Source organism: Corvus cornix, chromosome 3 (assembly GCF_000738735.6).
Source record: "Corvus cornix cornix isolate S_Up_H32 chromosome 3, ASM73873v5, whole genome shotgun sequence".
NCBI classification, from domain to species: Eukaryota; Metazoa; Chordata; class Aves; order Passeriformes; family Corvidae; genus Corvus; species Corvus cornix.
This window is the reverse complement of record NC_047056.1, coordinates 75,419,447-75,563,625: the sequence shown is the minus strand read 5'-3', so window position 1 is coordinate 75,563,625 and position 144,179 is coordinate 75,419,447. Positions and strand designations below refer to the sequence as shown.

The 144,179-nt window shown below is 37.4% G+C and overlaps 1 protein-coding gene across 5 annotated transcripts; it reads left to right on the top strand.

Moving 5' to 3' along the window:
* Positions 1 to 39,956: 39,956 nt before the first annotated feature.
* FUT9 (fucosyltransferase 9) lies at positions 39,957 to 143,495 on the top strand. Of its 5 annotated transcripts, none has more exons than XM_010403911.4 (3): positions 39,958 to 40,511; positions 113,150 to 113,243; positions 134,345 to 143,495. In XM_010403911.4, exons 2-3 carry the CDS (start codon positions 113,177 to 113,179, stop codon positions 135,430 to 135,432), a joined length of 1,155 nt encoding a protein of 384 aa, XP_010402213.1. In that variant the 5' UTR covers positions 39,958 to 40,511; positions 113,150 to 113,176; the 3' UTR covers positions 135,433 to 143,495. The 5 variants fall into 5 exon arrangements, with proteins under 5 accessions (XP_010402231.1, XP_010402213.1, XP_039425534.1 ...); XM_039569600.1 differs by lacking the exon at positions 39,958 to 40,511 and adding an exon at positions 41,708 to 41,759; XM_039569601.1 differs by lacking the exon at positions 39,958 to 40,511 and adding an exon at positions 115,683 to 115,804 and having other exon boundaries at positions 113,157 to 113,243.
* Positions 143,496 to 144,179: the final 684 nt, after the last annotated feature.

The window sequence follows — 144,179 nt, the reverse complement described above, 5'->3', positions numbered from 1 at the left end:
TAAATACTCTGCCTCTGGTATGTTATTATTGAAGTGTTCCTATTAAGATCTGGCTTTAGACCAGTGCTAGACCAGAATTATCCTTGTCATTATCTACATCAAAACATCTTTCTTGTTTTACTGACATTTCTCAGTACCTTTTTGTTCTTCAGCTTCTCCCATTATTGCTCTGTATCTCATAGTTTTCTTTGTAATCTATGGTTTGAGCTGACCAAAGCTATTTTTTTCTAAATACAGCTTTGAAAGACAATGGTAAGAGAGGTATGCTTCCTGTTTAGTACAGAGTAATCTAAAATTCAACAGAAAATATCATACTGGCTGAGATAGAAACTGTTTTTTCTCACTAAAATAACGATATAATCTCTATCTATGCCTGCATTAGATGTGGGTAGTGACTTAATTAAATGTCAACAATATGTAAAACATTATTCTTTCTTTAAAATGTCAGACAGTATACCAGCACAACACTTAAAATAATTTTCACTTTTAAATGTTAATATTTGCAATGAAAAGTTTCAATTTTGCCTTCTAAAAATTATATTTATATGGGAACTAAAAAAAAAAAAAAAAAAAAGTTAAAAAGTCAAAGTATGGTCAAAACCTTTCAATTAAGTTGAAAAAGAAACCCTGTATAAATTGAAATTGATATTCAGAATGTTGTGGCTTTTTATTTCTCCCAAAATACTCATGTATACACTCACACAAACAGAATCAAGCATATATTCATTGAGAAAAATTAGTCTTGAATCCTGACCTTGCTACTGACTTGAAGATTTTGATTCCTGTGGCTCATTGGTCAATAAGGTGGACTCTGTAGAAACAGAAAAATCTGTCAACAGAGAACTTGCTACAGAGTTAAAAACAAGCATTTGCAATCTTAAAACTCTATTATCTATTCATTTATTGATTAAAAATTCATCGTCATTTCTGCAGTAATTGTCTTCAAACTCTCTTCCTTTATAAAATAAAATTCTTTGTACAATTCTCTATCAGTTCTGTTTGCCAAAGGCCCTGAGGCATCTCAGTGAAGTTTCTTCAAACGGAGCTTTAAAACTTCATGATTACTTAGATACTGTAAAATAATCTAACTTGTCCAATATTAATATTTATTTTGTGCAGTTTGTAGTCTTTTTGTCCTCTGTTCTCTGAATACCCACTGTGAACCACACGTGAAACTGGATGTTGTTTATACTATAACCTGACTATCAGCTAGATATGCACCCATTTTACGTAAGCACAGATTTTGCTCCATATCCCAGTATGCCAAGATCACAGGGCTTGGTGGTGGTGGGGGCAGGGAAAAGGCAGAATAGTGGCCTGTTGTTGCACTACTTGTCTTACACTTTCAGGAAAGGCAACTTTATTTTTGCTATTGCTCAAGCATGCTACACCCTTCTCTCCGGCTCTGAATTATTGTCCAATGTATTTGATTTATAATAGGAAACAATGTTTGTTTTTCAAGTCACCTAGGAACAGATGTGGCAGGGCACAGTTGAATGGAAAAAAAAATAGGACTGGGTTCCCTTCAAGTGGCTAAGGAGGCTGTATATGAAATCACAGCCATAGGTCTGTGTTTTGCTCATGGGAACCTAACACTGCAGTGAAGGTCAATGTAATCATGACATGCATGGGTAAGGCAACACTGCCAACAATAACCCTAAAATCCCACAGCTGATATTCTTTATTTATAGTGTATTTATTGGTAAAAATAAGAGTGGAAATCTTCAACTCAACTACAACTTAAATACATTTCTCACCATGACCACACCATGTCTGGCCTGCTGGAAAGCAGCTCTGTGGAAAAGGACCTGGGGGTCCTGGTGGACAACAAGCTGTCCATGAGCCAGCAGTGTGTTCTTGTGGCCAAGAAGGCCAGTGGTGTCCTGGGGTGCTTTAGGAAGAGCATTGCCAGCAGGTCAAGGGAGGTGATCCTGCCCCTGTACTCAGCCATGGTGAGGCCACATCTGAAGTGCTGTGTTCAGTTCTGGCCTCTCCAATATAACAAAGACATGGAGCTCCTTGAGTGGATCCAGTGGAGGGCAACAAAGATGATTAAAGGTCTGGAGCATCTCTTACGAGAAAAGGCCCAGGGAGCTGGGCCAGTTCAGCCTCAAGAAGAGATTACTGAGAGGGGATCTCATCAATGTCTGTAGGTATCTAAAGGGATGATGTCAAGAGGACGGATCTAGGCTCTCCCTGGTGGTGCCAAGCAATAGGACAGGAGACAATGGGCAGAAACTGATGCACAGGAACTTCTACCTGAATAGGAGAAGCTTCTTTACTGTGCAGAGACTGAGCCCTGGAACAGATTGCCCAGAGAGGTTGTGAAGTCTCCCACACAGGTTTGAGCCTGTGGCTCATCCTACCACCCCTGATACAGTACCATACCTCCATGTAAGTTCACACAGCAGTAGACACCACTGAAATGCTGCAGAACTCCCGCCATGCATCCCAAGCAGTTGCTGTAGGACCAGATTGTTGCTTTTTGCACAATGTGTGAGAAAATAAAGTCATCCCTGCACCTTCCCCCAAATTATCTGGTAACAAACAGCTCTGGGAGAAGCTGCCATTCTGAGCAGCATTGTTCCCACTCTTCTGAGCTGCATGCATGCCACCATGCTCATCCACCAGCTCCAGGAGAGTGGGAAGTGATTCACCTCAGTTTTGCAGAACTGTAGAAAACTCTCCTCTGCTTTGCTGCCAGTGTTCCAAGGCCCTCACAAGTCCAGAAAAGAACTTATGAGGAGGTATTAGTGTAACCAGGGTATATGCAAGACCTGCTTCTATTTGTCATTCTTGCTCAGGGACAATGCCATGGCTGCCTTCAGGGCTGTGATGTAATGCAGCTGAAATAATGTTATATATACCTGTATATACCAATATATACCTAGATTTTCTTTTTATAATTTGTTGGCTGACTATACCTCTCTTACAGAACATGAGCAAATAATCTGTTGAAATATGTAAGTAATCTTTATTGAGGAATCAGTAATGGTAAATGCAGCTCAAGCAATGTGGACATTATCACTTACCAAAATCAATATGATAAATGTAACAGCACAAGATAACAATAGAGAAATGAACAGTAGCTTCTGCAAATTTTTAATAGAAAATAAAGGTTCCCCAAATTTTAACCAAATTTCTATTAGATACTTATGTTTTAGAATAGCATTTAAAAAGAAACTAAAGGCATATTTCACATTCCCAACTTGTAATCACCTATTTATCATAAAAGGAGAGAGAAATACATTTTAAATTTGGTATACCAATGTGTTACAAAATTCTTTTCTGAATCCTGCTTTAAAAATATACGTTTACTATATATACATTACACCTGCATAGATGCACTTTTACTGATATATGTTATGTCACAGATAAAACTTCTTTAACCTAAAGAAGCAAATAGAAGAAAATCTCAGAAGTGCAGAAAGCACAAAATTACTTCTTTACCTGAAATTAGAAAGTGAGTTGATACTGGCAGCTGCCTTTGAAACTATTACTCTTGGCAAGTTTTTTTATCTATTTGTTTTCCTTGCGACTGGAGATAAAAACACTAACTCATTGTCCATAGTTTAGTTGCAATCTGCTACTGATAAATCTTTACACATGTTGTTGTAACTCATTTGGAGCTCTTTAAAACTTGTATCTTTCAAGCACATAGTATTTTTACTTGGGGTTTACTGTATTGGGTATTTTTCCCCAAGGTATTTCCACTATGTAATTCTGAACAGAAATACAGTATTAATGCTTAAGTGAGAAAAAAACTGTCTTCTCCCTCATCATTATTTTTGCCATTTTGAAAAAATAAAATGAAAACCAACAGAATAACTCCTTTTTGAGACAAAAATGAGTATTTTAAAATTCCAGTTGTTCGCTGGAAATATACTCAGTGAATAATAGTCTACCTTTCTTCCCTGGAGTAATTGGTTATGACTGGGTAGGGTTATTTGTACTTGAAAATTTCATAGCAGGCAGAGTCTTTTAAAAACTTACTTAGAGTTGTATACCAAAGGAAAACTTGCAGCAACAGAAATGTATTCAAAGGGATTTTTCTGAGAGTTGCTATTTTAAGGAACTAAAATCTGTGTCTAGCATGAGTTATTTGTACATTAATTATTCTGTGACTCCTGCCATCCTTCCTTTCAGTACACATACTCATACCATTTTTCATTATGAGTACTATATTTTCATGTAGTAGTCAATATAACTTGGAAACTTTGAAACATGACCATACTTACATGTCACGCACGTACCTAACTACCAAAGCCATTGATGACCAATGCCATGCATCTCCCTCATTAACTGCTACCCACGGATATCTGACAGAAAAGTTAAATGGGAGAACAGAGGCAAGAAAAAGTTTCTCTTAATTCTTCCCCAAAGATCCAGAAGTTACCTTCTGGCTAATCACATAATTTTGAAATAGAAATCTGAGGTTTTGTTACTGAAAGTTTTCTGAAAGAAGTTTGCAGCGCAAAGAGAGAAAGAAATAGCGCCCTCTCCACGTCAGGATGGAAAACTGAATAATGAACTTCAAAGAGAATAATGAAAGGAAACAATAGTTTCTCCTTGTGCATTTCTTCATTCTTCCTTGTGTCCTTCACAACCAGACCAAGCATTTCACTCAGCTACCTTATTCATCATCTGACTCCATCACTCCAGCATTTTACCCTTTCTTTTCACCCTTTTATCTCAAAATTTACTCTGCCTTATCCATTGGAAATCTTATTGTGCTAGCACTCCTTTTTCGGAATGGAAAAAACCTCTTTGTGTTTATCCCATCAGAGATCACATTCAACCTTCTAAAAATCTGAATCTCTTCTGGCTTAGAGAGAGATAATTAGAACCAAAGATCCTTCTTTTTATGGCTCTATTTGTCTCCACATCCTTAAAACAATGTTTTCCTTCTACTTGACACTTTTAAGTATCCCTCTATATTTGTCTGGGAGAGTGGGCATGTGCAATTGCGCAAATGTGCAAATGGTGTTTTACTACCATCATGTGTTTTTCATTAACCTTTCACCTTTGAGGACAGGTCTTTTTTCCTCCTCAAAAACAGTTCAAGAGATATGGGTCATAGACTCCTAGGCACAACAAAAGAAATGAAAGGCAGAATGGACTAAAGTGCCTTCAGTGTCTTTGGAGAAGTTTCAGCATTGTCACTAATCACCACCTGAAGGATTTGGTCACCTGCTGGTGGGACAGGAATGTTTCAGGCTGAATGTTTTGAACACTTCCGTTTGTACATTTAAATATCCAGAGGGAGAGGATTGTCTCGTTGTAACCTGCCATTAAACATGGAGTAGATTCAGCAATAGGGTTCATGAGAACACCGACCACCACCACCAACTCCAGCTATATTACCCTATACTAGTTGGAGTTCTCATTTGAGAACATTTTAAGAAGACAAAGAAATTAAAATCTGTGCATGACACAGGCTCAAGTAGCTGATTTGTTGAACAAAAGTGAGCTGGCACATCCATCCCCTCTGCTGTTCATGTTTGTTCTGCTATTTAAATTGGATAAACATGCTGTACAAATGCTGCCAAATCAGGTTCCCCACCTGGAAAAACAGCGAGAGAGAAAGCTTCTGCAGGTAAAGTGGTTCTGGTCAGTAGAAGACAGCTAAGTCCAGTGCTTTCAAAACTAAGGCAGGTTTTATGTCCATCCTCTATAGGCAGCAATTTGTGTGCGGCATTCAAGGATTACAGTTTTCAAGTCTGATATTTTGAATTATAATTTGCTTGGGTTTGGACATCTAATACTTCTGTGCCTCTACTTCATCTCAACCAAGCTGTCAGTGCTTTACTGCTCCAGGCTCCTCCGTGTGTTGAAGCTGCCAACATTCTTTCCCACTTCTTCATGATTCTATTAACTGTCTGTAAAAATTTGAGGTCTGGAATATGAATTTGGTAAAAAAAAAATCATCCTTATTTCTCTGAGAGTAGGAGGTTACACCACAAAGTACCAGCAATGAAGATGAAAAAGGAAGCCGAGTGTCTGGTTAGAAACAAGTAGTTTGCAGAGGTGCAATACTGTGCCTTGCCAAACTCCATTCCTAACACCAGAGGGAGCTGAGTAAAGGTATAAATTCTGAAAACCCCCTCCTTGAGAAGCCCAGACTGCTGGCCAAAAGGGCCCCCGAGGCTAATACTGTCATCTATCCAGATTCAGAAAAGAAAAAAAAATTATTACAAATATTGCGATAAGGAGAGCATCCATTACTTCCTGTTTGAGGAGGAGTGAAAAAAATAGCTTCACGGTGTTTGCCCAGAAGTTTTCTTCCTTTTATCTTCTTACTGAGAACTCTACCAAACTCTTATTTTTTGACATAACATCCATTTTTAAAAATGAAATCTTTCATACATCTGCTCCTTGGGTGGCATTGGTAGTCTGTAACTTATATTTATTTCATACCCAGATATATTTTGCCCAGTCTTAATTACTGCTTTTATAAAAAGCCATTTCCTTTTGCTTCTTCAACTTTCCACAGTTTTTGCTATATGGATATCTTCACAAGTTTAATATAATAATCTTGTTTATCAGCAAAGATCTTACCTCTTCTGCAGTAAATGGGGTTTGGCTTTTAGGGGTTTTTTTGGTTGATTTGGTTTGTCTTTCAATTTTATGTTTTCCCCACTGTTTTAAAGATATACTGTAATATAAAAAACTGTATTATCAGTATTACAGACAAATGTCTTGATATAAATTTTCTTAAAATATTTAAAAACCCCCCAAACTACCACATGTTCTTTAGTTTTGCTTTAATTCTTAAAGAAAAACGCAGGATCTGCTGATCTATCAAGCTGCATATACACAGTCTGTAATTATTTCAGCACTTGTCATTGACATAAATGATAAGATGGGGTATCTCTACCACCAGATGAAAAACTCAACCCTTTCCAAGCATCTAACTGCAAAAAATGTAGAGACTCCCACTGTATTCAGAACAAGTTCAACACACACTCTTTGAGCCAATAGTTGGGTACTAGCCTATAAACTGAACTTTAACATCCAATTGTTCCGTTTTGGGTTTTTTTTATTTATTCAAAACTCTCCTTTTTTTTATTTTTCAATGTTTTCTGTTGACCTGAGAACTCTGTCATTGCTCATTGTGGTAACCTGCTGGATGGAGGACTGTCCATTTTTGGCTTCACTTGTGATTACTATGCTGCAATAACTTTCTTTAAACATTTACCTTTTATTTTCTACTCTGACATTTATGTACATCACACCTCATTTGCTGCCCAGGAGTCCAATTAATTTTAAAAACTCCATTTTTGCCTGCATTCATCTGTTGCTGCTAATTTCTGTGCAATAAGTTCAGTTCTGTATGAAATACCACATACTTGATTTTAAGCAAGCTAAGCCTACAGTTATAATTACTGATGTGCATGTTGCGTTTCTGAATGTGAAAATGGTCATCATCCATTTGCATGTGCAATTATCCATTCTGCATATACCATCTGCAGGTGAAGGTTTCAGAGGCCACAGTGGTCATTTCTTATGCAAATTAGATGTTGACTACACTTGCATGTTTTACATGTAATTCCCCGCTTAAGACAGCTAAAAATCAAGACCTAAAATTGCTATTTACAATAAAGGAGATGATCAAATTCATTAATCTGAGGAAGTTCTAACAAAGATGTGTGAAATCTTGTGTTATATTGTCACTGTGTTTCACAGTTATGCCAATGCTGCTGCTGGACAGGTGAATAATGCAAGACTTTGTAGCAAACCTGTGGATGGATTAGGGCGTTTGAAGAAAGAGTAGCTATGCAAAGTAGGCTTTGATGCAAAGTTTGGCTTTGTAAAAGCTGCTGAGGTTACATCATGAAAAATGCGAATGAGAACATATGTTCAGATTTAGGGGAGGGAGATGTAACCTGCTGCTGTGTTGTAGAAGAGCTAATCTTACTGTGTTAAATCCATTGCAGAGGATGCTGATCGGCTGGTCTTATACACATGCCTGTTAGGCCACTGACATTTCACTGTTCAAGCTGCCCATATGTCGAGTTTAAGCCTCACACATATATCAATGACATTGATGCTAAAATCCAGCAATGGGTGAGGTGAAATAAAGGTTTTTATCCTCACTCAGAAGAATTACTTAAATTTCTATTCAGAAAAGAATGCCTTCATCAGGACCTGCAAAAGCAGAAAGTGTGAAAAGAAAGGATTAACAGAGATGCCCTTGTGCTTTGCTGAAGGAATAGGAGTTTCTCCCAGATGAACCCAGTGAAGAACTCAGCTTCTTTCATTAAAATCCAAGGATAATTCAGAATTTGGAATTTGTTCGGTTACACTCATTTGAAACTCCCTCCTAAAACTGTTATCCCATTTGTGAGTGTGAGAATTCCTGTCTTGCAGATAAGTCTCTTGTAAAACATTTCATATTGAGAATTTTTATTTCAGTCAAATTATAATGTACATTTCAACATCCTCTTTTCCATAATAATAGTCACTGACTTTCCAGAACTTCATGATTCTTCTTTTGTTAGAGGACAATATGGTGTATGTTTTGCTGACACCAAGTTTATCCTTGTCTGAGTGTTTTAGTTTTTCCTGTGGCAAAAGAAATTAAATTTTTTCTGTGGTCACAGATAGCCGCCGAGCTACCCAGCAAGCTTCACTAGCACAGACATAACCTAAGGAGAAGGGTCTCCTGAAAACTGAATTATGTTCCTAAGTTATTGAGTAGTAGTGCTTTTAGAACAGTCTAAGGTCATGAGACAAGGTTTATAAGGAGAAGCAGTATTTTCTATCAAAATCATTAAAGCAATGTGTAAAAAAAGTTATACATTTGGGGCTCAGAATGCCTTAAAATAAGCATCTTTGAATGACTGGCTTAAAAAAAAAGAAAAAAAATAGAAAACTATAAAAATAATAGCAATTCTAAGAAGAAATAAATTTTAAAAAAAGAAACCTAAAATAGTTTCTCTGTTTATAGTCTGTCCTTGTATATTCTCCTCCCTTACACAGTACTCATTTTTGTGATATATTGGAACCTATGTTTAGTTTTTCAAGAAATATGACTACAAAATAGAGGCATGGAACTAGATCAATCCAGGTCAGCAGGTCCAGTCATCATTTTGTCAGGTAAACCCTTATTCTACTTAAAACTGATTATGGTCCTTGCTTCCCCTTTTCCCATCACAAAAGTGTGCCCCAAATCTTAGAAACTTGCTCCTAAATTCTACCTCAAATTGATTGATTTGCCATTTTTGACTCATTTATCTTGTGGCGGCATAGCTGAAAAAGCTTTTAGCTTTCCCAGGTTTGTGGTTGACCTTCTTATGTACTTGTCCAGAGCAATCATCTCTTGTAGGATTTTGCTCACCTAAATAATCCAGATTTTTATATTTGCCTTCTTGGGAGAAATAAATTAATTTCCCTGATTGTCTCACAGCCTGTTGCTATGTTGGCTGTACTTTAACATAACCTTTGTTATACATGGGGACCAGAACTGTGTATGCTATTGCTGCCTCTATTGGCATATTACCTATCTGCCCTGAATTGCTGCATCTTTCAACTTCGGTTGCCTTTTTTTTTTCCTGACCACATCACATCAATGACTCATAGTCATCTGTGATTACTAATGCACTCAATGTATTATACATTTGTCATGTGTTGTTTGTTCATTCTGTTCATTCTTTGAGTCTTTTCCCAGGAGGAGAAGCATGTCCAGAGATGTGTCAGGCTTTAGTAGCACTTCCTTTTTTTTTTTCACCCTTAGTGCTCTGGTATGTGTCTCTGCATATTTTTTAATTGGTGTCTTAATTTTTCCATTTGAATGAAAATGTGAGGACATTGGTGATTGTTGACAGTCCCTGAGCAGCTAAATCCAGCGTCTCAGACCAACCACACAGAGTTCTGTCCTTCACAAAGAAAAGTTTTGTCCCTAGAGCAAAGTGTTGAAGAGCACACTTATTGATCATGGTCTTATCCTGATATTCTGTGATGGCCATTTAGGTAATTTGGCAACAAAAAAACTTGTCACTGAAATCTTGAAAATTAGACAGAGATCTAGCACAAAATAAATATTGTTACAGCCCACATGACAGCTATGAGCTGCTCACAGAAGCCTTTACTAGTACCAAAAATAATTTGCAGTATTTCATACCACCCATGAAGGCTTCATACCTTGTAAAACCCCAAAACAGCTATACTGCCTTGATGCAGTCAAGAGGAGACGAGTGCAAAAGAAACTACAGTTAAATAATTCTGAAACATTCTGAGACATTCTTCAGTCTCTTCAGTGAGAGCTGATATAGTTGGTCATGCTTGGAGAGGTAGATCATTGATTTTAGCATGAGTGAGGGTTACAGAAAGAGGACGCTGTTATCCTACAGAGAAGAATGGCAGACAGAAGAGCCAAATGCTCTGAGCTCCTGGAAATTTAACTGACAAGGAAAAAAGATTAGTTTCACTTTTTTTTTTAATCTAAACCTCTCATTTCAAGGAACATAAAAGCAGGTAAGATTTTCAGGTGATTATCAGTTCTGGGAACATGAACTTTGATATAGGTAATGAGGATATCTATGCATAGAATTCTTAATATATTTTATCCAGTGATTTTTAATTTGTTTCTTGGCAGAAAGAAAGGATTCACTCAGAACCTCAAAACAAGTTAAAATATGCAAAAGAGTAAAAAAATACAAAGATATGCAAACCTGAGATGAGATTATTTTAAAAATAATGAGTGAGGGTAAAAAAAAGAGCTCTTTAAAATGCCTTGATGGGTTTATTTTAAATATTGAGTGAATTATGCAGCCTGTTTTCTTGTTTTGTTAATGAAGCATCAGGACCTAAAATACATTTAGTGTTTCATGAATATGCAATGAATTGCTAAATATTTGCAACGAGGTTTGGCAGTGTGAACTTTCCTGAAAACTTATCAACCTGAAAACTTAAAAATACTTTGAATCAGCAAGAAGTCAAACACAGGAGCTGATCAGCTACTCTCTTTCCTCGAGGAAATTTCTACTGGCTTTTGATTTTTGGTCAGGGAGTGCAGAAGAGCAGCCACTATGGATGAAATATCTCTTGACCTCATTCAAATAATGTCTTGACCAAATAAAAGATGGAGGTATTCAAAGATTCCCCATGTAGGTTGATAGAACTGGAGTAATTATTATTATAAGACACAGTTGCTTGTTTTGCAGCTGTCACCAAAACAGGGCCTTTAGTGCATTCAGTGAGTTTGAAAACATTTTTCAGATCCGTTAAACACCAATTTATTTATAAAAGACCAGTCATAAGTAGAACTAGAGTAACTGCAAAACACTATAAAATGAAAGCAGCTTTGCCAGACCGAAAATAGAAAAAAAAAGAAATTAGCCTACTTTACCATCTTGGAGCTCTTCCTTTAGTTGGAATTATGATCGTAGAATCAAAGAATGGCTTGAGTTGGAAGGGACCTTAAAGATCACCTAGTTCCAACTCCACTGCCATGGGCAGGGAACCTTACACTAGAACAGATTGCTAAGAACCTCATCCAGCCTGATCTTGAACATTTCCAGGGATGGGGCATTCACAGCTTTGCTGGGCCACCAGTTCCCATGCCTCACTACTGTCAAAGTAAGGAAGTTCTTCTTAATATCTAATCTAAACCTGTCGGGGTCCCTCCCCCCTGCCATGTAGCCCTGGCAGAGGGGCCCTGAGGGGAGGCACGGGGTTTCCCTGCCCCTGGTCAGCCTCGTTTCCCATTGATTGTTTTGTGTTCCCTGCGGGGGCAAGGACCCTCGGGTCCCGTGACTGTAACAGTTCCTCGGCAGAGCTCCGGCCAGATGGCTGGAGAAATAAACATCTCTCTGAACACATCTATCAAGAATTGGTCCATATATATTTCTTTTCCACAGGACTCCTTGTTTGATACATCGTGTTACGGTATCCCCACTGTAACAAATGGTAGAGAATTGCGAGCAGAACGATCCCCGATCCCTAAGCAACTGATGTGTGAGTAAAGAAACTTTGGATTCCTCTTCTTGTTTTTGTTTTGCTATTCCATATCTAAACTATGGAGGAACCATGGAAAGACTCTTGGCTCTCAGAGCCGCATATGGACATTTATCTTAAACTTGAATAGATTCTTGAACAACGATTTGTAAATTTTAGCTTAATTCAAGCTCAAAACGAACTGAAACATTTCCTTTCATGGTTGTTTAAGAACTTTTTCTATGTTTCTTGGGATTTAATTCTTACCAAAGACTTTTGGAACACCATTTGGACACAGTTAATTTCTGAGTCAAAATATATGCCGATGGAAGAATATTTTCATGAATATTATTTAATTACCGAGACTGTTGAGCAATGTCAGCTGTGTCCTGGCAAAGGGAAGCCTGGCGCAGGGACCGTGCGACCCAGGCCACGTGCACCGAGCGCTCTGCGAGCAGCAGCGAGGCAGTTCCCACGTGCGGGCGGAGCCACGCGAGCCGTAGTGTCGGCAGCGGAGCGAGGCGCGGCGGGAGCAGCGGGACCCGGCGGTGCCCGCCCGGCCCAGCACAGAGCGTGGTGGAGCGAGCCCTGTGAATGCCCGGCCGAGAGGGGCGGCGCGTGGGCAGCGGCTGGCGGCGGTGGCAGCAGAGCGGAGCCGCACCCAGCCGAAACATGTGCTGGAGCAGGGTGTGGGGAAGTCATGGCTTGGGGGCCCGGCTGAGACGTGGGTGCAGTACCTGGCAGCGGAAGTGCAGCTGAGAGCAGAAGCAGTGACGCATGGAGAACTGAGAAGCACGGCCTGGCTCAGCCCGCGCAGCCCCGAATGCGACCCCGGGAAGAGCGCGCAGGCACGAGCAGCTCCGGCGGCCCCGGCAGCACTAGCAGCCCTGGCAATTCCAACACGGGAGCAAGCAAAAAAGAAAGCAAGAACACAGCGAGACAGAAAACAGCAGCCACTCGGAAAAAGGGAAAGATCGCTGTAGCTAAGGTTTTAGGAATAGCAAAATGGTATAATGTTAAACAAACTTATGGTTTTATAATGAGATGTGACAACCAGCAAGTCATACTCGTTCATAGAACTGCTATTAAAAAGAATAACCCTGAGAAATGCATCCCAAGCTTGGGAGATGGAAAGGTGGTGGAATTCAAAACTGTGCAAGGTAGAAAAGGGTTACAAGCAGCAGAGGTCACTGGGCCTGATGGCGTTTCTGTAAAAGGCAGTATATATGCTAAAAATCGTAGTCATGTTAGACAATATCTCCATTATAAGCCGCCCCCTACAGTCTCCCTTTCCTAATCCCACCTTTCCCTTTTACCCTATATCCTATTACCCCCAGTGTATTCCCAATCTGTTTTTCCACCCATGGTTTCCCTCACAAAACCATACCTTTCCCAATTGTTTCCCCAAAAATCCCTTTCCAATGCTGAGTGGGGGATAAAAAGGGGAAGAAACTAAACCCTCTCCTGCTTCAGTTTCCCCACAAAGCATGCTCAGAGAGTCATGTCTCCCTTCTGTCAGCCTTAAGATGTTCCGGAGAATCTGTTTGGACATTCAATGACTCAGGAAGGTGGCTTGTTCTGTTTTGAAACTGTCCTTGTTGTTTTCAATGTTAAGTTTTAGATCTCTTTTTATTAAAAATAAAAGGGTGAAATGTTGGGGTCCCTTCCCCCCTGCCATGTAGCCCTGGGAGAGGGGCCCTGGGGGGGAGACATGGGGTTTCCCTGCCCCTGGTCAGCCTCGTTCCCCATTGGTTGGTTTGTGTTCCCCTGCACGGGCAAGGACCCTCAGGTCCCGTGATTGAGCAGTTCCTCGGCAGAGCCCCGGCCATGCGGCTGGGAAAATAAACATCTCTGAAACATCTATCAAGAATCGGTCCATATATATTTCTTTTCCACAGGACTCCTTGTTTGATACATCGTGTTACAGTATCCCCACTGTAACATAGACCTACCCTCTTTCTGTTTAAAGTCGTAACAGCCTTGTCCTGTCACTGATTTCACTTTTTAAAAGTCCCTCTCCAGCTTCTCTGTAGGCCCCAGGTTAAACAACTCCAACTGCATCAGTCTGTCTTCATAAGAAATATGCTCCAGCCCTCAGATATTCAGGTTTTCATAAAAGGTCAACCCAAAGGAGCTGGGTTTTGGCCCCATCACTGGTTCAGCTCAATGCAGCTCTGGGTGCCTCCCTCACTTGCTTTCAAGAATGGTCAGAAAATTATCTGGTCTCACCCTCTGTCCTTAGTAAAACTGTAATCAGATACTTTTAACAGTTAAGTATTTTTAAATCATGGCAACTATATTTCAATACTGCTGCTGGTAGCAGAGTTTTAAATAGGGCTGTGAGTCACATCAGGGCTCTGTGTGGCTGCTCTCCTGGAAAGAAGCAGGCATGGCTGCATTAGGTGCATTTCTGCTGCTCAAGTGCGCAGGCTGCCTCGTTATTCAACACTCCTGACAGCAGCTGTTCATGCTGAAATCATAGGCTGCAAATTGCAAGAGCGGAAAGGCAGATATTCCTCCTCCTTAGTTATGCTGTTGGAAGGGTGGGGTGGCACGGCTGTTTAAGGAGAGTGGGAGCGGGGAACAGTAATTCTATCATCCATCCCAACTAAATTCCTCCGGGCAGTGCAGCAGGGCTGGAGATGTGATGTCCCATACAGGACAGTGGGATTGCTTAAATGACTTCGTTACAAGCAGAAAGCTGCCAAAATAAGCTGCTCAAATGGCTTCAGACTGCGCACTACAGATCCAAGACTGGTGTCCACCATTAGAGAAGATGTAGCATATATGCCGTCTTTTTCTTGTGCTAATGTCAAGTGCTTCATCTGACTTGGGAGATCTCAGGGTTTTTCCTCTCATGAGCAAGTGAAAAAGAAAAAAACTGTATGGCTTTCTGCAAATTTCTAATTTATTTTTTCTTTCCAGATTTTAAGATTCTCTGGGTTAGCAAGCATGAAGATATTAGGAATAAACAAAAAAGATGGAGGCAATATCTCTAGGCCCAAATCTTTTAAAGATATACACTTGTCGTTTCCGTCATTCAAAACTAAAAAGGACATACAACTTAAGAAAATAATCTAGCCTGAAGTTACAGGTACCTGCTTGGTCACAAACCTAACTAATGTTTTCAAGCACATATTAAAAGTACAGAGGTGAATCCCCAGCAAGTCCAAGGGATCAATGCAAAACCTGCTGAGTGTCACTGTTCACACCTGAACCTGATCTTTGGTAGCTCACTGAGGTTTGTACTGCTAAATTAGTGCAGTTTTGATAGAAAATAGCAAACATATGGTGAAAAATTCAGCATACAGTGACTGGTAATTAATTAAAACTTTATTTATTCTTAAGTGTGCTGTGTTGACTCTAGAGGAGTCAGGTTTTTAGTACCTACATTCAAGCAACTGTACAATCTATAATCAAAGCATATACTTTGATGTATAGAGAAAATACACAGAACAAGCTGACTGGAAAAGAGTTAGAAAATTATGCGGATGGTACTGTAAGCTGTGGCTGCAGCCTTTTCAAGATTGTATTACACCTTATCAGACAAGCATAATTTCTAATAGCAAAAATGTATTGCATGCAAATCCCCTTAGAAGATGATAGATGAAAGATAGCTGGTTTCTCTTGCATTCAAAGAGGATTTCAGGTTGTTCCTGTCTGAGTTACTAGAAGTTAGGTTTCTTGAGAAATAGGAAATCCTGACAGAAGCCAATATTAAAGGCATTCAAGTGAAACCTTTAGTGCTTTATTTTTCTGAACAGCCAGGGCAAATTGTTCTTTTTGAGTTTTCTGAGACCATTTTAATTGTATTTAGAGCCAGCGCAGGTCTCCTGAATACAGGAGATCCAGTGGAGGAGAAAATACCAAACACTTGTAGACTGAATGATTATCAGCACAGGCCCTGATCCCTTAAAAACTTTCTGTGACATTGATTCCTGTTTTAAATAGCAGTAAGCTGTGATTGTTCAGTGTAATTGGCCCCAGGTGTCTGAGGCACAAGACTGCCTTTTAGTATGAAGTATTTCCATCTTGTTAGCACTAGAGGAATGCTAGAAAGCTGTGTAATTCTGTAACAGCTTGATTCTATGTACAATGGGACAAAGAGAATGCTAAATCTTAGAAACTTACAGACATTCAGGAATTGTGCTGAAGGAATAGCAGCTTTGGAAAAGAGTACATTTCAGACTGATAATATTTGCAGGAAGTATCAATTTTCAATCTTCTTTTCTTTAGGACAGTCTGTGAACATAAATTACTGTTAACAAGCTTCATACAGCTTATGTGCTCATCATCTAGAGGAATCTAGGAAAGATTGTGCCTGCTGTCCCCAAAACTGTGAGCAAGAAGGAAATATATGACCTCTGTTTTTAACAGCGTGATACAAAATGTTTTTCAGATTCTGAAATGCCTAATGTAACTTTAAAATATTCTCATGTATGAATCCATGAGCACTATAAATATTTCAACTAGCATTGCAAGTACAACAAACCACCATAATTTCCTCTGGTTAAGTAAGGTTTGTTTGCAACTCTGAGGGCCAGTGGTTGATGGACAGTGTCAAAGGATTTACTTGAAAAATACCATTGGAATATATGCAGATTTCCCCAAATAATAGGAACAAATACAGTCACTGTACCACAGGAATACTCCCTTCTCGTTTTCAATTATGTCATAAATCTTTCTATGGTACAGAAGCTCATTAATCAGAAAACCAATAACCTCTATGAGCATAGCCACTCCCCCTTGAATAGCTGAGTTCAGATGTGAACAGTAAAATGAATGGTCTTTCCCCTAGAAGGAATGATGTATTAAAATAATCAATAGAATATCAGGACGATATGACGATGGCATGCTTGTAAGATGTTGTTTGTACCAATCACACCTGAGACTTAATTGCTTTGGTTTAAAGATACGAGGAATCTCACTGTCACTAAGAATGAAAAGCGTAGTAATCACTAGTTGACAGCAGATCCACATCAGATGTCTGCTGTCATAGTGCTGCAGCTCTCACTGAGGCACGTATTCAGTTGGAAAATCTTCCATTTGTCGTTCTATTTCGCTGTTTCTGATTATGCTTTCCCTTAAAACATGCTTTGGGGTAAAGCAAGTGTTAAAAGCAGTACAGCTGGACTGTGTTCTCCTTGGGCTAATCAGACCTGTGTCTTTAGTACTGCTGACAGGGTCATGCGAGTCCAGTCTCTGAGGCAGCTTGGTTTGTGATCAACTGACCGATGTGCTGGGCTCCACTGTGCCAGACTGGCAGAGCTCCCAATGCTTAGGACTGAGAGATGCAATGCTTACGACTGGAGATACGGGACAGCAATTTTGGAAACTCCTTCTACACCAAAGTCAGATGTGGCTTCAGACTCTGAACAGTATGATGAATTGCTGCAGTTTTTTTCCAGGTTCCTGGTGTATCCTTTCATCAACTTTCCCCTTGTCCTTTGACAACAGAGTCTGTATGTTTTCACTATCATGTAAATTAGCACTTCCATAGGACACCATCTACACAAAAAATTATTCCTCCTTCTGGTGTGGTATATTATAGCAGTCAATTACATTGTAGCATTCAGGGACCATTAGGAAAGACGTATGTCCCTCTAATGTCTAATTCAAAGCTTTGATTTCCAAAAGGTGCCAGAGCCCTGCTTCACACAGGGAAATTAAAAGATTTATGACCTGCAGAGGGGAAAAAAAAAGAGAAAAGAGTAGGTAAAAGAAATTAAGGGAAACAAAAAATCAAGCTAAATATGAAAAGGAAATTGTACATTAGGTTTTCCACACAGTTTAAGCAGGGAGAATATACGTAACTGATTAATTTGCTTCATCAGAAACACCTTATAAGAATGGCCTGTATCAAATAAAGTAAGAAAAATACATGCAAACATGGCTAAAAATAAAATCGCTAGACCGAGTGAATCAGTGAGGAACAACAATCCAGAATAATGGGCAAATAATAGCACTCGGGTCTGAAGATGATATGGGGCATTTCGTCAAGCATAAAGAATCCATCTTAAAAACATTCAGATTAATAAGGTTTCTGTCCAAACAGGAATAATTATCTGACAAGAGCAGGACAGGCCTGAGTGAAGTATTTATAACTATTTGATTATCAATCAACATAATCAGAGCAATAAAAATGACTGCTTCCCAGCAGGTGGCACTGAAGCTAATGAGTTCTAATTCACTTCAGCATCTTTCTGCAATCTTCATAAAAATTGGTAGATTTTCAGGATAGAAGGCTTCCTCATTCTCTTTCTGGAAGGTCCCTATTGGAGATCTCAAGGAGTCAGAGAACAAAATAGGGGCCAACAGAAAAATTTCAAAAATCACAAAATGCTGCGATTAAAAACTGTCTGGCTAAAAAGAAAGAGCCTTTTTCTCTCATAAATACTGGGGAAGAAAACTGTACAATGCTACAGAAACTTGGCTCTATCACCTTTTCTTCAGAAGTCATAGATCATGTTTTGCTGCCTAAACCTATAGTTAGCCCATTCAATCTACTTTTCTTGAAAAGCTTTGCAATTCAGATTAATATTCACCCTCTATATTTTAAAAATTATAGGCAAAATACTAACATGACAGCTGACAAAGCCCCTTGAATGTGGTTAGAGTGAGATATATGGTGCAGCCCTGTGGAAGCACAGCGTGATAGATGGATGCTGTGCAGGCTTACCAGCCATCCTGATTTGTATGCAGTGATTCCATCCTCATTCTGAGACTCCCACATTATGCCAGGGATTATGATTGTTCTGAGACTCCTGATCCCGAGGAGAGGCATGCAGAAAAATATCTAAAAGTGCTACAGTGAGGCAAAGTTGTAAAGGAACAGCTGGAGGGACAAGACATCGACAACAAAACAGGGAAAAGACAATCCCATAGGCCTTAGAGAGATAATTGAATGACATCCTCTGTCCCTAGCATACCTGGTATTCTACCATTCTTTCTTCTTTGTCTATTATTGTGTCACTGCAAATAATAACCCTGTCTTTAATAATATAGAAAGGATATGGACTATGACTATTTTAAAGTTTTATAAATCACTCTACCTTCACCGTTTGTCGACTGCATCCTTGAAAGTCTACTGAAGAGTGAAAAATCCTGTTAGCGGACATGATCTGTTGTAAAGAGTTCTTGTTTTTTCCTTTTTGGTTGTTTAAATTTTAAAGTATTTGTTTTAAAAAGTTATCTGTAGGGCTGTCCCATTATAAGAAAATGTTTAAATTTTAAAAGCAATTTACAAATTACCCTTCTGTACTCTATGCATTAGTTCATTAATAATGGATTTCCATGTGATGCTTCCTTATTGCTTTTTTAATGGAAGAAATTTAGCCAGTTGCTCTCCTAATTGTGACTTGATTATCTTCCAGTTTTTACAACAGACTTTCCTAAGATGAACTTAAACAGAATCAGCTCTCTTCAGTGTCAGTTCCCCTGAAAATATATATCCAACTGCTACAGCAGGACTGCTGCTTGTGCATTCACACAAGAAGCTGAAAGCAGTCCAGCAGAGAAACTGTGAATTTGGGAGACTATGTTTATTAGAAGTGAATTCTGTAGTGTAGCCAAGCATACCTGCAAAGAATAATATTTCAAACACAAAACAGGTCAGTGAAAAACATACTTTTTCAAGGTACTTTGATAGAGAAACAAAAATCTCAAAAGAGTACAGAATTAGTTTAATTAATAGAGGAGCCTAAAATTCAGATCTTTGCAAAAATTAGCCAAGGCTAACTTCAAGGAGAATACAATTGCACAGATATGCATATAATCTGACAAAATTGTTGCTAAAAGTATTAAAATTGTAAATCAGAGTTTATTAAAAGCCAGTAAGTGACTGAAATAAGCTTTCCCGTGGAAGCCTGTGTATTATTCAAGGTGTCTTTCCTGAAGGAACCTGGCTCATGAGCCTCCTCGCTTCTTCACCGGATCAAGGAGGCATTCAGATATACAGTACAGTGCAATCTAATGCTTAAAAGGAAAGATTAGACCATCCCTGCAGAAAGTTGTTCTCTTCTGTATGGGTCATCACACAGAGAGGGACAGAACCATGTAGCTGGCAGCTCAGCAGCAGTTTGTTATATGGCAAAGGAGTATCTAGCAGTGTGATCAAAGAACTGCTCAGCTTCTAGGGGAGAATGGTTTTGAACTATTCTCAGCCCATCTTCTCTTTAGCTCATCTTTATTCCCCTCTCCTGTTCCTTCAGTCTCTCGCTTTCCTCCTCCTCCTGGTCCAATCTCCTCTTTTCACTTTTTACTGATCTATTCTATCCCTCCCTACCTTCCCTGTGTCCAGCCAGTTAAACCTCTTTTCTAGAATTTTTCCTCATTAGGCAGAGCTGATTGTAAACATGGGAACTCAGCTGCAGAGTCTGGAGCCACAACACCCCTGAAAAGGCAGGAGCAACAAGAGGCACGGGAATATTCTTGTAAACAGGAATATCCTCCTAAACATCTGGATCCCCAGGGTGGAGCATGCCTGGACATTTGGGGAGGCAGGAGCAGGGCTGGAGCTCAGTGGGTAACTAAGAAGCAGAAACAACAGCATCTTCAATGGACAGAAAGTATTATTTCTATAAAGTCATACATAATCAAGTTAATGATAATTCAAAAGCTTTACAGTTTATTCAAATTTGGAGACGTTTTCATAAAATCGGCAAAAAAAAAATCATATTCTTTTTACCTCAGAAATCAACGTGACAAATGTCAAGTTCTTGCTCCATAGAACAGAGACCTAATAAAATACCTCTAGGAAGACTTTTAAGATGTGTAAAATAATATTAGTCTTGTCCTCTGAAAATTTCTGGATTATTTCAGCTAAAACACTCCCAAATAAAGAAACATAAAAACCAGCCCACATATAACATGAACATATTTAAAGTTTAATGATATTTTCAGCAACTAGAAGGAGTCATAGGCTAGAAATTACTGGGAAACTGTTATCATTAGCAGATGTATTACCTTATCAATGGTGTTGAAGAGGGAAATGATCCGTTACTAAAACATGCAAAAATTACAAAAACTGTATCTGTAATATCTGCAAGTCCTGCAGGGCATTGCCTAACCTGCACCTGTACAAGTAGCAAATAGCACTTTTTGTTAGCTAAGCTGTTTTTAAATATTGATTTATAAAGACCTTTCTGCTGTTGATAGTAAATTGTCTATCACTCTGATGATTCTCCAGCTCTAGCACAAAAAAAAGGTTGCAATAGGTCTTTGTATGGTCCAAATTTAAAAAAAAAATTACAAATAATAAAATATCAATGTGTCTTTAAATTGTGTACATTTGCCAACAACACTTCATTCTTTGATAAGTGACAAAAGGTTGATAATTTTTTTTCAGCAGATTTTCTTCATAACAACAAAGCTATTAATGTAACTCAACACAAGAAAAATATGCTTTGTTTCAGCCAAATCACTGGAAGAGCCCAGCAGAGGTTAGTAGCACATATCTTATGGGTTTGACTGGCTGTGGTTTCATAGCTCTGATCAATAAACTAATTGAGCTGTGTCAAATTGGTCTTCTGGGCTTTTACTCCTATTAGAAGCAATTCATACTCAATTTTGGAACAAACAGAGAAGGCAGGCACAATGATGTCTCCTCTGTGAACAGCCTGGATGTACTGCACATCTTCTCTCTCATTTTTCCCCTGTAGCTCATTCTGGTATGATAAATAGAGTCTCCATGATCCTGAAGTTTCTTAAATTTTTACTTGATTGTGGTGAAACTCTCTTTTTAACCCTGCAACAGCTTTAAACATGTTGTTCTGCTCTACTAGTGTTCATCACCTACTTTTCTGATCTGAATCCTTCACTGCCTTGCTGAGGCAGTGACACATTTTTCCCTTTCATTTATCAGGCCTTGCAAAATCTCAGTCCTGTGTTGTTTTCACTGGATGTTATTTTTGCTATACTATGCATGTGAAATCCAAATGTGAGGATCAATAATCTTTGCATTTTGATTAAAAGGCTGAGAGGAGATAATCAAGAACATGACTTTTATTTATTTACTTATTTATATATTTTTCTGGTGACTTTCAATTGCATTGAGATATCTCTGAACTGCATTTTGAAGACTTTACTACAGGAGTCTCTGCTCCAGGACTACTAGGACCTTTCAGCTTCACTATTGATTTAATAGCGTCTCCAGAGCTTTATTTCAAAACAAATTCCAGCAGGCATGCACAGATTGTCAACTTCCAGAAGCATTAAAAGTAAATGCAACAATGTCAGGGAAGGAATTCCTATACAGAGTGCTGTAGCTTCAGTTAGTCCAGCATCTGTCTAGGTCTTTTTTATCCCACATACAAATCCTTCCCATGTTGCCACTTATAACTGCAGAGGTAAGTTTCCCTGGAGATTTGCAGTCCTGAGCATAGTAATGAGGAGTTCCCTTGAGAACCATGTTTGCCACAAGGGTCAGGATTTGGGTTTGTACTTCCCTTTCCTCTGGTCTTCTGCTGTTTTGCATTAGATGTACACAGAGAGATTTTCATGCCAAAGAACCTTGTGCAGTAGTGCAACAAAGAGGTATGGGCAGATCCACCTTAAGAAACTAAACTTCAGGAAGTGTTCCACTAGCGCTTGCTCTATTTACAGGAAAAGGTTTTGTCCTTACGACCAGCAAAGACTTTAAAGTATGTTAATTTTAATAATAACGCTAAACCTTTTATTCTGTCATAATGAAATGATCAGTATATTCTACTGCTACAAGTTGTACAAACCTTTGAGTATAATATTATGACTTTAGTTCTTAGAGATACAGGTATTAAGGAAAGAAATTTTATTTGTGTTTGCAAAGTTTGCTAGGATTTGCTTGTTGAAAAAAGTCTGAAATGTTTTGACTTTCCTGGTAGCAAGAACAGTTCTTCAAATTGTTTTCTTTGAGTTCTGAGTTTTGGGAGTTTTTTGAGAAAGGAGACCATCTTTTGTACTTTTGTACACTTAAGATATGGACTTTCTAGAAGTTCTTTTTAAGGTCAGAGGTAGGATGTAAAACTACTTTTGTGACTACTTTTTTTGTTTCTCAACTGCACTTTTCTGGAGAGATAAATGTAACATTTAGCAAATTCACCCTGACAGTTTTACTGTTCTGCCCACACACAGTGATTCCTCTACTAAAGAGTTAACTGGAGCTTTTGCCGGTCAGTACTACTACCTTTCCTATCAACAAATAATAACCTTTAACCTGCCTCTAGAAGTGATCTAAACCTGCACTAGCTGAAATACTGACTACCTAGAAAGGTTGTGATGGGAAGACCCCTGAGTTATACTCTGGCAGAAGCACATTTACCATGAACAGAGGACACGGAGAAAATCAATCAGCTGTCATTACTTCTCTAGAAACATCCCATAATTCTTGCAAAGAACAGGTAAGTTGTCCTGCAATTCACCCAACTGATGGGAAAGAGTTCATAGGACATTTAACACAAAAAACCTTACACTTGACCATCAAGGCATGTAAGCAGAAGTAAAGAGAATATGGAAACAATTTCCTGAGGAAATGTTTAAACCTACGATAAACTAAACCCAGTGGGTGCCATTCACCCAGTTTGTTCTGGGTAATAGGACGTAGTCCTGTGGACTGGCTGGCTGTGCTACACTTATTGCTATGCCAACACCTTAGTAAGTATTTGCCAACACTTACCAGACTTTTCTCTTTGAGCACCCAGCAGCAGCTGATTCAAATGACTGAACACCAGCATCTTAAAGTCAAAGTAGCATGTAATTGCCAAATAGGACATAAGATTTAGGAGTATATTAGCACAACAAAGAGACCCAATGCATCTTTTCCTGTACAAGCTCAGAGGGCCTATCCATTGCGCCAGTATGGTCCAGCCTGTTTTTTCCCCTAGACTGGGAGAGCTAGGATGCTTGATGGGGATAGGTAAGATTCAGTTGTGAATGTTTTGTTATTTATTAAAGACTCAAGTCAACTGATAACTAATATATCAAAGAATTTTTGAGTAGTAAAATGTATATAGAATAATTATTGGAAGAATTGAATAAAATTATGAGGCAAAAAATAGACTGTCACAGATTTTGTACCTAAAAAATCATGCTTTGTTTTCCCAAAGAACATGATATTACAACATTAATTTATGTGGCAATTTCTCCCATAAGTTTAGGAGTGGGTCCAGTCTCCACTCTCCAGCTCAATAAATCTGTAATGAAAACCAGTGTAATGCCCAACGTATTAGTAAATCCATACTTCTATCCCTTCTACATGTGTTCATTCTTTATTAATGTACCAAAAACTTTTCCCCTACAAACTGGTAGAAGACCAACAATGAATAAATCATTCAAATAAGCCTTTTAGCAGAGCTGTATATTAATGATGATCATCAATATCTGACATTCCCTCAGGAAGAAATTCAGTCTTTAAAGTTATTTGTTTTAAGAAACATTTGGGCAACAGGTATTCTTGTTGCTTCAAAACAACAGCAGGGAGTCTGAAGCATACTGTTAACACCCTCTTGAGTAGATGTGACTACATTTTCAACCTATTGAAATTCCTGCTGTGTTGCTTTGTATTTAATCACAGTCTTTATTGGCATTTCTTCATTGTAACTGCACTTTATTCATTTATTCACTTAAATGTTTATACAAAATTGAATATCTAAAACTGTGGCAACATCTTTTATGAGCAACAAATAAAAATTAATCCTGCTTGCATTGCATGTGCACGTCTATTCAACAGATGCCCTGTTATTGTTTGATAGATGCCTGTGCCAGAAAAAGAGCTAGAAGCATATTCTCTTTAGTTTAGAAATAATTGGTTCTTAAAAGATTTTCAGTTTTCTATTTATCAGATACATGAACGTATGTTTATGCATACACTCATTACATAGTAAGAGTGTCATTTGTACTTTCTACAGTAAGAATTCCGATTATTTGCCACAGTCAGAATTCTGACTAAAAGGGAGCATAACAGATCAGAGTCTTCACTGCTATTTTCATTTCACAGTCTATTTTCATTTTTCATAAAGAAAGAATGGGTCCAGTACGGGCTGACTGAGAGTATGAACAGTGTTTCTCACAATTACGTAAAAAAAAAAAAGAGTAAGTCCTTAATATTAAATTTCTTCTGTTTTCCTTGTAATTTTTTTTTCCATTTTCTGCCAGGAAATAAAACCAGAAAGGTTTACAACCTTTGACCACCACCATGCAACTAAACCATAGTGCTAAGTACCACATCCAGTTGTTTTCTTGAATGCCTGCAGGAATAGTAACCCCTTCACCTCCCTGGACTGCCCATTCCAATGCTTAATCACCCTTTCAGGGAAAAAATTCTTCCTGATGTCCAACCTGAACCTCCTCTAGTGCAACTTGAGGCCATTTCCTCTTGTCTTGTTGCTGGTTGCCTTTGAGAAGAGCTCAACCCCCATACGCAGACAGAATTTTATCTGTTCTCAAATGAGGGAGATTTGGTCCATTACTAGCTGGACTAAATATTCCCAAAAGGCATGTCTCACAGCAGAAAGCCTTTTGTTCTGCAAGCCAATGTCTCAAACTGGGCATTGTAAAGAGAGGACATGTTACATCTTCAATAACGAGACCCATGAATAATTTCTATGCATGTAACTCCAGAGCCTTTTCTCTGACTTCTTTCATCTGGAAGGATGTGTCTGGGAATTTTGTCTAGCACAATTATTTCCTCTTGCAGCACTCTGGGCCCTCATCAGAACTGAGCTGCTACAGGTACAATGTTTATCTCACATTTTAAATGCTGACCCCAAAAGAGAATTTCTGGGGGAAAAAATAAATTCAGGAATCAAGAACAGGGGTTTTGGTCAAACAACTGCTTCTTCAGGCACTTAATTTTGAAATTGCCTCACGGTAATAACATAAAGACCCTCCTTTTTGTCAACAAAATCCCTATGGCACTTAATTACTTGATTCGCCACAGCGAACAGTTCTGTGTCTCTTTTGTGCCTAAAACACAGTGTGACTCACAAGAATCTTTACTCTTCCTTAGCTGTGGCATCCTGCTCTAGAGCATACGCTAACCACATGGCATAAACCCACAGGAGAAGACACCCCTTACCACTCAAAAATCAACATACTCATTGCACTGACCTTGAGCCAGGGAGAATACACTTCAATTAGCAGACCAGGAATTTGAGCATTGGCTTGGAGTAAATATTTAAAGTGTTTACAGAAATAAGAATGACACAATCACCAGAGATTAATATTAGTATTACACATCATATTCTACAGCTTGATAGCAAATATGGGATGGCAAATGGGGGCTGAAACTTCTGCCTGCTCTGTGGGTGGTTTAGCCCTTTACAAAATCTTCAGTATGTAAACCTGGGAAAGAATTAATGAATGCACAAAGGTGTGCAGTCTATCCAGAGGTTGGATTTACACATCTCTATATCATAAAGGGGGCTTGAAGCGAAGCTCTTCACTTCAGCAACTCCTCCTAATTACCTTAGAAGTTCTGTACACTGAGTTTTGTGAATCCTGTTTTGAACTACCTTTCTGGTCATTAAAGTACTTCTCTGATCATTGTGTGGAAATTGTACTTACCTAACTTGTGGCTGGGGATGCTGATAAGTAGAACTAAAGAGGCAGTTTGGCTCACTGCTGCACTGAACCAAAATTCCCTGTTTGAGTCCAGGCCTAAGCGAATATCATTAAGCAGGGAAAAAATCCTCCTTAAAACAGTATTTCATGCAGCAATTTCAGATTGATGGAACTATTTCTGAGAATATAAACTACTCAAAGTAATGTGATAAGGAATTAAATGGCAACTAGAAGCAAGCTATGGACTCATATTTTAGGGCCACCAGAGGCCACTAAGGTCATCACATCCAACCTGCTGCCTAGTGCAGACCAAATAATTTTATCTAATAGTTCCTGCAGTGAACAAAAATATTCTTTCTTGTGGTGCAAGTTAGTGTTACTTCTAGCCGAGCAAAAATGTAGCCCTTAAGAAAACATCCATTTTTGATTTAAACACTTCCGGCTTGAATAAGTCCTTCTCCAATTAAAGAAAAAAAAACCAAAATCAAAAACCAAAACAAGTGTTCACATTGCTACTAACTGGAAGGTAAAGAAACAAGGACTGTAGTTTTCTGAATTAATAAAAACTGTGAGTTGCACAGAGACCATAGAGTCCAGTATCAGCCAAAGATGATTTTTTTTATTTCCTTTATTCTTCTATTCATCACTGAGATTTTAAAGTAGGTTAATTCTGGAGATTGAAAGGGTTTTCCTACTATTTCACAACAGCATAACTTTGAACATATTCCAAAACCATGGCAACTAATAGATATCTTTCACTATCTTAGTCATGCTTTGGAGCAAACTCAATGTCTAAAACATGCTCTAAAATACTGACCCACACAATGCACTATAATGTGAACCTTTTATGACTAATATTATGCTTACCAATAACTAAAGGTAAATAAGTACCAATAAGTAACGGTAAGTGACATCTTGAAATTCAATTTATATCCTACAAAAAAAAGAAAAAACCTTATCCTCGGTACATGGTACATAACTTTGCCAAAAGAAGTCTTATTCTGCTGACACTTATACTAAAATAAATAAGTAAAGAAAAGAAAATACTAAGATAATCAAAGAGTGATCATAAAATGGATCACAGTCATATTTCAAATATATATATATATACACATATATAACACATACAGTAGCTGAATATGAAATAATAATGGAGGGAATTTTATCTTAACACTGCAGTGTGTCTCAGAAGATCCACCACATAGGTCTCTGTCATAAAGAGACAGTCCAGAGACTGTTTCAGATGAGAATTTGTTCTATCACACTAATGGGATGTGAGGTTACATGTCCAAAGGAACAAATAACTGTGAGAGAGAAAATTGCCAAGGTCATTTGACTCCCTCCTGGAATTTGTTTCAGTAACTTAGAGTGAATGGAGTATCAAAAACTTGGAGATGACTTAAGAAAATCTAATTACATTCAAGAAACTGTTGACTCCTCTGCTACCAAAGCTTAAGGATAAATTCCCAACTACCACTGTACCCCTGCGCTGCCTCCCTCATCAATATTCTGTGGTAGGATAGAAGAAAGCTTCTATTGAGTGACTCCTCTTTCACTCTTGCTTCAGCCCAGCATGAATAATCTAATACAGGAGGAAAAATAATTGATGCTAGTCACAGAGCCACTTATCTTTGATTACCCTATCCATGGAGAAGTTTAGGGTTTGAACTACAAATGTTTGAGTCTCAAAATAATGTCTGGTCTTCCTGATCTGCAACCTTCCCCCATCACTCCATTTTGATATGCCATAATTACCAATGGTAGCTCAAAAGCTGTCATGGAGTTTATTTCTGGTAATTTCAAACCAAGAAAAAGTCCTTTGTATGGCTCTATCCTGAGCAGACGGATATCAGTTCAGCTAGTAGAAAATGCAAAAGAAGGGATGTCAAACTTTAGACAAGCTTGAAAAAATTTAAACCTGATGATATTTTGTATCAAAAATGCCTCCTGATTTGGCTGTCAAGCAGAGTAAAGCTTAATTGTTTCAGTGTGAATTAACGCAGTTCTGAGTAAGGTGAACCTTCATTTAGTGCATCATTGTTCTGTGGTAAAATGATGATCTTCTGTCAAGTAAAAGGATTTGATTGGGAACAGAAAACAGTACAATGAGCAGAAGATCCAGAGAAGAGCTCACAAAGAACAGATAATGTTCAGTGAATGTTGGTAACCACCTTCTTTCTTTGACCAAAACACCAGATTGCATTTCTGAAATGTGCCAGAAAGCATTCTTTGACTATCGGCAGCCAGGAACCTAAGCTATTTTCATTAAGGCTTCATTTGTGGTATGAATGTTTTTTGTTAAAGTATGTTAAGTGAGGAGAAGAAAGTGTTATTTTCAATCCTCAAAAACCCCAAGAAATGGCAAAGCTATGTCTCCAGTCACTCCTATGAAAAGATTTAAGAGATGCCTGCTGAACAGTTGTCTCAGACTTCCAAATCTCTACTTAGATTGGCAACCTCTTCATAAGGCCTTACAATACATTTACTTCTCAATAATCACTGCTTCCTTTGAATCATGATTTACTACTACTGTGTATACCAAAAGACTACTTTACAGAAGATAACCTTCTGCTATTCAGGTGGAATGTGTAAAATGTACATTTTCGTGTTCCTTTGTGCCTTCTGTAATGCCATTCATTACCCAAGAGCAGTGATGTTGCACATGTTGTATATTGCTACAGTGTAAGATGGTTTGCAGTCAATGTATCTGCAGTCAAGCAGATCACACAGCTGGAAAGCGTGTGATCCCAGCTCAACAGTTTGCCAGGGATTGTGCGATCCTCAGGGATGTTACAGACTCACAAGATTTGAAATACAGAGACATTTTACACAGTGCTTTGTGGTGCCTGCTGAGTGGTATCCTGGAGGTTGCATGAATTCACCACACTAATGAACTGATGGCAGTAAACAATAGTCATTTAAGTACTATTAAAGACGCTTTTTTCCTTTGGGTACGAATGAGTAACTGCCAGTGACTTTAAAGAGAGGTACTAGTCTGAACCTAGGATCTAATTCTGTGCAGTTTGGTTTTACTCTATTTCTTAGTGGTTTCAGTGCTAGTCCAAGGACCTAGATCATGTTTTCAGGTGTCTGTTTATGTCTCCAGCAAAACTTCTTTATCAAAACGCTCTATCAACATCCTCATGGCCTAATCTCCCAAATGCACGTGTCTTCACATGCGAATACCCTCAGCATACTGGAAGGTCAACATCAAAAAAGGAAACAACTACATTCCACAGGCAGCCTGGACAAGGCTACATATGGGAAGATTGCTGCTGATGATCCTCCAAATCAAGGTCTGCACAGAGATAACACACCAGAGCACTGCACAGGGTGCTCAGTTTTCCTCTTCTAAAATTTAGCTGTGCTGGTGGAGGTCACTATAAACTCTTAAACACTGTGGTTGACGTGCAGATGTGGAGCCAGAGTCTGCCCACACTGTGACAAGTAGGGAACCAGCATGGCTTACATTCTCACTACAAGTGGCCTAGCAAAGATCCTCCTTCTCTTGGTCTCATGGTCCAGCCTACATTTATCTATTCATTTATAGCAAAGCTTGGGCCAAAATAATCCAATTCACTGAATTTATTCCTTATAGTCATGAATGTAGGCAAAAAAAAAAAAAAAAAAAAAAAAAAAAAACCAGCCAATCTAGTTGGTGAGATATAAATTCCACCTTGCAACCACTGCAGTAGGAGTTTCACTCTTGGAAATTCATAGGAAATTATTCAACATTAGAAATCAGAATGTTGGACAGCTCATTATACTTTTAAGATTACCATCTACATTGGATTTAATGACTGGTACCACCCCAAGAGCTCTGAAGCTATATCTTTACCATGATTATTTTCTCCTCACCATTGGTAGTACCCTGAAGGGTTTTGCAGCAGCAGTGAGCTGGCAGAAGGGGGTTTTACCCCTCGCGTGCCGACACAAAGAAGCCCGGAGGTCAACGCTGAAACCCCTCTGGAAGGCGGCACTCAGTGCCCAACACACAATGAAAAAGGGGCAGAGCTCCTCACCCAAAGGGGCTGTACCTTCCTGTCGCTGTCAGGCAGGCACGCAGGGAAGGCAAAGAAGTAAAGAGAGAGGACGCTCTGTATGAGTTCCACACAAGTTTACTCCCACGAAAAGACAGGGATGAAAAGACCAATTAGTGGGAGGGTCCAGGGATCTTATACTGGGTACAGAATAGGTGGGGAAAGGGATCTCAGCCAATGGGATAGGGACAAGCAGGTGGGATTGACAGGAAGGGAACCAATGGGAACAACACAAAGGAGGGACTTAGGGAAGGATCCAATGGGGTGTCAAGGAACAAGGAACTTTCTAGAACTAATACATATTAAAGAAGGGAAATGAATATGCATAACTTCATACATAACACAGGAGGACAAAGTATTAACCAATTGGGAGAAAACATGCAAAAGACAGAACAAGGGTTCTCAGCATGACTGAAAGTTACATGCTAAACTTGGGTTATTGACCACCACAGCTGGTTGTCTGAATTCTCCTCAGGAGACAGAGTGGCTGGAGCCACTTACACTACCACAGTAGCCTAGTCTTAACCTAGTTACAGCCTGGTCTCCAGGAGTAGATTAACCTGATCTAATTTTAGATTCTCAAATGAGGTAACTAGTGTATACCTGTAGTCAAGAACATGCAGTATCCCCATGGCTAGCGACAGGTTACAGGTTTTTAATAACTGCAAGGACTCAGGATGAGGTTTTTCTGATTCTTCCTGTCTGCTCTTGCCTTTGCCAATAGAAAGGTTTGTTCCAGTTTACATAGTTGAAACTGCAATTTCCTAATGACTAGGTGGACATCACCTAATTTATTTTAGCCCTTCTTAGCTCTGCATAATTTCATGCTACAGCACCTGTTGCTGTTTTAATGTTGATACATGTCCTGTAAATAATAGATATTGGTTACAGGTAGCTATTCTGGTAGTTAGTCTGAGTAGAATAAAGCATCTGTGGTTTCAGAATAACAATGTGGTGTAGTGCAATACAAGTGCAGGAGTGGGCACGGAAGTGTGGCCCAAGTACAGAGGCTTCAGGGCTCTGCACAGCTTGCCTGTTATCCACATCTGAGCACTAATGGAATGAAGCTCCTGAAGCTCAACGAAACTGATTTCAGGAGTCACCAAGAGCACAAGTATCTGGCATATACAATATACCCCATATAGAATTAAATTTAGATGTAATTTGAAATTGCAAGCTAAAGAAGAAAGACCGTAAGTGTAGGATTTCTTGGAAAGCTGCAGTAGCCTCAAATTTACACTTGGTTGAGGAGGAAGAAATTATCAGCATCCCTCTCCTCATGGCAAAAGTCTTGAGATGCTGAGTATTCAAGTAACCCGACTATCAAAATAAAGGAGAAAAGCAGTGGCATACAGTCACTGGGGAAAATAAAAATGAGTGTAAGATAATTCAGAAGAAAGATTTTTTTGTAAATAGTCAACCCAAGACTTACGGAGACTGATTTTTAACAGTGCTGAGTGCTCACATCACTGTATATATACTGTTGTATATATACAACATAGGTCAAGTATACTTTGACCTGTGTTGTATATATAGAAAGTACTGTAGCAATCCTAAGTGTTCTGACATTAAGGCTGCAAGGGCCATCTTTTAAGATATATTTAGGCACCAAAAATCATGCCTATAGGGATTTTCTCAGAAGACATGGGAAATTAGATCCCTAACACCCATGAGTCAGGGTTAGCATATCCTTAAGCTAATGATATCCTCAAACTAATTTGCTTACCTGCACTTTTAAGGGTTTGAAAATATCTGTAGCCATGTATTTGAAAGTTGGCAGCTTGAATTTGTATTTTTGACAGAGCAGTCAGGAAGAAACATCAAACTAAAGGTTTTGAAGCATTCAGAAAAAGAGTGTGAAAGCTATTGAAACATCTTAGCACCTGATCATGGGCAGGTTTACCCCACAGTAGAATGGATAATACAGACAAAATACAGCTCAAGCTACAGCTAGTCAGGAAAATCAAGCCTGTGAAGAGGATTTTGAGGGACAGGATCTGTGTTTTTCTTCCTCTTTCATTTTTTTAAAATATGTCAGTACAGCTAAAAAAATTATTTAAAAATGTACCGATATCCGTAAGAAAATCTTCCAAATGTCACAAAATTTTCTCAGCTAGAGTGACTTCAAGACCTTGAGAGACTTATTGTCAGGTTTGCTATCCTGATTCACAACCTATTTAGGTGTATCAAACAGAAGTTTAAAAGGCAACTTGATCAGAGTTCGTAAGAACCCAGAGGAAAAGACTTCGGATATTTGGGACACTTTAATCTGACAGACAACAGCATAAAAAGATTTTAGTTTCCAGGTAACTTAAAGACAGAAAAGCAAAAATTAGGAAGAAGAGATTTTATGAAGAATGGCAATTAATCATTGTTGCAGCTTGCCAAGATAAGTGGCAAATTTATCATAACTGAGTCTTTAATTCAAGGTTGAATGACTTTCCAAAGGATGGGATGCAAACAATACATTTTGGGGCTAGATAGAAAAGGAGAAAAAAATTTCCTGAGGGAGAACATTTTCTGTCCTGTGATATGCATGCATCCGGGCTAAGTCTGTGTCATCCCTTGGCTTAAAATGAACGTATTTATACTTGGCTGCCTTTCATGATGAACAAGAGATGGATGCATACCACAGAATTTACAGTATGCACTCACTGAACTTAGCATGGAGCATTCATCTTTTGGCCATACAGTATGCCTTTTTCCTTTTTTCTCGGAAAATTAATTACAGTTAATTATCGTGAATCATATCTGCACTGCTTCTTAATATGTATAAACTAAAATGCTGTCCTAGACTTCTGTTCTATCATAATTAAATGAAAAAAAGATCAAAGATGAGGAAAAAGTACTATACAGTGTGAAAATTGTTTACGTTCAAGAATGTACAATGACATTTCTGTTTTTTGCTTCTGCTGTCATTTGCTTGCATTTGGTTTCAATGTCATTATTTCCAAATATTTGAAGTTTTTAGATGTTCCAGAGACTATATTCCTTATCAAGCGTAATACAAATAATAAGAATAGATTTTGTAACAGACTTTTTTCCACCAGAATTAAACATAAATATACATACACATATGTAAGTAAAAGAATGTGAGCCATTAGCTTTGAAAGGATTGTATCATTTTGTATCAACCATAAATTTACATCCGAACTGTATGTTCCTAAAATTCAATGAGGCTTAAAAGATAGTTGGGAAACCTTGACAGAGAACAAGTCATTCTATATTGGACACGCCCTTGGGGACATTTTAGTCAATTAAGAGTGGTCACAATTGAAATGGTAGCAACAGAAAAAAAGGGGAAGAGAAATTTCTCATGCAAGTTACTTTGAAACTCTTGTGTTTCAAAAATCCACATATCCATTGGCTTTCCCCTGAATAAAATTCTGGAGGGGGACTTAGAGTTCATATAAATTCTGCCAGTGGCATCTAGACTCTGATTTGTAATATGTTATTAAGCTAGGCATTTAGAAAGAACATGACAGGACCTAATCTTGCCACTTGTTATCTGTGCTGAAGATAGTCCTCTTACATTCACATAACTCATTTTCATCAGACATATTAGTTATATATTCAACATTATTCAAATAAAGAGGAGGAAATAAACTGGAGGTGGGATGGGAGTACTGCTTCTTTTCCAAATTCATCAGTTAGTTTTGCAAGAGAGATTTTCTTTCTCCACAGACCTTGCCTCTCTTACATCCCTAGATTATCACAACTACAACAGTAATTATGCAAATTAATACTTTTTAATATTCTGACTCATCTTTTGCTTTGAGGTTTAGTAGTACCTCCCAGGTTTTTGGAAAGTGTTTCCTCAGGAGAGTGAATTAAACTGGAATATTGACATCCAGTGTGACTGATAATTTTTTGAACGCACCAATGGAGTTCTGGAGTTTGTCAATGTTCAAAATATATTAATTACTGTATGCATTTTATTGAAGTAGATCTTGGTGGAAAAAATTTTAATCACTGTCTAACTTGTCTTTCAATCTTATGCACTCAAAAAAACCATGAAACTTTTCCAAATGTACTTTCCTGTAAGTTTCAATCTGTTATATGCAACTAGATTTTGTCACTATTATTTCTCTAATGGTTCAAAAAGTATACAAGAAATTTTATGTACTTAAACCCACATAAACAATTCGAAGTATTGTCCTACTTTCTCTGCAAATTTGCAAACAATATTCAAACAATAACTTACCATTAGCTGTCATGAAAACCTTTGACTGTATGCATACTTGATGTAGAGGTTTCCTAAACTCCAAGTGTTCTTTTTCACCGCATCGCCTGCATCTCCCGTGGTCAGCACAAAGGCAGCCTTTCAAATCCCTCTGTGGGCTACTAACTTTGGCTTGTCTACGTACACAAACTCATGGCTGCTTCCCACTCCATTGCATATTTTTCCAACATCAAAGGAATCTGATGCTTTGCATATCTCCCAGCTATCTAGCCCACATGATTACAGGATTTGGAGCTGATGCATTGTTGTTGTTACTAGCTACTAACTGAAACCATACTGGTGGCCCACAACTCTATTGTCCTACATACTGTAAAATGTGAGAAAAAGATGGTTTGTGGTTCCAAACACCTTACGGTCCTTCCAGACAAATGAGAGAAGCCAGGAATCTAAGAGAACAGTGCAAAAGAAAGAGTCAGATCTATAATTAATCATTAGCAGTTGTACCTGATACTGAAGGAAAACACTCTAAGCGAACAGAGGATTAACTCTCACATGGGCACAAAGACTTTTAAAGTTTAATCTGTCCATTCAAGAACATTGTAAATTGAGTCACTATGGAGTTAAATGCTTTTACTTCTCTCCAATAGTTTCATCACATATATACAAAACAGCCTGTTCAAGTGGAAAATGTCCCTGCCCAGCACAGGGAGGGTTGCAACTGATCTGTAAGGTCCCTGCCAACCCAAACCATTCTATAAGTGACTTTATGTTTCAAATAGAAAACATGTCCATTTTTCTAACTGTAGGCTCTGCCCAGCCAGACTGGGCTCTCACACAAAAAGACTGTATTTCTATTCCCCTCAGCGTTAGTAGTAAAAATGGCCAGACCAGCTGGGTCCTTATTTTCTCCCAATAATGCACTCAATAACAGTTTCTATATTCTGCTGCCGGTACCAAATTGAAATTCAGCTATGCCTACATTGCATATTTCTGTGGGCATAGCCCTGTGATCCACTGATAGGAAAATGTCTTACAGAAGCTTCTGTCATAAGCATACTTCTATTTAAAAAAGAAAAGCTAAACAAAACAACTCACAACAAACTAGACTTTTTAGCTGTTAAATCTGTTCAGCTTCTTAGCTTGTTTAATTCAAAGGTAAGCAAATAAAGTATGCAATACATAGCTTTCACAAGAGAAGCTGCATCCTTGTTTAGAAAGAGTTACTGCAAAGGCACACTACTGTAGAAATAACTTTAAATCATTCCTCGTGAAGACATGGCCCTTAGTGGACAATTCTGTTGATGATCCACAGAACAGACGAGAGTTTGCAGCACAGTTGTATTGACTTGGTAGCACTGGGTAATTTTTGAAGAAATTGGTAGACTCTTTGTTTCCAAAACCACCAGATTTAATACTGAACTAATACAGAAACAAATCTGTTGAAGTTTTTGTGCTCCCTTTTTCCTTCATTAAGCTTCATTTTAGTGTACCACTGCTGAAATATATATATATATGAAGTATCAACAATATAATACTGGTGCACAAGATAAGAGTCAAGGCAGGAAAAAGGCAGGAGAAATCTATAATTAGATTTTTCTCAGTGCATCCATCTTCATTTATCCAAGAGGCCAAAGTCATTATTATTTACTCAAGAATCTCCTTGGAGAGTAGAACTGTAAAGATTTACTGCATATTATGAGAATCTGTAAGTATATTGAAGTTCCCTAGTTCAATTATTTGTCCCTTTTATGTTTGATTAAAATGGGAAGAAAGTTATACCAATGTCTATATGTTTTGTTTCTGATTATATCTTCTCTCTCCTAAGTTGTTCCTGTAATGGAAAAGGGGTAACTATACTTCATTTCTTTTCTCACACTTTTTTCACCAGCTGATATAAGCTTGCCTGAAAAGTTCTTTGTGTTTGTTAAGGGAAGATGATCAAATTTTTTAAGAAATTCATGACAGGAAATCTTTACTGGAGCAGTTGTACTTTTCACAGCCATTCTTTGAGCTCAGTGGAGCATGAGGCTTAGATGCAATAAGGTCTCTTTAAAGAGAGTGGTACCCCAGACCAGTCTAGATTCAAGAATGAAGTCCTTGATTTGTCTTGGCCTGTTACAGCAAAACACTTTTTCAGGATCAGTCCTATGAGTCATAGTGCAAATTTAAAATTTTAAATCTGATTATCCTGTATAATATGAGACGACTGTTTAGCCAACAGCCTTATTCAACAAAAATGGTACTATGCACGTGCACATGAAAAAATCCCAAATCCAAGCCCAAACCCAAAAGCACCCTAGTTCACAACAGATTACTTATCCTGACTTAATCTTTGTTTATCCTTGATAAAACATATAGGGCAAACAAAATCTTCTGTGAGTAAAAGAAAGCTGTAATATATTATCTACATTCCCATACAAAAAATTTTAGTATTTTATTTTCTCTAAAATAAAGACATTAGCAGACAGTATAAATGTGCCTAAAAAGACAAGACTTAAACCGCTCAGGTATCAGTGTGTTCAACCTGCTGCAAAGCAAAAACTAAGAACATGGAGTTCTCTCTCAGATTCAAATATTAACAATATTTTATGTTATTTTTTAAACGTAAACCCAAAGCCTCAGCCTGGATTCAGTTCTTCCTGTACAATACAGTTCTTGTCCAGATCTAGAATCCTACTCCTTGTCCACAGCTTTGCAAACTGCACCGAGTCCCTGCGCTCATCGAAGTCATTAAGGCTGATAGCACAGCTCCACGTACTGGTATTAGGCAATCTAGCTGCAGAAACAGGGCCAAGTCTAAGGCAAGCCATAACTTGAGGAGTCTTTGCAGTTGAGAGGAAGCTGAAGGGGGTTTACCCCTCGCGTGCTGACAAAAGGAAGCCTGGAGGTCAAAGCTACAACCCCTCTGGAAGGTGGCAATCCCTGCTGAGACACACAAAAGGAAGGGGTAGAGCTCCTCGCCCAAGGGAGCTTTCCTCCTGTTGCTGGAATGAAGACACAAAGGCAAAGAAGAAAGAAAGGGGACTCTCCATATGTTTTCCACGCAGGTCCACTCCAGCAAAGAACAGGGACAAAAAGCCAAATTCTTGACAGCGTCCAGGGGTTTCATACTGGGTACAGATAGGCCGGGAGAGGGATAGGGTAGGGTACAGATAGGCGGGGAGAGGGATTACAGCCAATGGGATAGGGACAAGTAGGTGGGGTTGACAGCAAGGAAACCAATGGGAACAACACAAAGGAGGGACTTAGAGAAGGATCCAATGGGGTGTCGAGGAACAAGGAACTTTCTAGAGCTAATATATATTAAACAAGGAAAATGAATATGCATAACTCATACATAAAACAGGAGGACAAAGTATTAACCAATCAGAGGAAAACATGCAAAAGGAAGAACAAGGGGATCATGGGTTCTCTCCATGAGTGAAAGTTACATACTAAACTTGGGTTGTTGACCATCACAGCTGGTTGTCTGAGTTCTCCTCAGGCAAACAGAGTGGCTGGAGCCAGCTGCACCGCCACAATAACTAATGAGTGTCATGAACAGCAAGCCAGAGATGATAGATTTTTAAATGATGCACTTAACCCCCAAGCCCACAATCAATTACAAACAGTTAAATGCACATGGGACTCCCACAAGGTCCTGAGTCCTTCAAAATGAATGCGGACAAAAAGAGGAGTCCTATCCCTGCAAATAATGATGGGACTAACTTTATGGAAACAACATCAGTGGAAGAGCACACTATTAGGTACAGCATGTAAGATTTTAGTCAGCTCTTATATGTTCATACTTTAAAAACCTCTCATATGAATACTCAGATCATGTTAGATAAAAAGTAAGTATTTTTCTTTTTCTACTTGATTTTGGTAAGTATCTACTTTTGCAGTTGGGGAACTGATTGAGAATGGAATTGTTCCTTTTGTTTTACTTTTGTAATATTGTTCTGTTTCTTTTGACCCTGACAGTATCATGCTTTTTTACTTTTAAAATATCTATTAATATCCACATTTTCCATTATGTGGATAAAACCTATTACTGTGCTCTCAGAAAATATTTTGGATCCTTCAGAAGACAGCATAAGCATATTTCCAGTCTAAGGTGGCAAGCTCAGCAGCCAGTGTTTGCAAAGGCAATTTATATAGCAACAGTATTATCACAAAGGGCTTACATTTTATCTTCAATTAGAAAAAAAAATGTTTACTGCAATTACAAAGGTTTTATAGAAGAGATGAATCTAAGAATAAACCAGTTCACTACAATGACTTTGAAATGTAAAGGTTAATATTTGTATTCTTCATAAGCAAAATTCTACTATAATTTAAAAACAGATAAATCCCTGTACATAAACATAAATCCTTGCACAAATATATAAAGAACATGCAAGAATCTGAAGCAAGCCCTGTAATTTCCTGAAGAACTGACCAATTTTCAACAAAATAATTTTGGTGAAAAGAATTCTGTGGGCATATATGAGCTTGCTTTAATGCAAACTATATTTGTAGTCAAAGATAGAAGAGCTAAAGCCATTCATCTGAGAAAAGACAGGACCTCAATGGTTCATTTCCTATTCTGAATCTCAGTGGTAAAAAGGTTTACACTCAGTCTCTCATGTCTCAGGAATGACTCTAACTACCAGGCTACTATTACACTATTACATTGTCCCTACTGAAGTAATTCATCAGGAGCTAGAGAGCAAGTGAGGAACAAAAAAAAAAAACCCTATATTAAAAACTACATGAAATATAATAAACTCCTGTATTAACTATGTTTAAAAAGTGTAAGACAATTTCTTTGCCATTCATGCTAGATAAGCTGATGTCATTATGTATAGTGAGCCCAAATCTTTCCCACTGCCCAATTTCCCTTCTCTGACTACTTCCATTTCTCTTGACAGCCTAGATTCTGTGCTGGAGAAGGCAAAGAGGAGGTGGGGGGAGGGACAAACACAGGCAAAATAGCAAAAATCTGCAAGTTAAAGGGGTGCTTAGATCTAATCCCAGGATTGAAACCAGAGAAGAAAAAAAACACTGAAAGATTAATTTGTTGAGTTCCTTTGCAGGCAACAATTGCTCAAAATGAAACTGAGTTCTTATTCTACTGGCTTTAGCAATGCCCAAAATTGGACCTGTAATTTCCCTCCCCTCCCTTACTGTATTTGGTAGCTTCGTTGAGCCTACAGAGATGTAAGATATCCTCTAGCCAGGGGCTCTAACCTGCCTTCTAGGACATATTTTTGCCAATAGCTGCAGGGAAACAGAGACTGGTCCCTGACCTTCTCTCAATAGTCTTATGAAAAAAGATGCATATTTTAGTACCTTTTCCTGTTCCTTGGGAGTAATTTTTCTTGTTCCCAGGGAGTTCTTACCAGAATAGCTGCACTCAGAAATACCTTCACGCCAACAGCAAGCTCACAGGAGTTTGAACCAATTCCCATTATGGTTATAGAAGTATTTGTATTGTCTGCAGTTAATTTTGGGTCAGGCCTCTCCTTCTGAATAAACCTGTTAGAAGACCAGACCTACTCTCTAAGTGACTACAGCCCTTACAGCAAATCAGCAGTTTGTGGAGCTACGTGGAAATCTACCCAATCTCTCTCTTTCCTGGCTTCACAAGTGGGAGCTGTTGATACCTGCACGGCTCCTGGTACAAGGCAGAGCAGAAGAGCACAGTAAGTTAATCTGCAAGCCATTCAGAAACGTCTAGGACAGAGGCAGTGACACCAGGGAATCATATGTCTGCACTGAACGTCTAGTAAATTGTTTACTTGGAGGGTTGATGAGCAACGTGCAAATGAACCTCTGAAGCAACTACTTGTCAGGTAAGGATACTAGCGTGCTCTAATAAAAAGCAGTATGTTCTCATCATTGCCGTATCTCTTCCCCAAACGTACTTGCAGCACGTTTATATAACGCAGGGAGAGTTCAGGGCAAGGATAAAGAGTTGATAGCCAGCTTTTGGTGTGCTTGTTTATTTGACTCGCTTGATTCATAGGTCTCCTCTTTACACAATGTACTCTGAGCTGTTTCTTCTTTTATTTTTAATGTTCAGTTATTACTCTTGATCCTGAATAAACATCCAAGAAATCCTCTATGTTTCAAGAGGAAGCTTGACAGACTGCTTTTAAGAACTAATCCAGTGTATGGTTTGTTTCTCATACAGTCAATGATTATTGTATTCTATGTTTTCCTCTTGTTTACCCCCTTTTTTTCCCTACCACAGTACCGTTTTTTTTCCTCTTGCCGAGTGGGGAAAAAAAAAAAAAAAAAAAAAAGAAGAAGAAGAAGAAGAAGAAAGGAAGAGCAGGATAGGAAAGCTCTAGCAGTGCTTTTTCTATAGGGGTTGTGGGGGGAGTGAGGGAACAGGGCTGGGAATCTCCTGCCCGTCAGAGGAGCGGGTCGCCCTTCCCGGGGGCAGGGAGGGGGGAAGAGGAAAGGGGGAATTGTGTGAATGCGCAGCAGGGGCAGCATCACGCCTGCCGTGGCCCCGGGGAGCTCCGGGGACACCCTGCGGCGGAGGGCGCGGGGAGGCGACCGCGGGGGGACGGCAGCTCCGCGGCCGGGGGCGCGAAGGGGCTGAGGAATGGCGGGATGGATGGATGAGGGATGAAGGATAACCGGGGGAAGGGATGGAAGGGTGAAGGACGGATGGATGGGAGGATGCGGGATGCAGGGATGAGGGATGGAGGGAGACGGCGTAGAAGAATGAGAAAATGAAGGCTGAAGGACGAAGGGATGGAAGCACCGAAGGACAGAGGGCTGCCAGAGCAAGCGCCCGAGCTTCCCAGCTGCTCCCCCTGCGCTGCGCGCCCCCGCGCCGCTCCCGGTCCCCCCCCTCCCCGCTCCGCCGCTGCGCGTGCCCGCGCCCGGGGCTGACTCTCCCTCGCATCCTCCTCCGGCGGCGGCGACGGCGGCAGCGCCGGGGATGGGCAGCGAGAGCGCGCCCAGGAGCAGCCCGGGCCCCGCCGCTCCCCCCTGCTCCCGCGCCCGCTGCTGCTCCTGCCCCGCCGCCCCCCGCGCTCCGGGGGCAGCGCCGCCGCCGCGCCATCCGCAGCCCCCGCCTCGGACGGGTGAGTCACCGGGCCCTAAGCCCTCGCCCCGAAAGGCACCTGCCCTGCATCCCCCCCCATTCCGCTCCCGCGCCTCCCATCCCGGAGCCGCCCCGGGATGAGCGCTGGGGGAGCAGGGGGTCGCGGGGGAGGCTCCGCGCTCACCCCCTGCCCCAGCCCGGAGGGTCCCGGCCCGCGCTCCCCCCCACTCCGCGGGTGCTGAAGGTCCGCGGGGCAGCGGGGATGTCCCCGCGGCTCCGCCGGGATGCGCGGAAAGGGGCTCCCGCCCTGCTGCCCCTCCTGGGCACCGCTGTCCATTCCCACGGGGATTTCGCACAAGGGTGCACGGAGACCCCGACAGCCCCGGTCCCCCGCGGCGGCCAGGAGACCCCTGAGCCCCCTGAGCCCGCACCCCCGGACGCCCGGGGCGGCTCGGGGAGGGGGCAGAGCCTTAACTTTTGCAAGGGACCATTTGGAGGTGGGGAAGGAGGACCCAGCAGAATTGGCGGCTTCCCCGGAGTCGCCCCGGAGGGAGGTGGCAGAGGGTCCCGGTCCTCCTCCCGGAGCCGCCGGGTGAAGCGAAGCGCGGCCCTTCCCGCGGGGTTCGGGAGGCGGCTTCGGGCAGGGCTCAGCGCTCAAATGGACTTTTCTAACATCCCCCCCCCCTCCCCTCCAAATAATTAAATAAATAAAGTGACGGGGGGCGGGTAGAAGTCTGTGCTTGCTCTGCTTTCGCTGCTCAGAGCCGCGAGTGCAAACGACGGGATGCTGTGTCTGAAAAGGGTTTTCTGGTTTTTATGTGTCATGATGCACACGGCTGGTGGTAGCTAGTATAGTAACTATCTGTATCCCAATAGTTCCCTGTCGAAGGGTTGTTATGGCAGCAGCGCTCCCCGCTTCTTTTATTTTTTATCTCTGGCACAGAGTAATGTTAAAGACCTGGAAACTGCCTCAATTAAAAAAAAAAAAAAAAAAAAAAAAAAAGGCAGCCTCTTGCCTCTTTGCCAAATAGCCAACAAGTACAAATATAAGATTCACACTCAATCTTTACTCCCTTCTCCAGAAGCTGGTGCTGTGATAACGTTTATGACTGGAGGAGTCTGGGGGAAAATGTCTTTCCCCCCACACCCAATCCCTGCTTTTTGCTAAATTTTGTCGGAATTTTTCCTTGGTTGTGGCTTGTGCTTTTTCATGTGTTTCACTGATAACTTTTTCATACTGTTGTTTCTTACAGAGGGTCCCTTGGTCCTGCATTACACTAAAGGGTAAAGGGATTCAAGTGGTCTCACATACAAGTAAAGCACATCATTTGCAAAAACTTGTAATTCTGTAGATTTTGCTTTTCTGTACAAGTCACAGGATGATAGTTTTCTCCTTGCAATGCAAAGAGGAATCTCTATGAGAGTCAGAATGGTTTCAGCACATCTTACCTGCCACAGCTGGTGGCAGTCTGAAACAATAAGATTTAAAGGCTATTATGGAAGTAAGTTTCTCTGTCATTTTTAATGGTCAGCCTGTTGTCAGTCAAAACACATATAGTTCTAAGGGAAACACTGATTCTGATTTCAGTTTAGTCAGGTTTTTGGAAACACTGTTTAAACCCTGAAACCATTGATGAGGATGGATGTTAAAACCACATAAAATTGGTAGAGGGTTATACCACTTTGCCATTTTTACTCTGCACTTTTATAGATACCATTTGTTGTCTTCAACCAGAGTTTGTTTGGGTAGAGATTGAGCAATAAATGATAAGGACAGCGGATTTTTTCCTGGTTGCCTCCTGCGTTTTTACTTATAGCAGAATATTTGAAGACTGATATTGATATTGCAGAATGAAATGTTATTGAATTGTGATAGCTTGTTTCCAATTGTACATTTTGAAATAAGTTTCTCTTATCAGTAGGAAAGCAACACAAATGTGTAAATGTTTATTTAAGGATGAAAAAATGCTGTCCCAGGGTGATTCATGCATAGAAATAGGCTGGATTCAGGTTAAATACGTGAACTAAAATAATGTAGTGTAAGTGATCCGTAACTAATTTTCACTGCTTATAATGAAAACTCCTGTTATCTTCGAGCTGGAATTTAGAGATGCTGGAGGAGAGACAAAGAACAGCAAAATACATATATTTAATGATAGACTAAATCCTTGAATAAACATCAGATATTTCTGAGGGAATGCAAGGACTTTTCTTAGTATAACTTTGGTCATGACTCTGATCCCAGCTAAATCAGTTTGAGATTCTCCCCAGGCACTGCTGTGAGCAGAATCAAAGACATCCCTGCTATCCATTTTTGAGGAACCGGGACACGAAAAGATCATTTGTCATTTTCCCCATTATCATATCTGGAAGGGTTTATTTTATGTCTCATATGGAATATTCCACACTTTACCCTCCTAAGCAGTGCTCAGGCCTATAGTTCTTACCCACCCAGAGAGCTCAGCTGAGATAATTCTTGTGGGAAAGAATAATACATGTATTTCTAGGGGCAGCTTTATTGTGACCAAATAATAGTCATGTTTACTGGAACAAGGTTTGACTTTGAATGATATTTTCATATTTGATACCACTAAAATTTCATATTAGGGAGTGGGAATAACATGTTTCTTAAAATAGTGTTATTCGCTTAAAGGTTCTGATATGAAAGGACTAGATTAATTTAATCGAGATGGAGGGTAGTTGTGTCTATCTTTAGTGATTAAAAATATCCTTAGTGATTTAAAAATAACCTTAAGTTGTAATAAAGAAAAGACAAATTTGGACACTCTGAAAAGGGTTACAAATGAAGTTATTTGATACAGATTGCGCTTATTTAACAGAGTTAAAATGGAACAAAAAAGAAAGCTGGCAAAAACAAGTCATCATGGGAAAAAGTACAGTATAAACCCTGAAAGAGTGGCAAAAATTACCCAAGAGACTCCAACTTTGTTTGACTCCCTTAAGGGAGTCAAATGGAAAAAGCCCCATTGATTTCAGTAAACATTAAAAGCTCAAGTATATGCTAAGAGAAGATATGGGTAATTCAACTAAGTACCACAAGAATTCAGAGTGATAGTTCCTAAAATCAGATTAGAAATGTATGGGCTTTCTTCAGTTAGAAGGAAGTCCTGACTTCACTGAAAATGAATTGGAGGCTTGCCATCTATTTCTCTGGGCCAAAATGTTAACCTGAGAATAATGTTTCAAGTGACTTTTGAAATACGCTGCATGTTATAGTTAATCTGGTTTTAATTTGTGTGATATTCTATTAAAATGAGGTTGCCTTTGCCAAGATCAAGTTATTAATTAGTTATTAGTAACCATTTTCCCTTTCTTTTTACATTTTTTTAAATGTCAGTTTTTCAGAAATGGAAAGAAATACAAAACAGTCTTCCTGCAAGACTGCACTCATAAGCTGAATAATTCAAAGCCTGTACTGTCACAGTGCAATCAAATTTTTAATATGATGCTGTCAAAGTCATAAAAAAAGAAAATCAAATGTGACATCATAGAAGACAATGTATATAGCTGACATGACATCCTAATGTTTTAATTTCCCTGTGTTATATTTATTGGTTAATAAAGATAGACTTTTCCTTCTTTCCTCTGAGGAAACTCCTAATACAACATATTAAATATTTCCAAAAAATGACTATATTTTCATTAAAATATATGTAAATTTTGTGAATTCCCAAATATAAAGGAGATTAAATCATTTAAAAGGTAATGTAAGGCCTTCACTGGGAAACAGAACTAATTTGGGGCTGATGAGAAAAAATTATTGTCAGACAAATTTTCTGGAATATAGTAGGTATTATCTCAACAAAGGACATTTTATTAATTGTTCCTAACTATGGATGAACCTCTGTCTAAAGAAAGAAACTAAGGCACCCTTGCACTCAAAAAATATAGTAATTTCTTTCTGCAGAAATAAACTTTTTTCTGCTGTTTTTCTTCCTAAATTAAGTATATTTAATGCCAATGAAAAGTACTAAATTATCAGAATGGAAAATAAAACTGTTTTCGCCCAGTCTTTGTGGATCACATGAAGCAACAGTGCAGTGTGGTGACCCCAGAATGATCTGCCATTTCAGCCTGGTTTGGCTGGCTTCTTGACAAGGAGAAAATATTTGCCCACCAAGATCTTCCAGGTGGCTAAGGACCAATTTGCTCCAAGAGAGCGGTGTACTGAGGAAATTTGTCTGGAATGGGATTTTAGTTGATAACCTCATCCTCTGTCATCCTCAAAGAAACCAGCCCTGGTTGTGACTCCATGGGACCTAACTGGATCCCACAAGGAGCACAGCATCAGTGCTTTCAGAAGTGCCAAGTGCTATCTCAAGATCCTCTAAGAAATGGAGTGAAATACCAGTTCATTTCACACAGGCCACAAAACAGCTTTCAAATCTCAATGATTTTCCGTCACTGCTGCATGTTCGCTGTATTTGAATCAGTGAACTAGAGGTGAAAGGCTCCAAAAATGTGATTACCAGTCCCCTGAGACATTTAGTTCTTCAAGGATATCTTACTGGAAGTACTTATTTGTATTTCAGAAACTGGGGCAGAGAGAAATGAATTAACAACACACAAATATTATTCATTTGTTCTAAAAAGTGCTTTCACAGATATTTTTGGGGGGGTGGGGTTGATGTTTTTTTGTTTGGTTGGTTTTGGTTTTTATTATTTTGTAGACAGACTGTTTACGCCAGGTATTTGATTCTGGAATACATATATAATCTGTGAGCAAACAGCCTCATAGATTTGTATTTCTTTACCACATAATGCTGCATTTTTCATCTGACAGTAAACAATGATTTAACCATACACTCCCCTACCTGGCTAAATTGAAACATTCCAATACTGTTTAGTATGTTGGGTTTCCCCCCCCCCATATCTGCCACTAAAAGATCAATTAAAAACGTAAATGTAAAATCAAGTGTAGACTGAATGAACATCTGTTTTTTATCATGGATTATTTTGTCTAATTTAAGCCTAGTACTCTTTTGGAAAAAAAAAATCAGCTTAAAACTATTGTAATCATTTTATGCTACAGTCCAAACCTACTATGTAAATAATGCTACTGAATTAAGGAAAGCCACAAACACTGAAAATTAATTGATAATCCATCAGTTCAAAGGTCTCTTGTCTTTTCTACAGATGTCTTCTTCCTCTTAGATTATCCAGGACAGCTACTACAAGAATTTCAAACCAAGAAAGTGTGCTAGAGCTGAAATTGCAGGAAAGACTGTTTTCCCATTCCAGTGTTAGAATGAAGGTGAGAGGCAGGGATCCATAAGGTCTGAACTTTGAAGGTCACGATGACATAAAACATATGCTCTCTTCAAAATTATTTTTCTCATTGAGGCAATGAGTATGGGCTTTTTAAATTTTGGAATATTGGGGGGTGGGGAGGGGAGCAATTTGTATTTGTTGAGAGCATTTATTTTTATAATTAAGCAGTGTTAACTCCCTGTATATTCAAAGACTTTCTTCAAATGAGTCACCACATCATGTGAAGTCAGGTACCAACAGCAGTACCCAGAGCACATTACAAACCAAGGACAGATGGATGCAGGTGGCAAGGAGACCATGCCAGACACCACGGGGTGAAGCAGGCTCACAAAGCAACAAAAACAGTTTTCTCTGTTTATCAGCATGACATTTCAAATTTCAAATATCTCCTTTTGAAATTAAAGACACAGATTCAGAAGTCCTCAAAAAACAGTTTCTTCACCAAAATGTTTTGGATAGACTGAAAGGTAAAATATTGTAATGGACATACCAGCATATCAGAAACAATTTAAATATTTCATTTTTTGAGGTTTTTCTTCCAAACTAAAACCAGCAAAATTATTTCAATTCTGGGAAGCAAAGTGAGGGGAACTCATATTCTGACAGAATAGGATTTCAGTAAAGATTCTTCAGTGGCTTGAACTAGAGAAGAAACGCCTTCCTTAAAATTGAGGTTGTGGTGAATGAAGGCACCAGTCCCAAAATTGTTTGTGTAGATGCAGAGCTTGGGGCATGTGTGTATTCCAATAAACTGACTGATTGTGTACATCAAGTTACTCATGTGACAGGTACTTTCACTTTATCAGAATTGAGTCCTTGCTGTATGGCAAAGCAGTGAAAAGTCCTGTCTTAGAGGGAGAGGGTAAAACTTATGGTAGAATTTGATCTGGAATTCTCCATCAAGATTATTTTTCAATGGAAATAGTTCATGCTTTGAAATTAGAATCGGCATTAGTGTGGGTCAGTAATAGAAGACCACTAATTTAACTTGAAAAACAGAAAAACATAGTTCTGCAATTTAAAATTTGAAATGGGAAATATTTTACGGCCACTACTGCTGAGTATTGCATTTAAATGGAATGAGAGGACACCCAACTACACTTAGAGAGCAATCAAATTATTGCCTGTATGTTATGTTTGGAATAAAATTTATCAGTCAAGGCTATCAACCTAGGCTATACTGATTTTATGATTTATTTAAGCTGACAATAGAAGTTTTTCACAAACTTGCTGCTTAAGACTGTTATTCAGCAGTTCTAAATACCTGTAGTTTAAAGGCCAACGTTTAAGCATAATGAAGTTAGATTGCTCTGACACAAATGCTAATTAGTTTCTTGCAGCTACCAGACTTTTAAAGAGTTTTTAAGCAACCTCATTTAGATGAATGGAGAAAGAAAATGCAGTAGTATCCAACAAATGCCATTTGGGAACATAACAAGCTTTCTAATTCTAGAACTTGCAATAATTAGGAGACTTTCCAGTGCAAATGTTTGCCACAAACAACACTCACCTCAACCAGCTACACTAAGAGACAGCTGATGTCCTACATTCAGTATTAGGACTGGTATTAGGGTTGGAAGGTAGGAGCTCAGGGAAGGGATTGAACTTCACTGCTTGGATGGTCTCCATGCCTTCCCTACAGATGCTTGTCGGCCACCCTGTCTGGGCAGCATGCCTGGGGAGCAGGGGAATGACCAGCTGCCTCCCGAACAGAGCTTCCTGGGGAACACAGCCAAAATTTCCAATGATTTGACCTCACCGAGCCTCGATACTCTGTACATAGCTTCCTACCTGCTGGACCTTCAGCACTGGCCTGCATGCCCACCTGCAGCAAGCTGACAGCATTTGAGATTCAAACTAAAGAATATTTAAAGAGAAAGCAAAGAGAAATTTTCAAAATGACACTTAAAATACTTTGGCAGTTAAAATGCATATAGCTAGAAGTGGGTTTCCTGAGGCCCCATTGAGATGAAAGGTCTTCTTTCCACAGACATCCTAGGGAAGGCAAGTGCAAATAGATTAAAGCATCTGTATTTTAAAGCAATCATAACAAAAAAAAAAAATTAACAGCAATAATTACATCAGGTTTATAGATCTTTCCAGATAATAGATGTTTAAGCCTTGCATGGCAAATGGTACCAATATTCGATGGGAAGGAATGCCAAACTGCTTGCACTGGAGTGAAACACAGCAGCACTGCTATGAAACTCAAGGCTGAGAATTTTTATACTGTTGGTAATATCCAGCATGAGTCTGAAAATAATTTAATTTCATGCAGTCATTGAAATAAATAGGAAGATGGCTGCTGTGTGTGTGTACATGCAAACTACAGTATGAATGAATCAACTCAATTCAATAAAAGGAGAGAAGTAGAGTCTGTTATGTTATCAATGAAGCGCTCAGCTATATGAAAACATGATTTAATTTATGGAAATTTTACAGTTTCACCAGTTCTCCAAAAGAACAAAACCATAAATTGAATGTTTAAGAAGTGGATCTTTTTTAAGTCAGTAATTCTGCTTTAGGTAATCTTAGTGGCAGGTAAATTTAAAAGATTGATTATGATCAAACCAAACCAATTTGTTACTTCTTTATGATGGAAAAGACACTGCAGTGGAAAGGAATGTCAGAAGAGAAACTTGAAAAATACACTTCTTTCAAAACTATTTTTCTTGAAATTTGCACAATTCCAAGAGGTTTTTTGGTGTAAAAATATGAAGTTGTCTTTTATTCTTCCCTGAAAAAAAATTTCATGCAGCTGTAGATCTACAGGAAGTATATCACATCCCATCAGATGTTACTGGGAAAACCTGTAGCTTTCTGTGTTAAGGTATATAACAGCAGTAGTCTAATCTCTGTGTCTTAACCATATAATTAGTCTGTATGTATGTGTGTGTGTGCATATACACACACATATATGCATATATATAATTCTTTAGTGTATATATACATATATACACATACATACATATATATATATACACACACTTATAAAGGAATATTAATATATATATATAAATATAAATATGTGCATACACATAAATACATACTTCTGTTCTTCCTGGTGCGCAATAGCAGCTGATCTCCTCAGGCACCCTACCTGGTTAAAATCCTCCTCCCTGAAACTCAGCAGTTTTGGGGTTTTTTTCCCAATAGAGCAATTTACTGTGGTGGATTTATGAAGTGATCTTTTTTTTCTTGAACTTTGTTGGACTGGCCTAATTTGTAATTCTTTTTGCTCACATTACCATGCAGGTATTTGTTCCTTTCATTGGGTTGCTATAGAGTAAGTAACTTTGATGTTTGTGCTCTGTATTTGTAAGTGCTTAATGCTGTGAAATGGTTATGGATTATCTATAGTTTTCAGATAAGTAGAAGAAAATGACTCCAGAATTATCCCTCCCTGGAGATCAGAGATGCACAGTTACAAATGGAAGCCAAGGCTCTAAGTTCCCAATCCCCCAGCCCCAGCCATGCCTCCTCATATATTACAAAATTGGTTTAGCACTGATTTTCCCCAAAATATGGGCAACAATTTTGATGCCATGAAGGGGAGGTAATATGTGATAATTCGTAGGCTACTTCACCAGCAATGAGTAAAGGCTGGTAAAGACTTGAGAAGATAGTCTCAGATCAGTCTAGATAGCTACCTACTGGTGTGTATATATTTGAATGGATACAAAATGATCTCTCTCTCTATATATATATGGTATGTATATTTTTTTAAGCTTTCTACAAAGTATTACTTCAAAATAGTATTTTCCTCCTGATTCTTTACCACCTGTTCTCTTTTCTAGTTCGTTCCCTCTTGGTCATTACTTAACATTTCCTTAACTTCTGTGACACTTTCTTCCTGCATTTTGTTCCTCATAATTGTTTTATTTCAGTTCTTAATTTCCATCTTATCCTTTGTATCATTTCCCCAATTATGCCTTCTTATTCAATTATTGAAAAGTTATTTTATTTACCGTAAGGAGAAAAAAAAATGGGGGAAATTTGAAGTTTTCATTAACAATTATCTGTGATGAACGAGAGCAAAATCCACACAGAGACTTACAACTCTGTAAAGGTTTTTAGGCAGCAGAAAATGTGACTTGGATGTTTTTGTCTGTATTAGCAACCAGTTCAGCACAATAGGAGCAGAGCAGTAGATCAAAGCATCTGGTGTGGAGGTCCTTATATTTAAGTATGTGATCAATATGTTTTACCACAGACTAGATCCAGTTTGTTGTCTCAGACAAAATTTTAGTTGATAACTTCATCCCTGAAAGCAGTTTGAGGCTATTTGAAGGACTAATAAATTCAGATCCTTTCGTCCCCACTGCAGGTTATAGTACATTTGGTACAGACTGTAAGCAGAGCTTCCAGTTTACTTTGCTTCAAAAGAAATCCAACCCATGCACACCAAGGCTGCTTTCAAACCTCACCAATGTACGGCAGCTGGGATTCACTGCAAACCAACACCGGGTCTCCCAGTCAAATGGCAGTCTCCTAGGTTACCAACAACAAACTCCACCACCTTGTCCTGAAATTGCACAATCTTAACTCAGTTCTTAGTCTTCAAATTTTTATTTGCTTCTGTCCCCAGAAGAACACTAAGTCTTCTGAAGAGTGAACAAGTCTGAGAACTGTAAATATTTCATTGTTCTGGCTCATGGACTAGGTACTGCAATCAGTTACTCATTCTTTGGGCAGCTGCGTCAGGCGCTAGGCTAAAGAGTCATTCACCACTATTGTGGGGGCAAGTAAAGATTTATTTCCCTCATTCTGATCATGGTTCCTATAGGTGTGGCCAACAGTTTATCTTGATACGGTCTCTGGGAGTAGTAGGTTGCAGTGCCACAACTACAGCAGGAAATCAGCAGAATTGAACTCAGACTGTCAATATTTTGACTGGCAAATCTAATCACGATGTCATTAGGAGAACACCAGCACAATTCTTATCCTTTTATTTTAAAAGAAAGCTTGATTCCATTTCTTTTTCCCCTCCCTCCAGTTTCTAAAAATAAGTTTACTTTGCTAACAAAATCTGAAGCCTGAACAGATAGATGCACCTCTTTTTAATCTTACACAGGGTGCTTAACTTCCAGCTTGGTAAAATTTGAAACAGACTTAGTGATTAACACTCTCCTCTGTATCAAAATTCCTCTTCAGTGCCATGAAAATACATAGTTCTCTGGGTTTCCCACTACCCAGTCTGTACCATTTACCTTCCTGGGGGGTACTCATACAGCTCATAAACACTGAAGTACAGATGTTTCATCCAATGTGAGGACAAGACACCAAAAGTGATGCAGTGAATTGCTCTGCCTTTTAGTACCCTAACTTTTTTTTGGATGCAACCATCAAGCATTGCAATGTCTAACTGACAGGTGCTTTGTTTATAAAGACTATCTCTACCCTGAGTTAGGCTTCCTGCACAAAGCACAGGAGATAGACAGCTAAGAGGGGCAACCATAGAAATCATCAAGCAGAAGGAAGAATAGCTTCAAGGAAATATGGGGGGACAGTAATACACGTAAAACCTAAGTTTTTAAGGTATCTGCTTTCAGCACTGGGGAGGTCTCTACTGTCCCCTGAAAATAAACAAATAAGGCCAATCTGCCTTTTCTCCAAAATTATTCGAACATGCTGCTAATTGATGCCCAAATATCCAGTAATTAGAACACTTGACACTGAGGTGGATGACCTTTTAAACACATACCCACACTCCTGAGTTGAGAAAAAATTTAACTCACAGGCACTTTCAGGTCAGAAATGTGCTCTAGCTACTCACTGAATGGTTATTTTGGGATGAAGTCAGTGACTTTCTCCCCTTGAAACCTTGCCAATTTGGATAATTGATTAAATAACTAATGAAGCTGGAACTTAAACCTGACCCCCTTTCTTCACAGATGAACAGACTAACATTGGTCTGTGGAGTGAATTGCTTGCCATTTGGCTGAATAAATATTTAAAAGCAAACTGAGTAGTTCCAAGAGGGGAAAATTAAAAAGTTGTCCTGTCAAATAACAAATACTTCCTGGTTAATGGGAACCTTCTGGGAGGCAGGCAATCTTAAGTCTGATACTCTCTGTAGATCAGATGAAGTGGGCTTGTCTGTTTCCCAAGAGGGAATTTAATATTCTGCAGTTTCAGAAAGTCTTGCTTCTCCATTTTTTTTTCCCCATGCATGTGACATCTGCTGTGGCAAGCATGGTCTCAGAAAATATAGTGGTCCTCTCTGTGAGTTGAGAGTGCTACCTCTTGCAAACAAGTTCAGCGTCCAAGAACCTTGGCAGGGTCAGGTTTTGAGGGAGCCTGCTGCATGAGCACCATGAGCTTGGACTGTGCTGTAGTTGTGTGGAGGCTGGAAAGTGTTGGTGGTGTCTGAATGCTCAACTTGGTATTGTGCAAAGCAGCAACTAAATCCCTTGATAGAGTTGGTACTCAATTTTAGGGTTTAAAAAGCAACGCTTAGAAATACAGAAAGGTACTAATAATGGAAACATTCCATAAATTTAACATTTTAGAGCAAGATCTTAGTATCCAGTTTGGGGAACTAAAGATCTCTCTCCTTTCACGTAGGAGATATGGTGTAGTGAGTGATAATATGGCTTTCCATCATTACTTCGCCACTTTGTCTCCATTTGTTGTCAGAAGGTATTCAAGTGGCAAAAGCATAAAATAAGTTAATGTCTAAAGGAGTAGAAAAATGTTTTCGTTCAGGGAACTAGGCTTCAGATGAAAGTTAATATCACTTCCCACAAATAGCTGGTTTTGACAGACTATTTACTCAAAAACATCTTTACTTTACTAGTCCTTTACCAGTTGCTCTTCCTGTTTAAGATTTTTAAGTCTTCATGGCTCCTGTGTCCTTGAAAGCAGCTCTGGATTAACATGATAGTTCAACTTAATCTAATATAGTTTTTACATTTTATTTTACATAGGTTTCTGTAGCACTAAAACTGATTTGCTGATGTCCTTAAAAATGTAATTTATTCAAGTTCAGGTAGGCATTTATACTTCCTAATGCTCCTTGAGCAATTTTCAAATCATAGATATAATTTCAGAGGAAACTCTAATGTTTGGGTAAGTCTTCCCTGATATGGAAAATGGAAGAAAACCAACCCTTGACATTTATTATTCCCTGTTAAAATGAAACCTTTCTGAAGCAGGATTAAGTTGACAAGAGCATTAGGATTTCCCAAATATTTATTTTTTCAATGTCTGCAAAAATATCTGCAATCTCTTGGCGGTAGGCAGGCAGGAAGCTGCCTTCACCTATTAATCTTTTACGACTTCCTCTAACCCAAAGCAATATGTTTTCATGCAAAAAAATGTATCTATCTTTTAACAGGTTGGAAAATGTTATTTTTCTGATTATAATATGTAGCTTCTTTGTTACATGTGTAATTCCTTTTGGATGAGTACCTTGCAATTCTTTGATAGACTTGGATTCTTCCTGGACTAGAATATATCTATTCCACAATATGTTAATCTTTCAAACTAGTCTTTCTTTATGTCTCTCTGTGACTTTTGGAAAGTGTATATTTTCTTTCTGAAGCACAGATATGCCAGAATGGTCATTCTTTCCTGTTAAGAGTCAAATCCTCAGCTGTGGATTGGGTGCACATTAATACGTCTGGGAAAGCCAAATTTAAATATTTGCATTTTGAAATCCCTGAGTTTTCTTTAAAGTCAATGAGTTAAGATAGAGGTGTGCCTCTGACAGTTAAGTATTTAATTAATTTGAAAAACAGCCTAACCTTCCATGTGAAGCCACATAAATTTTCAATTTAAATACAAATATGGCACTGTATTTTAATCCCTGTATTTTTTTCTCCTTTTTTTAGTAATAATCTGCACCTTTCCTTCTCATCTTCTGTATCTTCTCATCTTTTCTAGCAGTATTTTATCACTCAGGGTCATGATCTTACTTGAAATATATATAATTGACCCAAAGTTGTGGGCCTGGAGTGGTTCAAAATGCACCATGAGTGATTTTTCCCTCAGGTAACTTTAGCTGCCAAGAAGTCAGCTAATCTTCAAGGATTCTTCTGTAGTTAGGAGAGAGAAAGCCATCACTGCACTTTCTCTTAGACCCCTGTCTCTTAGAGTCCCTCCCTCTATATAGAGTCTATATGGCGCCACAGAGGAGCTTCAGTGAGTACCATGGAGAATATGCCTGATTCCTTTTTAAAATATGGCAGCATTAGTTCGGACTATAAATTATATTACTACAAGACTTTCAGTTTCCAGTGTGGTTGACCTGGGTTATGTGTAGAGAGCAGGAAAGGAGCCAGATGAGCTTGCTGTGCCTCCCCTGCAGTTGTGAAAGCAGAGGACTGTGGCACAGAGATATTTGAGCTGGCAGCACAGAAGCCATTGTGGAGCAGCACAGCTGTGTTCATGCAGCACTGCACACTGAGTAAAGAAACACTGCTGAAACCAGCTTAATTCACGGGCAGAATACAAAAATTCATATGAATTTTTTTATAGCAAATAGATTCTAAAAAGTCCATTATTTAGCAAGCTTCTTCCAGATCACCACGTTCTTTCAGTTTCTAACTTGGTTTTTGACAGGTCATCATAAAACCTCAGAGACATCTCAGAGACAGCTCATACAAGCCATTTGCTGCTTGACCAGAGTATATGGTCTCCTGAGAAGCAATGCGATCACCCTCCAACTTCTACATTTATACACATCTATGTTAAAGTGTTAAAGAACATGTTAAGCAAGAAAAAAGTGAGAACATCATGATATTCAGGTTTGGAGGAGTAATTCAACTTAATTAAACTACAGAAAAGTCCTTTTGCTGTTTTTTGTTAATGAATGCATGCTGAATGCTAGTAGACAAGTGCATGTCATTAATTATTCCTAAACCAAAAGGATACACAACCTAAATACTGCAATAAATGCCCACAGTGCCATTTCAAATAAGGTTTTCTGAAGCTTTTAATGACATAGCAATACTTCTTTTAGAACCGCAAGACTATGGAGGATAAAGCTGCAATGTTTTCTGAAAGCCTGAGAAGCAAGTCTGGCTTTCTGTACAATCATTATCATTTTGCCAGCTGAATAGATGTCATTTAAGTTAGACCCTCTAATATTAGTGCTACACAGGGTTTTGTAAGAGAAAGTGTCTTGACTGTGTAGAATCAAATTTGTGTTTGCCAAGAAAAATGTCTTTACATTGGTATGGAGACTGGTCTCCGTTTTGGTTTACTACTCTTTTTCACAAGTATAACTCTGTTTTGTTTCACCTAAAAGTACTTCTATGTTGGGAAATGGCAATCTGTGTGTACAGAAATCCTAAACCAATAAACATGGGGCTCAGCTAATTTTAAGACTCATTCTCAGCATAGATGAGCTGGGAGCTGACCTTCTCTGAGGGAACTGCTAGTGCCCCTCCCTGAGAACTGTCAGGAGAGCATGAGCTTTTGAATTTGTTCTATGGTCCCTTTGCACCAGGAGAAAAGCATGGAGACAGCAGGTTGAGATCCAGCTCTGTCTTCTTGGAGCAGAAAGGTGACTCTAGTTCTTTCACACACATATTGGTTTCTTATTGGACTTCTGATTTAAAAGTAACAAGGCACACAAAATAAGGGAACTAAAACTGGTTTTATAGCAGCAATATCTTTATACTGACTTTACTCCTAAAAATTCGCTGCATAGTTTTCCTACCACTTACGGGCACATGAAAGGGCTGGTGATACCTAATCTCATTATTCTGTGATATATGCTATGATTTTTTTTCTCTTAATGCTCTAACTTAGAAAATTATAGTATTGCATTAAAATCTAAAATGCCATTAGACAGAAAAAAAAAAAAGAGAGAGAGCTAGAAATATACACACAATAATAGTACACTTTTTATGCAAAATCCTTTCCAGCTGCTAAGCATATTATTGTCTTCTCTGTTCTGTTAGCAAACAGATACTGTTTAAAGTATTTAGGTTACAGTAGATGTTTTAGCCTGAAACAAATTATGAACATATACTAATGTGAGCAATTGAACTTCTGTATCAGAGAAATTATAACTTTCAGGTGATGAGATGAGGGTAGGTGGAAGTTAATTAAGGTAATCATATCTGTAACCAGAGGATGATGAAGGATGATGTTTTTCCAAATCTTTACTTTCTAGATATCATGAGTGTAGATGGCATCTCTAAAATGCATCCCAAAGAAAAAAAGCAAACAAATCGAACCAAACCAAAAAAATAAAGCGAATTTTAAAAGTATTCACATGTCTTTCTTTTTGATTCACATAATTTTTGGGCACACCTCATAGTCTCATATGGTTTAAGCTACCATTTTTGAGCTCTTTTTTCAGTTCTACAATAAAATCTGTACCACTGAGGCAATTCAGATTGAGCCTGGAGAGTGATAATGAGTTTGACTGAATCCACTGAAGCTGGATAAAACTGTGCTTCAAAAATGAGATGGAATTTTCTTCTACTTTACACATACTCTTTGTATAATTTGACAAATCTTTAAGTAATTTTATGTTTTCTCGACCCTTTTCAGAACTATGAATTTGTGCAGAAATAAAGGCAATTTTTTGCCTTATAGAAGTTTTACTTCTTGTGATAAAAAAATAAGGACAGTAGGAATAAAATCAGTCCACTTCTACACAGAATAGTTTTCATGGGCAAGCTGTTAAGAAATTATCTTCTTGATATATAATTTGAACAATCTTAACCTTGGTGAATCTTAATCCAAATGTGCCTCCTGTACTTGGATGATCATATACTTAAGCAGGTAGTACTATTGACATCAGTGTGCCTACTCACCAGTAGGAATTTAAATCAGGGTGAGTAATCAGCATGGAAATGTCTGCGGCTATAATTATAATCTTTCACAAAGTAGTAGTCCCCTTGACTGTTCGTCTTGCTTCATAACTGAAGATAAGCCTTCTAGTTGAACCTTTGGTTAGTCTGTGTGTTTTTTGGTTATGGGATAGGGCGTGGGGAATTGGTAATGATGACTCACTATGACTTTATGCCATGAGCTGCAGCTTTCCCAGAGCAGCTGCTTTTTCTGATAAACATAATGCTCCACACTAGGCCTTTGATTTTGTGCAAATTTTACTTGCTCATTTGGTCTTGCTCTTTGTATATTACTGCTTCATTCATCACACCTATTCTACTGTATGTTTCAAGATGGTCAAGTATTTTCATCTGTGTTTTTTATTTTTCTCTAGCAGAAGTTGCTAAAGGTTTTATAAGCATGAGTGAATGCAGGTTCAAATTATACCTCACAAAAATAGTGGGAGAAAAGTGTAACTGTAACGAAAATAGCCGGGTGGGGGGCAGAATGCTAGGGGTGTACATGCTTCTACTGCAGTTTTAAATGCTAAATCAGTTGTATGAAGAGCTAAAGGTCTGCTGCACCATGAGCACATGCCACTTCTTGGAAACAGTTCCTCTGACTATAATTTTCCCTTGGAAAATACTCAAGTCCTTGACTGTGTGCTGCCAACATTCATTCTGAGCCCTCCATATGGACAGAGAAGGGATTGTTTAATATCTTCTGTGTCTGATGATTATCCACTTTCATGGGAGAGGTTCTTGTTTGAGTTTTGCCAAAGAAAAAAACGTAGCAGTAATTCCATCCCTTACACTTCATGTTTACTAAGTAATTTCTTTTATCATTAATCACAAAAGATTGTATCTGAGTTTTAGCTTTATGTATGTTTTATCAGTTTCAGGAACCAGTAACTCTGTAAGCATCTGGATTTTCTTCATGTATTACCAACGTTATTCTATAACAGATTAAATATATTATCTACTTGATAATTTTAGAAATTAATGCATTTTCCTATTTTTCTTGGTAATACCCACAAACAATAATAATTTTCATTTTGAATTTTATTCCCAGACTACATTCTAGACCCTGGTATTCTAAAGAATTATGACAACGGTGATTTAATCGTCATATGAAATACACGATTTTGTTTTTAAAATTTTTGGGAAAACTTTTGGTTTGCTTGAGATCATTGAATTTTAGGTCACCCTGTGTTTGATTTTGGTTTGGTCTTTTTTCTTACAGTCTTATTTAAAAGGGGTTTAATTCACAACTTTTTTTTTTTTTCATTTTTGGCAAATGGATTTTGGAAATGGAAACCCTCAATGCAATTCATTTAATGTGGTACCTAACTACTTTGTAGCCCAACTGTGTATTCTCTACATGACTTAGGGATCACCATGCTCTTGTCCTAAGCAGATAAATATAGATTTTTAGATAGATTTCATCTTTTGCTTTTGGTACAAGACTGAGGAAGTCCTTGAAGAATTTTGAGCATTGTGTTACTGCCCTTAAGAGCCAGTTCTCACACCACTGGATGAGATAGAGAAGACTAATACTGGAGCCCAGACTTCAGAGAATATTCAGTTTGGATATGTATTTTGAAAGGTTTTACCATCGTGATTGCATCTTGTGGTTTGCAGTTAACATAATTTTGCTCTAGGCATTGGCATGTGGTATTAAAGGAAATGTATTTTGCTTCGTGCTCTTCCTGTTGTTTCAGATTAGTAGTCTTCCATTTAAGGAGCCTCACAAACACCTAGAACGAGTACCAGGCCTCCAGGAACACCTTCACAGCCTCGCTCCCACTGCTCTGTATGACCCAGTTGCCTTGTGCAAGGTTGGAACATCAGTGATGTGTTGGAGCATCCAGACAAATAAACAACCCCTGGTGTTCTGAGGATTTGTTCCTCCCTGCTGCTGTGAAGCTGGAAATGCTGGGCTGTAGCAGCCAGCACAGCTCCCTTGGTACCCTCCAGGCTTTGCTGCAAACTCTCATCAGCTGGGGAACTGTCACAGGGAACCTACCACAAAGATAAAGGGAAACATTTTAACCTCACAGTCCTTCACTAACACCATGGAAGGTTTCCAAAATAGTTTTGGAAGATCTGGAAAAACAGATCTCCTTCTTTACACAGACTGCAGAACAAACCCTGTTTTCAAAGGAATTTAAAAGAGTTCTGTAACACCTGTCCTCTGAGAAATCCTGAACATGCACTGTTCACACCTGCTGAATAAAATTGTTTTCTAAACTATTCTCTAATGAAGGGAATGTATTTTTTCCCTCCAGATAAAAGAAACCTCATCCCAAAATATTTCACCATTGACATTAGTCATACTTATTTAAAAGGGTGTTTAAAAGTTGCATTCAATGTAATTTGATTTCTGTGTATTATGACCACTGTGCTGTTATCAGTCCATTCTCCAGATCTTGCCAGTTCTTGGTAAAAGCAATAAATTTCAGTCCTTGGAAAAGAACATTATTTTTATGACTGTGTCAAGATGAGTAAATTGGATTAAAAAAACAGGTTTTCTCTATATAGATTTGTAGTGATGCTAAATGAAACTGAATTATGCTGATTATGAATATATTTATTTTAAATAATGTGAAACTGCATGCATATAATTAGATCTTTAATGCTAATTTTAGAAAATTGCTTCAGTATGGTCAGCATAATCTATTTTTTTATCAGCACTTCAAATTTATTCTGGTTTTGATTATTACTATCTCTTTGCAGCAACAATAATTTTTATTTATTTAAGAAAGTAATTAAACACAGTTCAGCATATATTTTTGGAGGTAGTATAAAAAGCTCTTGCTGTGATACTAAATGTGAGACATCTGCTTTCTGGGTGAAATTATTGCACTAATGATTAAGAATCTATTTCTTTATTCTAACTTTAGAACGTTATTATCTATACAAATAGTATCATTAAAAAAAAAAACCAAAACAGTTTCTTAACAAGTTCCTTTGGAGTGGAGAAAACTTATTCTGCTGTTCACACAGGCTGCCTTCCAAAACATTTAAACTCCACTGATTGAAATAGAAGAAGAGTAAATAGAGCTTCAATAGCTAAAAGAATGGAAGTTTCCTTACTCTTTATATTAGATTTGGGGGAGTAGGTATGTGTTAGCTTGGCTTTTTTTCAAGGCATGGAATTTTTAGTGAATAAAAACAAGTTTAAGATGTGGCTTTTCAGATCTCTGTAGTTAACCCTGGACTCCTAAAATTTTACTGTAGTTGAATGATTATGAACGTGCCTGTATTGCCATTTCCTCAAGGAGGGAGCATTTTCTTGTGAACCCAGCCTCATGAAGTTTTGGGCTGGTTTGTGTGCTTTTTTTGTGTGTGCCTTAAGATTGAGAGAAACTTCTTTAATGAATTATAACTTTTTGTCCAAGAGGATTTGTCTCTTTATGATTAAAGATTTTTTTCCTTTAGAAAGAAATTACAGTGAACCTTTCATTCAGAGTGGGTGATTTAATGATCTTCCCAAGTTGTGTTAAAATGTAGGGAATAAAATTTTTTAAAGACTAGAAATAACAGCAGCATGTAACAAAGTGAAAATGTTCATCCAGAGAAGGGTCTTAAAGGAAATAATTAAAGACAGAAAAATTAAATAAAAACACTTTATGCTGAGCAAAGACAGAGAAGGAATAAGGAATGTTGAAGACTGCAGCAGCCACTGCACATGAATTGTTGAAAACACAATGGCTGCATTACAAAAATAATTTCTCAATGTGTTTCCAGTTAGAGAAATAGAAATTACCTTTAAAATTAGCAAGAAAGGAAGCATATCTGTAAAAATTAAGGATTTTAATATAAATTCTGAGGACTCAGTGATTTACTAAGAGATAAGTGCAAAATACCTGGCTTATGCAGCCTGCTCTCTGAATTATCCAGGTGCAAATTTCCCCCAAATTCCATGCAAAGCCTCCTTATGAGGGTAGTCACATAATAAGTACTCGAAAAGACTGAGCTGGACTTTGCTAAAAAACAAAAAAAAGACTGGCAGCAAAAGTGGTCATGTCCAAATCCATTCACTTATGGCAGTATCCCCCAGTCTGCCTCATTCTACAAGGAAAATCACTTTCCCTTTCCCCTTCCCACTTCTGAGAACAGGATCATCACCTGCATGATAATCCCATTTCTTCCTTCACGTTATGCATGAGATGACACTTATTTCAAATATTAAAAAATGTATGGTTGCTAGCTACCTTGCTTTATAGGTATTCCTCATTTCTCTTTTTCAAAGGAAAAATTTAAATTAGTTTTATACTAAAAGTGGGCTGTTCATCTTCAAGAAAACATGGAAGTGAGCACTGTCAGGTGATAGGACTACGAATAATTCCTACTTAGATACCCCTCTTTCATCTCTGTAGATATGGACTACTGCCAGTTTAAAAGAAGTCTGTTCCCTCAGCATGCAGAGTTTGATTAGCTAAATATTCCACACCAAACCTGTGGGGACCTGCAGTGTATGGAGTCCAGTCATGGGCCTAAAAAGACCTTCCAAATTCAGGAATCCCAACATATTTTGCTGCTCCAGAAAATTTAATAAATATTGTCTATTCAAATATATTTAAAGAAATCTGATTATGCTTTGGTTTAAGGATCATCACTTTCAGGTAGCAAGTATACTGAGAGTTGTAATTCTTGTATCCTGATCATGAGCATGAGGAAAATATTAGAGTAGCTGAAGAAAGCAGAACAGGAGGGAAATATCCAAACAAGAGGTTGGTTTTGACCCCATGAATTTTTGTCCTTGAGCTCCTTGCAGAAGCACATAACTCTATGACTAAAGCTGTCCAAAATTAATGAATAATAAAAACAATTTCCACTAGCTCTATTTAAAGCCAAATATGATAGGTGGTGCATTGTTTCTTTTTATCCTAGATAAGCAGCCAAATTAGCTCGAGGTGGGGGTACTGAATTAAGCAAAGTAGTGATTTCTAACTTTTGAATTATTAGCAAAGGCACAAATTCTTTCATCCTCCTTTGAGTCTTGCTGGTGTTCTTACTATCAGGGAACCATCTGCATAGTGTCTCTTCTGCAGTTATGACATTTGCAGTCTCCTTTGTTCTGTACCTTGTTTTAATGATCATAGTCTTAAAAACTCAGAGGAAATACCATATCGTCTCTCTGAGCCCACCTTCTTTTATTGTTTGATATTCAGCTTCGTTATCTCCCACCTTTAAAGGGTCAATGCTGCAGCCTGTAACCGATCTTTCAGCTTGGGAAATCTGAGGCACTGTTACAGCATTCAGTTTTGTTCTGTTTTGCTGCCCTTACTTGTGACTAGGTAGAGCTTTTCCCATTCCTGAGAAGCGCTGAGCCTCCTGTGAATAGTTCCCTTATAAAAGTGTCCTTTGTCTAAGGTCTTCTCACTCAGCAGAATCAGCAGTATAATAAAAATGTCAGTTTAAGTTTTAGTAGGTAATGCTTGACTTTTTTAACAAGACAGGAGCACTCAATGTTGAAGCCATCAAGAAAGAAAATGTCTTTTCATGACCACTGGAATTAGAGGGCAGGGACAGTGAGGGAGAGAGCAAAGGGTGGGAAACTGGCTTTGTTCCAAAATGAGAAAAAGCTACATTTAAGGAAATAATTGAAAGATTTGGCATTACTTTGAAGAAGTAATACAGCATATCCTTTTTAAATGAATAAAACCTTAGTGTATAATAGTCCTATGTGAAAAATGCAGAAATTAGTGTTTGAAGTATCAATGCATGAATTCACAAATATTTTAAAGAGAAAAACAGTGAAAACACAATTGCCATCTGAGTTTAATACTACAAACACATGTACATAAGGCCAATTATCTTCAACGAAGTAGCATTAGAAAAAAGAAATGAGGAAACTTTAAAAAATTAACATCTTGTCAGCACACTGACTTCACTGCTTGCTTAATAGAAAAGTCTGTTATCACTTTTATTTCCTTTGAGGATAGGGAAGAAGCTATTACAGTGTAAAATCCCTCATGCCTATGAGAAAAGAGCTGAAAATAGGTTGAAAAATGTGGGGGGAAAGCAGGCATAATCCAAACTAGTTACTCTCAGGAACACTTCATTTTTTTATATCCCAGCTAATGATACATTTTGCACATTTTTATGTTTACCTAAAGAAGATGCTTATAGTATTTTGTGTAAGCACAGAAAGGAAAGAAACTGAATTATAGGTGGTTTGAAGAGAACACCAACAATTGCTGCATAAGGCATACTTAAGCAAAGATATTCAAATTCAATAAAAAGGGGCATTCTGATACATACTAATAGTGTGTAATTAACAGAGTATCATAGCTGAATCTGTGACATACCACAAAGGCTAAATATTGTTTTGTGTGCCTAGAAACATGTGTGGGAGGCAAGAAAAATAAGAGCTGTTAATCACAGAGGCGCAGTGAAACTTGTCAATAACAACCTCACAAAGGGCACAACTTTCATCATCTTTGTATCTAATGGCTGCATAATGTAGGATGATTAATGTAAGGTAATAATTAATGTCCCCTGGGAATAGGGGTTTGTGCTTAGGATAGGTAGAAGTGACTGTCGAGTGACTGGCAATATTTATCTTGCTCTAAGACATGGTTTTGCTTTCCATTTCCGTGAGCAGGCCTGGCATAGCTGTGTGCTCCCAAATATTGAAAGCCTGTGTGATGTCTGGTCTTGAGACAAGAAGTTCAAAACATATTTCAAGGGGTGGTCAGCGCCAAAATGGGAATTTGCATCTATGTTGCCAGGGAGGCAGAGATGTCTCTGCTAGTGATTAGGGCTTTTTACAGTAAGAATAAGACTGGAGTGTTGAAGGTTATCTAGCAGGGAATGATAAGGGGAAGGATCTGGGATGTAATGGAGAGGCACATATAACAAGAATGCCAAACTCATTGTTCCCAACTAAGCCTTCTCACTTCTTCCTCCATGGCTTTCTACATGAAGAAGTCAAACACAACAGCTGGCTTTATATTGATTTCTTGTTTTATTGCCTTGGCTGCTTCCTTTGGCTGCTTTTTCCATCTCTTGTATGTTGACATATTTTCACTGCAAAGTTCAAAATGCAGCAGGAAACAAAGCACATAGCAATGTATGGCATAAAAAGGTGATTGAAGAGCTGTTGTCAATGAAAAAGGGAATAAGTCAAATTAACATAGAGAATAAGCAGAGAAAACTAGCCAGACAGCTGATATCGGTCTTACCAACTGCTACTGAATAAATAACTTATTTTGATTGGAAGTGGCTGAGAAACCACCACAATCCCTCAGAGAAGTCCCACTTTCATTGCTCTTTTCCAAAGAACAAAGTATGAAAATGCCACAAATAATTTTCCTTTTTTAACTTTTAATACTGCTTTGCAAGTGCTCGTAAGTTTCAAGTTAACACATGGTGGCGTTCTGCTTTAGTCTGCTGTAGCAGTATGGCAGCACACTCTTTTGGCTGCCAAGGAATGATATGAGCTGAATACGTCATCTTTGACCCAAATTACAATTGCATCGTTCCTCTGAGCAAATGGAAACACTGCTGTATGTCATAGAATCATAGAACTGTGTAGATTGGAAAACCTCTAGGATCCTTAAGTCCAGCCATGAACCCAGCACTGCCAAGTCCAACACTAAAGCATGTTCCCAAATACCACATCTACATGTCTTTTAAACACCTCCAGAGACTGCCTCTACCACTTCTCCAGGCAGCCTGTTCTGATGCTTAACCACCTTTCCCACAGATAAATTTTTCATGATACCCAGTCTAAACTTCCCCTGGCACAACATGCTGGTTGGACCTGATCCCCCGGTCATCCCCCACATGCCATGTGATGGCACTGAAGGTCATCTTTTTGTGAAAACAAGCTCTTCAAATAAACCAACCAACATATACACAATCTAAAAAATGCAAACAGACCAAAAAAACTATTAAACAAGCAACTATCTACTCAAAAATGCCTGGAAATTTTCCTTTTCCATACTTTATAGAAGTCATCCCCAATTCACTTGAAATGGAAGTAGTCACATCTTCTACAGAATAAGATATATTCCCATTCATAAATATCTCTGTATTACATTGCCAAACTTTTGATGATTAACACATTTTTAGGTTGATAAATTATAGTCTTGCTTTATTATATCATAAAGATAAACAAAAACTAACTCAAGAAATGGCATGTTTATTACTCAGTATTCAGGGTCTTCTCCAGCAGAATGTTCCCAAAGATCCTGTTTTGCTACTGTAAGGACAGGGAGCAAGAGCTGTAGCTTCCATATATTTCAATAGCTTAAGATTTCAGTATTAGAAGAACCTGAATTCTGTGTTAGATATGTGACAAAGGGAAGGTTATGTACTCTTCAAAACCTGGAGAAGCTATTTGAGATAGAATGAAAAAACCTAACACTTGCCAACAGTCTTTTTCTCCTTCTTTTTGCAAGGTGAATTTTCTGACAGATTCATCCGCACTGCTTGCCTAATAATAGCAATTGTCTGTGTAATTGGGAGCATAAAAAGAGGTGGGTAAGCCTTTGAGGAGAGCCAGCTAAGCATGCAAATACTGCTTGTAATTGGTACATAAATTTAGATGATCTAGTTGTATGTGTATTTCCTACTTAATGGTAATATTGAGAAGCTTGATACTTGTTCTGCTTCCCAACTTTCCAGGCCCTAATCAGTGGCTCTTCAATGCATTTGATTTTACATAGCTTTTACAAGAGCCTAACACCCAGAGCTGCTTGTTTTAAGTGATGCATATTTCATCCACCTGCCTTTTCCTGCAAAAAATAATAATGAAAAGCAGGAACAATACGTATGTATGGAATGATACTTGGCAGATAATGTACAGTGTTTTCTCTTGTGTTGTTTCAAATTTAGGCTTGAGCTGCTCAGATTGAACTTTGTCTGAGCTGTCTTCTGCACAGAGTGGTTTTGAGGATAGACTTGGCCACTTAGAGAGAACATATCGTTATTCATCTTCAGAATTCAAATTCAGCATTACTTCCATAATTTTCCTTCACCTGTAGCACAAAGCAAGCCTAAGTGGTTCACATACTTAGATTTCAAGTTTCTTCAGGATTCTATTTTCATCAATAAAATATTTCATTAGTCTCCATTGAACTCATCAGCATTTTTCAAAAACAGCTAATTTTTACTCTGACACTAACTTTACTTTGTTCTTACTTTCTGGAATCCCATCTCCTTCCATTCCACCCTTCCATTCCATTCAATTACTAATTAATTCTTCTCTGTCCTTTTTATATCCCTTCCCTACTCTTTCATATTTCTCATAATTTCTCAGATCATCTTCATATTGACTCCCTATGTCTGTCAATACTCTTTCCAGTTTATCCAGGTCATTGAACTCTGGTAAGTCCCAAACCAGAAATGATAGTGAATCCTAGTATACTAATAACTAGTAACATCCTCACAAGGTAAGAGATGGTAGCACTATTTCTGAGGCAGTGACTGCAGGTCTGGCTCCATTTCTGGGCTTCACGAGTAAAGCGCTTTCTGTAGAATTTTGCAAAGGAAAAGCAATGCTTTGGTGAAGCTGAACCCAAAAAAATATACCTGTCTGTTAGCCAGAAATCTAAAATTTCTTATTGAAAACAAAGCCCATACATACCGTAGGAGATTTGCAGAAAAAATACTAAATCAGGATGCAGTAAATATGTACGGTGACAGTGCTAATGACCACCTTTATTACTACTTTTTTACAGGTAGCAGCAGTTACATATCTAGTCCCCCTCGTTATATTCTTGACAGTGACTGTCCCACTCAGTTTGTGTGCAGATGTTAAACTGAGACATTATCAGTTGATGACTACATTTCACTACCATCCCAATTATATCCACTGTCTCCACATGCAATCACAAATATAATTGTATGCATGAATAGTTGCATTGACATTAAATTTTGTAAAAACTGGATAGCTTAGAAAAATAACAGACTGCCTGCAGTTTTATTTTACCACTTTTCATGGCTATTGTAATTCTAGGAGTTTGGACTCTGCTAGGGTTCACAGGAGTTTGTTTTTTGCAGCATACTGTGCCTGAACCATTCTATGTGGTTTCCACTTGTTTTAAATAAACTTCCATAGTACATGATTGTGGCATAGATTTTAATTTTTCTGAATAAATAATATAAATCCATAATGTCCATAATGTTTAGGAAGACAGAATCTTATTTTAATATTGAGAAATGTGTAGGAGAGAGGAACAAGACACATATACAGGACTAGTAAGAGAACTCCTTATTCATAAACTTAAAAAAACACAAAATATGTTAACATTAATAATATTTGACTGAGTTCTTGCAGGGGCTTTTATACAGCAAGACATCTTGAGTCAGATCCAAAGTTAAAGCACAATTCTCAGCTGCACTGAGAAGAAACCTGGCACCTCAATTAACAGAAAAGTTTTTTATGCTTGAATTAAGTATATGATAGCTTCTTAGAGGAATTCATTGATTAAATTACCAGTGTCTGTCACCTTTCAGTTTAAGTATTTTTTTATCTTCCATTTTTACTATGATATATTTGTAAAAATTCACCACAAGCCCTCTCATTCTCTTTATTAGGCCACTTAACTTTTCCTAAAAAAGAAATAACCTCCTTCAAATCATCATAGTAGGGCTTTTTACATCATTTTTCTGACTGAATAATTTTACCTAAATGAGAGGAATGAAAATTTCTGTTTATGAAAACTTACCAGGGAGAATTTTATTTCATAAGATAGAAACATTGTCTGATATAAACGGGGGGGAAAAAATCATTAATTTTTTAAACTGGGACAAATATGATAGCAAATTTCCTGATGAAAGTATCTAACCCAAAGATGACAGACAAATAAACATGTGATGTTTAGATGGTGTCAGATGTTATATAGACATTACAAAAGATGCTATCACAAGAAGATTTTGAAAGTACATGCTGTAAAACACACCCCAGTGCAGATAGATTTTTCTGGGATTAGTCCTCTGAGACTCATGTTGCTACAACTGGTGTAAATCAGCTGAGAAACAGGAGAAAACTGAAACAAACTTGTTTTCATTCATTTAACTGAGAATGCGTTTAAGTATGAAGGAAGATCAGAGAAGAGGATAGCCAAGTAAGGAGAAGAACAGCAATAGGTTTCCAATAGATTTCTTTTTGAAGGTAGAGTAGTTTTGACTTTTCCTCTTAAATATTTTTCCAAGCAGTCATTTTTGCATTTGCTCTTTGGCAGCAAATTCTGTAGCACTGGAGTTTTCAACACCTCTATTCAATCGTAGGGCTCGCAGCAACATTATTTAATTAAACCATGGGACCCATCTGCTATCCTGTAGTAAATGATCAGTCCTTCACTGTCATCATTTGATTTACTTGTAACTAACTGGTGAGATGAGAAAAACTTCAATCTTAGAGAAAAGCATTTGCCAACATAAAAATGTATTTCACTGTATGAGAAGGTGTGCAAAAGAGTCTTAATTTGCCTTTATATATCTCATTGATTATACTTCTTTAAACGCAGGACATAAAAGGAGAACACTTTTTTTTTCTGTAGTATAGCATAACAGACAAATGTTTATTTTTATATTCTTTCAGAAGAGCAGGTATTTCAGATGCAGTTTTGACAAAGTATAATAAATATCTATTAAAATATAAAGGGAGAAGAGAGAAGAAAAAAAAGTTAGTCTCTTAGAGTAGCCATAATTTTTTCCTGGAAAATAGTTGTAAAAACCTGATTGATCCATTACTCTACCCTTTGTGTTTTAAAGATAATTGCAAGTTGCAAAGGAAAATAAAAAAAAACCCCAAAAAACATGAGAAGTTGCTTGCCATCTGAAAAAGAAGACAAATATGAGTGATATATATTAACGAACGCTAATCTACTCATTGCTGCATGAAGGTAGTCTTTCTGCTGAATTTGCTAACATCTGCTGAAACCTTTTGTTTTCAGTTTCACTAATATGCAAATATTGAGCCTTATGGCCATTCCAGATGTTTTAGCCTGAGCACATGGTCCTGACTGCTGCAAAGCTCATCTCCAGAAGTTATGCCATACCTTCAGAAGTCTTTATGATACTGACTGTTGCCAGGAAAGACACTGTTATTGCTATGAGAAACATTATATGCTCTGAAATATAAAATACCCAGTAATGGCAGTAATGCAACTAAAGTATAAAAACACCGTAAAGCAGGAAGCAAGGATTTTATGGTGAAATTCTACAATTTATAGAGTACAAATAAAATAAAGATAAAACTGAAATCAATATCTCTTTTATACTTCCCTTCTACAAATTCGCTTGCAGCTCACTACAAATATCATTAATTAGTTATTAAACAATTCTACATTGTATTGAAAATTTAGTGAAGGTATGTCTTTCGATAGTTTTCTGCAATATATTAAAAAAAATACCAGACAACAAATCCCTTTTTTTCCTTCACACCTTTTTTTTTCACCAGCATCCTATTTTCCTGTTGGGGCCTAGATGCTGCCAATCCTTGTATTTTTCCTGTTCAGAAGCTTCCTTCACAAGCATGTATGGCTCCCAAAACACAGGCCATCAGAAACCCCTTTTGCTAAAAGCGAATCCTGGTTGCCCTTGCAGGTCACAGCAACACTGTGTGGCAAGAGAAACAATCTCTGTGGTAGTAGCATAGTGAGCTGTGGGGGATTTCAAACTCTTCCAGCTGACAACAACTGCTCTAGTTTACAGAGGGTTATTTCCACTCCCACCAGCTACTGAATTGGATTCTAAGTTGCACAGGCTTTTTTTGTGGCCAGGACCCAGGGTATCTAAACTGAAGTCCCAGAATGAAAAGAGTGATTGACGATTTTGTTCTACTGGCAAAGGGAAACCTTTCCAAGGACAGTAAATCTTATTAAATAGAAAACAGTGGTTTTGCTGGGGCCAGTCTGAGATTGAGAAATCGACTCCTCCGGGAGGCAAGGTCCAGAACAAGTTTGAGTGCCATCCTCCTTTCCAAGTGCAAATTAGATTTTCTTAACCTTTCCTTCTACAACATAAACATTTAGACATACAGTCAGACAAGCATTATATGTTGTAAAACAAAGCATTACACAGTAGACACATCTTCCCCTGGGGAGAGGAATGAAAGAATAAACATGTAACAAGCATTAGTCACATTGCTTAATGCACTACTGGAAAACACTCAAATATTCATTGTGAGTATCCTATAAAGAGATATATGAAGTATAATAAGTGTGCTGTATAACTTGTCAGATAATTTACTGCACTCTGAATCAGCCCGAGTTAGAATAAATTCGAAGAGTAGTTCCATGTATAGTTGAGAAAAGCAGCAAAATCTTGTCAAAAAATAATTTTGCATTTGTCTTCCTAAGTGCAGGTACGAAAAGCATTCCTGATTTTTTTAAATGTAATTCTTTGGCAGCACCTATAACTGGTAAATTGTCAAAAGCCATCTTGATTGACAAACTGTAGAGAAATATCCTGAATAAGAGGATACTATCCTCCTCATCACCGTCATCTGACTGTTTCCTAGCAACCTTTCAGTATCATCTCCATTTATTTCCATTTCCATAGGGACTGAGACTGCAGCAGTTAACAACTACAGCATGTCGATACAGCCTAGGAACAGAGAGCAGCCAGTGGAAGTTGAACAGAAGGAAATCAGTTACTGCTGTGCTCAGCAGAAAGTTTTTGGAAGTATGTGGGGGTCCCTTCTAACTTAGGATATTCAATGATTCTCTTATTATATACACAAGTGAAGCATCCATCTCTGATTGAAAGTTCATATTTACAGTCATTCACTTGCAGTCTATAAGCACTGTTTTTTTAGAATAGAATGACATTTCAGTTGGAAACACAAATTAGTTCTTCACACGTATGAACTGGAGAGAGTAAAATAAAAAAATCCCACTACCCTGAGTTGTTCACACCAAGACAATTGATGGTCTCAGGTATGAAATATTCAAGACAAGCACATTGAAAATTCATCAGCAGTCAGAGATTCATGCTTATACAGTCTACAACTGCTCTGCTGTCAGAATGCAATTTTCTGACGTAATGATAAAATTTGTGGTGAAATAGCAGGTTTGCAGTAGATTCTAAATAGAGACAGTTTTCTAAATTCTTTGATTTTGTGTGGGGGGGTGTAGTTCATTTGTTTGCTTATTTATTTTCCTTACATGGAATATTTCTCTGTTTCTCATCATGTCTTACCCCCGGCATGGGATTTTCAAACTGCATTAGATGGAAGTCAGCTCTGTCACAGTTCCTTCTTTAGACCAGTCAGTGGTGAAAGGTGAAGAATATCACATCTTACCGAGAGTGAATCCAAACTGTCATAGTTTTCTACTTTTCCTATCACTTGCTCATATGTTGTCATCTTGAATAGAATTTAACTTCCAATGTGGATTCCACTGCAGTCACTGCAAGTTGTCCAATATCTTACTGTCATATTGTGTAGGAAAAACTGAGACCATGAGCTGTGGCCAGAACTGGACAGTAGTTCCATGTGGACAGGTCTGAAGCATGCAGCTAAGTGTGCTTCACTGAGCATTTCTGCACACTCTGCATCATGCTGGGCATACAGACCTACTCTTTTGACTGCAGAATTTAGGGGCCTACCTCTGTTTCCTAGGTCAGAATTGCAGAATTTTATCTGGTATCCAATGCCCATTTGATTCTGCTCATTTGGCTTTACTGAGTGGTTGACGAGACTTGACAGGGTTGCCATTGTTGAGGAAGAATCTCTATGTATCATGCAGCTGCAGGGCTTCTTTTCAGTTCTGAATTCTATAAGCTGTGTGTTCAGTTAATTACTCAGTATTGTGGTGTTAATGGTGCTATAGTCGTGACACAGGAGTTTGTACAGGCTAGGCCAGAACTTTTCTGAGGCTAGGGAAAAGAAAGAGTACATCAGCAAGCACACTGTCTTCCAGGGAAGATGCACACACTAATAAGACAACTTGAAAGTGGAGGGGAATGGGAGGAATCAATTCATTAAAACATTTGCAGATGCACTATAAGAATTCAAACAGATATGTGTAATGACTCTTACAGAGTAAATTATTTACTCTCTCAGAGAGAGTAAATTATGCAACACTCTGCCAGACTGTGTCTAACCTTACACAGAATTACACAGAATTCAGTGGTTCCAGGATTTAATCAAGTCATCTCAAGCACCAAAAAATTAATACTTCTCTTTAAAATGCAGCACATCAAGCTTTGAGTAGGTAAAATGTTATACCTCTCACTTGTAATGCATGAATTGAGGCACAAATTTTAGACTTATGTTTACCCTTCCATTAGAGTAAAAGCACTATCTGTACACGTTATTTATATCAAAGGTACAATTCTGAGAGTGAGGTTTTGTTCAAAACTGTAGGCTAAGGTGAATAACCTTGAACTTCTCTTGCAACGTGGTCAGTTCTGGTTTTATTCCTCTCTTTGGCTTTGCAGCGAACTTTGACACTGAATCCTTTAGATGGGAAGGGGTCTCTTGAGAACACCCAACCCAATTCCCTTGCTCAGCTTCACTTCCCTTTACCATAGCTGTTATTGCTTTCTACCCTCTGCTCCAAGCACTGTGAGTACATCATCTGCCCATCTCTTCTGAGCTTTCTTCTATTGTAAGCATCTGTGACTCAGTCACAGTCAACTCCTTTGGCTCCAAATAGGAGTTGATCCAGTTTAGAGCCTTTCCTGAGAGGCAGGAGGGAATGGTGCTGCAACAGGCTGATTCCTGTTTCCCTTGTGTAAAGGCAGGAAGTATTAACTGCATCTGATGGAGAAACCACTGTACCATTTCTCAATCAGTGTGGAAGTGTTGGAGGCAGTGTGAGGCAAGGGAAGCTCTGACTGCAGAGCTGAAGTCTGGGGGACAGCAGGGGCTGTGGGAACTTAAGTCTTCTTGGCACCCAGCTCAGGGCTCAAAAGGTCTGAGCTCACTGACAGGGTGATGTGCAGGCCAGCAGCTTCCTCAGGGCCAGGGTGCTGGGGGCCAAAGGCAGCCAGGGTGCAGAGGTTCAGTGCCCACACTGATGGGTGCGGTCCCACAGCACCCAAGACAGCCAAGACAAGCAGGGTGGTGATGGCAACAGGCCCTGATAACAGATTGATGAACACCAGCCAAAAACCGGCTAACAATTCAGGGCCAAGGACAAGCCAGGAAATCCAAATAATTGCTCAGGAACAGGGCTGGAGACCCTGCAGCACCTCTGGAGGGTGCTAAAGTGGGATTCTGGGCTGTGGGTAGGTTTAGGGTAGCTAGGCAAGGACAGTCAGCTCCACAGTTGTTACATAGCCCTGGGAAGATCTCTGTTTAGTACCCAGTCTACTTTAGGATGTGTTGCGAGTAAAAAATTATAATTGGCTACTGCAAAGGAAAAAAGCATTTACTCAAGCTGAGAAAAATTGAGCCATACCACTTCATTTTTGTTAACCAAAACAAACAGCTGAGAAAACATATATTGTAAGAAAATAGCTTGTACTGGCAAAGTAAGTGATGTTACTGTAACTGCAAGGTGATCTCATTAGCAGCATGATATTGTACAAACTTTGCACAGTAATTGCTTAAAAATTCCCAATATTATTTAGAAAGTTCAAACATATCTCTCTTAAGATCCACTGGATTTTGCTCTGATAGTGTATTCCCTAGGAAGATAAATTATTTTTGATTTTGATTTTTAATTTTTAAATTTGATTTTTTAAGAACAGTGATCTAAATGCAAGAACTGAAGTGCATGTAATTGAGGTCCAGATGGAAGGACATTAACCCACTCACTAAATTTTAGTGCAGATACTTAAAATGTTCCAAAGAGTAAAATAAACTATTTTTCAGTTGGAGCCTTTCCTTGCCAGAAAGTACATTTTAAAAATGAAAAAGCTTTCTTTGTGATTTTTTGTTTTAATATCTCATTCTAAAAGAGCAATAAAAATTACTTTTAAAATGACCCAACACTTGCTTACTTAAGATTATAATCTGAGACTGTATTTTAAGTACTTCTATAAATATTAGGATTCACTATTGCAACTTTTCCTGCATGTCACATTAGAGCATAAGCTCCAGAGGAGTAAAGTCACGGAGAAATTTCAAGACCAGGGAAAAAAAGTGAATCAGTATGTTTTTTAGTCTGAGCATTGGGAGAGTTCAGCACATTCTGACTTTCAGCTACAGTCAAGAAAAGAAATTTATTGTAAATGATATGCCATTAACCTTTGAAAGTAACTTTGCTTTACAGGAGTTGTATTCTACCAGGACCTTATTATACTATCAGTTCCTCTGAGTAATTGAGATTGTTAAACTGCTTCTTAAAAATTAATTTCTCTTGCTGATAATGGGAACATCCCTGGCCTCCAAAAGAATAAACTGTACTTGAATTGACTCAGCCCGGAAGTATTGCCTTTTTCCAGTGCTGTTTTTTGTGAGCAAAAAATGAAAAAAAAAAATTAGCTTTTAAAAATAAAAGTGTTCTCATCTGTTTGCATTCTGCAAGATATAATTAACTGAATTCCTAGTTTGAACACTTTCCTTTCTTCACTTCTTCATTATTGGTAGGTTCATATCCCTCTAAATTGCTGGTGAGCCCCATAATGATGTCACTCCATAATAATCATTACTCGTGGACTTATGTAGAGCTATATGTATAATTCATCTCTATTTTCATCTGCAATTCCATAGGTCACACTTTTACATATCCTGTGAAAGGAGGAACAAATGCAAGCTCATGGTATGGTGTTATCCAAAGCTTCCCTGCTTCTAATTTGTATTCATTATCCCTCCATCCCTCTCCCTTCTCTGTTTCCCTTTTCAAATCTACCACTTACTTTGTGCTCTGATGTGTCCTCACTTTTCCCTTTCTCTTCACATGCTGTTTTCTCTGTCCTTTTTTCATTTTCTTTGTCTCTCTCCAGGGTATCTAGTGGGATTATTTATCAACAGTAGAATTCAGACTTCCCCAGCTAATTTTGCTGTAAGTTTGACAGACATACATGAAAATGCTCTTGTCCATGATCACAAAAGTGGTCATGCTTCACTGTAGCAGTTCTAGCTGGTGTTTTTAAAGTATTAATCCCCTGTTTATTTGGGGAAAACAAAATGACAGTTAAATAGAAACTTGGGATTCTTACAGTTCAGACCCAATTTAAAGTACTATTGTGTGTTAACAGAGATTTATTTCCAGTTTTTCTTCCGCTTATGGTGGGCTGATTGCATGTTGTAGGGCCTTTCCTTATCTTTAGTAAAGGATAAAACAACTGTATATTCTGTAGGTTACAACTGTGTTTGACTGGTCAAAAAATCCTGGAGTCTCAAATCTGGCTATAAGCCTCCCATGAGAAGACTTCTTGTTGAGAGTGTTGAGACAGGCACTAAACCAAGGTATTATGCAGAATTTTAAGAAACATGTTTTTTAAAATTAAATAGGAATAAAACCTCAAAACAATATATTAATCAATGATCTAATTTGTAGATATCTAGATATATTTATTTTATTTCCCTTTATTTTTTACTCTTTAACACACTCCTCCAAACATATTTTAAACACATGGATTACAAAGGCAGTGTTGGATGACATTCTTAATTTTAAAAGCCAGTGGTTAAAGGGTAATTAAAGCAAAAATGATTTGACTTTGATGTCCAGTATACAATATAGTATTTTTAATACTGAGTGAGCATGGAATTCAGCCTCAGGAACTATCCTGAAATAGCTCGCTATCTGTGATACTTTAACCTTATAAATATTTAAGCCTATCTTAAAGATTATATGAGACCCTATCTTAGAGATATGAGAAACTGAACTGCAATCATTCTTCCTTCAAACACTAAATTGTGTCAGTTGATGTGATCACCTTTCAGAAAGTGAGGCCACTTCTCTTCTACTCTCCTCGATTCTCCACTCAGCTTCTGCAGGTTCAGTACAGTAACAGAAAAGAAAGAAGATAAAAAAGCCCAAGTCAGTACTGACACTTCTATAGAGTAGCCCACTAACAATGCCATTTACATTTTAGTGTGGGTTACGGGAAACATTGGGATTGCTTCCCTAAAAAAATATTTTGAAGATAGGAATACAAAACCATTAAGCATATAAGCAAACTGAGATCTTTTTTGTCATTTTTTGATTTACTTTTATCTCACTTACCAAGGTTATAAATTCCAACACCCACGGCGGGGAAACAGGATTCAAAAATAACTATTATATTTTATTGGGAATACATAAAGAAATCTTTCTGCAAAGATATGAAAAAATCCACCAAACTACAGACCAGCTCTAATGGAAGTACATCTTACTTCTTTCCAGCTTAGTTTGCAAGTTGCTAGAGATTCCTTGTCATTCTCCGTTCTAGAAGAACCACTCCTAAAAAATTGCTTTTTCTGGCCAAACCTATGGAAAATGGAATAGTATCAGAAGAAAAAATTCATATGGCTGTGATTAGTGATGTCTCCTGATTTCTGGTGACATATTTTAATGAGTGCTCATCCTTTATTATTTGCTTTAGAATTTTTCTGCCTTAGTAGCAGAGGTGAATGTATATTATGTTATTGGTCACGACACCCTGTGGCTCAGCATATTACTCTAAACTGAAATGCGTGGCTTTCATGTGAGTGTCGTAGGTTGTGAACAGCAGCAGCTCAGAGGACAATGCCCTTTCACTTTTGTTATCAGCTAGCAGTAAGCCAATATCTATAGGAAGACAGTGACATCTTAAAAAAACACCATTGAACAGTTAGAGCCTTGACTCCATACTGGTAAAATGAAGTTAAACTAAGGCTCACCCACCTCTTGCAACAGCTAATTATTAGTACAGAGAAGTCAGCATGAGCAGCAAAGCAGTAAAAAACCCTTCCCATGAATGATGTTTTCATTAAGGTGAAGTTATTGGGCATCTAAGACCAAAATTACCCAGAAGAGGAGAAGTGGTTTGTGTCTCACTTGCACAAAACCATAAAACAGACAACTTGAGAGGGAGATGAACCTTCTTGCACTCCATCCAGCAGTATGACAGATCATGAACTGTATTACAACATGTGGAGAACCTCAAGTAGTCAGACTAACAGAGAGATGTGGAGAAAGAAGCAGCTTTCAGACAGACATCCTTTGTCATCCGTGGGTTTCCTGTATCCTTCAGCATCTCAGCTGAACTGCTATTTCAGAGGGTACTGTTGCCAACTGCTTCCATGAGCTATCATAACACATATGTATATTAATTGCCAAAGGCGTTAAATAAATCTTTTTGCATCTTGGCTTTCTTACACATGACAGCCTACACAGAATGCTTTTTTCTTTGTTGTAGCCTGCTATACTTCAAGTGAAATAATATACTGGATTTGTGCCATTGACTTACACCCTGTGCATCCTACTTATGCCAGTAGATTTATGCACTGCTGACAGTAGGAACAGACCATAATCATATATTTCCCCCTTTCATTTTAGTGGAGAAAAATTAATGTATCTGATTAAAGTATCTTCACAGACTGACAGGGACAGCAGTATCAGTACGAGGGAGATTCTCATTGTGTTTGAAAATTACCTGAGGGGTTTCAAATGGTCTTTTAATTAATTTATAATAACTTCTGAGTATAAGTGACAATACATAATCAAATCATTGAAACAAAATGCCTGAATGACATTTGAATTTTATTCAGTAATTCAACAGGACTACCGAATTGGGATTGCCTCAGCATATGGCAAAGATTCAAGAAATTTCCAACACAGAATAAATGACTGGGATGGTGCTTTACACATTATAGCACTCAAGACATTTATCTATTGGAACATATGTATTACTACAGGCCTAATTCTAAAGAATGTGTTCTTGCACTTGTTCCATCATTACCTGTACATTTGAAAGATGATGCCCAAATTACTGTCTTGAATACATTTGCTGGCAGGTCTTTACACCCGTTTTGGACACACTGAAGGTGTCTTCACAGTGGTACCAGTATAATTAGACACTTGAAGGAAATAGCGAAAATGTTACATGCGCAAATTTATTTTAAAATTAGATTTCTGGCAAGTACATGAGAAAGGATTGAGAGTATGTTAAAATATCTGAAAATAATTGCCACTAAGTTTAATCAGTTATGTGAAATGTGAAGTCAACCCAAGGTCACCTTAAAAAAGAAATGAACGATTTCAGCAGCCATTGCACAGAACCAGATTGCAAGACTGGAAGGTTAAAAACAAGAAAGGACAAAGTTCTTCAAAGCTGTGTAAATTTGTTAATGTATGCATACTAGAATCATGTAAATGAAAGAATCACTGATTATTTACAAACTGAATTCAATAATTTTATAATTGATGAAGAATTGAATGGAGATAAGAGGCTTAAGGCACATAGAATATTTTTGTATTCCTATGAATAAAAGGTCTATACCTTTTCTTTAAAGTTTTTTATATTGTTCATAGACATCTCCTGCACTTCAGACTCCCCCTGCTAATTTCAGAGTGTAAAGAAGATCAGACAGGCTGCATGTCTGCTCCTGCCAGCTCCTGCTAGCCTCTCTACAGAGATCTTCAAGGTTATTTCTATTTTATGTCCCTTTATCCTACATTTTAATAGACATAGGAAAATAGTCATGTAATAATTAGGCATGTATAATTTATCCTGGTCTTTCAAGTTTACCCTTCAGACTATCAGATCCCCTTGTGTTCATCCATCATCTCACATCTGTACTCTAGACAATAACTTTACATACCTCTAAACTATTATTGACTTTGCTATTGCTTAAGACACTTGTCTTTCCTGGTACCAAAGGCCATTGCATTTTTAATTTAGCTGCTCTTGTATTAATTAATTAATAGGTCATAGTTGTAAGCAGCTAAAAGCCAAATGCTCATCAGAGACATCTAATAGAGCACTGTACCTGAAGCCAAGCACCGCTTTGGAAGCAAGCATAGCCATACTACAGAAATAGACACTGCTTGAATAAAGCATGACCAGCAGCACCATGGTCCTTAGCTATTTCATCTGATTATAATCAGATGTAGGATGAAAATTTTCAAGGAAGAGTACCTGATAAACATGAAGTCCAGTGTCTATAGAAAGCAGGACAGCAATGTCCTTCTGGATCTCACATCCCCAAGCATAAACAGGGACTTAGGGTAACCCTCTGCTCTTTGAGATAAGTAAAGTTGGCATAAATACAGTTCAAAAACTAGTTGGAATGTGGCTGCATGGTTAGTGTGTGTGTGAATGTGTGGGTGAAGGGGGGAAATATCTAAATACCTATGATAGGAATTTACAGAAAATCGCTTCTCCAGGGGAAAAGACTTTTGGTCACGACTACAGGGGTGAGATGTGACTTGTCATTTAAGAGTCCTTTGCTATGAGTAGCATTATGACTCAGTTTATTAGCATCATTTATATTCCCTAATAGGATGATATTCCTGTTTAATACTGGCACCTTAAAAATCAGACATCTTAACCGAAGAAAGGCTTCTTCCATAGCAGTTTAGGCACTCTGTGGGGAAATTAGCTATTATGAAGGGTTAAACTCATAGGATCAAGGACAGACGAGTCCTCAGAACATCTCCAGTCCAACTCACTGTTTCCCACGGCTTTACCCAGCTGGACCTGGGAAACCTCCAAGGATGGAGACAGCGCAACCTCTCCACACAACTTATTCCATTGCCTCTATTTGTATCTAGTCTGAACATTTCTTGTTTCAAGCTACACCCACTGTCACCCCTCCTTTGTTTACAACTGTGAAAGCCAGCTCCACTTTCTCAAGGGCCACCAGTAGCTAATAATGGGCTGCTGTTCAGTCTCCCCAAAGATGCCTCTTCTGCTGAACTCCCTCAGCCTCTCCTCAGAGGACAAGTGCTCCAGCTCACTGAGCATCTTGGTTGCCCTTGCTGTGCTGTCTCCAAGTTATTGATGCCTTTCCTGGACTTGGGGGGGTGAGGGATGACAACTGCCTCCTCTGGGTCACAGATAAAAGTGTTGAGGAGAAGGGGTCCCCATTTAGACCCTCTGATGATCACTTGTTACTAGACTTCATGTAGCATGTGACCAATTAAATTCCAGCCTCTCAGTCTAACCCTCTGGTCATCTTTCTATCCTTAAAACTTTCCCCTCAGCCATAGAGTCCTTACTTGCACAAAATCACATTGTGAGAAACAGTCGAAAGCCTTGCTAACACCCATGCTAATGACATCCCCTGTTCCATCCCTGTCCGCATATCCAGTTACTTTACTATAAAAGGCAATAAGGTCAGTCACATGGTTTAAGGCCCACCTCCATGGACTAGAAGTTTACATGCATTATTGCCCAGATTAGATGCTTTTATACTGCAGAAATAAGATTAAACAAATCTTAAAATTAGTCTTTCATCGTTCTAGAAATTTTTATTTATGATGTCCATTGTAAACACAGAACTGTTTTCTTCACCAGCTGTTTGAACACTATGAGCTCTTACAGCAAATTAAAGAGGTTTCAAGTGACAAAAGCATGCCATTGCTGTCAAAAAAGAAGGGCTTCTGACAAACAGGATGGTAATTGCAGTATCAGGTATCCTGCTGCTTTAGGTTGGCTCCTCAGTACAGTTCAGCTTGGCAGACTTAGCTTTGACACAAAAGCTGTTTAGTTATGGTTAGATTTTTTTCAAGACAAGTTGAAAAGTTTGCCATTTAATCTTCCATTAGAACAATTGATGAATCTTCCATTGCCTTTTGTGAAAACTAGGTTATGCCATGAGAACAATCCAGAAAATCCAGCATGGCTCATTTGGTTTTGAGATGCTGGAGAAGAGCGGCTTATACTGGGAATTGGGTTGCTCTGAAAGACGAGAGAAAAATTTGCTTAGAAAAAGAATGTTCAGAATCTAGAATACTTCATTGGCCCTTGTGAAATAGGACTTGGACAATACATCTGAGGATCATAAAAGGACAGAAAATTAGCCATTGCTTTTATCTGAAGAGTTCCTAAGAATATTTCAAGCTCAGACCGAATTGTAGCACTTAATAATAATCTAAAAAAAAAAAACAAAAAACAAAAAACCCACAAACAAACAAAAAAAACCCCACAAACAAACACATTTTAACATGTCTACTAAATATTAAAAAAAAAAAAAAAAACCAACCCACAAACAAACAAAAAAACCCCACAAACACATTTTAACATGTCTACTAAATAAAACACATCTATTTTGCGTTTCTAACAACATTACAAACAGATATTGCCAGCGCAGTAGGTATTATGGTCAAGAAAACATTATGTATTTTGGCACTATCTTACCTCTTTCCTCCTGGGAACCTCTGTTTCTGCAGCACTTTAGATAGTTCAGACTGGTAAGGAAGCCTCTTCAGACTATATAACTTTAATATAGTTTATTTTCTTCGTACTCAACCACCTGTAAGTGCTATCCCATTTGCCAGTCTGCAGGGGCTGTTTCCATATTAAGACATATAATTGCAAGATCCACCATCATCTTTGTAAGATTCCTTGATATTCATTTAAATCATTTGTACATATGAAGCTAAGTGGTTAATAAGACTCAAAAACTTATATTGTCTCTCTACATGAATGGCTTCTAGTTCCCAGTTTCAAGTAGTAGTCTGAAAACCCAACTTCTAGCTGTTACTCAGAATGAATCATGGGGCTCAAAGCCCCCTCACAAGGAAATACTCAAGAAGGCAATCTATCCACAGGGAGAAAGTAAAGAACCTGGCCTGTAACATACTAATAAGCTAGGAGTATGCAGTAGGAGAGGGCTAATGGATGCCATGTTATTTATAGCCACGAGAAAGCTCACTCCCTATAGTTTGTAGATAGGCACATTCAAAGTGGAAATATGAGACACATTTCTACTAGTGTTAAGAAATAGCCATTGGGTCACTTTGTGAAGGAAAGTAGTAGATTTTCTGTCCATCATACAACATTTTAAAATCAATATGGGTTTCTTTCCAGAGATGTACTATATTAAACCATAAATTATTGGACTTCATGTGAATGTCATTGGGTGAGGTGTTACCTCCTATGTCACTTTACAGGTCAGACTAAATGAATGCAGTGTTCTCTTCTGGCCTTAAAAGCTATGAAGTGATCAATGGCTGTTACAGGGCCACAGCCATGGAAAAAAACAATTATTACTTATGGCTGAAAGGAAAAGGAAACACCATGTGACCTGATAGGCCTAGTCAGTCAATACCAGCCCATGGAGACTCCCAATACTCATAAAGCAAAAAGTAATCAGACTTGTCTGAGCTGTGCTTTCTGCTTTGCGATTCAAATTCAGTATTTTACCATTTTCGCTCTCCTGCATAGAATGTAATGGGTTCAGTTAAGATGTCATTTCATTTCATGGAAAGATGCAAGTACTCAAATGAGAGTGGCATTCTAATATATATATAAACAATCCGGGTCCGTCCTTCCTGTAATTCATGATCACTGCTCTATTTTACCACTTTTCTGACCTGGATACCTCCTTTCCATCTGAATACCATTTCTCATGTTCTGTCCCTGCTTCCCCTGCCCCATCTTTGGACTTATGCATCATATATACCTTTGCATTTGTTTATGATTAAGGAAAAGGTGTCTAGAAAAATAAAAATATTGATAATTGAATGACATAACTCAGCAGGAATGAAAGTGCACTAGAAATTCATTATTCTTTGCTTTCCTAAATATTTTGTATATATTGTGGCATGGATAAGTACTTTTTTTTTTTTTTTAAAGAACAAAATTAAGAATTAGTGTCTTGTTCAGACAGAAAAACTCTGGAAAGACCACAATCTGACCCTGTATATTATCACAGAGTCACAGAATTGCAGAATGGTTCAGGCTGGAAGGGACTTCTGGGGATCATCTGGTCCAACCTCTCTGTTAAAGTAGGTTGCACAGGATCATGTCCAGACAGATTTTGAATAACTCCAGAGAAGGAGACTTCACAGCTTCTTTGGGCAGCTCTGTCAACCTCAAAATAAAGAAGATTTTTTCATATTCAGATGGAAGTTCTTGTGTCTCAATTTGTACCCATTGTCCCTTGTCCTGTCACTGGGCATCACTGAAAATATGCTGTCTTAATTCTTTTGTGCTATTAATTATGTGCTATCTTAATTAATTTAGCTCTAAATTAACCTTCAGAATTCCTGTGCAGTCTGTCTAGAAGGTCAGTAGAATACTAATGAATTCTCTTGTCTTCTTTAGCTATTCTGTGTACAGTAGGCTGTGTAGTGAGAAATGACTGAACTTCCTTTGAGACTTTTACTACAAAACAATTTTTCTTGTCAGAAATATGAATTACATGGGGTTGAAGGAAAGTGTATGTTTTAAAAATATGAATAAATTCTGGGTGCTACTTAGGAGGAACCTTCATTTTGTTTTCATTATGAAAATCAATTTGTCCTATTGAGTGCAGAGCACTGTGACAAGATGCTAGTGGAAGATGGATTATGTATAGATAGATACAGGTATATAGATATGGATATATAAATAGTTCCATGATCCTGAGAGAAAAGGAAGGAGACAGGAAGGTGGAAAGAATATCTCATAACTGTCTGTGACATAATTCGCTGCATGGGGAATATTCTTCCTGTCCCAATCTCATTCAAATATTCTGTTTCAAAAATTGAGTGCATGGGCTGCCCCTCTGAGTTGATGCCTTTTCATGTTTTGTACCTTACAAAAAGGTTTCTCAAACAGATGTGTAAAAGGATCTTGTACCTGCATGGGAATTATGTGGTAGGGATTACTTTCTTATCATGATGTACAGTTATAAAAATCCCACCAAAATCCAATCCATCTTAAAAGAACTGACAATTTAGCCATGATTTATAGAAGTGCAGGTAAAATGCTACAATCTTATTCTGTGTCATTGCATCAGTGATGTGTAGATTAAATATGCTAATAATATGCTTTGCTATAGTCCAAGATGACAGGTTTTCTTCTAAGGATTACAAAGCATTGTACCACTCTGTGCTGTTACTGTCTACATAGAGTGATATGCCTTTAACTGCCAAAGTAAGATGTAGCTCATCTGACTGGTCCTACACCAAAAGAATTCATGAAACTTCATGAAAAGTTGAACAGCATCATTTTGCCTTCTTTTTTTTTTTTTTTCCCACAATATGTACTGGAAAAAAAAAAAGAAAAAGATACATTAAAATGTTGTCTTTGTTCTGGTTGATTATGAACCCATATAGTTCAAATTATGAAGGACTAAATTAAAAAAAAAAAAGCTTGAGGACATTATCTGATTAATTATTCTGAATTTTCTCTAAGTTTTATTGGTAATTGTAATGTTACTTAGCATCTGTAATAACTATTTGGGAAGAAAAATAGAATCAAAGAGATATTTTCAGAGCTGTTACTATCAAATGTATCAAGAAATTTAAAACCTGAAATTTATGCAACTTGCTGAATGTGTAAAAAAGATCAAATTTGTCTTGGAAGGAAAAAAAATCTAAGAAAACATCTTCACAGATAAGAACACTTAATAGTAAGGAATACTTAAAAAGTTGTGCAACCAAAATACACATGTGGTTCAATAATTTGAATGAATTTTGATACCTGGTTTTAAAAAGCAGCTTCAGGTATAGTCATATCTCTAGAAGTAGTACCTAAAACCTAATTAGAAAACATTGTCTTACTATGAGCAAGTACATCAGCTTAAACCTTATTATATTTTAAAAGTTTATTATATATAAAATCTTAATAAAATATAATTATTATACGATTTTATATATAGATATAAAAGCTTAAAACTTATAACTCAAGCATCACTTTAAACCTTACAAGCCTTGTAAGCTTCAAACTTTCAGTTTAAGTGCTTTCAGTCCTGAGTGCTTGGTTACGAAGACACTGGTACTCAAAGAAAAAGAGAGCATATGCATCCTAGCACTGTAGGGTAGCCAACTGTAGAGGTTCCCTGCTCCAACAAGCAGGGTCTGGAATGGGAAGCATCAGAAAGGCAGCATCCATTTTAGCCAAGTGCCTGAGTAACCATCGCTGCAAATCAGGAAAAGAAAAACACCTTGGGGTATTCTCTGCTATATAAAGCATCACGGTAAGACCACTAAATAAAGGAGAGAGGTGAGTCACATGGACGTTTGATGACTTGCCACAGATTTCTCTATAACTACTATCAAAAACTAAGCTAAGGCTTTTCTCTGTACTGACCTTACTCTGGTCAAAATGAACATAACAATTCTTCCCACCTGCTTCAGATGCTTTGTTGCCAGTGCCTTTGTACTCAGGGATTCAGAGTGATTGTACTGAAAGGTTGAGCTGATCTTCTCATGACCTTTTCTATTGAGTGGAAATATTTACATTTTGCTGAACTTCTGAAAATTATAACCCTGAAAATGAAGGGAAGATTGGAATGTAGGACATTAAAGCTACATCAGCACTGGCAAAACAAACAAGTCACTGTCATCATCTTACTCTGGTTTTAACACTTAGATTAAAAGTGTTTAAAACCACTTAGTTTTTAGTATGTTCTCTGCCTTAATTTTCTCTGGTGCTAAGAAATGCTGAAACGTGGTTTGGAGCCTGGCAAAACACACAGAGTCAGTTCAGCCAGCAGTATTGATAAATCTGTCCCACTTCAGGAGAAATAGGTTTGTGCATAGCCATGTGGCATAAGTCATCCTCAGGCTCTGGCTTGGGTTTTGATCTATACGTGTGACCTTAAATTCAATGCCATCAGCTGTCTTTCTTGAATCAAATACTTGAACTGGGCCTTCAATATCTGACCTTAGCTCTCCAATCCTGGGTTAAAGGTCATTTACACAGAAGGAATCCAGTCATTCTCATGGGTCTGACCAGAAATTTCATTACAGATTGCAGAGCACTTCCTGAAAAAAAAAAAGAAAAAAAAAAAAACACTGAATGTGTTGTTTCACCAGTTTTCCTTCTGAAAACTCATGATTTTCTTCTATAAAAATACTGAATCCAAATCTGCTCCAAAGTGCTTCCTGTTTTGTTTCAAGAGCAAAACAATTTTCACCTTTGAATTATAGCTTTCTTCTTCTCTCTGTACATATTTACTCCAGTTTTATTGTGAACAGGAAGTAAAAATTTATTTTACACTGTTTTGATTTTTCAATCACGCATTACAAAATTCTTTCTAAGTACGACTGATGGGTCACAGCTCATAATTTTGAAAAAATGAGACAAAATGCATTAAGTCTTGACTGATATTATTTTATGACTTAGCATTTATACACACCCAACAGTCAGAAGCTGGCTTTCAAAGTTGTTGCAACGCTACCATATCCTAACATAAGACTCGGCTTGGGGAAGCCGTAGATGTATGCTTGCATGTGCGCTGTCAAATATTATTCTAACATAAGAAATACTAGTCCAGTCCATCAGCTGCTTTTATTAATCTCCTATACTAAATTTAGAGCTCATTCCTCTAGACATCCCTGGTGCTGAGATAGTGTGTAAGGACAGCATGTTCATCTACCAGTATTAGCAACAGACGGCATCCAAAAGAGAGTAATGCATTCAGCACAGCGTAGCATGGCAGTGCACGGCATAGAAACAGAACCTTATGAACTTTCATATCTTCATGACCTTTAGCTCTAATACTTCTCAATGAAAATATTGTGGAATTTATATTTATACAGGTCTCAAGGCCTAAGAAAATACCCAAAAATGAAGAATTATGGACACATCCTAGTATCTCACATTTAAATTCCAATCGCATCTTCATATTAAAATGGTACCTACCAGCACACAACTTTGGTTTCATATTCATGTCTCTTATTAGTACACATGTTTAGAAAGAGTGTATCTCAAGCATAAAAGAGATCAGTTCAGAAATTGAAGTTCTTAAACAAATATATTTTTTTAAACTGCTAGAAATTTACTGTGTCTACTGAAGCAAATGAAGTTTTGCCTTAGAGTCTCCTGAGAGCAATTCTGTAGGCTGTTTCAGTTAATAATTGGGGGAAAATGAGGAGAATCCAACTTACACATCAGAAGAAGACAAAGATTTCAATGAGATTGAGATGAAATAATAAATAATGCATTTTAATACATCCGTCCTGGCAGTAACTTAATTCACATCATACAACTAGAGCATTCCACAGCCTCAGAAGTACTGATCTCTAAGTTTTACAGATGTGGAGCTTATATTATACTTATTTAGAACTTAAATTCTATTTATTTCTCAGGCAGCTAGTTTATTTGAAATTTGCTTGTAAGATTGCAGGAGAAAGTTGTGGCTGATAATTATATACTGAAATGGATTATTTTAATAAAACCTTATTTGTCAAAATAAATGTTACAAAATACAATATAAATTAATCCAGATCAGTTACACTTATAGCTGTTGGCTCTGAACTGGAAAAGAACTTCAATAACAGTAAAAAGAATAGCACCAAATATAGAATACACAGCACACACAGAGTGAGATTTAATTTTAAAGGATGAGTGGTTTCTCTCTCTGTTGGTTACCCTTTGGCATGTTCAACTAATGCACTTCCCTCTCTGCCTGCCCCTTTCACTGCTCAAGCTTTTTCTCCTGATGCAGAATGAAAACTGTAAGGCTTTTTGAATAGCTAAGTGAGCCTATTTGACATCAAGTCTAAAATAATTCCCAATAATACACATTATAGAGGAGTTGTATTTCTAAGAAACTACAAACACGTATTTTGTATTCTAAGCCAAATGGAATTAGTTTCTGTTATTTCGTCCAATACACAAAATTTAGTAGGCATTTAGCTTAGTGGATATTAGACACCTAACCTAAAGAACTTTGATTTTGATCCAAAATTATACTGTCTAAAGGGAGGGTCTACTTCACTGCTCACCTTTATTACCATGTGCTTACCAGTGCAAAGTCAAAAAAAAAAGAAAAAATGGACATAGACCAGAATGGCTCTGATGTTTTTATACCAACTTAGCAGACTTATGAGTGGTTACATGAGATGTAATATAGTGAGAACAATCCTGAGATTACCAGACTGGCATTATATTTTGTATCATACAATAAAAAGGGAATAAAAAACAAGACCTGCCATAATTATTACCATTGCCACTTAGAAAAATTATGGAAAGTCTTGAGACTTCATGTTTTGAGGCTCAAACAAGTGGAGAAAACACCGACCCAAGAAAAGCACATATATTATTAAAATTAAAAAAAAAAAAAAGAGTTTCTAGAATCTTTCTCTAAGCCCTATAGCATTGGTTAAAAAGAGGCAAGAGATTGCCTAGAATAGTGCCTAGAAATCTGCTATAGAACACTAATTCCTGATTCATCTGAAAGTGCTTTAGAATTACAAAGGTTATTCTTGCAAATTTACTCTTAAGAACAAATAGCCTGAATAAGTAAAGAACATAATTGTGAAGAAAATAAAAGCACAGATGAATTGAAGGTGAAGGATAGACCCCTTATTTAATGAGAACTAAGCTAAATGAGGCCACAAAAATAAAAGAAGATAATTTTGGAGTCAAAATGCAGCAACAGATCAAGGGCATGTGGCAACAAAATAAAGAAGTTCAAAGGTAACAAAGGAAACCCATCTTTTCCAGTTGAATTGCAAAAGCAATATAGACAGGAATTACCCACATGCAAATTGGCCAAGACACCAATATTAAATTCATAAAACTCAGCCTAAATTGAACCTCCTTCTGGATATTCCTTTACTTGTTTTTACTAAACTCGTTATCGAGACACTTGAGAAAATTTACACTCAATAATTAAATGCTCAGTAAATTGCTCAGTCCCTGTGACATATTATGGCCCAGAATTGTACTTAAAGAGGAAATAGAATTTTGGAGCTTTTGAAAAAATAAAAATTTGCTCTTGAATTCTTTAACAGTGTTATTTCAATTAATAGACCTTACTTGCTGGAACTGAAGTTTTGGGGCAGGTGCACAGAAGGGCTGATACAGAGACCAGGCATTCACTCCATACCTGGGATTCACTGAGCAGGTGAATAACCTCATCATCATTATAACAGCAAAGCAGGGTTGATTGCAGAGTCCAGATGGGTATGAAAATGCTTGTTTGTCTTCAAAAGCCCAGGCTTTTGACCTGAAATAACACAGGACTGTGACCCTTATTTTTTAGGAAATAAATAGCACTGCCCTAGATAAAGTCTTCTCTTTGTGTAACTTTTTAGGTTATTGTTCTCCTGTAAAAAAATGACACTAAATTACTTGAAATTAAATATTACAGTTGCAAAGATTCCATACGCTGAAAACTACTCATACATACCAGAATAACTTCATTGCAAGATTTGTGCAGTTTTGTAATGTTTTGCTTTTGAATAAGAATCCTCAAATCAACATTATTTCAGGCATTATTTCCTCTTCATCCTATAGGCAGTCAATTACGCTTGTTCTTCGGGGGCAATTTTATTCCATTCCCAGTAAACTATTTCTGTGAAAAACCTCAATGATCAGTCTGAAAGCAAAGCACAGCTCCAAGTCACTACTTAGAGCTGTACAGAGTATCTATATGACCGCACATTTTAACTACAGACAGCGATACGTTTAGAAATAAACTGTGTCTTTTCCAGGAGCTATTTTCCTTGACACAGCTTTCTTCTTAAAACATGAAAATTAAATAATATTGTGTCCTTGCACCATTTATTTCAGTTTCTGTTTTTGTTATACAGATTAAAATCTACAAGTGTTTGTCACTGTATTTATTGTTTCTCCTTCAATTCTAATTCCTCTTTGCCATTCCCAGGGTTTGTGCTCTTTTTCACTGCCATTAGGATTATGCACATGTGTACACTGTCCATTTTACTAGCCAGTCCTTCAGGTGCAGAATGTAGTGGTATTTCTGTTTGCACACTCTGCAGATACCTCAACTGCTTCAAGGTGCGTACTTTACCCTCAAGTTCTTCTTATTTCTCCCATGACCCTTTCTTTCCTTTATGATCTTTTACATCATTTTAAAATACCTACAGGGCTCCTACCCTTTCCTTTAAATCTCTTCTGATCAGCCTATTCTTCTGTGATGTCTTCAAGAATCTTATCAGCCATTTATCTACTGAGGTATGTTGTATCTATTTATCTAGATAGCATAATAAATAATCCTGACTTGGATCTATCCTTCCAAACATTAGCACAGTTGTGCTAAACATGAACAGTTCAGGGAACTCCTCTACTTTTACTGTACTGTCCTTCTTCCTTCATTCCTTAGTCTCACATTTATTATGTCACATGTAGCATAATTTGGTATATTTTCTTTGGGTAAGGATCTTTGTGGTTCAGCACAAATATTTGATCATTATTGAGAATCAAATTACAATATTAATTTTTTGCAATTGGAAGCACAAACAAACTTGCAAAGACAAAACTGCATTTTCACTTACTTGAATTCCTCTAATTATAAATATCATGCTAAGGATGTATTTCAAAATACTTTCCATTCATTAAATAGTTTAATAATACTTACTGAGTACTTGGAGAAAGTAGCATCTAATATTTTCAATCCAGAGAATAGATAGCAAAGAAAAAAAACAACTAGATTCAGGCTTTGAGCTATACAAAAAAGAGTTATCAAATAGTATATTAATAGATTACAAATCAGATAGAGATTTACTCCTAAAGAGAAATATTTTCTGCTAACAGTGTAATAAATGTACACACTGACAGTCACTGAAACACAGGCATGAGAACAAAAGGATAATTGCATAAAAGCGTGATCAATATAAATCACAAAAAATGTGATTCAATATCAAATTACTTTGAGTAATGAAAGATAGCACCAGCCTAAAAAGTGTGAAAAAAAGGAACTAAGAAAAATAAATTACAAAATTACAGGATCATCTAGCAGAGTTGCAGGCATAGTAGCATTTTATCTGGGAAATAGAATGTGATCTTACAAAGACACATATGGCACTTCAGAGACCCCAGTGAGAATGTTAGCATCTTACTCCAAGAAAACAATTCAAAATCTAAAAGCACTATCGAAGTACTGCTTCATTTCATGGAGAATTTTCCCTTTTGAGATCACAAAATTCTAATTAAAATGTCTGTGCCTACACAATACCCAGAAATATGTCAGGAACACAATTTTAAGGAGTAATTTTCATTTTAGTAAAGTGTGTGTTGTGTCACACAACAAATGTGTCTTTCCTTACTCTTTGCCCGCTTTTTATTGGGGTGGATCATCACTGGAGTGGCTCTACCAAAACCTTTTATTCAGAAGGACAGGACCTGCCCCTTCCTCCCCTGCATTGTCAAAGGTCTGTGTTATCCCTAGTGACTTTGAGGGAAGAAACATATGGAAAGAAGGGGAAACTGAGATATTTTGGACCATCACATCAGCAGTATTCCTTGTCAGAATATCAGAATCCCATGCACAAACAACTGAAACTGAAGAAGCTGTTGAGAGTCTGGGATAATTTGTGTATGACAGTACACACTGATGTCTCATCTTCCTCTTCTTTAAAGATGTTCATAGAATATTAATGAACAAAAAAGGGAAAGATGACTGTTAGAGATCTTAAAAACAAGAGCTGAACAGCATATATGATTAAGGTCTCCTGTGCAGGGCAGTTGTTTGCAAACGTCTCTGTGGAACTTTGTTGTGTTTCTCCATTCTCATTATTCTGAGCATTTTATATTTAAAAAGCTTCCTGTTCATGGCATGTTATTCCACACCCGCTCATGTCATTCCTTTTTAAAACCAAATTATATTCCTGTTGTGAAATTTCAGTATCATACGGCCTAAACAGTGTAGCTGCATTGGGCAGCATTTCATTCTTTCAGATATGGGCTTGTCACTATTCTATTTTTGTTGAAACATGGTCCCAAATTCTCCTGGGGAGCTGGGCTAATACAACACCATCAGTCACAAGGGTTTATGTTACACGCATGGCAGTAGGGCATGACCACCTATTCTATTAAATTGGCACAAGGATTCAAATCTTTTTGCCTTAATATCAAACTTGGAAGAAAACACATCATGTTTTAAAATTACAGCAGGTCACTATTTTAGAAACCACCAGTCTGAGACAAATCACACATGGTGACTTATGCAGAGCAATAAGACCTGTGTTTCTCTAACTTGGTTTATTTCAAAGTTTTCAACACACAGCACACAGTATTTCTGTAATATTTTATGTGTGACATATAAGTACTTCAAGTCCTCATAAAAGGTATCTTTTTCTTTTCACTCCCTAGAAAAAAAGTCAGTTCTTCCTATCCTGACTAAATCTTACCAGATTTTTATATTTTGCTGTCAAAATATCTTCATTATTTGTGATATTTATTCATGTTATCCTCATTGCTTAATGGATTTTTTTTTTTTTTTAAATCCCAAGGCATATCATAGGGAAACTACTCAACTTTAAAAAAATAGATGTTGCCATCTTTAATATGATACAAAATTAATTTCGGTCTCAGAGAAGTGATACCTTTTGTCATTTTACAGTCCAGGAGATTACTCTTCTGCTGTAATAATATTTTATATATATATATATATATATATATATATAATTATATAAAATAAGATATAATATATATAATATTATATATAATATATACATTATTATATTATATAATAATATATATAATATGTATGTATATAGTATATATAATATATATATATTATATATATATGTATAACTCTTCTGATAAAACATATATACTCTTGTATTTGAATATAATTCCAGAGTGACAGTTCTAGTGTAACTTCCGAAGTTAGTTTGATATCTGGTTTTTATGTGTAACTTGCAAAGAATTACAGTTTTGTTCTTAGACTGAAAGTTAAGCAGTGCTCTGATTTGTGTACTTCTATGATTTCATATTCCAAGGGGATGCATTCCCCAATTAGAAATTTTTAACATCTTCCACAGCCAATTTAATTTGCACATTTCTCAATACTTTAGGATAGTCACAGTAGTTTCTTAGTTATGCAGCCTGTGGTGGAAGCATTCAGTAGTTAATCGAGACAGTGTTTAAAAAGAGATCAATTCTGATAGCAAAATACATTGAAAGGAATAATATATATTTTCTAGCTCTGAAAGCAGAAACACAAAGAAAGGAAATATAACAGCAGTGATAGTGCATAAATATGTATATATATGAAACCTTTTTTTTGTGATATAACATTGCCTTTCTCCTCCTTGTCTTGAACATGGTCACCACAGCAGCTGCTCTTTGCTTCTGGTGTTTCATTGCACAGCTCTTCCATCTATCACTCTTGGACTCCTGATATCTAAGGATATCAGGATATCCTGATATCTCTCATAAGGTATTACAGATTCCATGAGGTCCTCTTCTAAGAGTAACAAATGTCAAGTCAGGGACTGGAATGAAAGGAAGACAAATCTGTAACAAGGAAGGGGAAAGAAGCAGGCAATTAGAGAATAATTAGAGAAGAAATGTGCAGTTCAAATATAGAGATAACTTGGGGAACTTCCAAAGGGTAGAAGGAGAAAGGAAGACAGAAAAGAAGTATTCACAAGGTAAAAGGAAAAGTAATAGACAAAAAAGATAATTTTAAACCATGTTTTTTAGTGGTATGGAGACTCTCGACACAGCACAACAAACATAAATGGAAACATGCGTCCATTCCAAGTTAATACAGTTTATACTTTGTTATAATAATAATGTATATTACCATACATAGTGTGTACAGATTTTAAAAGTAAATTTCCCAGGTATACCATAAGTGCCTTTCATTTCAAATATAATATTTTTGCAGCAGAGAATAGAACCAGGAAAAAAAAATCAGTTGGCTAGGTATAAAATTGGTAACCTTGACAAAAGTAATTACAGGACAAAATTGATGTCTTTCTATTTTAAATAATTTTTGAATGGCAAATCATGGGGGAAAAAAAGTTAACATTTATAGTTTCTGTAGTATGTAGTTTCTTTACCTCCAAATCTTTACTTAAACCAGAAAAGATTACCTTGCTTGCTGTATGGCTGGGCTTTTTGGATTAAATAAATTAGATTCAAAATGAAGCCTGAGGATAGTGCTGCTGTATTGTCAGTCACCTGAGCATTATTAACTTGCATTTTAAAATGCTTTGGTAGCATATCCAGATTTCTGTATTCCTTGATTAAATAATAAGTTGAATTAATGGAATTAGTCTTGTTCTGGGGTTCAATCCATTTTTTGTAGGTTTTTTTCCTTTCTGCTAAGACTTTTTGTTTGGGGTTTTTTTAGAGATTTTAAAATTTTACAGGTAAACCAGAAGAGAGCAATATGAATTCCGTGTGCAATTCGTTTTCCCTTGGTTGAGCACGGAATCATAATATTTTATTTGTCAGTGTTATGGGATATCAGTGAATGTACTCATCTTTACATGTGAAAAAAATGTGAAAAAGCAAGCACTTGAGGCACTCTAAGTGTGAGCAGAAACTGGCTTACTCTTTTTTCTTTAAGTAGGTGGTACTGAAGTATTTACGAAGTCTGTGACACATTTAAACAGATTTGGGTATTAAACCTAGTGCTCCAGTAAAATTCTTAGCTAGAGTCCTCTCTGATTTCATTTCAGTGTAGTACTCTCATTTAAAGCCTTCAGTAGATTACAGTTGCCTAGACCGTGCAAGATCACCCAACTGAACTGGCACTGTCATTGAGTACGAATCCTAGAGTAATTCAGGTAGGAACGGACCTTGCGACATTTCTGGTGCAATGTCCTGCTCAAAGTAGTCTCAGATATGAGGTCAAACCAGGTGCTCAGGTTGGTGTCCAGCTGAGTCTTGGAAACCTCCAAGGACAGAGAACACTTGACATCTCTGAGCAGCCACTGGTAGGCTGTCTTCAGAATGAAAATTTTTCTCTATTTTTTAAGTTTATGTCCATCATGTCTTGTTCTCTCTCCATGTACCACTAGAGAGGATCATGGCTTAGTTTTCTCAGGGACCACCTTGTGGGTTTGAAGAACTGATAAGTGTCCCCAAAGCCACCTCTTCTCCAGGCTCGAAAGCACCAATCCCTCAGCTTCTCCGCACAGGCAAGTGCTCCAGCCACCAGAGCATCTTGGTGGTCCTTCACTGAACTGAGCTATCAGTCTGGTACTGGGGAACCCAGTACCTCGCCACAGGGTCTAGCTCTCATCTGGGCGCTCAGTAGTGGGGGTTAATCCTTTCCCTTCCTCTACTGGCAATTCTCCCAAGCAGCCCCAGATGTTGCTGGTGTTTCCTGCCAGGTCACAGTGATGACTCACATTCAGCTTCCTGTCTGCCAAGATCCTCAGTTCCTTTTCAGCAGACCTGTTCCCCCAGCCATTACAAGGGGTCTTCTTCCCAGGTGCAGGACTTGGCATTTGGTGTTGAATTTTGAAACATTCCTGCTGCCCCATTTCCCCAGCCTGTTTAAGTCAGTTTGAATCATAGCCCTGGCCATTAGCCCTTACCTGTTTACTTAGTTCCCAAGGCAAAAAAAGAATTCTTACCAAAAACACTTATCACCAAGAAACATCTTGGTTATCTAAAGACAGAAGTCTATGCAAGATGGTCGTTCACAAGTCAACCTAACAGTGAGAACTGGAGAGCTCATGAAAGCTAAGTCCTTTGAAGGCTTAGTCCAAACTAACATAAATTTTTTATCAAAATGTTCATTTTTGGTGCCCTTATGTGACTCTCACTGCTCATTTAGTGCAACTTTGGCATTTGCTTTGCTTCTGAATAGGGCTTCTTTAGAGGAACACATGATCTGAACCACCTTTGCTGAAAGCAGTACCAACTTTTTGAACCTTCAAATAATACCTTTTTTCCCTCTTTCCTGATATGTTTAATCCCTCTCACTGGTTTTTAAATGCCAGAAATCCTGGAGCCAGGATTATCTTTGGCAGACAGGTCCATTCACAGACATGCTGTGCTGATTTTTGTTCACTAGAGTATACAGGGATTTTCCTGTTGTCAAAAAGAGAATAAAGTAAACACATCCCTCCTGGCTTTCTTCCCCTCCAGATGTACCAATCAAACTGTAATTCATAGGATAAACTCAGGAGTTTTGGAGACTGGTATTAGAACCTTTCCATCAATTCACCCACCGGAAAAGTTCTTCAGTATTTCATTTATATATTAATATATAAATATGAATATATTTCATTTCAGGTCAAAAAAAAAGGGTTTTTTTCCAACTGGATGGCAGAGTGTCTGTGGTCACTAGGTGAGAGGTCATTCATTTGTCCTCAGACAATGGCAGATGAGTCAGACACTACTAAGAGTGAGCAAGGTTCAATACTTTCCAAAACCCCATGCACTGAATTTAGGCTGAATGAATATCTTGTATATATCCTGCCCCACAAGCTACTTAACACCATAGGTATACATGATCCTTACATTTTCCTTGCCCAGTGTGATAGAGATAACCATGAAAAAAGAGGAAAGGGTTGTAGGCTGGGGACAGTCACTATAGCAGTCAGCAGGGCCAATTCTTTCTCCCATCTCTGGTTTGACATTAATATGCTACTGAATTTGAAATTAAAAATCTAGTTTTGTTGTCTCTATCACCTGTATTCAATTACATCCTTTATTATTTCCATTGCTTTCTAATATTATTCAGCCTACTGAGCTCTTTTACCAGATCATCTTGGAAGGAGATCACTGGGCTACCAAGACCCCCGATTATTCCAGTAACATTTCCCTGCATGACTACAAAGCATGCCCACATCCATTGCTGTCTCATCCTCAGTCACTGATTAGCTATGATATCTTTTACCTTTTTGATCTTTCTCACAAATCAATGCCCCCACAACTCTCTATCACTTTGTTTCCATTTCATGGTCTCGCTCTCTTTTCATCAATATCCTCTGAAGCCTTCCTGTCCAGGACTGTGTCCTCTCACAACTGCTACAGAGAGGCATTGTAATTTTTTTTTCTTTTTGATGATGCCTTTACAAAAACAGTCCATGTTATTTTATTTTATTTTAGTTTATTTATGACTATCTTAGTATGAAAAGTGAAAACTCTAAACAAATACCAACCTGGAACATATTTCCTTAGTCCTCTGGTAACCCTGGCAGCTTATAATCTCTTCACTGTGGATCACAGCCTTGTTATTTTCATTTCAAAGTAAACACTTTATTTGCTTTATTTGTTTGTTGACTGGTCAAACATGTTAATAACAACTCAGGAGAACATTGCAACAGTAAGCAAAGTTATACAGATCAAGAGCTAAGACAGCAGAGCTGATTTTGCCATGAACATTCTAACCTGAATCTTGCAATAGCTCTATACCACATTTTAGAGACCCTAGCCAAACATCTAATGCCAGCTCACAAAACTGAAACAAACTGAAAAAGAAACCCAAGACTTTCTTCCATTCAGGTTTGGAGAGGTGGCTGGAATTTTCCTTTTTTTTTTCATTGCATAGATTTATAATTAAATTTTTGTTGATGGAACTAAAAAAAAAGTAAATAAAATCTCAAGTGAAAAATTTCAAGGGTCACTATAATCTTTAGATGATCCAGCCTCACATAAGTCTTCTCTGTGTCAAAAAAGAAGAAGGTGTCAAGGTTCTGAATAGAAATCAGAATAGCTAGCTCTCTATTTTGTTCAAAACACCATTCCTCTTAATATGAATCTCCTGGTCACAGCAATGTTTTTCTAAATCTACTTGCACCTGGTTAATATTTTTTTTTATGTCTAGAAGACATTGTATAGGAAGGTCTGAGAATGTTCCTGCTGCAAATATGAGCAGATGACAGGAAGTGTACTTCATTTGTCCATAGTGACGACAGGACATCCTCAAGCACTCAAATACAGTAAAGCTAAATTTTATGCATTGACTCACAAAATGAAATAGAAGTCATGTGTTGTCAATTCTTCTTCCAGACTTAATGATTTTACAATAATTTCTTCCTAGTTTTAAGTGTCATTCTTGTACTCCTCTTTTAGAGCTGCTTGCTGCCATCCATTTTGTATATTCCATCAGTATATTTTCATCTTTGTCACAAGTTCTACACCTCACAGTCACCTGAGCTCCTCTCAGACAGAACAGTTTCTCATAAAGCCACCAGGGACCTCTATGCAGTCAATGAGGAGTTCAGCAGCCTATTGACTGCTTTTAAGTGTTTGAAATCACAGCCTTATTACTGCTTTTTTTAGGCATAGCATTGTTAATTTTTAGTGAAAAATTTTTTAAAAATCAAATATCCTTTATATCTTTTAACATTTGTTCCCTTATGTTTGGTGCTCCATTTTGATCTCCTTTGTGTTTCCTCATTGCTTCATGTTTTATAGCACATCAGACACAATAATGGTCATATGCCCCATACCTGACTATTTCTATGTTCAAATTTGCTGGAATATTTACTGGAAACTTTCCAAAAACACAAGGGCAACAGATAATCTTCATAAAACAGAACAGATGGCAGGCACCTTTGTCTTCATTATGGCATTGTTGCTTTAGAAATTTACAGGTCCAGATGCTAAGAAAAAGATGGAGCTTTGTTCACTGAGACCAATATCTGCTGCTTGTTTCACACTGTGTTAAAATTATGGTAAATATGTCATCTTTTTATGACCCAGTAGCTTGGGTTTATATGTGCAATTGCCTGTGGGCCTTTGTTTTCCTACTTTGTTTTAGTAAGAAAGCCGTGGGCTTAAATGTAATCTCAGAATTGTAGCAGTGAAAAAAAATCCCATCCTATTCATTCTGTTCACAGCTGATGAACTTGTATTGAGCTCATATCCATCTATCTGGGCTAAGTGATGAGAACTGAGCAAGGGTTTCTTATCAGAAAAGGTCTCAGCTCCCTCAAGGCAAATAGATACAATGGCAGAACTGAAAAAGAAATGGAAGATTATATGATTCCTAGGATCTAGTTTCCACAGACATTTTTAGGAGTATAATTTTTACTTCAGAAAAGTTTCACCAGAAAGTCTTTCTTCTACAAAAAAACTAGTGTAGCTGAGTAGTGACATATAAGAATCCCTCCAAAGTTGCTATTGTCCTGTTTTTAAACTACAGTGCTCAAATGCTGATCTACTGTAGATTGACTTGGAAATTCAATGAAGTTACTTCTTTAACCTGCAGACTGGAGATATAGATAACAGTAGATAATCTTACCTGCAAGGAAGATAAATAATTACATGCCATGATTAAGAGCAGAGGAGTTGTCTCAGAAGCCCAGAAAGATATAGAGTAACATGATGATTTAAAGTCAATGCTTTCTGAAAGCAAAGTAGGAAAAGTTGCTTAGTCTACTGATGCACAAGGAATTCACATTCTTTGGCAAGTTGTGCAACACTTGAATTTAGTTAAGACTCTTCCTTTCTTTATTTGAATCACACTTTCTACAAATGTTAATTCACATAAACCAATTCTTCACCCAAAAAAATGGATTGAAGAATGTTACTTGGGTCAGAAAACCAAAACACTGAGCTGGGAAGTGTCAGAGTCAAGGTTGTTTGCCAGTATCAGTCTACCCTCATGAGAATGTGTGTGTTATAGCTTCAAATGTATGATCACACACTTGTTTACTCAAAACACCTTGCCTGACTCATCACAAAAGTTTGAAAATTCTCAGTGAATGGCAAAAATAAAGGCTCTGTTATACTAAAGGAAAAATGAAGACTTTTTGGCCAGTAGTACAAAACTGTTAAAAAAGGAAGTTACTTTCACTTTATAGGGGTGAAGCAGGTAAACACATAGGGTAAGTTTTTGACATGGACTTTGATTGGAAGTATCCTGTTTTCTTACACAATTTTTAGAATATTTAAGTATTTAAATGCCAACAAACTTTAAAAGGATCAAGTTGTTTGACTTCTACTTATGTTAATAGTAGCTGCCCAACTAAATTCTTCAGTAACAGCACAAGTTTTCCTCCATTGCATTTTATAATAGAGATGATAATGCACAGTTCGAAATAAATTATAAGACAGCACAGTTGCACAGATAAATTATAAAGTAAATGTCTTTAGTTGTGTTCAATTGGTAGTCAGTAGAGCTACTGGAGGAAAAAAGTTATGCTAATTTCAGTACCAGGAAGATAGCAACAATAGGATAAGAATATTGTGGACGATCAGATAGTTCCAGCATGTGGAGCATAGCTGGAAGATCATTAGGGACAGGAAACCACACTGCTCCCATTCAGCCTCAGTCTGCTCATATTTTTCTCTGATTATCATTTATTGTCTTTCCTTATGATTATTCACCATCTGGAAGAGTCTTTAGTTGACCAAAGCCAGGAGACAAGAGGCAAGACCTGAGGAAGAATATCAAGTACTTTGCTCACTTACTCCAGAAGAAAAATTGGATAAATCAACAGCAATCAGTACCATCACTCAGGATTTTTGACCACATTCTGAAGACAAAAAAAAGAAGTAAAGCAGTGACCCAAAAGTCAACTTCCAAACACTCAAGGCCATGTCATTTATGATAGCCAGAGTAAAAAGCACAAAGACTCTCTCTTGTGCATAATGTTTTCTAGGTAAATAATCAAGTTGAAGGCTGATTAGAATAAACAAAGACAAGATCGGTCCACTTTCTATTATTGTAGCCATTCCATAAACTGGTGATTTCTAACCTATTAGATGCTGTATCATCCAATAAAGCTCACTTCGATCTGTAGCCAATCAGCAGCTTAAGCTCCACCCTAGACAGGCCTGGTCAGACTGATTCATGAGTGCTTGACATAAAGTGACTACTTTGCCTTCTATCTACGAAGCAGAACTCCCAAATCAGAAAGTCAGTTTTAAAGACATTACTTTTTGAGCCAGCAAACCAGTATGATATGAATGCACATAGAGCTAAGTGAAAGGAAGAAAAATCTTCAGAGACAAGAGAGTCATGTGGTAAGATTCATGCAAATAATTTGAAATATAAAGCGCATAAGTCTCATTGGGTTGCCTGCACTTTAAAACTCTGTAAAAGAGAAAAATTGAAACTTTTTCCCTGTGTGTCACTCCATTATTTATTTTATGTCCAGTTACAGAGCTATTTCAGGCTTTGAGAAATAGCTATTTTATGCTTTAAATTGAAAAATCTGGGCAATCTTTGTTTGTGCAATTCATAGGCACCTAATCTGCAAGAAAAAATTTTGTCTTTTCAGTCTCATTCTAAGATTTCTTATGTGTGTGTGTTTAAATAAGTCTCAGTTTTCATAAATTTCTACCTGACCTGTTGGTTTGACTTTATTTTTCCTGAAAAAAATTTTACCTGCTTTATTTATTCTGTGTCTTTTGTCAAAAACAGCATAGCTGGCTTCAGTTTTATTTTGATAAATTGCTAAATAAGTACGGGTTTGAACTACAAATTTAATTATGGAAGATAGGACAAAGAACACAGCACTTAACAAAAACAATTACAGAAAGAGAAAATTAAAACAGAAATTTGACCTAGGTATGTCAGGTCTAAAGCTTGAAGTTTGAAGCAGCTAAGCTTTGATCCTGCAAAGGCATGCCCAGAGGCTTGGTTTAAGTCAGTAAAATCAAGGGGGCACTTTGCAATGCAAAAGAGCAAGCAGGTGCCTCCATCTTTCTAGTGCCAGAGCATAAATGTGCCAATAATCTAAAGCGTGCGTGAAAACCCTCAGTCTCACTGTTTAACAGTTTTTAGAGAAAGCAATGAAAATTATGTTAATCTGGCCTCCATATTGTTCTTGACTTGTATTTGCTAAAGATAAAATAAAAGACTAAGTCTGAAGAAAAAAAAGGAATATGGTACTAAAGAGAAGAAATATGATACTGAAGAGACAAGCACCTTCATGTTGTGCTTCCACACAAGAATTGCTCACAATATGGCTTTTGATTTTTTTTTTTTTTTTTGAACCATAGTCATTACACAGAAATTAATGCAAAAACTAATTTAAGTCAGGCAAGCCATTTACTCTTGCAAGCTTTGGATCACTGAGAAAAAATTAACAGCTCCACTTCCAAGAAAAGGAGCCTTTCATATTGTTAAGAACTTTGTTGAAGATAGGGCAATGGTTGTCACAGGGTTGATTCTGACCATGCTTAGTCTCTGCAGTGATTTATTTCCATCTGATCAATTCTCAGTAGCTTAATGGTAGCAGATAGTTTAGTAGATAAGACAAAACTTTTTCTCACTCAAGTCTGTGGGAAAATACACACTGGTGCTAGTGAAATTAGACTTTTTGGTTTTGGTTTGTAACTTTCTCTTAACTTCTGGCCCAAGTGTAAAGGGATAATCTTGGTTTATGAAGATAATGGGACTCGAGTGGTGTGACGACAAGGAGGTCCAAACCAACATTTTGTGCCTCTGCCGAACACTTTAGATGGTTAATTTGCAGCTTAACAGTTGAATATCATGAATACTTGTGAGTTTAAATCTATGAAGAGATTATCTATAAAATAACAGATTATCTATAAACTATAAACTAACAGATTAACTATAAACTAACAGAAGAGATTATCTATAACAAACTACATTTTTTTAAAAATGTATTTCATTATTTTATTTAAAACTAAGCATTCTGTCTTGGAAGGAGTTGGTAGACACAGAGAAAGATGTTTATAGGTGGGATTACAAACCTGAATCATAGGGATGTTTACTGTTAGTTCTTGTAACTGATGTCTTCATTATTTTGCAATTTTAAAAGTGAGTTGATAATTTTTAAAAAAAGTGGTTCATGTATTTATTTGATTTCCTTCACTATTCCTTTTCCCATCCTCTGTTACCAGATGAAAATGAAATACCAATGCAGTTCTTTGCCCAAAAGATTAGGGTACACTTCATTGTGGGTTTTTTGATGATTTGGTTTTTGTTTTAGTTGTGGATAGTCTCCCTTACCCATTAGATTCCTGTATTTAAATTTAGATTATTTTATAAGGCAATAACGCCTTCTTTGGTAGTGCAGTAGTGTCGGTAGGACAACTGCACAGGTTCTTTTTCATAGTGGTTGGATATTCTAATTCCTGTGCAGAGAAAAAAATACCATTTTTGCAATGCAACTATTTTGAGTAGATAAATGTTCAATTCCGCACTAGCTTTAACACTCTTTTGGTGGCATAAATCACTCCTATGTGAAGGACACACCAACAAAAGGACAAACATGAGCTGGTTAGAACTGCCCAATTGCAACATAAAGGGCATTTCACTTCAGAGAAAAATTCTATATAAATGCATTTAAATATTTTATAATTCTCTGGAAGAGAAGTCTTCTGCATATAAAATCTATGTCACATCACTTAATCTTCTTAAGTGGATGAGGGGGAAATGCAGCAAAAAGTCACTTATCTTGTGCTAGTTCTAATATTGCCTACTCATGTGTGTCAGTTTTAGGAATAATAACTGGAAAGAGTGAGCAAGGGATAACCCCGAGGCACATAGTTTACCCTAATACATACAGATGGAAATTCTAGGGCCTACAAAGGTCAGGCTTGTACTGTGTAGCACTGCAGAAATGCAGTAAAAATATGAAGTTGCTGTATATTCCCAAGACTTGTTCTCAAATTCTAAAATATTTTTACCCTAAATCTCAGCTTGTCTTCATTCTTTGTGTATTCTTTCCCTCTAAGGACTTGTCTAACCTTGGATACTTGCCAGCCTGCTAGTAAATAACCTGATCGTGTAATCCTTATTCAAACAAATCTGTTGTTGACTTTTATTAAGCCTGTTCTGCTCTCTCTCGTATTTACCTACACATAGCTACAGTGTCTCCAAAGGACACAGGATACAGACATATATGCTGGGGAAAATACAAGTCTTGATTTGGGAATTGATCATGAACTTTTCAATCAAGCAGAACTTCCAGAAGAATATCACTTTTTTTTTTTTTAATCTATTTGCCAAGCTACTATGTTATTGTCCCACATTACAGCTGTCTAAGGTAATGTTCCCTTTTTTTTAGATTGAGGTGCCAAAAATTTTAGTACTCATATGTAGGTGTGAGGAATCATGTGCATATGCCTTTTTCAAACCAAAAATAGGGCACTTGAATCCAAATTGCTTCAGTACAATATTCTCTAAATAACTACCCAAAGATGATCATTATCTTAAAATTATTCCTGTGAAATAGGAGTTTTTGCATGTGCTTAGCTCTTTACATATGAGTAACAGCTCAGTAGAATTACTGACATGCATGAATGTAAATGATTTTTATAGTTACTTTAGAAATTTAGTACAATAAGGAATTCCCACATCGTTAAAATATTCTGAATTTTGGAGAAACACAGAGTGATTCTAGATTAATACAAAATGTTTGGCTTGTATTGCAAATTATGTTAAAATCTATTTTGTATCTTGAAGTAGGTCAATTAAGGTAGTATAGTTAAACTGCCCCTTTTTTGAGCAGAATAGATTTATAACATAGCTAGTTGGATAAAAGCATAAGAAATAGTGCAAAAAAAATTATGTCATCAACTAACAGAAATGGCAAAAAGTCTCTTCTAGGGAAAAAAAACCACCAGGATCTGATTAGATTGCGACAATGAAAAAGAGGCAGAAATCTGACAAAGAAAAAACTCCAATTAAGATAACTCATGGATAACAAACACACAAAAAACCCCCATGAGATAAGCTGAATACCATTTCATCTATAAAGATAAAGTTATCTGATGTTTTAAAAGTAACAAAGAACTTGTGGTGGAAATGGCTTTCTCAAGCCTTTTGATGAACAAAGTGGATTGACTGTCAATCACCCTAACAATGCAGGCAGAGAAACTACTTGAGGTTGAAGCAGCAGATTTGTATTATAAAAAGACTAGACATTAGCTTTAATATTTTTTTAATTACTTTATTTTTTATATGAGCTGAATTTACAGTCAGAAAAAGGAGATAAAATGTTAAATAGTTATGAAACATTTTAGCTCTTAATAAAGACAATTATGTAGTATTTTGTACCTCTTTGTAATGGAACACCAGCAAATCCATTTTTCAATTATATTTAGACGCTTACTGGTATTTTTGTGTATATGTGAACCAAGAAAGAAATTATCAACAAGCAGCACTTTAATGTAGGAAGGGTTTCAGGTTTCAAGAGACTAGTTCCTTTCTAGAAAGTATCATGCTGCCTGATTCTCATGAGGACAACTTACCTAGTGTAAAGATCAATAACAAATAGGCTTTCTTGGATTAAGCTGGAGAAAGTTTAAAAAGGCTTGCAAGATTTGCAAAGTTCTTTCCAAAAGAGAAGAGGGCTTTCCCAGCAGATCAGTAGCAGCTAGGGACCTTGTCATTTTGAACCAAAGTAGCCCTGCTGGTTGTATACATGAATTGGCAGGTAAGGGAGAAAAGTGTGTACTAACCCAGACCGGAACTCTGGAAAATGCCACTTTTATTATTAAGTATCATATATTTTACTTTGTGTCCATAGCCATCCAAATACTTTATCTGTGCTCAAGGCTAAGGTTATGAGTAATTCTGCTTAGTTTAAGTGTGAACATTTAGAAGGTTCAAATGGAAAAAGTAATAATTTCCAAGTCTAAATTCAAGATAGCATCTAAGCTTCACAGGTGGCTGCTTCTGTTTTGAAGATGAGTGTTCTAAGGCAACTATAACTATTCTGACTCCTAGTGCTCCACTTGTCAGTAGCACAGTGCACTCCTCAGTGCAAACACTACCCTCGGTTCCAAGTGTGGAAGTTTTAGGCATTGCAGCATTAAACTGTAGCTGCCTGAACACTTTTCTAGTTCTTAAGACAAGTGACACTGAGCACTGTATTCTCCCATTCTCTAATTTCCTTTCACTAGAAAAAATGTACAAAAATTGCCACAAGATTTGGATTATAAGAAAAGGCATAATTCTACTATGCCAGAAAAGCCAGAAAAAAGTGGTCACTCTGCTGCCTGCATAAATGCATAGAAGGTGCATATGAGTTCAGAGCAGAGGAAATTGCTCCTAACACCTGTGCAGGATTTATTTCAAAAAGTGTTTAAGATGATTAATGTTAAACGTGAAGAGAGTGCTTGCAGAATGGAAAGATGATTTGTGAGTATTATCTGGGATGGAATCTTTCAGTTTGGGAAAGTATTGTAGTATGCCAGGGCAATCTTAGGGCTATTTTGCGCTTTGATATCATACTTGTAATTTAATGGAGAAAAGATAATGGAAAAATGGGTAAGGAAATTATTTAACTCAGGAGCAATGCAATTATTGAAACATAATTCATGCAAACAGCATCCCTGTAATTGGCCATACGTGCCTCCTGGCTTCTACTTGTAGAGTGTAAATGCATGTTATAGACCTCCCTCCTCACCTGTGCTTTAAGAGGACGTATCCTGTAGAAAAGGTCTCTTCTTTAAAAGGATCAAGGGGACAACACCTTAATTGTGGTAGCCACACTCAAAAGGGGAAAGAGAAGACGATGCTGGCCTCTGTGCCAGCCAGGACAGCATCCGCTCAGGGTCTAACATTTCAGAGGCTAAGTGTAGAGTTAGTTGTCTACTCAAAGAGCTAATAAATAATGCAATTTGATTTAAAGATTTCAGATCACTCAGGGCATTCAGCAAGCACCAAGAAAACAGAAATCAGTCTGGAGAGACTGAAGACCATTCTGGGAAATATTTGCTGTATAGAATGGTTGTAAAGTACACAGGAAAGAAATGGAATAAAATGAGGATCAGCAATAAGAACATTGACTTAGTGTGTGGACATAGGAATACTCTGTGTTTTTCTTAACCAGATATTCCATCCCTTCCCACCATTAGACTTGATTGCCATGAGGCAGTACTTGCAGATTGTTCAGACAATCCAAACATTATGAAAAACAGTGATGTCTTACCTTGCAAGAGAAAATTTTCAGTTCCTCCTTTTCCATTGCCTTTATCACCATGATAAGGCCACGTAGTTCCTTCAGATGAGCTTACACTGTGTTTTCTTTTATTGCTGCTAAAGCCCTCATCAGCTCCCTTAGGTTTTTAACCAGGCTCCAAACTGCACTCCTCTGCTCGTATAAAATACAGCTGCCAAAATAGCCATGTCTTGATATGCCAGTCCTGCTTCTGTTCTGAAGCTCTATCTCATTCTCCTGTTTCCTACTACATCAGAGTCAGCCTTTATGTTTTTGCCATTGTACTCACCTTGGAACACGTCCATCTTTATTCATTTAGCTGCTGTGGTAGCTTTCACCTTTCAAGTTCCCTCTAGGTTGCCCTTTAATGCTACAATAGTCTCCTCAAGTTGATCTTGCTATTAACAACTATGGAAAGAAAAGTAAAACAAGACCAAAAAAGAAAGAAAGCACTCTTGTATGAATTCACTAGCAAATAAGATGGCTGATACATATCTACTTTAAGCTTTCTAAAGCCATTGAGACCTGCATACTTAAATGCATGATCTTACTTCTGCTATTTTTGTCTTATCATTCTTGTCCTCCTTTGCTGGCATCATTTACTGTATCTTGGCTCAGGCAAAATATTTCTTGTGGCAAATTTTTCACCTGTAAGAGAATGTTCATAATACAAACTCAAATTTTTGTTTTGATGGATCCCTCCAGGAACTTGACATAAGATATGTTATTACTGTAATATTTTAGAAACTACAACAAAGTGTTACGTCAACCAGTTAAACTACATCTTTTTAAAGAAGTAGGTTCTGTGGTCATATAGTTTTGCAAAATATTTAAAAAGTTTGAGCCACCTGATGACCCAAATCAACTCAGTTGTGAGATAGTCTCCGTCCATCATCTATTACATAAGCAAGACATCACTCCTAACACAAAAGTGTAAAGCAAATTCCACTGAATAATAAAATGTATTGTATACAAAAGAAAGTACATCAGATTTTCAATTTGAGAAAAACTGACAATTTTTATGGTGATATATATCATAGATTAGAACCATCAGGAAATGACAACTTCCATTTGCAGTTTAACTTTACTATTTTCCACACGTTTTATAGCACAGCTACCATTTACATGTATTTAAGTATTTCTCAGATAATGTAATACACTCTAACATTATCTTTTCTATTCATAGTAGCTAACATTTTAAAAAAAAGTCTTTAAAACAACAGCAAGGAAAAAATTTAAAAGCTGAAAACCCAGTTTTGCAGATGCAAGAACCTTACATCTAATTATTCCATTTATGATCTCTAAGAGCATTGAGCTTGCTCACTCAGTCCCCAAGCTCACATTTGCAGAAGGAAATTCAAAAACAGCTGAACAAATGCATATGTTAAGCAACCTGACCTTGACTCTGTACTCTGTACATTATGGTAGTGATTTCTTTGTAAACTGTTGTTTCAGCTGAGTTAATGAGTACAATTCCTAGACAAGATCAGACTGAGAGCTCGGGAGAATGCAGGTGACTCAGAGCTAATGTGATATCAGATGGAGCAAAAAAAAGAACAAAGACACACACTCACTTTTGATTTCCCTGAGGGGGTAAACAGAAACACTGAAAAAAAAAGTCTATTGGAGGAGAGGGAGTGGGAAAAAATGCCTTTGGTAAGTGTAGGGAGTTAAAAGGTTTTGTGCTGCTATTCATTTTCAATATTTTGTGTAAGAAACTGCCCAGAGCATCCAGGAGAACCTCTCACTGGGAAATCTCACTGTAGCAAGTAGCTGCTAATTCCTTTTTAAATTAGTATGTATTCCTGAAGTACAACTTTGGCCTTTTAAGCACACACCTAATGAATGCTTTAAGCCAAATGTTCTTCAGCTGCTTGAAGGTAAGGGTGTGCAGCATGGTGGTTATCCCCTGCAGCTGTACTCCAAAGCTTGCTGTGTGTTTGGCGCAGGCCTAGCTGTATCCTTAGCACACCAGACAGTCTTAATGCAAGCCACAACACTCAGTTGAAATCTTTGCCCTACACACCAGCAAGCTGGGAATATTCAAAAGGCTTTGACCCAGCTTTGAAGGAGAATTTGGCATACTCCAGAGAAAACCAGAGGCTAATCAAGAGGCATTTTACTGAGAAAGTCAATGACAGTGAACTAAGAGAAATCTTTTAGTGTATGAACCAGATAAAAATCAAATTATTTTTTCACATTTAAAAAGCAATAAACTCTTGTCTTTAAGTCTGAAAATACCTAAACTACAACTGAAATATTTAATGGGTTTGAAATAGCTAGGAGAGGGGGGAAAAGGCTATGAGTACTAAATAAGAAACCTCATGTTTTGCATGTTTGGTTGTTTATCTTTGAGGTCAGACTGGAGGGGTGTGACAAACACATGGGAAATTTGGACAGAAGGAATGCAAAAAAGAATCAACATATTGTGCCTTTTTGATATTCTAATTGCATTTCTTCCTTCTGTTTCTTCAAATCACATCTGACACTTATATAGTTAGATTAATCTGATAGATTGCAAATGTATTCCAGGGTTGTAAATGTATTTGACACATTAAAAATATAATCATATTGGTTTAAAATATCTGCATCTTTTCCTTCTAAGGGCATTGCAAATCTTTTTACCTGTAAGTTATAAATAGTGGGGAGATTTAGTTTGCACTCCTACTTTGCTCAAAACATTATTTAACATACTTACTACATGGTTCAGATCTGTCATTTTCACTTGTCATGCCCAATGGCTGGGATGTCCATAGCTGTCATTCAATAATATGAAATTGTACTTTTTGCATCCCTGTATTATTTTCTGTGAATTTAAGACCAGTCATACTGACAAATGTTCAATTCTTTTCAAGCCTAATAGAAGACATTATGATTCTGTCCTGAAAAGACTGCTTTCCTTCATCACACTAAAATTTATTTATAGTTCTGCAAGTTACTAATGCCATTTTCTAAAACTTATTTATAGTTACGCAAGTTACTAATGCCATTTTAAATTACAAAGATTAAATTATCATTTAAAATAGTAAACAAATAAGTAAATAACTAAACAGCAATCTTTTTTCCATATTTTCTAATTATTTTACTGTGTTATTTTCTTGACCACAATGCTTTCATAAACCATTTTTGGATCTGTATTTATTGTGGACAGATTTTATTTTCTGTTGGGTTTTTTCTGTTTGTTTGATTCATTTTGTGTTTGTAATGGCATGACAGAGCTTATATCCTGGGCTGGTGCTCGTAGTTTTCAAATAAAAAGCTTTTCCCAGTCTGCAACATCCTAGGTAGTGACACTGCCCTTGAGATCTTTGTTTTGAAAGAAGGTAGAGAAGACATATACAGACAAGAGTTCTATATACACTGTACAGCACCCTGTTTATAACAGTCCAGGATCTATAGTTCAACTTAGCCTACAGACAAGGTATAGAATGTTTCTGATGTCATTGCCTTTTACACAACTGTTCATGAGAATAGATCTATGCAAATTCCACAGAGCAGGAATAAATGTAGATAGGAAAGTATTCTAATCCCCTGGCTTTTTTATTTTGTTACATATTTCGTGTGAAAGCATTAGAATTTTCTCCACACAAGATAAAATGTTTTTTTATAACCAGAAAGGATACGTGCACCCTCTCCTAGTTTATGCTGACAAATAAATCAGGTGGGAAGTTCCACTTGCTCATCTGCATCAGATATTTAATGAAGTTGAAGACCTTTGTCAGTACACCCCAATCCAAAGTAATAATTCACGAAGTAAGGCCAATAATGATAAGAAAATATTTTCATTTAAAAGAGCAATAACCTCTTTCTATTGAACTATGTAGGAAAGTTTTAAAGATATTTGTTTGCAATTACTTGTTGATTCAAAATAGCAGTAATTGTTCATCACAAATATTACTCTGTAATTTCTCTGAACAGTTTATCAACATCAATTTGCATTTGGCACATATACAGCCTTTTTCTTGTAACTACCGCTTGATATGGTAACTACTTTGCTTAATATTCTGTCTGGGGTACCCAGATTCAGTAGCTGTGTAGGCCAGACCTGTGCTTCAGGAACCTGCAAAACTAATTTCTCTGTTGCCCACAAATGCATTCACCAGCTCGATCAGAAGCAGAAATTTGTGGGGTTTTTCCATTCTCCAGGACCTGCATGCTAAGCCTGCAGACAATAAGTTCTGTGCTGATTTGGAGGGTTTTAAACTATTAAATTTTGGTAAATATATTTTATCTGGAAGATACTCTTTAGTCATCCTTCTGTGGAACTGGCAGGTACAGGCAATGGGGGTAGACTTGAACATCATTGCTCTCCACTGCTTCTGAGAGTAATTTGGGCATTAATTACATTTAAGAGACATGAGAAGGACTTTACATTTGTTGCTTAATACATTTCAGTCAGGGTAGTTATTGGATACAGAGCTATAAAAAGTAAAGATTTTTGTATGATAAAATAGCTGGGCAAAAATATCAGTGCTTGGTAATAGCAAAAGAATATTAATCATTCATCATACTCTGCAATTCTATCTGTATTCTCCTGGAAGATATAAATACTAAACAATTAAGGCCCACAACCTCTCAGCAAGTTGAGTCTCATTTCCACTTTATAGAAAACTACAGGCCACAATAATTAAATACTTTGGCTAAGGCCACAGAGTAAGTCTGCTGAAGATGTGCAAATAGATTCAAACTCTGCTGATTCCCATTTTGGTTTTTTAACCGAAGAACAGGTTTTTTTCTGCAACATTTCTCTCACTCATTATACATCTCTTGCATAGTTTAAATTAGCAGCATCATTAAGAAGCGAAGTTAATTACCTTCTCTCCTTTTTAAAACTGTTTGCTGATTTCTATATTGAATGGATTCAAGCAGGTTTTCTCATGCGTTTATAATGGTAAAATATCTAAACACAAATCTGAAAATAATCATGCTGCTTCTCCATGTTTTCATGGTATAAACAGCCAATAACACCCACAGCAACCTTATTAAGACAAAGATTAGCAAATATAGGGGTTTAATTGGTTTCTGTTTTCAAACACATCAGAGCCCTAAAAGACTAGCATTTACACTCTCCTTCTTTATTTCTTCTTTATAGAAAACCTGTTGTTATGAAAATTAATTCACTGTTTGAACCAACAAAACTTCTCATTTTTCTAGTGAAATGGGAGGGTAGTTTTTCACAGTATGTTATCAACCAATTTCTAAACTCTCATTTTCAAAAGCAAGTACAAGGCATAGAAAGGGCAAAATTTGAAGGTAGGAATGTTAATTGCTTAATATAATACCCAGAAACTTTAGTAAATTCCCCCTGGTGTATTATTTGAATTTTTAGGTTCTGACATAAAAGTAAAACATTTGACCTATGGGCACTTATGCAAATATTTCATATAGAGCCTAGAAAGTCAAACTCTCATTGAAGAGGACTTACACAACTACTTCATGTTCTTAAGTTCAAATGTTTAGGCACCTGTGGGACATTCTACCCTCTCAGCTTCCGTGTAGGCTTTCTGTCTCTAGAGACCTCTTCATCCAAATTGTCAGTGAAGTCTTGAGCATAAAAGTCCACTTATTGGCTTCTTGGCTCTGAGGAAACCACAGACCTTTCTACTGTGACTGAGCCACCAAAAGCCCAGGGACATCTCATTACCCTCCTAGGATTGTCAAAACAAAATGTGTTTTCCCTACAGTATGTCTAACCCCCTCATAATTTTTGGAGCATGACCGAACTTCACATAAGTCAGCATGGAGAGGGGGAGGAAGGATATCTAATTGACATGTAGCTGACTTATGATGTCACAAGACATCCTTAAAATGTGTTTTGTTTCATTTTAAAACAGATATTTACCCCTTCTGCAGTCTGTCACATGAAGCTGCTGTATTCTAGGATGCATCACAGATGGAAGATCTTGTCTCCACAACAACAATGTTCTGGTGAGAATCACATTCTGTTACAGTAGTCAAGTATTTAAGTCTCACCTGTGATGCACAAAGACCTTAATTTCTGAATTCCTGCTTACAGCTTAGTTGTTAGGTTTCTTCCCTGGAAGATAAAAGCCCAAATCAAACACAGAAGGTATTTGGATTTGATTCTCCTATTTTGTAGAACGGCATTTAAGATATGCTCCTTACATTCCCCACCTGCCAATCCAGAAAGAACTGACCCTACTTCATCCACTTGCCTCCAAAAGAGGATTAATAACTCTATATCCCTAGAGGAAATAAGAAATAAGCATCTAGTCTCCCTACAAGACAGTTATTTCGTGAATTACTTACTGAGTAGTCTCTCTCCTCTAATATGAAAGTAGATTATACAACCAACTTACAAAATATGCCTAAATTTTGGAAGATTGAAGTCCCAATATAAAATGTCTAGGTTGGTTTTGAAAACAGTGATGGATTTCTAATGCATATGGATGTCAGGTGCTTTTAAAAACTGTAGCCTTAGTCCTTCCACAAATAGGATGCTAGTGCATTTCACCAAGCTTACTGTTTTGATGTGGGACTTTGTAGAATTCTGCAACACATAGCTAGAGCTGAAATTACACTTGTTCTCAAAACCATTAGTATGTACTAAACAAGGAATTTAATGTGGCCATCATCATTAGACTCACATAGTAAGAGTTAACAAATCTTTTCGGCGTAAAAGAGTTAATTTCATTAAGACTCTTTATATTTAATAAATTGCTAGTCAAAAATTAAGTGATTTATTTATATTCCATGTAAAACAGTTATAAAATACTATGCAAAACATCGTTATAAAATACTGTGTAAGAAGCTTTAAAAAGCTAATTTTATATATGTCTTTGCAGAGAAATGGAAGCACTTGCTGACCCTTAATATTTAATCTTCTCATTGTCACAACATCTTTTTTTTAACTTTTTTTTTAGCTCCCACAGAGAAGAGATTCTGAAAGAAAATAGAAATGAGTATTCATTTATCCTTATTATCCTTATAACTAAGTTTATAAAACAATATTGTGAGCTTACTATGAGCATATTAAAGTTATGATACAGAAAAAAATAATTACCTGTGATCACTGCTATAACTCATTTGTCATTAAAAAGATAGCTCTGAATTGGAAAATGTGTTTTGGGGGAATAATTTGAAGTAGCTGACAGAAGAAAACTGAAAAAGGAATTTGGGGTAACTTTTGCCTCAGAGATAGTGGGGTCCACCACAACCAAAAACTTTTATACCTTTAAACATTTAAATCTTCTCAAAAATAACATTTGTTAATGAATTTTAATAGCAACATGCTACAATGGCATAACTACACTGATAGTGCAGTAAGAAGTTACCATGGGACAGAACTCCATAAATACATTTTTTCTTTTTTCTAACATGTAACTGCTGCAGTCTACTTCTTCTTATTGATTTCTTTGGGTTTAGATCCATGCCAGCTAAAAAAGCATTTGAAATATCTCTGAAAGTAATGAATAGATGAACAGAGAATGCTAATTCTACTTTACTACTAAGTCTTTAAACATACAGTATACAAAGGGAGAGAAAATATAAAAATAATACCTGTACTGCACATCAGCTTGGGGCATATTTGCCTAGTCTGCTTTTCCTCTGTGCCCGTCAGTTTTATCCTTCTTCATATCATCTTGAGACTAAAAACTGCTTTGTCCAGGCTTTGAAGTCATACTAGAATAGAAATTGCATTTTCTCAACTTAAAAAACTTGGTGTCAATAAAAGAAAGTGCATGACAATCTTTCAAACAGGAAAGCCTTTACACACAAGACCCATGTAGTATTATTATTACCTGTACATGCCTCCTGTGAGCAAAGTTCTGACCCCATTGCCCTTTTGTGCAAAGTAATAGAAGTGCCAATGAATTGTGATTCATAAGGACTGTTACAATATCTATGCTGTATAAGATCTTTGCTGCATAGTGGATCTGGCCACACTCAAGAAGTGAGCCAGCTCTGCCCTGTGTTGTTTTTCAGGGCATCAGTGCAGTCAGCCCACCCAAAGCCATGCTGAAATGTTGGGTACATCAGCTCAGGTAAATTACAGCTGGTGCTCACATGGTATCTGAACTAAAATGATTTATTTTGGTCTTACTTGGAAAGCAAACACATTGCAGCTATAATCAGGGGATCCGGATTTGCAGAGATGCAAATCAGAGTTTCTTCTGCAATTACTATAACTCCTTTGTGCACTTGACATGACACTGAGATTAGGAGGTAATCTGATAGATCACTTTTTGATTTTTGCTTTTCCAGTCTGCTGAATCTCATCTGTGCTGATTTGCAAGCCCAAAGGTGTCACAGATCACAATTACTCACTTAACAGAGGTTTCAGTCAGTACAAGAGAAACAGTTACACAATATTAGTTACATGATAATTTCTGTGCTTACTTTCAGAATGCTGTACAAAGAAGGTGAGTCTCTTTAACTCCATTTTATGTTTGAGGAAACTAAATCAAGGCATAAGATCTGACTTGCCAGCGTCCCCCATCAGTTCTTTCAACATTCAAGCAGACCAGGTAAAATGTCATCAACACTCAAACTTATAATAGGATACTCTCATTTCTAATTTCTGTCAGAAGTGCCATCACAGCTTCTCTTTTATGGTAGCCTAAAGTACAGTTGTATATGTAAAAGAATTAAATGATATTTTAAAAGCATAAAGAAGTTTACACTGAAATAAACCTCTCGATTTTGGTGTAGAGGGAGATTTTATTTATGTAACAAATATTACATTTACAGCAAAATTTAATACAGACCAGTCATTATGCTTCCCTGTTTTCTTAAAAAAACAGGTTTGTTTACAGGTAATGTAAACATATATATACTATATATATATACTATATATACTATAACAGCATTTCCAAACCCAGGCTGTAGCAGTCAGCAATTCTTTGGGAGCAATGCTAAAAACTGATACCTTGATTAAGTAGTAAGAAAGAACTGTGGAAGAGACTAAAATGTGAATGGGGACTCCATGTGCATTTGGGAAGACTTGCTGCAGATCAATGTCCCATTCAGAACAGACAGTTTTGACAGTTCAGGAGGAGGTTTTTGCCCAAGAACAGATTCTAGATCTGAGAGCTCTGTAAGGATCCTAATTTCTTTTTTCTTTTTTTTAATAAGAGAATAAGGAAACAGACACTTTTAGCTATTTAGAGCATAAGTAGTTCTGAAACTTTAACATCTTTCCCCAGAAGAATATAAGTTCCACATATTTTTACAGTTGCACAAAATAAACATATTCTTCATATTTCTTCACATTTTAGGAGTGAGGACAGCAGTTTAAGAGAGGCTGACAAACCCCAGTCATTGCTTTCTTCACCAAATGTGCAAACAGCAATGTGTATACCATTCCTGGGAAAAGGAAGAAGGAGTTTTTGTTTTACCAGTGTTCTCACTGGTAGAGAAGTCAACAGAGGATAGGAGTCTAAAATTCATGGATCATTTTAGGAGAAAAACAAAAAAATAAAAATGTGAAGAAAATACTTCACCACACATGCTAAATAACATAGCCTTAACGTGCAGTAAAACAGGACAGGAGCATCTAATCAATGGAAAATTTCTCTGAATTAGAGAGAAGTGTTACTTATTCTGTAACAGTAATAGACCTGTTCAGACCATATTCATTCTACACCTCTGATGAGTTCCAAATCACAGAGAGTATCACTCAAGTATTTTTCCACTCTGGGTCTACTCAATTGTTAAACCAGTTCCTAACGAAGCATTGTAGCCAAGTGTATCCAGCGCAAGTTTTGCTCCAGACACAAAATAGTCTGCAGTCATGGTCCAGACTCATGGGGCATCAAAAGAGGGGAAAAAAAAACGGTAAGAAAGAGCATTTTTTCGAAACTATTTCAAACCTTCCACATTAAGAGTTCTCTGCAGTGAGTTCTTTATACTCTATTGGAAATAGCAGCGAAACTCAGGAGCTGTTTTCCTACAGTCTCATAATAGGATTTTTTTCAATCAGTACTGTATTTTTTCATTTTAGTTTTTGGGGTAGAACACATTACTTTTTCAAGCTTTGCAGCACAGCTGTGATTCCTAGAAATGTATCTCCTTTGGAAAATGGAAGCTTTGTGTATGCACAGGGCTGCAGAACCCAGGAACCTCAGGCTTCCTGGATTTAGGTTTACCATGAAATTGAATCAAAAACAATGGTGAAAACATTTTTAATAAGTCTATGGTGTGGGAATTTTTTTGTGTATGAATTAATATGTATCTATGGAAGCATACAGGAAAGATACTAAAAGGCATTAATTATATTGGTTTTGCTCTTTCTTTACCATCCTTCAATGTTGTAGGGTCCCAGGAGTGAGATGCACTGAAGTCTGGCAATTCTCATTCATATTTAACTGTTCCTCAATATCTGTCTAAGCCAGAGCAGTTCATAGGTATAGTTTCCTGCCATGTCTAGTTGTTCATATCTATGTTCTGTAGAGGGGCTGGGAAGCTGAACAAGCTAGGATTATTTAAAGATGTTATTCAGCTGCTTGATTGCAATAATGCTGCTTCCCTCATCACAGACATTTTGATTGGAAATCTGCAGTGAGAGTCACAAAGGACAATGTTCATGTAATTAGGATGCTAAAATGACAGTGACAGAATGTTCGTTGAGCTGTGGGAATGACATTTAAATAGTGGGTTTCATACTCTGTATTTACCACGGAAATACACCTTCAGACTTATGATGCGCGATAACAAACGTCTGCCACCCTTATTACAGAGAAAGTGGGGCTTATTATTCAGGGAGTAACAACAGCTTTCAAAGCAAAAGGCAAAGTGCTGGTCAATGAAGACCAGGAATGTCATATTTGTTCTTCCCCTGTCTTTTTGCCCTAGGGAAAAAGTCTCTGTTACCCTATCCCAAGACTCTGTTTGGAATTATTCTCCATAGGAGATGTTTCCATTAAAGTTAAAAGGGAGAGGGCTAAGAATTGCATTCACTGTATCATTTATTTATTAAGCTTCCCTTTCTTTGCTTTATCTAAGTGATTTTTCTCCTTGGCAGCTACAGAAGGAATTACTTTAGTGTGTTGTACTCAGTTTGATAATAGTTATATTCTATATCATTCTGTGGTTTCACTATGCTTCTTTTTGTGGCATCATAACTTGACCAGTTTGGAGTATAGACATCTTGATAGTTTAGTGGTCATAGTTATACTGTGGCCAACCAAAAGGGATTGTTTGAGAACAGTGATTCCCAATTACATACCCATATTGAAAGTTTACAAATATATATATGAACATATTAAAAGTGAGGTCCAGTATCGAACCTCACTAAAGATCAGAACAGGAGCAGGTAGATGTTGGGCCAGATCCAGGCTCTGGATCATGCTGAGGAACATGGGAAAAAGCAGCTTGATTCAGAGCATCTTTGTGGTCACAGTGCTGTCACCTGCAGCCAGAGTCCTCCAGAAGATCTGTGAGAAATGTGAGGAAACTGGGTTTGGGAGCAGACAGAGCTGATCACAGTCAGAAGAACATAATGCCTCTTATTCCAAATGAGTTATTTGCATGGCAATATATACAAAGTCTACAATCACAGGTCCAGAAAGTGTATGCAAAATAAAGTGCTATAACCAAATTAATGGGATTAGCTCATTAGCTGGATAACGATTACACCTGAGAATGTCAGTGATTAGATCCTGCAGTCATTTTTAATTTGGAGTGTCTGCTGCTGGGGTAATGAGGTCTAACTCTAGTAATGAATGAGTAGAGTGAGGCTGGTACAAAATGCATGAAAGATTAAGAGCCTACATGAAATATGAGGGATGTAATGCACCCTGCACCATTACTCCATGAAAGTAACTGTAGCACCCTTGGTGTAGACACTGGTAGGCATGGAAATTAATTATGTGTAGTAAATAACATAGCAAAGGCATGATTCTTCAATTCTGATTCAATAATACAGAATAAATAGCACAATAGGACATACATATAATATGTCTTCAACAGAAAAATAACTATCAAGAAACTGCCTCTCTTCTGCCACCTTTACTGTGGGTGAGTCTGGAGATCCTGTCTCTCCTGCATACTCTCGAAGTCTTAAGGCTTCCAGTTCTTTAGCATTCCTTGTCTGACCACTGATAATCTTTCCCCTTTCTCAGAGGAACAGTACACAAAGAAAAAAAATGCAATGCTTCCAAGTCCTTTTCTCTCAGTCTTCTCATAGGTCTTTATTCCACTAATTTCCATGTATGAAATAATTGTGGGATTAACATGCTGGGCCCTATAAAGAATGCTCAAATTTCTGCTCATGTAACTTAAAATATGTAAATGCACAGTAAATAATAAACTCTAAATGATGACAAAGGATAGGAAAAGAGGTATTGGCAGTGTTATTTGGATAGTTCAGTTAAATGGTTTGTATGTTGCTGGAGCTGAAAGATTTCCCTAGTTTTTTCTAATTCTGAGAAATCAAAAGGGTCTGACATTGCCCCAAAAAGAAAAGGAGTAAAGATGAAAACAGGATCAGAAGAATGATGAAAAGGGAACAGTAGAAGGGAAAAAGTAAGAGAGAGGCAGTTAAGAGAGTGGATCAATCTGTTGGTAGAACCATGATGTCTGAGGTTACAGCCATAAGGAGACTCAGAAGCATTGTACGTGTGCATGTTCAGGAACAAGCTCTTTAAGGCAGCTCCTTTGAGGTGCCCTTACCTGAAAGCTTAGGGGACACTGGGAAGCTTAGGGGACACTGGTACTCCTGAGGGTACTTGCTGCTAGAGCGACAGTTGCTGGATTGTCTCCTGATAGAATCTACTGATTACTCAGGCTATGTCTGTATCAAGGTGAGATACATTTCTTCCCCCCTTACTTTCCTTTAGAAGGTAATTCAGTAGTACAGCTCATGAGAAGGATGTGATGCTGTTGTCATATCCCATTCTGACAGCATGTGACAGTGTATATCTCTCTCTGCCAGGCTTGACAGCAGAAGAAATCTTCCAGCCACTAAGGGAACCATGAATTGATAGCTGGGATGACTTTTTGTCCTCTGCAAATTTTTGTGACATTGAAATGCTCCCTTTTTGTTCAGGGCAAAATTGAAATCTTTCAAACAAATCTGTCCCTAATGAGGTCCACTGACATTAAAGTAGCTTTGGGCCTCCCTGAAAATTTGTTTAAAATATGACAAAAAAAACATCCCTGAGAAAATGTTAACAAACTCAACATTCTCAAGGTAGATTTTTGTCTTGACAAACTGATAATGGAAAAAAATTTAACATTTTTTGATCAAGTCTCTTTGAACTTTCATAGATCATAACATAGTTTTATGCACAATACATCAAAATGCAAAATCATTTGAGAATCAGTTTATTAAGAGAGAAGAGGAAGCAAAAGACACAATTCATCTTGTCCAATGAAAATAAGAATGTCATTTCCACCATAGTTTATAGCTTCTGTCCAGTAAATCTGAGTTTTCCCTCCACTAGCAGAGAACAGGTTATCACTGAAGGATTTTGGAAAAGGAATAAAAAAATTTGCTCTTCATTTCAAACAATTATAGCAGTGGAAATGTTTCTATTGTTCTTAAATTTTGTAAATCAATCCATTCCAAAGATAAATTCTGTGCCCTGTTTGCCTGCATGCTATCCTTTTTATCTAATTTTCCTTATATGTGGCAGTTAAATAAAACAGTGGTGTAAAATCCCAAAGGGAAAATAAATCCAGCTAGAATAATCATATTATCAACACATCAGCACTGCAAAACTCTGTCTTGCTTCCTTGCACAAAATGACAATTTAAAGTATCTTTCCAGAAGTCTCCTGGAGATTATCATATTTTCTTCTCTATTTAGGATTAAAAAAAAATCTTAGACAACCTATTTGAAGTCTCCTAGTGAAATACTTACAGTTCAGTTCAGCATTATATGCCAGTTTCAGAGAGGCTGGAGTGTAATTTATTTCATTTTACTTTCATCAGCAAGTCAAGTTCATCCATCCAAAACCAGTTTCTCTGGATGCACACATTTCATTTGTTATCATTTTGAGTAGCACGGAGTGCAGTCAAATTCCAATATCTGTCAATTGCACACAAGTACTGTTAAGTAATCTTTTACTTTCTATTTAAATTCTTACACCATGAACATTGAATAAATGCTTGCTTGGCATTCAAACAAACAGCTTAAAGCAGAAAAACTGCCTTTAAACTGTAAGGAATTTTCTAACTATTTGATGAGAATCTGAAAACTCTATTTTCCAGTTAATATTAAATTACTTGGAAACTATAAAAAAGTATTCTGCACATGTAGTTACGCCTCTAAAAATCCAGAGTAACTCAATTTTTAAAAATACTCCTCTGATCTTCATAGTCTTTATCTTCATTTGTTGTACCAAATTCTACTTACATTTTAATCTTTCCTTTTGGCATTGCAGAACAAAATTTCAGAACAATAAATAACAAAACCAGATGCTAAGGTGTTGAACATGACCTAGGAACCTAAATAACTGAGAAAATAAAACAGAAGTTATGTAGAAAAAAGCCTTAAAAAGGCTTCATTATAACATGTTCCTAGAATTTTTTATTATTTTTTTAAACATGCTCATAAATCTTAGACATCTGTATTGGCAACTAAAATTAATCCACTAGAAATAGCTGGTTGAAAACAATTATGTTTGTCTTATTCATAACTCAAAACCTTAATGAACAGAAGACTTGAAAGAAACTGACTGGTAATAAAAAAGAAGTTGATAATAATTGCTGACGCTGAAAATGCAAAAAGGGACAGAATATGAATGAAATCTAAATTGGAATTTAAGAATCATTTCTCTCTAAAGCTTTCTATTCATATCAGCTATATCAATAAACATACTTGTTTGCTTAATGGGGAGTAAATTCACCCAATTCCCTCATGACATATTTCATCAGAATTCTAGTCTGAGCAACTGCCTTCTCTTCCTTGCAAGACTTTTTCCAGAAATCTAAAGGCATATTTCCCATCTCCAGCTATTTATATAGAGGTTTCATGTATCTTATGCTGTAAATAATCTTGAGGATTGGAGGATTCAGCCTGCTGCTGTGCTTCCTGCTGAAAGAATTGTTTCAGAGCAATGCATTCTTTCATGTCCCCTTGGACAAAAGGGTTAAGGCACATAAGAAAGAAAAATATTTTATTTCTCCTATAACAATAATACCTGTCTCTGCTTTCTGCCTCCTTTTCCCATCCACCCATCCCTGGCTCAGTGCCTCAGTGAATTCAGCACTCTGTTTCCCTCCCTTCTATTTGCCAGGATGGCAGTAGTAGTGACTCCTTTGCCTTCTGCACCCACTGGCTGTCACAGTGCAGCACATCTTGTCAGGACGACACAGCAGTAGCACATCTCATTAGGCCACTGCCTCTGTCCAGGGCCAGCAGCTTGGGCAGTGGTTCCCTAAACATTCATAAGTTCATCATGTGTGTGGGGGTGTGTGTGTGAGTGTGAGCATCCTACACAGGTAGAGATGTATGTGAAGGTATGGATACAAAGAATATAAAGCATAATTATAAAATACATTTCGGGGAATCTAAGTAATTAAGTGTGCTACAAATACCACATATATATTGTGTGTGTACATATATATATATAAAAGTATCCATACAAGTATATGTTTATATTTATATTTATAAAATGTTGCAGGTGTGAAAATGGAGAAAAAGGTGATTTAATCTTTCCTTAACCATTACTAAAAGGTGATTACATCTTTCCTGAAGTTACAGATTGTGTGTGGCAGTGTATTTGTGTGTATGAGGGAGAGTGTTCATTACCTGTACCTTGTTCCAGCTTTTAGATTCCCTTACATCTGTCTTGCTGTCTCCTGAGTTGCCTTAGGTTTTTTATTTTTCAGTTAACTTTAATCACAAAGGAACAGCTTTTGAGCTCTCTCTTCTTACATGTTGCTGCAATCCACTGAAAGAACAAAGCCTTAACCTTACTGAAATTAATAGGTTTTCCAGTGTTTCCTTGAGCAAGATTTCATCTCTGATACTTCTTGTCTTTCAGCAAATCCAGATTTGCTGGTAGAATTTCAACTATAGTTCTGCGAAAGGGTTGTGGCTTCTCTTATTTTAAAGATCAAGGGGTCATTGACTTTAATCTGATTAAATCTTCCATTTCCCTGTACTAATTTACCTCAATAAAGAAGATTTGGATGTTTTCAGAGATTTGAAACAAAGATACATAAAAAAGATATCTGATCGGAATAAATGTGATATGACTACTTTCTGGTGAAATTTGTTTGAAGTAAAATATTCTGGTTAACAGATTCAACTTTTTTGATGCAAATTTAAGTCATAGTTGTCAAATACTTGCTAAAATTTTCATGATACTGTGAAAGTTACTTTTTCTTTCCTGGGCTTGATTTCCACCCCTCTTCTACTCTTCATAAAGCAGTTTCAGTAATAATTTTCTGATTGTGCTGTGATTAAAACTTTATGCTTGCAAAATTCCAAAAGATTCTTTAGGGAAAGGCATTTCAACAGTGAAAGTCTTGTTATTACTAGAGCTGAATTTATTTTGCTTCTATGATACTCTTAATTGGTAGATTTGAAAGTATTTTATTAAAGGAAAGTAGTCTCACACTATAGGTATCTATGAGACAGAAAGTGATTAGTGCCTAACTCAAATTAAATTCTACTCAACTAAACTTGGGTTAAACTGATAAAAGAGCCAGGAAGTTCTCCTACCACTTTGTTCTATGTCCTATTTATTAGACTTCTCAGGGCACCAGCAGGCTCTAATTGCCTTGGTAAAATAATGCTGTCCTTCAGCAGACCAATGTGCTTGTCAGTGAGATAAAGATTCCCTAACATTATTATTATTGCTTTTGATTAAACTTACTTTAGGAGGGCTTACAATAGACATGTATTCTAGCAGAAATTCCATTTAATTTGGCTGGGAAGAAGTCTTTGTGGTAATTTAACATTCGTTTTATGTGACATTTGACCAAAACTGACCACAGAGATCAAAGGCTGCCCTCAACAACCACCACGTGCTGAGCATTAGCAGGTCTGGTTGTTAGCCCAAAAGTTTCTTTAGGGTGCCTGGAACACCCACCTAGTGCAGACAATCTGTTGGGCACCACAAACAGTGAAAAAGGCTGCCCAGGACAAGACGGATGTGTCTTCCTCCATCCTTCACCAAGACACATCAGCGCTCTAAAGGAATGGGTCCTTCTTGGGGTTCAGAGCTGGGAATCCTCCCTTGAGAGCAGGGATCTAGTCCCCTTCTTTTACGAAGAAGTTAGAAAGTTACACCTTCTAGAACACAGCCGGAAAATTATTCATCCAAAATAAAGACCGGTATTTGTGGTCTTTCCACCAAAGGAGATTTAAATTGCCTCTTCCACCTTCTCTTTACAGGGTTGTAAACTGCCTGGGAAAGGAAGCTGTCTCTACCTTCTACTGCTGGAGATATGCCCCTGGGCATAAACCATTGGGGAGTCAATAGGCAGGAGACAGGAAGAGGTCAAAAGAAAATAGTATTGTCTTGATTAGCAACTAGGCCTCCAATGAGGAGAAAAGGATTGCTCATGTCTATTTCTAAAGCTCTCCACATATTGTAAAATTGGCAGACATTGTTGTCCAGGAGCTAGGAAATCTTTAAGGAAATAGAAATATCTAGGTCTGAATCACTTCAGGCTGAAAAAAGATTCATATCTAATAGGTCATAGCTTCAATTGCTGCATAAAGGGACTTCATCTTATGCCTGTTTCCTTTAAATTCAAGCAAACAAAAAGCAGCTGTTACCAGTGCATTTAAGATGGAGTCTGCTCTTGTAGGCACATCTATATCCTTAGGGCTGAGAGCTGGGGTAATAGCTAGTTTATCGATTTCGAATGGCCCTTCCTCATGAAGAATGAGCCCCTTCTGGGGATGTGCTGGCACCAGGCAGCTAAGAGCTCAAAAGTCTGAAAGGCAGAGGGTCAGAGAGAGTTTAATCATGACCAGTACTAAAAGACAAATGGTTTCAGGGTTGCAGATACCAACATTTCCTCTGATCCCTACTAGTAGATCCTGTTTCTGGTTTGGGGCCTCTTAGGACTTGGGACAGCCTAATCAACCAGGGATTTAGGTTCCTCTTAACATTTTTGTCATCAAATTAGTCCTACCCACATTTGCTAAACTGTATCAGCTGCATGGATTCACAGTCTGTTTGAAAAGGCAATGGCCTGCCATCACTTTTTTTTGCACCAATGTCCTTAATGCAAAGGAATACCGAATTAAGTGCTGCTGACCTCATACTAGACCCCTTTTTTTAATCTTTTACAGTTTATTTTCCTTGCTCTCTTTCTTTCTTTCTTTCTTTCTCCCTGTGTTTCCTCCTACCTATCTCTGCAGACTTTCTTTAGAAAGTTACTTTCGGAGTAAGATTGCTATATAAAGCCTTTCATTGTAGGAAAGGCTTTCCACTTTTTCAATGCCTAGTTTTAATAGGCAGTAAAGTTGTACCAGAGAAAGACTATGGGCTGCAAACCTTAAGATGGAAAAAAGACCACTTGGCAAATTCCATTTCTAAGATACAGTAAATAATTTTACCTTGAATTGTTACTGTAGTGGCAAAAATTTCATTAATTCATTATGGAATTTTTTTCTCTATTAAGAGTAGAATAATGTATGCCACTAAAATCCAGTAATTGAACATTAAAATCAAGTGCAAATTGGACATTAGAATGAAACTTAGACTGCAATTATTTAACTTCTCTTTTTAACCAGGTTAAAAGGAAGACAATAAGCTAAGAAATAGCATATAGCTTGAGCCTTTGCAAAAGAAGTATGATCTCTGGACTAACTGCTGGTCTGTTTTTTACAATGTATTGTCAGCAGCCTGTGCAGAATATTCTTCATTCCCGTGTGCTAACCTTGAGTTGCTCTCAAAGGCATCAGGGTATGTGTTAACCTGGACAGTAAGTAGTAAAAAGAAAACATCACCTTAGAACATGTTGGTGTTTGTAGCTACTGGAGGATTTTTTCAGACAATTGTTCCTTCAACCCATTCCTCTTATGTATTTGCTATTTCTTCACTGAAGGACTTCAGGTTTTTTCTTTTCTACAGAAAAAGTCTCTTCAGTGACTTTGTTAAGCTTTGTATTTCTCAGCTTGTTATACTTGTAGTTCCAGCTGTCTGCTCTTCCTTTTGTTACGCAAAGAGACACTCCAAGAAATTAACAACTGCTTTCTCTCAACTTCAATTTTGTTTTCTCAGAAGAGTGTGCAGTTTGAGAGGTTGAGGGATTGTTAGTTTTTCTTGTTTTACAATATACACTATCTAAAATAGATATGGTTTTTCAAATATGCTTTCATTCTTGTTATATCATGCTTTAGGCTTTGGGGGATTATGTTTTTGTTTCAATTTGTGTGTGTGCATATGTTTAAACTTCTTATTAGGAAAGTTTCTGAATTTACTTTTTGTGGATCTTGATCTTTCTCTCTGTGTTTGAGTAAAGATGCACTTGGATCAGATCTTAAAAGTCTTCTGTTGTTGTTTTCAGTGTCCAAACTTTATAGAATAGTATAATTTTTATAATGAGTTACTAATCTTGCTCCAGCAAGACAAATATTTCATTCAAGAGTCTTGTTTTATAATCACCTTCTATCTTACACTTACCAGTTTGGGTTTTTTTAAATATTTAGTACTACCAACACAAGTCATCTTGAAAACATAGCTGTTGGTGCACAATGAAAATGATTGGTGCTGTTTTTCCATTCTTCCAATTAGTGCTGGTGTCCTTACACTCACAAGTGCTCTACAATCCATCACATATTTGGATTGCATTTTTCCCAGATGGAAAATAAGCAGCCATTGTTTCTGGCACTCACTATATTACAATATGAAGGATTTGTACTCTCTATACACAGAATCTAACCTGAAGCTTTGAGTCATTGATGGGCTTTTAAGAAAGCTGGGTCAGTGAGGAGTTCTGCTCAAGGCATTTAGACAACAACTAGCAGAACCTGGATGAGGACTCTTGGCCATCCTGAGTCCTGTTGACCAATGCTTAGTTACTTCTTAGCTCAGAATAGTCAAGAAACTCAATGCTGTTGGTTGTATTTGTAAAACAAATGCCCATCCTTCCACTCTGTGAGGAAAAAAAAAAAAGGCTAATTTGCAAAGAATATGGACATATTTTTTAAATTAGGCCTATAAATTATCACCTCTCTTCTCTGCTTTGACTCTAGTAGTAAATGGCATTCTCCCACTCAGCCACAGAGCAGACTGAAACTGATTTGAGTGCTTCAGTTGCTTTCTTTTCTCTCTAGGGCTGTTGTTGTCTCACTGGCAACTAGTATCCATAGCACAGAAGACATGGCAAATTAAAGCAAGAACACGTACCTGCATCCTAAAAAGCAGTTATACCAGTACAGATCCCAAACCTAGAGGTATAATGAGTCTTTTAAGGAAAAGGTGCTAGGCAAGCAGAGAAGTGAAATGTTAAGTAGAGATCAGATTATGGGGATTTTATGGTATTTCTTAGAGGTCTCTCAGGCTTTCTTTCCTGGCTACAGAGCTGTCTCACAAGTTCTCTTGCCACTGGCAAAATCCTCAGATCTATGAAGTTGTAGCTGCAAAAAAAAGGCAGCATTTAATCTCAATTAAATTTTTTTAGCTTGCTTATGCAGCAAGATACAGCAGTGTAACTACTGCACCTAGCCTCTAATCATATCTACACAAACAGCTGGTGGTCAGAGCTCCAAAAGCCTTGCTTTGCCACAGAACTAATATACCCTACTGTAAGTGCTCAATATTATAAGTAGGCATCCTCTGATTTTTCCTGATTCTGATTTATCTTCTTCGCAGGAGGAGGTGTTTTTCCACTATACAAGGGAAATACATATTAGGAAATCAGCCAGAAGCAGCTGTGATTTTTTGATGGGGAGTTTAGCTTAGGTGCACAGGAATGCCTATGGTTCTTCTGCCACTTCATGCTCCCTCTCTGTTTGGCTTTGCTCACATCATTTTCACAGCCACTGTGGGTTAATCAGGGCTTTCTGGTGGGCAGGTGGCCATCACAAATACATAGCTTGTGCAGGTATGTTATTCATATTTCAGCTGGCCAGCTGCACTTTTACAAGCCAGTCACAAAGCTGCTGAAGAGCTCTTTCTGCAATTCTGGCAGAATCAGAGAGAGCAGCAGTTTGCTGTTCCCAAACCACATGGAAAGAAGGGAGGAAGAGACCACTTGCTTTTGGAGCACTTTTCTTTGATCAGCTTCATTTTGTGCAGAGCCTTTTCAAGGCTTTTGAGAGAGGGATGGACTGGCTTGTGCTGCATAACTAGGATGAGCTTTATATTCAGGAAGATAAAAAGCTCTTTCCTGACAAGACAGATAAAGTTTTCTGCTAAGCTACAGTGGCGAACAACTCCATTTTCTATACCCAGCACAATATGGAAAGCCATCATCCCTTTCACAGATTACTGTCGGTCATAAACTAGCTGTGATGCGGACAAGCAAATGTGGAAGTTAAGGTAAAAAAGGTTCTTTCTTTGCATGTTACCAAGGCTGGCAATGCTGCTGAGCTTCTGATCACTTTGCTTGCATTTACTTTCCAGTTGTGCCAAGGGAAGGGATGGAGAGTACTCCTGTACCCTCTGAGAAAAACTTAAAAGCTCATGATTAGAAAGCAACACAGCTGCCATGTGGAGTGTCCTGACACTAACTCCAGATTGTCTGGAAAAGTTTCTTGCTGAAAGGACTTTATTTTTTTCATATGTGGCGGTGCTGGTGGATATAGAGTCACTCCCGTATGGACAGCAGTGCTTTAGCCATTTTCCTCTGCTGTTCTGAGAGACTCTGTGTCCCTGGCTAATGTCTTTTGCTGTACAGTTGGATCACAGAAAGAAACCACTGAGCTGTTGCATAAGCAGCTGGACAATGACAGTGTGTGACTGCCATGGAGGGAAGGAGAGGATAGATGACAATCACAAGGAAGGCTGGGGGCTGCTGAGCCATAGCAGGATGCTGTGCATCACCTAGAAATTTGGAGAAGGAAGATGAGAATAGGGTAATAGGGTTTTCTTCAGTAACGGGTCAAGATTCAGATATTCTCAAAAGAAGTAGCAGTACCCCATTGTACTAGCAATTGACAGGAAGATTTAGGTTTAGCCTTTGAAAATAGGGACTGTGTTGTTGCTGTTCTCCACATAGTTTTTTACTTCCCTTCACATTTTCACTCTGTACAGTGTGCCTACTTCATAGTTTGCAGACAACTTTGAAGATGGGGGATGTTTTTACCCATTTATTCAGCAATTCTTTGCAGTTTTAGACTGCCAGTTTGTGTTCTTATTAGGTGCATTTTATAAGAATCTGTGTTTAATATTATGAGCACAAGGCAGGAAGGAATCAAGTGAGGTCAACCTAGCCCAGCCGTAGGACCTGGGGACACAGTCTGATCTCTTATTGCTTAGTGGTGCTTGTGTAACCTGTTCTTACCAGTCTCCAGTGACAGGTTCTGCTCCATCCCTAAGCAATCTATCCTAATGGCTACCTGTCCTTGGGGTGCTCTTAGATCATTTTTCTAAAACTGTTCAAAGTATAAATTACCACAGCTGAATAAAATGATTCCATACTGTTCTCAGAGTGCAAATACACAAAACTGGAATCTGTGGAATTAACAAATAACCCGAAAACAAAGAGGGTGGAGAGGGGAAGAAAAAGAATGTTGTAAACAGTAGAATAAAAATATGCAGTCTGAGATCAGCAGCTCATTCAGCTTTCAGCCTTTTAACTCTGTGCAGCTCTGTTGAGCCTTTTCATACTGGACTGTTTTCAGAAATCTGTGGACAGGCATGGAAATGTGTGGAAGCAAGCCTGTGTTTGGATGGTGGGGGAGAAAAAATCCACTGTTCTGGTTGCAACAGAGGAAGCATAACTGGGAGCAGTGAGAGTTAATTCCAATAAAAAGGAGCAGTCTTCAGTTTCAGAGAGCTAAAAGCAAAAGCACTTGGGGGCATGTCCATACAGCAGTGACTTGGAGATAAGAAGTTACACACTGGCTATCCTGAGGCAATCAGGTTTCCTTTAATACGGCAGGTGAAAAAACTCCAGCTAACTGGAAGTGTGCTCTAAGAAAATACAGCTGTTAGCATAAATGCAGATATGCCATGGCCAAGGCAGGTAAAACATGCCAGAGGACAGGGAGAGCAATCTCAAATGAGCCTTCTTTCTAACAATAACAATTGTTTGCTTGTGATTCCTATCAGTTCCCACTGCATTCAACTGTGTTTTTATAGCCCAGGAGGATCTACCTAGCCTGTCAGCTTCTAAAGGTACCTACCTCTGACACCTTTTTTAACCTCAGTGTCCTTCTGCTCTTCACCCACTCTGATCCCAGGAGCGATCCTCAGAGACTATCTTGAGGTTATTAAGTACTTCTGCTTGACAGATTCTGAGACCAGCTGGTGGTGAAGACAAGAGCCCTGAATGGTTAAAAATTCTAAGGTGTGAAAATAAAGTGATTTTTTATTCATTATATTCAGCGTCCACACTTCCAAGAATTTTTGCTCCATCTTTATTTTAAAATACTATCCTTTTCCTTTGGAAAATCTCAGTACTAGACTAGTAGTGAAAGTTATAACTCTGCAAGCACTGATATATTTTGGGCTACTGGCAAAACCTTGAGAAGCTGGAGAAATTGGTGTAAAACTAGGTGTAAAACTATACCAGGGAAATAGGCACTGATATTATTGACCAGAAAGGTTCTATTTTCTCTCCCCTGCAGTATTGCATAATCTTTCTGATGATCCATATCTGTCTCTTCTGGAAATATTAAAAAGTCCCAATTGCAATGAAGATACAATAAAACAGTTTCCATAGAAATCAATTTTATTTCTTAGGGAACATAATGCTTTCAAAAAACAGATATATTTCTGCAAGCCTTGTCTGGTATACTTGGGGTTAAGAGTGCTGATACCCCATTACTATCCCTCTGGTTTTGTTGCTGCTAAATGCAGTTGCTTGCTGATGGAATGCCAAGATTTGCACTTTAAAAGAAGCCTTGCTAAGTTTTATACTGAGAAAAACTGTCTTGTACTGATGAAATACTAGATTTTCGACTTGGGGAAAAAAAGGCACCTAGAAAATACTTGCTACACCACAGCATTCTGAAATGTACTTTATAACAAAACTATCAAAAGTACAGAATTCTTCCAGCTGGCAAAAATCTCAGTAAACACATCTCTTTGACAAAGTTTTCCTTTCAGACTCTGACATGCATGGGGGAGGGAATGCACAGAAAGGAAATTTGTGATTCTGCGGTAGAAGGAAAACCGTGAAAAAGGGTGAACTAAGGTCACTTGCCTGGATGGCTTGTAACAAATGTCTCCTTAGTGTCACCTTAATAATGAGAATTACAGTGGGATGTTAATGGTTATCTTGGGCACAAAAAAGAAGAACATAAATAAATACAGAAAAGACTCCCCATTTTGGAGAATATTATGGAAAAAAATAATCTGTGTATTCTAGTGCACCCTAATCTTTATGTCCCAGCAGTAGAGACAAGCTACTTCTCAAGAAAATCCCTTCCAACCCAAACCATTTTATGACACTTTGCAAATAGTATTTGTCAACAAGTGCTTACACATGCCTTCACTGTACTTACTGCTGCCTGACTGTGCACAGGACTCAGTTCCAAAAGGCATGAAAGCAGGGTTTGCTGGTCCATTCCATAGGTTCCTCAATCTGCCTTGCGAAATCCAGAAGCCATTGCTTCTGTTGGCACTTCATCATGAAAAGTTGCTGCTATTGCCAGTATACATCTTAAGAGTTATTACTGGAGTTAACACAAAATGGAATACAAAAATAGAACTCCATGAAAAAATCCTGTCCAGCTCCTCAGGGTATAGGCAAGTGGTATTTTTAGGAGTCTGCTCAGGTCTTCTGCTTCCTTGCAATGACTTTCATTCAGTTTTTTAATGGGTCTTGCTTTCAGAACCCTTTTCCACCATCCCATTAGCAGTAGTTTCAGAGTGAAACATGCCAGTGATGCCAATAGATCTAACAGATCTGTGCATCTGCATAATGGACAATTAGTTCTCTGAATCCAAAGGATGCAGGACTATAAAGGACTATATGGCCAGGATGTAGCTAGCCTGGATGTAGGCTAGTGTTTTGGTAAAACACAAAATCTAAGAACCATGATCCCAGATCAAGAAGGGAGACATGAGTTCACAGGGCAGCAAAGCCAGGAGAGGAAATCAACCCAGAAGAGACAAAAGTAGGTAAACTCACCTGTTTAACACAGTCAGAGGTTACTATTGGTACTTGGGGCACAGACCACAGGTGATTATCCTCATATTGGCTCTACAATTCAGAAGCTTCGCACACAAATGCAACACCTTGGACAAGCTAGAATTTCAAGCAGAGAACAGAATACATAATATCTGGTCACTCCCTATGTAAAAAGAATTGTCATGTGGTGATGCAGGGGTTTGTTATTAGCAGACGAGCTTAGTGTAAAATAATCCTTATCAGAGATACTTGAGTCAAAGGGCTTTTAACTGGAGGGTGATTACTTTACAAGACACAATGTTAAAATCCTTTTCTAATTTTTCATCATCCTTTTCAATCCCTAGAAAATGATCAGCCCCTGTGAACAGACATGTTTCCCAATCTATTGTCCAAACTCAGCTCGCGCTATCCGTTCAGTGATAAGTTATACCTATTCTGTGTATTGCTTTCAATAGCACAGAAACAAAGAACAGCTTTACATGAATATCAGTTCAGCATCCTTTTTTTCATTGAGCTTCATCTCCTAGAGCTGCTCAACCTAAATCCCTTCTTCCTTAGAAATCCCATTCTTGCTCTCCCTGCAGTAAAGCAAGGAAACAGTCTTTGGCTCTCATAGGTCATAGCCTTCCTTCTAGACATATTTTCCAGCAACAATCAACATAGGCTAAAAGAAGCCAATGTAATTAATTTTTATATTTATATATACACATATATATATACACACACACATACATACAATATTATATATTTTTCTATTTATAGAGGTGGGATTTTTATAATTTTTTTTGTGGGGCTATCTAGTCAAGATAACAGAACAAAAATAATTGGAAAATGTACAGAAAAAGAAAACCAGACAAATTTTATAGTAATTGTAACTCACTGTAGAATCTACAGTGGGCCAGTTTATTCAGAACACTTCCTTCTGGTAACTGACCTCCCCTCCTTTTCCTTTGTGTGTCATAGTGCTCCATGGTTAACTGTTTTCAGGTTTAGAACATCTGTGTATTCTAGGGCTACATTCAGGATCAAAGGTTAGCAATTAGCAACCCATAACTTTGTTAGGTTTCTCAGGAACCATATGGAAGAGTAGTTCTGGGAAGAGATTGATTACTTCTCCCAGGAGGAAACAATTAGAGCAAGGACAAAGGAGGCTATATGGACTCCTCAGCCCTATTTCCCCTATTATGGAAAAATAAAGGATACCTCACAATGAGGCAGCTATCTCTACTTTTCCTAATTCTTAACACATAAAAACATAATGAAATGCATAAGGATATATTTTATATTCATTTGTCTTTATTTTTCTTTATGTTGGAAATATACTAAATATGTGGCTGCATAAGGAAACCCTCTATTGGTGCTTTCCTCCCCTAGGTTTTTAGGAGTCCTCTAGAGAAGGCATGAATGTTCATCCCTATGTAGCCAAGAGACATGAACTAGTTTTTGAACAAATGTGAATGGAACAAATCTGCAGCATGTTATACTTTAGACAGTCACGAGGATAGAATCAAAGGGTAATTTTGTCTGTCTTGTGTGTTCCAAATGCTTGGCCTAGGTTCTAAGCAAAAACACTTCTCAGTATATGCTGATTCACACCAAGTATGAGACATATTAAAATCCTTCTCTTAATTTGTTAGTGAGCTTTTAATGTGAAGAAGACAAATATTGTCACTTCGTCCTAGTGTTCAGGAACCCATGCCCTCCCCATTCAAAGGAAATTTCTGAGGTTGCAGCTCAGTGCTATTGACGCTCTATCCATTATGATGTCTGATTGTTTTAACAGGACATATATATGTAATTTAATACCTGATATTATTTTCTCTCTTTCTCTTCCTCTGTTTTTTTTTTCTCAGAGCAAATTATGACATCGACATCTAAAGGAATTTTCCGGCCATTTTTTATTATCTTCATTATCCTTGGTTGTTTCATGGCATTTATATTAATTTATATCAAACCAACAAATAGCTGGATTTCTGGTCCTATAGAATCAGCCAGTTCAGTGTTGAAGATGAAGAACTTCTTTTCTTCCAAAACTGATAATCTCAATGAAACTACTGTTTTGATCTGGGTTTGGCCTTTTGGTCAGACATTCGATCTAACATCCTGCCAAACTATGTTCAATATCCCTGGGTGCCATCTGACTATTGACCGCTCGCTATATAACAGATCCCATGCTGTTCTCATTCATCACAGAGACATTAGCTGGGATCTGGCTAATTTACCTCAGCAAGCCAGACCACCCTTCCAGAAGTGGATTTGGATGAACTTGGAGTCTCCAACTCATACTCCACAAAAGAGTGGCATTGAACACCTTTTTAACCTGACCCTGACTTACCGGCGTGATTCAGATATCCAGGTGCCTTATGGCTTCATGATGGTTGGTACGAGTTCCTTCGCATTTGAAGTACCAAGTAAGGAAAACTTGGTCTGTTGGGTTGTAAGTAACTGGAACCCTGAGCACGCTCGAGTCAAGTATTACAACGAGCTCAGCAAATACATTGAAATCCACACCTACGGACAAGCCTTCGGAGACTACGTCAACGACAAAAACTTGATTCCTACTATCTCCACGTGCAAATTCTACCTTTCCTTTGAAAATTCAATCCACAAAGATTACATTACTGAGAAACTTTACAATGCTCTTCTGGCTGGATCAGTACCCGTTGTACTGGGCCCTTCCAGAGAAAATTATGAGAATTACATTCCAGCAGACTCTTTCATACATGTGGAAGATTTTCTCTCCCCCAGAGAGCTGGCAGAATATCTTCTGATGCTTGACAAAAATAACAAGATGTATCTTAGTTATTTCAACTGGAAGAAGGATTTTTCAGTGCATCTTCCTAGGTTCTGGGAATCACATGCATGTCTTGCTTGTGATCATGTGAAAAGACACCAGGAATACAAGTCCATTGGAAATCTCGAAAAATGGTTTTGGAATTAATTTGTGTGTGTGTGTGTGTGCGCGTGCACTTTTTTGAAGAAGCCAGAAAGGACTTCAGTCCAAGTGGAGAGGAAAGGAAAAGAAGAAAAAAGGAAGGAAAAGAGAATCTCATGTCATGGTTTATCAGCTATTTTCTCCTGGCTATCCTATTTATATTTTGTAAGAGATTTTAAAAGATCAGCAGCAGCAGTCATCAGTACTCAGTTTCAAATTATAATAGAGGTACTAATTATGTACACTGAAGAATATTTGATTGCTTATTATAAATTTAAAACAAGATTTTCCACATTTTCTGTGAAACACATCCCAGTCTTATACTTGAAGTAGTCATTTTTAACAATTGTTTTTTATTTTTAACATTATATCCCTATTGTTTAACCTATTTGGAAAATAAGGAAAAAATTTTTAAATGTCAGAGAAAACTTTAAGAATATAATTTGTTGCTCCAGACTGAAATGTGTGTAATACTTCAAAAGACAGCAAAGTTTCATATGTTCATCTTGCATTTTATGAGCACAGTAAAGTACAATACCTAACATTATGGAAGTGTAATTAGTTGCACCCTTTTTAAGGGTAATGAACATAGAATTATAGTTTTTTAAACGTATTAGAATAGCAGACAGTCTTTGTTTCTAAACATGTTTCCCAAATTGTTCCATTATGTTGTTTTTTACCCTGTGAAGAAAAAAGAAGTCGTATTTAGAGAAGACGACCAATCCTGGTGACCAGAGTCCAGATTCATCCAAATTTTGAGTGTATTCAAACATAGCCCTCAATGTGTCTCAAGTATTGTTAACCTGAACCAGGGCTCTAAGTGGTGTTACACTGATACAGAGGTAAACAGATTTTAACAAAGGTGTTTGATTACATCAGCCTCATGCACTGAATTCAACTGGTAATGATGGATTTTTAGAAGTAGTTTGCTGAGAAATTTTAGAAAGCTCTCTCATATAATTTCTTGAATAATAGTGAATTTTCCCCCAATTCTGTCAAGATCTGTTGAATTTTAACTGTAGCTGGACAAATTGATGTTATGATGCTAAGTGTGGGGAAAAAATTACTAAACAGTCAATTTTCTGAAAGAAATATGCTGAAATTCAGTAAATAAGCTATCATGCTGACATATAACCTTTCAACTTATTAACCAAATGAATTTTGGGATTTGAAAATATTTTATGTGACAGATATTAAAAATGCACTCTTCATAGCAACAATTGCTATCAATATTTGATAACATAAGTAGATTTTTAAGTATTAAATTTGCTCTAATAGCAAATACAAAATTGTGATGATTTTCATAATTGTTTAAAATGTCTGCTGTAAACATGTGTCATTTGATTTTACTACTTCTTTCAGCTAAGACAAATTTCTGATTGCCATATATATTCATATATACAAGGTTGTTTTAATGACATAAATGTATGGATATGTTTTGGTGTCAAATGGAAGCCAATCAGCTTGGATTTTCAGGTCAGAGTGCTACAAATCACACCTGCTACTGTAAAAAAGAAAAAAGTTAAACTGGAAAGACTTCAGCTTATAAGATGTATAAGACCATGATCAAGCAAAGTAATCAATCAAGTAACTAAGATTAAGTTTGCAGACAACCATGTTTCTTAAGTAAGGAAATGAGAGATAAATATTTAGCAAAAGATAAGGTGATGTGTCAGATTTTTTTTTCTTTTTATTCCAGGCTGGAATAGAAATCCAGAAGGCTATAAGAGTAATAGGTAAATTTCTAGAACCCAAAACCCCACGGAAAAGTTACAGAATCACTTCTGCTCTCCCTATGGTTTCAAAAGCTGTATTCTGATCCAGCTAACTTTCAATATACTGTGAATCACCTAAACTCACCAGCATTCTAGTATGCAGTAAGATGAGCTTACCTTGAAAATTCATGCAATACAACAAAACTGAGTCTTCTAAAAACAAGCTTCTGACATGGATGTAATGTCAGTAGTGTTTTATCATTTTGAAGGCAAGTGGCTATGGCTTACAGTCTGTCCTACAGGACATCATAACATTTTGTTTTCAGGACTGTGAAATTCTCAGTGACTGAACATACTGCTGGATTGGCTCGATGACCTGATTCCCTCAGTGCTGGAATTTGGAAGTTCTTTGCAATGATCTCAGTGGAAGGTGAATGTGCACAATCCTTCATTTCATTCCTCGTTTCAGATTGTGAGTTGTGCTGTGTGTTAGAAGGCCTTAGGTCGAATCAGACTGGTTTCTCAGCAGCAAGTCCTTACAGTAATAATGAGCAAGCATATATAAGATATATGCATTGTTACTACAAATATTGGTCAGTGGATACACAGGAAAGTTTTAAATATACCCTGATTTTTAATCCTGTAAGTAATGTCTTTACCTCTGTAAGCACAGGATCCAGTCAGCATGGCTAATCTTAGGCTGAATTTTAAGAAATGTGAAAGTCTTTTGATGGAACTGCTGGAAAGAGTGTTGTTCTCTTCAGAGAAGCTCCACACAAGGCTTGTATGTATTTCATTCAGGAAACATTGCTAAACATGCTAAAATTGCTTTGAAGATAAACAAAGCAGGAGAAAAATCTAATCCATAATTATGCATAAGAATCATTACCAAATCCTAAAAAATATACATGACTCTAATGCCTCACTGACATTCTTGAAGAGTAAGGGCTGGAATGAAATTGAGCCAATTTTTTATGAAGATTTTAAGGTGATCTGCAGGTATCAGGCCTTAAGCAGTTCTGGATATAAAGATCTTTGTTGACAGAAGATGAAGCATTTTTGGGCGTGTCCAGCCTGTGTAGTAAATGATGTGATGCAGTGGATATATAACATCTGTGCTCCATGCATGCATAAAGGCTGCCTACCTAGACCTACGCACCTAACTCACCTTAGTTTGCTTCCAGTCTGTATATGACATTCAGCATTGTGAGGTCTGTGCTTTTTTTGTGATCTACTCTACATGAACAACAAGCACAAACAGACTCAAATAGCAAATCACTGTGAAAGACAATGAGCAAACTCAACCAACTGTGGAAGGGTAAATTACATGGGACTAGACAAAATAGGTATTATGCTTTGGTACCACTGGCAAAAGAAGATAATTGCACCAGAAAAGAGAACTAGAAGATGGGAAATCACACCAGTTCTATTTTCTCAACAAATATGTTTCAGACATTCTGTTTATTTTGTTTGCCAGCCCACAACAGTCTTGAGTTGCACTTCTCACAAGCTAACTAATCAGTCAGTGAAGACAAAGAGTAATTACCATTCTTTCTTTTACAATGGCTTACTCTGGACGTTTTTAGGCTCTCTGTCATGCACTGAGCTATCAACATTACTGCCTTTCTCAGTGTGGAAAGTAAGACCCAAAGCAGATAAAATACTAACAGCACATGCATTGCTACCCCACTGAATGTGAACAGGTATCAGACAAAACTGGCAGCAGATCCTTCTAAAGCAGTTTTCCTTTCATTTCATAGACAATGTCCACAGCAGCTCTTGCTTAGTATGAGATCTCCATTCCTTAGTGAATCCTGTTGCCAGTTTCTTTGAGTGCCTCTTCCCATAGGTCTATAGTCACAGTGAGCAAGCAGACTGAGTGAGGCCCACAGAAAGTGTGAGACATCCAGCAACATACCTGTCTTTTAAGAAACAGATCAAATAAAATTAAAGTTGCACTGAAAAAGCATGAATGTGGGGATTTGTAGAGTTCATGCAGGCTGAGAAAGATATGGGAAATTGACACCACTGAACACAATACAGAACTACTTTCTCTCTCTAGATACTCGTGTTTGTTTCTCAAAATAGGCTTTAAAAAATCACGTAATTTTCTCCCATCTCTAAACAGGCAAGCTTCAGTTAAACAACCAATAACTGTTTCTGATTATTCAAGAATGGGACTCCTGTTGGCCTTGTATTATCTTTTTTATTAGATGCAAAATAACATTCAGGGGAAGAAAGAAGTCTGTCAGTAAAATAATCATATTTCTTATCTAAATTCAAGGACCTTTATTCTTATTTTCTTTTTTGATTTATAAGTCCTCATGCAGCATCACTTTCTGGACATGATTCAAAAGGACCATAAGAGTATGCAGATGACCATGAGACTTAAGCATGTGGTTAATTTTAAGAGCATCTTTAATGTTTTAATGCACTGGGGCTTTAGTGAATATGTTTTCATTGCCTTTAGGAATTGTGCCAAAGAGTGTGGGCTATAGACATCAGAGACCAATTTGTGTGGCCTCTTTTCCATCACGTCCATAGTGAGTGGACTGGCTGAGTAGTAAGTGAGTAGTCCACACTGAAAATCTTGGATTCATTCTGATTTGCTGTCTTAACCAATAAATCTTGGCCCAACTCTTCTGCTTCACCATACTATATGCAGCCTGAGCACAGCACCTCAACTTACAGCCTGCCCATGCTATGCAGGGTCACTGTACTTCCATGTGACATAAAGAAGCCAGAGTGGCTGAGGATGCTGCGATAGTATTTAGAGGACTGTGAGGATGAAAACATAAAACCTGGTCATGTCCTAAAATCTGGACTCAATGTGCCCTAGAGAGGGTCAGCCTCAGCCATATACCTGATTTTCCTCTGAGGAAAGTATTTGGTTCATTCTAGGTGAGCCTGTGAGTAATCACTGTGTGTGCAAAGTGGGAAAAAGAAGTGTCTATGTGTAGGCTGACAAGGAAGCTTCTGACCTATTTAAACCAGCAGTGAAATTCAAACAAATACTCACGTGTTTCCTTGGTCAAAACTAGAATGTTGTTGAGAAGAGAGTCCAGGGGAAGTATTTGTATACCTACCAGCTGGTGGGCTTTTTCATTAATTTTGGCTGACAGTTCTGTTTTGGCTTTTTTTTTTTGTTTTTAATAAAAGTGATTTTACAATGTTAGAAATCAATCAATATGATTTATAGAAGATAGGTATTTCATCTTATTGTCTGCTTCTTGCTTGGGCAATTCTTCTACCAGAGCTAGCAAGTGATTTGGGAGATTCCTATGCTAGTAACAAAGGATTGAGCCAAGGGTGAAACGGCTTGGGTAAAAAAATCCCTGTCTTATTCATGGATGTTTCCCTTCTAATATTTGAATATCTAGTTATAGTGCTATGGCCAATTCTACATTTAGAGAATCAATGTAAAAAGCATACTGGTTAGATATTCTCATAAAAGGTACAGAAATACCAATAAATTGATTAAATAAACCATGCAGTGGTAATTTTAATTCATGGTACTATTGCTACAGAGTGATACAGATGATAAAACCATCAACTCGTGAGAAATAACTTGGCCTAGAGACATTATCCTGCAGTTTTCATACTGGAGAAACTGGAGTTCTGAAATGGAGTAACCCCATTACTCTATTGCAAAGGTAATTAATTGGCAATCTTTTGTGTCACCATATTCTCTACACAATTAATTGAAAACAAGTCTCTGTACAGTGAATAGTTCAGAGATCGCTCATGTGGCAGAGAGCCTCTCACCCCCAGGTTAACAGCCTGAATTACGAGTCAGTTGGTTCAGACCACTGTTTGGCAGCCTCTAGTAGATGATTCTGTGGTCTCAGGTTTTTCATTGCTGCTTTCAGCCAAGGAAGGCAAAGAACTGAGCTGAGACTCATCTGACACCCTCTGTAATGCACACTCACCAGGGTGGCTTAAGACACTCTCACTTCTGTAGCCTATACTCTGCCTGTTTATGATAATGCAGAAAACTTTACTGTTCCAAGTAATAAGAGAATTAGCTTTATTTTCTGGTGTGGTGCCAGTCTGTACAAATAAATTATTGATACTTGGGGGAACTCCTCGTTAACATTCCTAAGTAAATAATTAGCAGGAAAATAATTTAATCCTTGCAAATTGGCAGCAAAAGCAACTGTTTGTTATTCTTTATTATTAATTAGTCCAGTGGAAAAGAGGATTTGATGAAACTTTATCCCCCTGCTTTGATATAGCCTGTTTGGATCCAGATACAGAAACATGTCTGATAGCAAAATTTGGAAGATATATGGTAAACCAACAGATATATCTATAAAAAGTTGGGGTAAATTTCCTATAGAACCTTGAAACTATAAATAAGTGCTTCAGCAGTCACTAGATGGAAAATGTTCCCATCAATCCATTTCTTTACAATATCATAAGAAAAGCCAGCCTTATATATGCTGTTCGGCAAATAAATTAACTACAAAACCTACATTTTCTTTGCCACTTTGTAACACACATTATAAGAGTTGAGATTAAAAAGTTTGGAAAGGGAACTCCCTTGGTGCAATTTAATGTTTTAAAGAATCAATGGATATACCGAAAACAAGCAAGTGAGCAGCTTTTCCATCTATACAAAATCCTAATGTGCCAAACTGTTTCCATTGAATGAACAAAACAGTTAAGTATACAGACTTTTTATTAGGATTTGCAAAATCTTCTATTAACGCACTGTAATTTTGCACTATTTTGTAAGAAAATTTAAAAAAAAAGGAAAAATAAAAAAGGAACTGAAAAAGCAACGGAAAAAAAATCTAAAAATAGATGCCAAATGTATAGTTTGTAAAATACTATTTTTCTTATATAAGGTGTCATCACATTGTGAATCTAACTGTGTTATTGTAAACTGTGAAAAATGTGATGTTCTGTTGTGACACAGCCTATGAAGGGCCATTTCTAACACAGATTATTCACCTGGACTTGTTTATATGAAACATATTCATAAATCTGAGATCACTTTTATACTTATTTTTTGTAGACTATTTTTCCACATTTGCAACACAACTGTTATTTTATATCAAACATTAATTTTGCTTTAAAATATTATTTGAATAGGTGGGTGAGTGTCTTAAATGTGCCAGAGATTCAAAACTGTAACAGAGAGAATTCAGAAACTATTCTTTGCCAAACTGTAGTGCTACAAAAATCAATGTTGCTTTGTTGAAGAATAGGCACACTGTCAATAAACATAAGTTTCTAGTCCAATAATGATGACAATGTTACATTTTCTAGGATAAATGCCTGGTAGTTACGAGCTGCATTTCCCTGCTGTCTTTGTGTATGTTGAGGAAACAAAACTGTGTGCCATAGCTGAACGTCTTAGATGTTCAGTCACTTAAATAATGTGCCATGGATTTGACCTCCGAGGTACATTAATGAGAATTAGGAGAAAAAAACCAAGCTGTTTGTCCTGATTCAAAGTCAGTTTCTGTGATGGGTCACATGAAAATGGGGTGGTTGTCAAGGCAGGACTGGGACGATCTCAGCAGAGATGGTAAGTTCTGTACATAGAAACACGGGGACTACATGTATTGTGTTAGTGCAAGATCAGGACCAAAGTCCCTTTCTTGTACATTTGAACTTACACACATAACATTGGGTGAGATCTGATAGGAACCCTCTCTTCATGTTCTCAGCTAATGATATTCCTTGTACTGATGTTTATGTGTTTTATATAATATATATATATAATGCATAAATTCATGTGTAAGAAAGACTAACCACGGGAAATTGAATTTCAATAAAAATAATGGAAACCACTCTTACCTGCAGGCACATTTTAAGATGCCATGTTGAAAGATCTTGTAAAAAGCTGTATTTTTAATTTATTAGTGATTGTATATTTTGCCCCATGATCTAGACATTTTATATCAGGGAGTCTACTAAAAACTGGTTTTTTGTTCCCTTTGAACACTACCATCACCCTGAGATGCATCTGAAAAATGTAGAGGTCAACCACTGATGTTCTGTGGTATTTTTTTAAATATGATGTTGTCGTTGAACTTTCTTCTGATTACCTATAACTATGTTTAGAGTTTTCAACATAATTTACCTGCAGACTGAAGATACCTACCGAATGAAACTACAGGTAACCATAATTATTTCAAAGACTTTCACCATTTATGTGAAATTAATGTTTCAGAACACTGATTCCAAGACAGTTAACAGCAGCTCATTGACTCTTATTTATTGAGCACTGGAATTCTCCCTAAAGGATAAACACTGAATCATGTAAATAATAGTGCTCTATATAAGCCTAACAAAATATTGTAATAGATATATTTAAAATAAAAAGAGAACATTCCAAGTGTACTATAGTCTTTGATCATTATTTTATAGGTCTGATGTCACCCTTTTTCTTCTTGTGATACTTCTCATCAAGAGCCTGATCTGAAGATTGTTGCTACTCATAACCACGACTTCTGGCAGAGATCTCACAAACAGAATTTTGGTTCTTTTTAAGCGATTGCACATGAAATTGCTCTGAGTGCTCAGGGTCAGACTGAATTCATACAGACTGTCGTATGAGTTTGCTATGTACAGCAACCAGCGCAGCTGAATTAATATGATACTACAGTTGAGGTTACTTTGCCTTGTTTTTAACAATAATCTTCAAAATTTTTCCGAGGAGTGGAATAGTAATTTACATGGCCATATTTCATTGCTTTATCTACTGTACAAATAACCTACATTTGCAGAGCTTAACTGTATCTAAAATAGCAAATAGTTAACGCAATGGTGTCAGTTTTATTTCTAAATATATATGCAAACGATGGAAATATCTGCCACTGAAGTAAATGTAATAAATAATGCAGTATTTCCAGTAGAAAAGGTCATTTGGTTGCGGCAGTTGCAGTTTATCCAAGACATAATATTACATCTGACTACTGTGCAGATTGAAGAATAGGTTAGGGGTCTTCAAAAATCCTTTTCCTTTCTATCAGACAGGCAAATTTACTTTCCTCCTGAACTAAAAAACTTTTGTTAATTTGGATA

Coding starts and splice junctions, on each gene's coding strand:
- FUT9 (XM_010403911.4), top strand. CDS start 113,177: ATGAAGCTGCTGTATTCTAGGATGCATCACAGATGGAAGATCTTGTCT. Junction 113,244..134,344: donor TCCACAACAACAATGTTCTG/GTGAGAATCACA, acceptor TTTTTTTCTCAG/AGCAAATTATGACATCGACA.